Source organism: Pimephales promelas, chromosome 10 (genome assembly GCF_988280905.1).
Source record: "Pimephales promelas chromosome 10, fPimPro1.hap1.1, whole genome shotgun sequence".
NCBI classification, from domain to species: domain Eukaryota; kingdom Metazoa; phylum Chordata; class Actinopteri; order Cypriniformes; family Leuciscidae; genus Pimephales; species Pimephales promelas.
In genome coordinates, this window is record NC_142778.1 from 8,613,700 (window position 1) to 8,757,878 (window position 144,179).

The following is a 144,179-nucleotide window of genomic DNA, read 5'->3' on the forward strand; positions in this document are numbered from 1 at the left end:
CTAATTTCACCACAGGGAGGAGGGATGATTCTGTTTTGTTCTGTTTGACAGATGAGCAGGTGAGAGGGCAGGAAATAAATCTTCTAAATTAGAAAACAACTCAATAGGCAGCAAACACACACAGAGGGACGTGATATAGAACACGTCGGGAATGCGAAAGGCGAATCGGGGCTCTGTGGTAAGATCAGGACGAGGGATCTGAGGATGGAAGAGAGGTAAACACACAATAAAAGAAAACCATAAACGTGTCCAAACAAAACTATCAGGGGAAATGTTTAATGCTCAGAGTTGTGTTTTATTAAGCATGAAGATGCTCTCTGATATTTCTCCTAAAAATCCTGTCTCTCCACTCAAACGAGACATTTGTTGACCGATGAAATGAATACCGTGGATAGTTAGGATTTATGTCTTCTTGTGATTGCACAATTCTGTCATCAATTCCTCACACTCATGATGTTACCAAATATTAGTATTCATCCTCGAAACACAAATGAAAATACTGTTAATGAAACCTAAGAGATTTCTGTCTTTCCCTTACAAAAGAGTGGTTTATTCAAGTGTGCTATTAATACTGCTTTGGCACTAAAAAAAAAAAATAAGAGTAGGCCTATACTTTCAGTTTTTGAGTGCTTTTTGGCTTGGTTTAACAGGCAGGGCTTAAATTAGACAGGATTAGGCCTTAGTTCAATTAAGACATTTAATTTTTAAATAGCATCACTGGTGTGCTCTTGATACAAAACAATGGCAAGTTGCTTTCAGCTGAAACAGCTCAAACATGTCTTTTAGTCTGAGGCCTTGTCCACACGGACACGGGTATTTTTATAACCGGAGTTTTTCCTCCTGCGTTTAAAAAAAAAAATCTGTCCACATGAAAACACAAAAACACGCTGTCAAGAGCACGCCACACCAGCAGGCGGCAATATATCCTTTACCATAAGGCCACGTTGGCCATAACGGCGCAGCGCGGACGCACACTCTGACATCGCAAGGCAAAACCCCCGGTTTTACTGTCTACACGACAACACTAACCGGCGTTTCTGAAAATCCCTCACCCTGGCAAGGGTTTTCAAAAATTTTCGGTTTCAGTGTCCTGATCCTGCGTTTCCATGTGGACGAATGGCGAACCTCGTAAAAAAAAAAAAAGTCACGGTTATAAAAATACCCGTGTCCGTGTGGACAAGGCCTGAGACTAGGCTAAGACTGGTGGTTTAGTATTGAAAGTGATTCCAATGAAATAATTTCTCTGTGACGTTACCGTTATAATTGTGGTGTGGACTCAGCTGTTCATGTTTAGCATGATTTTCAGCAGTATTTTTTATGCTTATCGTTATAGTTCAATTGTCCTTGAACGGGCCTTAAGTATACTTGATGTGTATAGTTTGTTTGACCTCTTTAATACTGCAGCATTTTACATACTTATAAAAAAGTTTACAGAGATAAGTTATCTTTGGGTGGAATTGCTCCTTACAAAGTTCATTTTTGATTTATTTATTTACACAATTTTGTAGAGGCTTATCAATTGCAAGTTATAGCTTTGAAATCATATCCCACCAGATGGTTTTATTTTATTATTGGGAGATATAATGGTTGGTGGCTCATTGGAGAAAGCTTAACGGCTCATTTGGATCGTGTCTAATTGGTTAATTGGTCAAAAACATACATTTACAGCCCATTCTCACCCCCAAGGCGTCACTTAACTGAAGCCTTGGGAAGCATTTGGACATGCTTCAATATCTGACGCTTTAGGCGCCCTTTAGCGTCAGTAAGATGACGCCCTAGGATCGCGTGTACCCTACCCCCACCCCACACCTAAACCTAACCGCGTCCTCTAACTGATGCTTTCCTTTAGCGTCAGTTAGATGACGCCGTAGGATCGCGTCATGTAAGTGACGCTAAAGGGCGCCTAAAACGTCAAATATTGAAGCATGGTCAAAGGTGACGCCTTGGGGTGAGAATGCGTTGACATTTACACACAAACTGACCACCAACTGCAACTTTCAGATGCTTTTTTTTTTTTTTTTTTGAAACGCATCGGTTTGTTGGAGTTCAAAGACAGCGAAGGATCTCTGTTGCCGTCAAAAATCGATCTCGAAAAGGGATCTCAGGAGACAGGAAGTGAAGCTAACTTGATTCGGAAATAGCCTTCCTACCTTGTAATGCATCCTCTGAAGGCAGCATTTTTAAGATTTCAGACTACTGTTTGCTGATACCATTTAGTTTGTTTGTTTAATTTTGGCACATAATTCGCTCCATAACATTTGCCTTCAGTCTGAATGTAACCTTTGATATAAAAAAGCACCTGCAATTGAGCCTTATACATTTTTCCCAGTTCACAACATCTGTAGCCAAAAACAAAACATAATTTTTTAACTCTTTTAGTTGTGCCAGTATGAAATATAATTATTTTAAATAATAATTATAAGGTTCTCACAAGCTCAAGAGAAGACAAGAAAAGCTTTTTGAGTTAGTTACGTTTTTTTTTTTTAAATAAATGGGGGTTTGCCTTTGAAGATTTCACTTAGGGGAGAGCAGGGCACAACCTAACGCTTTTTGACTCTCTCAGTTTGTGTAAATCTACTTAGGGTTTAGAGTATACACTCACCGGCCACTTTATTAGGTACACCTGTCCAACTGCTTGTTAACACTTAATTTCTAAGCAGCCAATCACATGGTGGCAACTCAGTGCATTTAGGCATGTAGACATGGTCAAGACAATCTCCTGCAGTTCAAACCGAGCATCAGTATGGGGAAGAAAGGTGATTTGAGTGACTTTGAACGTGGCATGATTGTTGGTGCCAGAAGGGCTGGTCTGAGTATTTCAGAAACTGCTAATCTACTGGGATTTTCACGCACAACCATCTCTAGGGTTTACAGAGAATGGTCCGAAAAAGAAAAAAACATCCAGTGAGCGGCAGTTCTGTGGGCGGAAATGCCTTGTTGATGCCAGAGGTCAGAGGAGAATGGCCAGACTGGTTCGAGCTGATAGAAGGGCAACAGTGACTCAAATAACCACCCGTTACAACCAAGGTGGGCAGAAGAGCATCTCTGAACGCACAGTACGTCGAACTTTGAGGCAGATGGGCTACAGCAGCAGAAGACCACACCGGGTGCCACTCCTTTCAGCTAAGAACAGGAAACTGAGGCTACAATTTGCACAAGCTCATCGAAATTGGACAATAGAAGATTGGAAAAACGTTGCCTGGTCTGATGAGTCTCGATTTCTGCTGCGACATTCGGATGGTAGGGTCAGAATTTGGCGTCTACAACATGAAAGCATGGATCCATCCTGTTATCAACGGTTCAGGCTAGTGGTGGTGGTGTCATGGTGTGGGGAATATTTTCTTGGCACTCTTTGGGCCCCTTGGTACCAATTGAGCATCGTTGCAACGCCACAGCCTACCTGAGTATTGTTGCTGACCATGTCCATCCCTTTATGACCACAATGTACCCAACTTCTGATGGCTACTTTCAGCAGGATAATGCGCCATGTCATAAAGCTGAAATCATCTCAGACTGGTTTCTTGAACATGACAATGAGTTCGCTGTACTCAAATGGCCTCCACAGTCACCAGATCTCAATCCAATAGAGCATCTTTGGGATGTGGTGGAACGGGAGATTCGCATCATGGATGTGCAGCCGACAAATCTGCGGCAACTGTGTGATGCCATCATGTCAATATGGACCAAACTCCCTGAGGAATGCTTCCAGCACCTTGTTGAATCTATGCCACGAAGAATTGAGGCAGTTCTGAAGGCAAAAGGGGGTCCAACCCGTTACTAGCATGGGGTACCTAATAAAGTGGCCGGTGAGTGTACATTTTTTTCCCACATTAATTTCCCATATGTCTAGTACAATTATGTGGTTTTGTTTTATTAATACATTGTACACTTTTTTCTTGATTTACCCTGAAAGTGGAAGTGAAATGTGACAACATAACCCATAGGTGGGGTACATTGTAACATTTGAGGGGCACATTGTTACATCACCATATGACAGCTTAAAATGCTATCTCATCTAATCAAAAACATACAAATCAAACCAAAATGTTTTCTTAATAAAATACAATTATTAACTTTTTCAAATAAAATAATTGCATTTTTTAATAATTAAAAATAAACTAATTTTTGAGTTTGACAACAATCACACCGGAAAACACAGCTATACAGCATAGTTCAAAACAAAATACTAATTAATCATTTCTGAACATTGACTCTCACTTTTTATCTACAGGTTTCTATAGAATCCATTAATAGCATATTTCTAATAGGGGCACATTGTGCAGTTACAACATGCCCCACCATGCACAACTGGGGTTTAAACCCTGCTAGTGTCTTCTGCTAGTTAGCGAAGCATTAAAGAACGATATCAACTGTTAAACAACAGATTGGAGATTAAAATATCAGATTCGTCTAATCTTAAATAAATACAAAAAAATAGAGATGAAAAAATAACTTAAGTAAGAAATGTACTTTTGGAATGTTTAAATAAATGTTCAGTAATATCTTACAAAGATTTCGGAATTGTGGCGCATTTTTTTTTATCTATATAGTGTTGTTGATATGGCAACTAGTAAATACACCAAGTTTCGTCATGCTGGCATGTGTGGAAGTATTTAAAACAAGCATGTTACAACTAGCCCCGTGTTACTTTGTGCCCCGCGCTGCCCTACTTCTGTAAAATCAATGTCAAAGGGCACAGTGAATACTGAAATGGTAAACATTAAACACATACATTTATTAGTTAAAAATCAAGTAGTAAGCAACACACAGCTCTTAAAGGGTTAGTTCACCCAACAATGAAAATTCTGTCAGTATTTACTCACCCTCATGTTGTTCCAAACCTCTATGTGTTTATTTGTTCTGCTATACACAAATGGAGATATTTGGAAGAATGTTTTAATCAAACAGATCTCATTCCCCATTGGCCATAGTAGGAAAAAATACATACTATGGTAGTCAATGGGGAATGAGATCTGTTTGATTAAAAGATTCTTCCAAATATCTTCCTTTGTGTTCAGCAAAAAATAAAAAAATAAACACATAGAGGTTTGGAACAACATAAGGGTGAGTAAATACTGACAGAATTTTCATTTTTGGGTAAACTAACCCTTTAAATTTGCCATAAGAACCCCACAACTGGTGCCTAGAAAGGCCCTAGATTTAGCCAAGCACAGTGTCAAACCACCTCGCAAATGTCTTACATTCCCCAGTGCTTTTTTTACACTGAAAATTCTAACCTCCCAACTCAAAATTGTCTAGTAACTGGTCACATCAAAATTTTTCAATTGGCCCAAGTGAAATTGTGCAAAGTGATAAAAATTATATTAGCTTAATTTCACTTCAGCCAGTTGAAAAATTTAGATCAAAATATCAAAAACCTCAGCAGATTTTCATTTCCGCTTTTCATCAATGTTTAATTACAATATTATGTTCATTATGTTATTAATCAATGCTTATCAAAAGAGTTGAAATATAAGATCACCCTCGTGTGCACATTTCAGTTCTCATGTGTTTTCTTTGGTGCAGTACAGTAACTTTTCAAATAATGCTTTGCTTTGGCTTTGGAATAAAAGAAAAAATACCCTGTCAGTATACTCAAACACAGGAATTCAGACATCAAAAGCTTCAGACATTTCAACATCAAACATGTACAAAAATCTCATTCAAACATTGGAATAAATAAACAAAAACAGCGATATTAAAATGAATGAGCTGATGACCTGTATAGGCCTATTTGGGAAGAAGAGAAATAATTGGTTCTGACATGATTATTATTGCTTAACTGAATACTGCACGCTCTGAATTCACAATCCACTGAACCCAATGTTAACATGAAATAAAAATTCATTCTATCAATCGTTCTTGGTCTTGTGTGAAAATATAAATGCATCATATTCTGAAGAGGAAATGTTAAAAAGTGTCATCAAAATTGAATAACTCTCCTCCTCTTAAACGACTTTACTCTTCTGATCGATGTCACAGGGGCAAAAAAAAATACTAGTGACCAACAACTAATGATTTCATTTTGAAAGCTGTTTTCAAGTCTGAAACTGGGGTTAGCATCAGAATAAACCTGCAGAGGGAAGTGAGTGGTGGGAACCAAGTTCAGAAACAGACTGAGAGCAGATGTGTGAAAGCTAGGCCATCAAAATAGCTTCACAATACGCTTTTCATCAACCCGACAAGTCCAGAGGAACTCTCAAACCACACCCGCCACAGTCACTCTGATCTCTGAGGTTGTGTTTACGCAACACTATCTCACGACCAATTCGTACGAATTCGACGCATGATTAAAAAGTGGCTAATTCGTACTAATTCGTACGACCTCACTCGTACTAATTCGTACGATTTGTCTAAACCCACGTGATGGTTAGGTTTAGGGGTGGGGTAAGGGGTACTGTAGGTCATTCGTACGAATTCATACGAATTGGCCAATTCGTAAAATATGTACGATTTAGCAAAATCGTATTAATTCGTACGAGTGAGGTCGTATGAATTGTTACGAATTAGCCACTTTTTAATCATTCGTCGAATTCGTACGACTTGGTCGTGAGATCGGGTTTACTGTAGGTCAGATCAGGTGAGTTTAGTGAAGACGGGTTTTCATAAACCAACTGTAAGAGATGAAATCAGTCTTAATCACACTATCCGTGATATTAGACAAAGTCCATTCACAAATGCCTTTAGTGAGATGACCTCAGCTGGCAGAAAAAGAAGCTCAGCTCATGGAGTTTAGAAAAGGAATAATAACATCTTCAAGTAGAAAATATTCTTTGCCAACTGATTGCATTTGAAAAGAATTAAGGTCAGTGAAAAATTTTAACAATTATGATATATGTTTTTAAAGATCTATATATATATATATATATATATATATATATATATATTATTAATATATATTAATAATCTTTGCATGGTTAGACCATCTTGACTGTTACACCTTTTTTTTACGTTAAAGTAAATATAGAATTTGAATTAATGAAATTTAAAGAAATTTAAAAAATGTTTATCACATGTATATTTAATTTCTATATGAATCATATTTTAAATTATTATTAACATTTTTTTATTTAATAGATTCAAACAAAAATTTGCATCCCAAATTTGATAAACCCAAAAGGAAAAAAATAAAAAGGATTTTAAAAGAGTTTAACATTTTTGTTAAACATAATATATTTCTTCCATTTCTCTTAAATGATCATTTAAAAAAAAAAAAAAAAAAAATTTTTTTTGTTGGTATTGAGTAGTTAGCAACAAAGATGTCAGCCATTCATTTAAACACAGTACTGTGGAAGTTCCAAATAGCAAACTGATTTTCTGCATCTCAGCCGCTCTCTGAAGACACAGCCTGGAGTGCAACATAGCATTTACCAGCGATGGATATAAAGCATATAATTTAAATTGAGAGGCGAAAGAGAGAGGCTACTGAAATACTGATCCTAGAGGCTAAATGTGTGTTTGTAAGTGTAGAGGAATCCCCTGTGTCAAAAGAAGCAAGGGTGATCTTTGCTGTTGGCTGTAGCACGACTGTCACTTCCTCTCAGTGTCATTCCGGTAATACTGTATAACACTCCTGTGCATGAGCTTTCTTGTAAACATGCAGGCATTTTCACACATTATAAATACTCTGATGGTGATTAAAATCAATCCCCATGTGATGCACAATTCAAGCTAACTAGTAAAGCCACATTCTTGAAATGACAAAGATTCATTCAAAACTTCCAGCACATCCCACAAGTCAATGTTCAACCCAGATAAGGTTTCAATAGTAGCTGTCTGTGTGAAGTGGAATTCACGGGAGAGGTTGTTTTGCCCGTGAGTGACCTCTGCACACACAATCTGGGACACACAGACCACATGACCATGAGCCCCTGGTCACTGAATTAGTCAGACTGAGCAAATGTGTGTGACAAGCTCTTCTCTTTGCTGCAGGTGATTTCCTGTTGTTGGTGCATATGGATATTTACAAAATTCTCAGATCAGGCGGTTTCCATTAAAACTTGCTTAGTCACTGCTGCATTCACTGTAAAAAAAATCATCGTGATTTTACCGATAAAAGAAACGCTACAAGTGCAAAACTGTTAATTGGTTAACAGAAAGTTTCCGTACGGTAAATAACTGTGATATTATTTTACTGTAAAATACCATTAAATTTACAATTTTTGAAAGTGAAAAAAAAAACCTCATTGTATAATTTACAGTGAAAAACCGTAAATTGACATTCCCACAATTCCCTGTGTGACACTTCACATTTTATGTATTTTGTTGAAATAACTATGGTTCTTTTCTTGTTTGTTTGCTTTTTCTGATCAGTTATGTACCTTAGGGTTTTATGTTACATTTAATGTTGTTAAATTAAAGTTTATTGCTTTTTTTTTTAATTTCATGTGCGTTACCATGATGGCGTTTAATGTTTGTGTGAATGACACTGTGCAGCTTCTTAATATATCTAATGGAAAACTTTTTGTGATGAGCTTTGATCGGTCATGTAATTCTCATCACTGCTGTGATGACTGTTGTTTGTCAGTTTACAATGGTGCAAAACAGAGATATCAATTTATCAAAAGGTTGGTAAATCAAAATTTTGTCAGAAAATGAAATACGGTTTATTACTGTAAATTTTAAGTTAAGTCTGTAACGTTCCTACCGTATTTTTAACGGTAAAGTTCTGGCAACCACAGCTGCGTTTTTTTTTTACTGTAAAAATTACGGTTTTATTATTTAAAGTGTTGTACAATAGGAAAATCAGCAACAAAATGACACATTTATTGTTATAGTGATCAGGCATATCTTAAAATCTTAAAGAAATAACGGATAAAGGATCCAGTATGATGTGGAGTATTTTTTTTATTTTTTTTGGTAGAGTATTATTTTTAATGTCTTGTTTATGTGAATGTGTACCAAGTCATAATCTTATTTATATCATGCATTATTGTGAATGTCATGCAATATCATGTCATTAATTAGTGAGAATGTAATTGCATGTTTCAAATGTCGTACTGTGGTGAATGGCCTGTTATTATGAAGATTATTTAATGTCAATATTATTATGGCATGACTGTCAATGTGATGAATGTCATGTAATATGTCATGAAATGTTGTGAATAGCATATATTATGAATGTCATTTAGCGATAAGAATTTAAGAATAACATGCCATAACTGTTAACGTTATAGGCAACGTTATATAGCTACATTTCATAATATATGATGAGTCATATTATTAATGTTGCATCAGGTTTTGGATGTCATGCAATATTACAAATGGCATGTATTATGAACGTTAAATTAATGTCATGCTATATTATGAATGGATGCCATGCACTGTTATGAAAGTCATGTAATGTTTGATTTTATTATGTAGTTTTATAAATTACACATTATAGATAATATTGTTGTTTTATCATGTTATGTCACAATGTTACAAATGTCATTATGATGTTGTGACTGGTATTATCATGAATGTCATTTAATATAAAGAATGCCATGCCATGACTGTCAGTCAGTGTCCTAAACTGCCATGAATTATCATGAATGCTAAGTCGATGTTGTAATATTATATAATCATTTGTAAATGCATTTTTTTATATGTATTATATTTAATCTTATTGTCTTGTCATGTTATGAATACAATTACTGTCAATTGTGCAAATGTCATAACATAATGAACTTCATGTAATGTTATGAATGCCATGTAACATGTTCTCAGAACATTCCAAACCGGCGCGTGCGGGGGTGTTGGGATTCCCTGCGCGTGATAAATTGTAGCGCCGAGTGTGAATATGGCCTTAATTCAACCAGGACTGCGTGAAATCATTCATAATAACTCAGAATCTTTATTATTTACCTGGGCTCTGCGTGATTTGTACTGAACAGGACCCACAGAACACCCCCGCATTTAATTTTCCTCACCCTCGCAGCTCACCGATCAATGACCGCGTGCATCAGACGCGTCACGCTCGTGCGCGCGCCACGAAAACATGGAAGCGCTTTAAATGCCCTAGATGTAGACACAATAGAATAAGACAGGTAGTAGACCAACTTTATAAATGTCATAAAATCACCGCGTTTTGGTTTCGTCCGCAATTGTACCAATATAACAAGTAAAAACAGTTTAAACATTTAAGTGAAAATGATGTATAGGCACACTAAAGTGAGAGTTAATTTGTCATCCTTAACCCTTTAGAACCTGAAGCTAAAATAGATGTTTTTCTTACATTTTTTTTTACTGTAAAATTCTAAAACGATGTGATACCTTTATGTGCAAGGTGTCACATTTTTCAGAAAAAGATTAGCTTTCAACAAATTACAGTTATTGACCATTACTGTGTGTGGTGAGTTTGTAAATATAAATTAAATAGGCCTTGATAAAAAAAAATAATAATAATAATAATAAAAACGAGAGTAAATGTACTGATTTTAATTTAGAAAAAAGAGAAAAAATCACGAACGAAAGAAACTATAACACTTTAAAGTAAAAAAAAAGAACTATTATAAATACTTTTTTTTTTTTTTTTTTTTTTTTTTTGGTGACACTGGGTTGTCAGTTTTTACTTAGGACACCTTTTTTTTCCACACTAATGCATGTATTCTTGAAAAATAATAAACGCCCATGAACACAATGTGCACTCTCTCTTTTATCCTCTTTAATATAATATGTGAAACCATTCTAGCACATACCGGTTTGTGAACGAGAGGGCTGTAGAAAAGATAGAACCGTGTTTTTTTTTATTTTTTTTATTTATTTATTTTTCTTTTACATTTTTTACATTTACGAATACTAACATTACCAATTCAAGTCTAATGTTTATGAAACGCTGTAGATTCTGGTTGTTGTACATCTATACTCGCGCTGGTGTGGGGTCGCGCGCACTAAGAGCACGAGCGCTGCTGCGGTGATCGTGCCGCGCGCTCCAGTTTCAGCAGGAGCAGCGGGAGGAGAAACGTATAATCCGCTCGTTAATGTTGACAGCTACGCGACACGAGCGATTTTAACCGTTCTATGCAGGAAACAGGACAGCGGGACACATATTTCAGCAGAGCCCGTGTGTGTTTAAACGCACGGGGTGTTTAAAGACGAATGAGCGGCTGCCAGGCCGGACACGGACGGATGGGATTCCCGGTCTAGATGGAGAGAAACCTAGCGGGCGGAGAAGCGTCGATGCTGTAAATAATTTAACATCAGCGTGATCAACAAAAATGCATCTGCACCAGGTGCTGACGGGGGCCGTTAACCCAGGGGACTGCTGCTACTCCGTGGGAAGCGTCCACGACGTCCCGTTCACGGTGGGTGAGAAATAAACCTACGCGGCGCGTGATTTTACGCTTGTGCGTGATCGATGATCAAGCGTGACGCGTGTGCATTCAGCCTGTGGGCACCACCACCACCACCACCACCACCACCATCATCATCATCATCATCCCCACCATCATCATCCTCATCATTCTCATGATGCGTGTATGAGTTCAGTGTGCCATCTGTCATCCTCAAGGTTATCTGTGGTGTGTGTGTGTGTCCCTGCAGATCAGAACACGCACGCACACCTGCAGTGTCTCTATCTATGCAAACTCTAACATGCACGATTGCATGAAATTAAATGCAGTTCATATTTATATCTGGTTGCAATGCTCACTCGTGATGATGATGATGACGATGACGATGTAAAGGGTGATGATATTCGTTGGCTGTGGCTCACACACAACCTAGTTTGTCAGTCCCTAGACAGCATCGGACGACTGTGATGCCCAGAATGCTGTCTATGGATGTTGTCCAGGTTGTTTAGTAGGTTATGAGAGACTGCCATTGTGCTTGGATATTGAGCCCATCAGCTGTGCACACAGTGACGTCAGAGAGTACAGTTGACAGGCCAGAGTCTCTATTGTAAAGACGCAATCACTGCATGATGTGCACTAACAATGAATTAGGCCTGCATTAAGAACGTTTACTCAGTTCATTGCCTTTATTTGCATTAATACAACACAAAGTGTTCCATACATGTGCAGTGAGAATGATTGCATGACATGCTTTGCATGTTTATATTAGCTATAGTATGGTGCTTATGTGGATGCCTGATGGGGCCCGATCAGGATGTTGTTTACTTGTCTGGCATTAAAAATGTGTGATTCAGCAAGCTGTTTGGCTGCACTCCTATCTGGCCATTTCAATCTTTTTGAGCTCATCGTGAAGACTGCAGTGAGCAGTGCTGGAATATTAATGGCTGCGTGCTCATAAATATCTGATGTCAAATGATATGGCGTAGATTAGAAGACGATTGTGTTTTTTGAAATGTCTTTAAGGAAGGTGGGATTTTTGATTTGTCAGTGAGCAGCTTCCACTGAACAGACACGAGAACTGAAACCTGCAATTCAACCTGAATACATCTACACCACTTCTCCATCAGAAAGTACACACACACTTTCACATGATTAGGTCAGTTGGACAGTTCAGAAGATCAGTTTCTCCTGGGAAATCATTGTCATTAGCTTTCGCAATAGCTGTGTTTGGGCAATTATAGGTGCTCGTAAATTCCTGTTGTGTGAAGCTTTATTTGTTCAAAGACCCTTTCTTGCCCAACACACAATATTCAAAGCCCCACCCCCACATTTTATATATATTTTCAGTATTTCTGCTGTAATGATGACAAAGATGCTTGTTTTTATTTTATTTTTTTCAGAACAGAAACTGAAAATATTGCTAAATTCATTTTAGGGATCCAACCACCGCTATGAAAATTTTGGCTGATAACCGATAATTCTTTATATTTGCAAGTAGATTATATCAGTAACGATTATATATTGGACTAATCTAAATCCAATTTTTTTGAGACCCTGATTACAAAAAAACAAAAGTCTCACCATGTAAAGCCACATCCCAAACACACAATTATAATGTTATCATTATAATTTTATGTTGCGTGTGTGACCATAACTGTATTTTCCTTTTTTAAATTGATTCATATTAAAATTAAATTGATTCATATTAAATTGATCATATTAAAAAAAACAAAAAAAAAAACAACAACATTGTTTTAATGTATCGGCCAAATTATCTGGCCGATAACGATAACATTAAAAATTATAATTATAAATTATTACATTATTAATTATAAATTATAAAATTATTAACGATAACATATATCGTCCGATGCTGATATATTGTGCATCCCTAATTAAATGAACACAATTTGTTTTATGATATCAGTTTACATTTTGATTTTGAGTTAAATTGTTTTAATATAAATGAATTATAAAGAAGTTGATATTTGGAGAAAACATTTATATTTTTACCTTTAAACTCATATTTTTCAAAGCTATCACAACTTTGTTTGTCAGAATCATTTGTTTAGAAATGGTTAGCAGTTATATGACCTAAGATAAGTTTACCTTAATTAAATTAATATCAAGTTTTTTGTTGTTGTTTTTTTTTTTGTGTGTGGTTTTGAAAAGATTTTTATGCTCAAGGCTGCAATTATTTGATTTAAAGTGACAGTAAAAACATTAATATTGTGAAATATTATTATTACAATATTAAAGGACTGATTTCTGTTTTAATACACTTATATTGAAATATAATGTAGTGACAGCAAAGCTGAATTTTCTTATGATCCTTCAACAATCATTCCAATATGCTGATTTGGTGCTCAGTTATTAATAATGGTTGTTTATTGCTGCTATTGCTGCTTAATTTGTTGGAGACTGTACACACGTTGATAATTTTTTTTTTCATGATTTTTTTGTTTGCAGTAGTGGTGCACGATATATCCGCCGCTGATATAATATCGACCGATATGGTCAATTTTTTACACATCGTTATCGTTCCGATGTCCGATGTTAAAAGGCCGAGAATCATTCCTGTGTGTTTGACGTGTGTGTTATGTGAGTGTGGGGGCGGGGATGTGTGTTATTGCACGAGCATGTACATCATGAGCTCTAGTCCTGTCAGTTTAAACATCAAGCGTAAGAAGACTGGAACTTGCGCGCTGTTTTCTGTCCAGTGAGTGATGTAGATGAGTGACTGCTGCGCTTGTTTAACTGAGAGAAGAGCAGAGATAGTGAAAGCCCTGGTCGTGCGCACACCCACCGTCTTCAAACTGTCTCTCTCTCTCTCTCTCTCTCTCTCTCTCTCTCTCTCGCGCGCATATTAATGAATTGAGTTGACTGAATATCTTTGAGAATGCACAAAGGTAAAAGGTCAGAAGACCAAAGTTTTTTTCTGAGCTACCACTGGTTGGGAATTGTGGTAAAATAACGTTGCCTTCCCTGATAGCACACGTACATCAAAGAGACGTCTATTTGATGTGTGGGTTTACATCTGGAAGACTGTAGTTTGCTTATCTGCAATATGTCTATAGGAAGTTTCCTGTCAGATGTCAAATAGATGTTTAGAAGATGTCTTTAAGATGTAATGATTTAGAATGTATAACTGACATCTTAAAGATGTCTATCATATGTTAGTAAACAGCAAATGCTTTCCAGATAAGGTGATCTTTAACAGACATCTTGCAGACGTACGTGTTCTATCTGGGTTATCTTCTCTGAAAAGCTTTCCAAACATTCAGATGACATAAACCAAATTTTTAATAAACAAAAATAATATCTATTGTATCTAATGATGAAATGTTTTCTGTGTCGAGACAATAGACCTTATTCAGAGCAGTGCCATGACAGGTATGAAAGTGAGGCTGTGAGGGATAGACTTACCGTGTTTCCAATGGCATCCGCTGTAAAAAGCTGAATAAAGCTCCTAGATTACTTACAATTTTCCACAGCTTACATTGTCGGGAGTTTTTTGTCAACTGACATTTCTTGGAAAGATATTTTTCCAGTGTTTCATGAGCAGAACAATCCGAAAACACATTAAATAACAGTACAGCCCATTGAAGAGATGCATGTGTATCCCTCACAGCCTCGCTTTCATTCTCATTTAAAATCAAAGATGACGCTGCCGTGAATAAGGCATATGCCTGGATAATCACACAACATGTGCTGTGGTCCATTAATGTCACATCCGATTCGCGAACTAATGACTCCTTTGAACCGATTCACAACGTATCTAAACTAAAACTCCAAAACTAAACTCAAGAGACATAAATCGGAAACACTTTACAATAAGGTTTCATTTATTAAAGAGGCTACCTGCGTTTTCCTGAAATTTAAACTCGTGACTGACACCTGTGGGCAAAAAACAGAACTGCTCTTCCTTTCTGCTCGCTCTCACAGCGCGCGCTCGTACGTCCACAGTTCACAAGTTATCTGCTGCAAGGAGGTCAACATTATGTTTACAGAGGTAAGAACAGTCAGGTAAGAACTACTTGCTGACTAACGGTGGTGGCAGAGTGATCTGAAACGTTTAACATGAACGTGCTTGACATCACATCCCCAGACAGCGCGGGAAAAGTCCGAACCGACAGAAAATAGGAAGAATAGGATACAGGCTTATGGGTGCACCCACTGTGAGCGGAGAAGGTGTCAGTATGCTTATCAGGAGATGTTTGAGCCATAATAGTAAAATATAAAGGCTATTGTTACGTTTATTTGGGGGGAAAAGCTGCATATAGCCTCTTTAAAGTCTAGTTAACTACATTAGTTAACATTCTATTAATAGTAGTTTCTATGCAGATTCAGAATTACTTCATGAAAAAACCACCCCAGTCAATCTAGAATGATTCATTCTTTCCAAGTAGAGCTATTCAAGTCATCTGGTGAAATTTTTTTTTTTTTTTATCGCAATGTAATTTTTTTACCAATATTTTGCAGCCCTAATTCTAGCTATGTGTTTTCTATACATAGATATTGACATCGGTGAATATCGGTATCAGCCATGATAGCCATATTAATATCGGTTATCGGTATCGGCCACAATTTTCACATCGGAGCATCACTAGGTTATACATAAATCGATAAAACATAAATTGTTTGTAAATTATAAATCTTTTTGCCTTGTTGAAAAAGTATGAATGTTTTACGGCAAAGTTTAGAATGCTAGTGTATCTCGGTTTCCCAAAACAGGTTGCAATGGCTGCTATATTAAAATACAAAGCAGTCCTTTTAAATTGTTATAATATTTCACTATTATTGTTTTTTTACGGCATTATTCATCAAATAAAGCGATCCTTGGTGAGCAAAACAGACATATTTAAAAAATCTTAAGAATTCCATTAATTTAATTAATAAATCATATCATTTTTTGTAAAAAAAAAATGTTCCCAAATTAATATATTTTGAAGACATTATATTATCGTTGCAGAGGAGTAAAGCATTGAGTAGATAAAAAGACTAAGCACTGGGTTTATGAGAGTTGTCAGTCTCACTTTCCGGGTGTCAAGCCTATTGACTTTTTGGCTTCCTGCTTACCACCCGCAGCGTGAGGCTTGCACATGATATGGCCAACCCGCAGGGTGTCAAAGAAGAAACATATTTGATCTTTTCTTTATCTTTTGCTGTTTTGCAACAAGGAGTGGTTTGTGGAGTGCTTGATAGTAGTGTGTGTTTGTATAGGAATGCCAGTTGTCATTAGACATGGCAAGAAAATGCAGCCCAGCGCAGTGTGTCTGAATATCTTACACTCACGCCATACTCAAGGCTGACACACTCCTGCAGACGCCTCATCCTGAGGCCTGCTGGGATCATTAACCAGCATGAGCTAAAGGGTGGGTCATAGCACTAGAGGATTTCTATGCCTTTGGGTTTTTATTTGAGGGCTGAAACCTCACCGGTATAAGATTTCATCAACAATTGCAATATTCAGAGATCAGGACTCTAGACTGTGACTAAATGGTTATTTTGTGACCTTTTCCCCCCCTGAATTGTGTTAGAGTTCGTGCTAGTGCCACTAACAATTTGCCTAACTGAAAAGCGCTGCCTTTTCTGTGACAATTTAGAAACATTAAGTGACAAACGCACTTAAAGCAGCATGAAACTGAGCTACTCGTTTGAACCGTAAACTGATAGTCACAATTATTACTTAATAATTACACGATTAGTTTACAAATTATAATTGCGATTTACAATTTTCATTTGAAGAAAAAAGACGCGATATGTGAAATGACCTTCATTACATTATACATTTATACATATTTATATGTGTGTGTGTGTGTAAAAGTTGATTTCACGTATCGCGTCTTCTTTACAGCCTACACACACCTAGCAGGCCTTCATTTAAAGCTACACTGTGTAACTCTTTTAGTTTATTCTTAGCTAAAAACACTTAGTTCTTTCAAAAATATATGTGCTCATTAATGTATATTTACTTTGTTCAAGTAATAAAGTATTCTCGTGAGTGTATAATATGCCATTGAAAATACATATGGGTATGGGGTTCTAATGTCGGTCGCCATGTTGCCCCTCCATCTTGAAAGTACATTAGCCAAAGAGGGACATACCCGTTAATTCAAGCTTCACGTTTCACGTTTACATTTGGGTTAACACTCATGGATGAGGTCGATCTGGAAGCCATGTTAATCTTGGACTACATTGGCCACCGTAGGAGTTAAAATGAAATCGGAATTGATATTCACTGGATGGCCATATACCTTTTCACCGCTAGATGGGGGTAAAAATCACACAGTGTAGCTTTAACCAACTATGATAGTTAATCACACAGGAAATCAACAAGTCAACTTAAAGGAGAATTCCGGCGCAAAATGAACCTTCGGTCTAATGACACTGGTACCTAGTCGACCGTTCTCTGAGATATGTTTTCATGATAATCGAATGTAAAGAGTTTTATCTCTAAAAACTGTGTAGCGTATAGGCTAACGCTAGCATATAGGGCAAAGAGTAATGAAAAATAAAACAAGCTCAAAACAGCCCCACACTAACACAGTAACATAATGAGGGTCCCTACATGCAAAACAAAGCATTGAGAACTTTGTAAGTGTACAGACCATTTAATAAGAAGATCTTTTATAAAGACAGTCCACTTCACGTATACAGGCAGGAGCCATTTTTGGAAAACAGTCTCGACAAGTCGAACCACGAACATTGTTCGCACAGTTCAGAAGTTTGCTAAACTTCATACAGTTCAGCTGACTTGGCACGCTGTTCGTGGTTCGACTTATCAAGACTGTTTTCCAAAGAAAGGTTCATTTTGCACCCGAGTTGTCCTTTAAAGAGGCCATCGGATGCAAAATACACTTTCATTTGGTGTTTGCATATACATGTTTTTGCAGTGTGTGGACACACTTCCTTTTTTATCCTCAAAAACACTCTCAATAATCAAGCCATTTGGATTTTCAGAGCAATGATGTCACATTGCTCATGCTCCGTCCACGACTGCTGACGGACTGTCCTGTATTAGCATATTTCCCGTATTAGCACATTTCCTGTATTAGCTTATTTTTTCCATAAGCCTTTAGTATACTGTCCATCAAGGCAGCACATACTCTTGTTTGACACCCCCCATGGAAGAGAGGGGTGGGGTGAGCAGTTGCTAATTATCATTTAAAGAGACATGCACCAAAACAGGTTGCTGTAAACTGAGCTGTTTCTGAGGAGGTAAAAAGGGTGTTGTTTTATACAACCATTGAGAAATTTTAACCAAAATATGTTGCAAACTTTACATGAAGACCCTAAAGAATCATACCAACTTGTGGAAAATGAGCCAAAGCGTAATAAACAAAGCGTAATGTATTAATAATACCCCTTGCCACCTCAGTGCTACCGAATCAGATGCTGCCGCTGTAGAACTTGCTTTCAAATGTTATTCTGGAGACCTGTTTGAGAAATGTAAATGTGGCTCATGTCTGCCAGTACACATGACTGATGTTTATCACTGAGCTTATGACGCATAGCATAACAAGCTGCTGTGCTTCCAGGTTTTTTTTTAGACAAACAGCTTTGACATTAACAGTGCTGTTTTTTTATGGGATTTTTTTAAAGAGATAGTTCACAGAAAATGAATATTCTGTCATTATTTACGCCCCCCTCGTGTCATCCAAAACCATACTTTTGTTCATCTTCGAAACACAAATGAAGATATTTTTAATGAAACGTGAGAGATTTCTGCATTTATAGATCATGCAACCAAAGCTCATAGAGACATACTAAACATCAACCAAATGAATTGAGTGGTTTAGTTCAAGTCTTCTGAAGACTTTATATGATTAACCGATTTATTTTAAGCTTTTATTCGTATATAAACATTGATCAATGCACATAAGTAGGTTTGTTCCTCCTTTGATCCACAGATAACGGTTGAAATCTCTACACAAGTATAGGTTAAAGGAATATTCCGTTATTAATATTATTATTTAATATTAATATTATTATTTTCAGCTTTTTTGTTAATGGACAGCAAATGTCGATTATCTTAGACAAAGTTAGAAATAATTTGTGTCTCAGTGTTATATATCACAATAAATAAAGGATTCAAATATTCAGCAGTCACAATGTTTTAAAGTATAATCAAAGTCCTTACACATTATTCGGCATGATGAGACTTGTTTGAAAAAAAACACTTGCCAAACCAGTCTGTACAAAGTTATATTTATAGTCTTTCACTTTTACTTTCGGTAAAGCATAAAATTAAACCTGGCTTGTTGATACCAGGAAAAGACAAGTGTTTTTTTTTTTTTTTACCATAAAGTACTTGGAGCAAATAGTAGCCTAACTACATGAATTTTGTCTTATTAAAAAAAAAAAGGAAATGTATAACCTAAAGAAGAGAGGCAGTCCCACGACTCCCACCACAAAAGTAGATTTTTTATTTATTTTTTAAATGAAATATTCATTTTAAATGCTTTACAAAATACAAGCTTCATATTTCAAACATGGTAAAGCTTAGTATTAGTTGATCTGTTCTTCTTTGTTGACTGAGCCATCTGAGTTCACTATACAGTGTATTAAAGCTCATACTTTACAAATGAAGGACTTTTAATTTTTAAAAAGTGCTGCTAATGTTTGCCAGTAGCTGTTAACATACTGTGGAATAGCCCTTTATGAGATTAAAGCGTTCGGTTGGACTAGTCTTGAGCTCTGAGGGGTATTAGAATCACCGCACACATGTCGGATCAGGAATGCTGACAGGCACGCAGAGCCGAATCGAGCAGGATGAGTCGATTTGTCTTCTCCCCGAGGATCATGTTCTCTCAGATTGATGAGTGATGTCTTGCTCTAGTCGTGTTCAGTCTCACAGTGTCTCAAGAAATATAATTTACCTCAATGAACACACACACACACACATTGTCTGGAATGATACAGGTACACAGCATATTTGTTTACATGGTTTGGTTCTGTTTTGTAGTGTTTTTTCTAGTGTTTTCTACTATATTCAGCTAATTGAGTTCTATCAAAGTCCCTATTTAATTAAGAAAAGTCTGTTCACTCGGCCGCCATATTTGTTACAACTCAGGGCAGCTATTTCGGGCATCCTAGACCAAGTCCTATCTATTTGAGTGGGGGAATCCTTAAATCTCAAAAGCTGCTTGCTGATCTCACAATTAAAGAACTCAACAATGAAATCTGACATTTTGTTTCTTATGCTCAGTTAAAAAATACAAATTTCAGGCTAGACGAGCCAATGTTCAGTCATAAGCGAGTCTCGGGTTTCTATATTTTTCATTATATTCTATGGGAACATACATTATCAATCAGTGATTGGCTCTTTTACTTATAAGGCGGGAGCCGTGGGACTTATTCTGCCATTTTACAATTGTAGTTTTTCCCATTCATAAGTAATAGGAGTGAACTGTCATTTGTATATCTATAGACTTTGGATCAGTCCGTTTGAGTTCAGCCTAGCTGATTTGAGCTTAAATTGAGTTCAACTGAGTTAAGTTCAACTGTGTTGAGGTTAGTTTATTTTAGCAGGATTTCTGCGGTAGGTTCGCTGTGTTTGGCCATACACTGATTACATTACTTCCTACCATGGCATCACCTCTTCTGTCATTTTTTTTTCTTTTTTAATAGAAATAAAAACCATTTAGTTCAGTTGGACAACAGAACAACGCTACAGTTATAAACCGAAAGGCTCTGCTCTGCTCCGCTCCAAACGACACAAGGCTACTTCCTATATTTTGTCCTAAGAACATTATCAAGAAAAGTGTTTGGCAATACAAAATATTATTAAATATTAAAAAATAAAAATTAAAAAAGCGGTTAAGAAGAATTGAATGTTTTGTGAAATGGAATTAGGCTATATGTTTATATTATAAGGCTATAACGGCACTCTGTTTTCTGTGCACACAGCTCATACTTCTGTGTGTGTTTGCTCAGTCGTGTCTATAATGGGAATGAGTGTCATTTTGAGCTTGTTTGCTTTCAGTACCTCTGTGCTCTCTTCCCATTAATAAATCATAGAGAGGATGAGAACATACAAACACACGCACACTGCTCAGAACAACAGGTGCAGCATTCGGCTTTACAGTCTGGAATGATTAATGGCTTGTGGCAACCTGTGTGTGTGTGTGTGTGTGTGCATGTGTGTTTACATTGTACCAATTATGTACTGCTTACTGCATGGAATACTTTATAGTGCCCAGTTTTATTTTGAAATCAAATATGTTAGTGAGTACATCCCTAAAGTACATAATCTAAAATTTTATTTTGCAGTTTGAGCCTTTAAACAGTTGATTTAAAAAGTAGGGTTGGGATTCCAATTTAGTATTTTGGATACTTGTTATAAAAAATAAAAAAAAATCAATTCAATTGTGTGGATTTTTATATGACTTTAAACCATTTAAACGCAAGAAGACCTGCGTGCTGTTTTGTGTCCTGCGCAGCGCACACATTCAAAACTTGCGCACAGAAGGCCGAAATTGCGACTGATTTACCAAAGAATTCCACAATGAAATGTACTGCATACAAATAAATGAAACAAACAAAAAAAATGCTAAACTGAGACATTTACATTGTTGAAAATAAATACAATAACCACATTCCTAGCATTAGGATCCTATTTGTAGTCCATCCTGTATTGCTCTTTTCTCCTCATCATCTGATCACTAACACGCCGGTGGGCGCGGCCAAAGTTGCAATGATGAAGTTGGTGTTGATTTTCTTCTGCAGAGGCGGTCTTTCACCTGTCATTGATGGTACATTCCACAACGAGTTGTTATTTGGGCTTGGTTACAATAGAAGCTGCTTTTGGACTAACAAGGAAGTATTTTAGTTCTGAAATGTACAGGTATCAAATGTATGGTATCATGATGACCTCTTATATAAGTCAAAAGCTCAAGGATTTCTCAGTTCATGAAAGTTCATGACCTTTAAGTGAACGTGAACGGTAAAAAAAAATGCATAGAAGTGTATTGAATCAGTGAAGCTCTTAAAGTGACAGCAGCCTAATTTGCTTGCTGTCGTCTCTATATTAACGTTTATCAAACATCAAAATGCAAAAAGAAAATTCACTCGTTGTTCTTGACTGAATAACATTAGTAACTTTATTTGTAATGTTTATTTTATTTATAAAGTGCAGTGTTATTTTACATTAGATTTACAGTATCGGTACCTGAATACCTGAAAATCTTCGGAGCTTTCAGTTGTATATTTGTGCGATTGATAATTTGTCTATGTTCTTTGTTAATTACCTTTTACTTAGGCTATTTTTAATAAATATTTAAATTTATATTAGTTTTTGCTATGGTATTTTTTAAAACATAGGCAAACATTCCTTGTGTAAGTGTTCTATTTTCAATGAGAACTAGATTAAAAGTTAATTATATCTTATGTTTTTTTTTTCTTTTTCCTTATTGGTATCAATAAAAATCTAAATTGATAAGCAGAATCGGAAGCGATAAGCAGAATCTGAATTGTTGAAATTCAAACTGTACTCAACCTTATGAAAAAGTAAACGCATTGTCACATTAAACATACTGTAGAATATCAAGCATATTGCATTGTGGGTCACTGTATTTAGTGCAGTGTGTTATGTTGTAGGGTTATTATAGTTAGTTAACTAAAACGATATAAAAAAAGTTATGTTAAAAAGTTAAAAATATATATATACATTTTCAAATAGTTGCCTTGACTACATTTTTCATTTATCATTTTTCAGTTTAACTTGATGTTGTAAAATAACAAAAAATGTATGGTAACTGTTAGGGCTGTCAAACGATTAATCGCGATTAATTGCATCCAAAATAAAATTTTGTGTTTACTTAATATATGTGGGTACACTGTGTATAAATATTTTGTATATATAAATACCCTCACATGAATGTATATTTAAGAAAAAAAATATTATTTATGTATAAAATATTATAAAATTATATATGAATCTATATACAGTATATAGATGAAAATATGTCTTAAATATATACAAGCATGTGTGTGTATTTATATATATAAAATAATTATACACAGTGCATCCATATTTATTATGTAAACACAAACTTTTATTTTGGATGCGATTAATCACGGTTAATCGTTTGACAGCCCTGGTAACTGTGCATTTAAATGAAACAAACACTAACAAAAATGACAAAAACACACAACAAAATTACTAAAACTTGAAGTAAAATGAACATTAAAAATAAAAACTATTATGAATAACATTAATATAGACTACAATATCTCAATAATACCAAAATAGCACTGCTGTGTTGTGTACTATACATTTCGGCACTTGTAGTAGATCAAGATATTTAACGCGTAGAACACTTTTTCAGAAAGCAATAACAGTACGAGTAGTACTGCACTTTTCCAAACATAACCAAAAATGCTGAACTGAGCATGTGCAGTAGATCAGCTCCAAGGAAATGTAACCCAGAAAAAAAAAAGGCATGCACCAGTAAGCATATTTAGATAATCAAATGGGCACATCTGTTTAGAAAGAAGGACACTGTGTCTGTGCTGGATCTGTACTTCCCTACTCAATGCAGAGCATTACGCTCATGGTGCTGTTTAACCCCGGTAATTTTAGTATTTTTACCACAACATTTTTAAATTGTCACCACATTGTGTTTAGATGGTATAATTATGAATGTAAATGTGTGTGTGACTATGACCCTTTTGACTCGCTACTCTCTTTCTCTCGGTTGTGTTATGACACACGTTGCTACATTTGTGTTGCCAAAGCAGTTTCACTTGAACATCGGCTAATTTAGAAAGGTCAAAACTTTGAAACTGACATAATAATAATACAACTACAAAATAAGGAAGGAAAATTGAGTTCCCCATTTTTTTTATTGTTCCACCCAGCCATTTGGGGATGCATTTCTTTTTTTATTATTATTTCTTATGCTCACCTAGAAAGGCTGCATTTCTTAGATTAAAATGACAGTAAAAATGTTTTTATCATTATCAATGCTGAAAACATTAGTTTTGCTGTAACAATGTCTTTGCTGTCACTTTTGATTAATTAAATGCATCCTCGCTGAAAAATAGTATGAATTTCTTTAAAAAAAGAAAAGAAAAGCTTGCTGGCCCTAAACGCTTCAGCATAGACTACAGTTTTTTTACCGTATATGGAAGCTTGGAGACCTCAGCTGACAAAGTATGTTTGTCCCCCTTTGTTTATAACACATAATCAATGCTTTTCATTCAATGCAATGCATGCCTAAAGGTTAAAACTAAATTTTGTCATCATCTACAGTACCCGTCTAAAGGTTGGAAATGTTTATTTTAGACTCGTCGCGACTGATGTGACGTCATCACGAAACCACTTGCCAAAGTGAACTTTCTATAACAGTTTGCTTACTATTATGTAATAGGTTGGTGTGGCTCTGAGCCTGACATTGACATGTTTCTGGTCCGTTTCTTTTGTTCAGTCCCTCAAGGTCGGACATCTGCGAGTAAAAATATGAGCGCACTGAAAACATCCATCACTGTGATCAGATGCTTTCTTAACTTCTTTTTTCTCATCGCTGTGCGTTTATTTAATTGATACGAAATCGCTCAGAACATAACTAACACATTCCTCTAAACGTCGCTTTCAGCAGTGGATGTTCTCACAGTATACCGCTGCTCATGTATTTCAAACTTCTCTTTACCTAATGTGAAGAATGAAAAAGGACTTCGCTGTGACTTTATCGGGGCCTTTACAGGAAATTGTCTCACAGATCAAATAAACTGAAATTTAATTTTATAAAAGTATAATCTGAATGATTTGAATGTCTTGTTGATGAAGTAAGACTTGACTTGGCTTTTGGGAACATGTATTTTAAGGCGTTGCATACGTTTTGAAAAATTACAACTTTTAACTGTGTGATTTCTGTTTCTTTAGGCATATGGCTCTGGCTGTGATATCGTGATCCTCGCAAGTGATTTTGAGTGTGTTCAGATTATTCCTGGAGCTCAGAATGGAAACATCCAGGTTGGCTGCGTGGAGTGCTCTCAGCAGCTTGGCCGGGTAAGACCATACTATATTTCTTGATATTATTATTAAACTTTATTAATGCTTATAGAAGACATTTAATCTAAAGCACTGAACAAATGAGGATTTCTATAACAAAAGCAGTCCTTAATGTGCCTGGATTCGGGAATATGATATATTACGATAATGAACATGCACAATATTGTTATCGTGGGCACTTTGAAAAACATTATACGTTTGTGTGTATTGCTTTATTGTATTTAAATGTTCAGGTCTTTTGGTTTCAAGAACAAGTTATTCAACCTGTTATAGTATGACAACATTTATTTTTGCAACTTAATATCGTGATAATAATGTATACCGTGATTAAAGCTTCAGGAATTATTGCAACATGAAAATTTGATACTGTCACATGCCTAAGGGAAAGATTAACATGGGCAGTGCTGCTGTAGAATTCTTTTTGTATTGGAATTACTACTGTACATATTCCTGAAAATAGTCTGAAACATTACAGCATATTCTTAAAAAAATCAAATCCACACATGATGTACAGTATGTGTATACAAAGTTCTAGGCAGAATTTTTTTTCAAATTTATCACAAGTTTAATAGTTGTGGACAAAATAGTTTGGTGTTTCATTCAAAGTTGAATTTTATAATATGTTTGTATTTATTGAATTTTTTGTTGAATAATGAATCTGCATCTGCCATGTAATAGCATGTGAAGCTGACATGGCAAATACACTTAAAATATTCCTCAAATATAAGTATAAAAATAAACTGGTACTGTAAAGAAATACTTTACTGAGTACTGAGTACTGAAAAACTGAGTACACATTACCAGTGATGGTAACAAGAGTAAACGTTTACTAAACCAAAATATCAGGTTTAGTTGATTTGGCCGTATGTTCCCTTGTATTTCAAAATCTGCTAACAAACACGTTAATGGATAATTAGCTGTTTATGTTTTCCTGTATTTTTGAGTGGATTTTGAGTAAATGTTGTGGACTTGTTCATTTAATTGCAGTGTTGTTGTACCAAAGTCCCTTTAAGACAAGTCATTTTCCTCGGCGGCCATCTTTGAAACGCCTCTTGGGATAATATCTCTTTGAATAGGAAAACGTAAAATTCTCCAAAACTGTTCACCAAGCCCATGATTCAGTTTTATATTTGAAATCTCCAATGAAGTCTGTCATTAGCTGTCTCATAAATTTAGTTTCTAAACTCTCGAATCAAGCGCGTCTCAGAACAGGAACTGGAGCTTCTAACGGAAGCTGCAGTGACGCGATAACTTCACCAATCAGCGATTGGCTCTTTTATTTAGAAGGCGGGACTTATTCCGCCATATTATGCGTTACACTTTCTCTCATTCAAAGTAATACGTGTGTACCGTGTTATAAAGTCTTTGGTTGTACATACTGTATATATCAATTGCTGTAATTAAAGGTGAAGTGTACAGTTCTCCAAATGATGTTGCACTTTCACCATCTGTTCTTGGATGGACAAATTAGAGTTCCGCCCCAAACTTGCTTAAGCTAATTACTGGGTCAGGCTGGTACTTAAATAGGTCATATGATGATTTTTTTTTTTATGTTTTTCCTTTAGTGTTTAATGTACAGTATCTGTTTGTGTGTGTATAAGATTTGCAAACTTGCAGTATAAAGCTCATAGTCTACCACAAAGTGATTTATTCCTTCAGACCAGACCATGCTCCAGACCTATTACTTCCTCAAACGTCTATGTCACAATATGAAATATTAGCATAATGCCCATCCTAAAGGCATACACAAAGAAAGAAGGTGAGGCTTCAGTGAGGAGCATTGTTTACATGTTCAGGGAAATCAACTTGCAAATTTTAAACGCTGGAAAAGATGAGAGAAATGTAACAAACTATATAAAATATATATTTGTCATGATGAGTAGACATTTATTGTGGATCTGACATGCCACAACTCACTCCTGACATAGTATGAACATGGATAAATGACTAGGTTTTTGATGTGATTTTTTTTTATCTTTGCTAATGGTGCTTCTGTATAATGGTATTTATTTATTTTTTTTAGATTGCTGCGTCTTACGGAAATACTGTATGTATTTTCGAACCAATTTCTTCCAACCCAAACAAACGTCACAAGGTGAGTTTCCCCTGGAGGACAGTTGATCATAGATCATATGATAATGACAATCACGAAGATTTTAGATATAATGATAATGATGATACCTAAATGTCTTTATAGTAATGACATTTTTTTTTTGTGTAAACATTGATGTAGTTGTTTTTGTTTTTTAAATGAATATTTGTTATTCAGTTGAGCTGATATTATTATATTCTGTTGTGTTTTTAAAGCAACTGAATTACCAATGGCAAAAGACTGGTCAGTTCTTCCTCAGTGCAATAACCTACAATCTTTCCTGGGACCCTCAAGGTTGGTGTAAAATATACACTTTGTTAATGGAGGAATTTTCCATTTGCTTTTGTTTTTTACTCTATTTGGACCCTCTAATTAAATAATACATTTAGAAGATATATTTCTTTGACTTTAGTGCAACCTCTGGATTCATGTTTGAATACGCATCTTAAAGGGATACTCCACTTTTTTTGAAAATAGGCTCATTTTACCACTCCCCCAGAGTTAAACAGTTGGGTTTTACCATTTTCAAATCCATTCAGCCGATTTTCTGATATTTAGAAGAATATGAGTATACAGAGAGTTTTTGGTCTCATTGACTTCCATAGTATATATTTTTTCCTACTATGGAAGTGAATGAGACCAGAAACTGTCTGGTTACTGATATTCTTCTAAATATCAGAAAATCGGCTGAATGGATTCGAAAACGGTAAAACTCGACTGTTTGTAAAATGAGCCTATTTCCAAAAAAAGTGGAGTATCCATTTAAATACTTGATACTTCTATTGAGATTTGAAGTGGTCAAATGGGGCAGACATAATTCCCATTCTTTCATTTGTTGATTTGTTCAATATTGAAAAAATGAGGGGTAAATAGTAATTATACCTGTAACTATTATAGAACGAGAAGGTTTGTCCAAACTTTTGATTGGTGGTGAACAAATATGTATTTGTAATTAATATATCTGTTTGTCGTGTAGGCAATCGTATCTTGGCGGCGACTGAGCGTTTGCAGCTGTGGGCTCCTCCTACTAGTGACATGCTGATAGAGGAAGAGGAATGTCAGATGAATGATGACAGAGCTCATGAGCTCATACTCAGTGATTGGAAGTGTGTCTGGCAGTGCAAGTGAGTGCACCATAACTTAAACACACTTCTGTCTGCATACTAAATCTTTAATGTCACTTGTCTGATTTATTGAACGTTAAAACACATTGATGGATTAATGCATTTAAAAGGGTTACATGATGGAAAAGAATGCTTTTGCTCTTCTTAAATAAGTTTCATGTAATATATAGGCAAACTGTAGGACAGGGTTTTTGTGAGGGGACTGCAGGGGGTTCATAAATTAATGAAAAGCTAATAATTAAGTCATATGCCAATTTAAAATAAATAAATCAATTTTAAAAATAAAAACAATCAAATTAAATCAAGTTAAGGAAGATGGATTTGTTTTTTTGTAACTACATACGTCAGAGAACCATGCACATACAAATGTGTAGAGGTAAATATTTAAAGGTGCCCTAGAATGTTTTTTTTTTATTATTATTTTATAATGTTTCCTGGGTTGCCCTTATAATGTTAGTATGTTTTTTAGATCAAAAAAATAGTCATAATTTAGAAATAAAAGGCATTTTTCCTAGCCTGATTTTAGCCTCTGATTTGAACACTCTGTTTGAAGGGGCGTGTCTGCTGTGTGGCCTCTGCTGTGATTGGCTGACATGCTTGCATATGAAATAGCTATGTATTACATGTGAAACTCTCTCGAATAATTTTACTACAACTATTATACGTTTTTACTATTACAGCTATCGAGATTAACGATTTGTGAGACGTTTTAGAAGTATTTAGATCTATTTCCATTAATGCATTGAGCAGCAGAGGACAGTCTGTGGATCGCGAGGATGAAGATCTTATCATTTCAACGCACTTTTTGCCTTCTCTAATGCTTTCATTAATGCAGACACAATCATGTAAATACAGTAAGAGCTTCATTGTGCAGTGTAACATGCGTCATTGAATTCATAACGAGTTTGGCAAGTGTCCAGATAAACTTGCGCTGTGTGGAAAGATTGTTCTTTGATCGTTTTCTGTATATAATTTATTCACAATTTAAATATGTTTTGTTTTTTTCCCCCATCCTTCTAAAAGAAATGATGTGAAGTTGATATTTTAGTCACTGGCTTGACTTACTGATGCATAAACACTATTGAACGATTTTGAGAGAAAGATTAACTTACCTGTCTGAACTTGAACAACAATTACACAGAAGTTGCTTGGTAAGCTCGATCATCGGTGAAATGTTTGGAAATTTCCAGAGAAAATAAAATTAACCCATTGTTTTTTCAGAGGCTCGGATAAAGGAACTAAAAAAAACTTTTGTGTTCATGTGTACATCCAAACACTGAGCAACTGCCATGCTTCGGCTACCCAGTTCCGCCTGTTATTGAACATGGGCTGGCATATGCAAATGTTTGGAGTCAAACATATTAATGATCCCGACTGTTGCATCACAGTCAATGTTATGTGGAGATTCGCCTTTTTTTAGGGGTGTTTTTCAAAAATGAGATTTAAGTAAGAAGGAGAAAACATTGGTGTTTGAGACTCAATGTATGTCATGTCCTTGTACTGAACTCTTGTTATTTAACTATACCAAAATAAATTCAATTTCACATTCTAGGGCACCTTTAAGGTCAAAGGGGTTCTCGTGCAAAGTCTCTTCCCCTGTCTAAACTTAGAAATCATTGTGATTTGAAAAATCATAACAATTAGCTTATTAGCATTGTGGCTACCTTTACATATCAATACATATTCAGTAACATGGCCAGAGGACATTACTCATTTCATATGTCAAGTGCCTATAGCCAATCATACAATTGATCTATTCTGTCTAATCTATGAAATCATCATTATTGATGTGGTGTGGATTCCGCTATTATCTTAAGAGTTTCAATTAAAAAAAAAACAAACAAACGTATGGTTATAGTCAGGGCCATTGGGAGATGCTGCAAAAAACATGAGACGTGAGTGGAATGATAAAACACGTTCATATGTTTACCGCCCCTGAACATGAACCTGCAGCTATAATGTGGGCCTTCAAAACACACACCAATTTAGAGGGCATTTTAATATTTGCTTTACCATTTGCACAGAAATGTGTGCGTGTGCTTTCAGCTTTATGTTTTTTTTTTGTCTCAGGACTGCAGCTGCCGTTCACATCACTCAATGGTCTCCAGATGGAGAATACTTCGCCACAGCTGGAAAGGTACCACACACACACACTTCATGTATATCATGGTGGACTTCAGTTGTTCTTAAATAATGCTAACTATAATTTTTTAAAACCTAGACCTATCCCTTACATAAACTTTTACCATTATAATTTGTAAAATAAGACATTATTTTGTACATCTATAAAGGCAGAGCCCTATCAGTATTGGGAAGCTAATGTATATTAGCTTTAGCTAATGCTAAAGCTAATCTATGTTATATTGGAAGCTATGGGTACCAACTGGTTAAACTACAATCAGGGTACACATTTAAACTGGTTGTTAGATACAGATGTAGCTGTAGATGTAACTAACTATATTTAAGGTTTTTGAGGGAGCAAAATCTTTCTCATACCAGTATTTATCTGGTATGGAATCCTGGATATCAAGTCAAAAAGATAGATAAATTGTTGACATACAACTACAAAAAATGATGAAATGCCATAATAAACAATGCTGAAACAAGCATTGAACAAAAACTTTTACTAAAAGATACAAAATGTGGCTTGAGTTTTTTTTTTTTTTTTTTTTTTCATTAATACTTGCTAAATGAACTGATTCCCTAAATTGGACTTTGCTAATTGAGATTAACTGAATAAAGAAGAGTGTGACAGGAATAATTCGGAATAATTATGTTTTACTAGGAAAGATACACCATTTTAAAACAGCTGAGCTATTGTAATGCTACTGGAAAATATTAGTGTTAGTGAAAATGTTAGGATGTCTACTTAACGTCATGCTCTCCTCCGGTCATTTTGACTCAAAATTCATTGGAGTGGTACAAGATCTTGTCAGTTTTGTCACACTTGAAATTGGAATACACACACACAAAATGTGTCTGGATTCAGGGAGTTTTTGTGGTAAAAAATAGTAACAAATCTTTCCCTCGTGTTTCAATTTGACCCCCATAGGAATGAATGGGAAATGTGGAAAATGTTTTTTGGGATAAAGTAGACATCCCCACTAGGCACAGTGCAAACAGAGACATACTTATCCCATTAATTTCCATTCCTATCCGTTATATACAATAAATGCTGCAATATTCTATAGAAAAATATGAATTTTCGTATCAATTGGTTGTATTTCATGGTGACGTTACAGCCTAAACGTCACATCTCACATACATTTGTGGATCTCACTAATGTAGTGGACGAATTACTCGCACAGTCACAAAAATCAAGCTGTATGTAGACATCTTTAGTCTGCTGACAATAATTACGTTGTGCAGACTGTCCATCAGCCAGACCCAAAAACAGAAAAAAAGAAATAAGTATCCACAAGTTTCCTACGCCCCATGAGGCCTTGCGTCAAAAGTGGGCGCGACTTCCGGTTGGAAGTAAACAAAGCACGATTTGACATGCTTGACACTCGTTCATTCAACAGTTGACAGTCATTCAAGTTATAGCGATCCAAACTAGCTAACGATGTGGGAACACAACCTCAACGAAATTAAAAAAGGTGAAATAACAGTACCTTTACCCTCCGCAGTAGTTGATTGGGAGTATTATAATAACATTATTAATAATCAATACTCATCAAGGCATGGTGACAGACAGTTGTGCGAGCTGACAAACAATTAAAATAAAAAATACACACTTAATCATTGTGCTTTGGAGTTTATTCAAAATCATAAATGAATGTGCTACTTGAATACATTAACTGGCACATTTGGTATTCTGTCAACACAGGCTTAGATCCTGAGTTTAGGTGCAACATCAGTAGAGAACAGCCAAACACATGCTAAACACAAGTTTATAGAATATTAAGAATTTAAACAAATGTACACAGGAAGATTCGTCGTCTTTTGGGAGGTGATGGAAACTACAGTCGTTGGCAGGAACACTCTGATTTCGTTTTCAGCTTATGTTCAAAACAATCACGTTTAAGCCACTGAACTAGTTTAGTCAGGTTATACATACAACCGCGAACAGCACATGTTGTCCATGACCTCAGTAACGACATCTCTCATAAAGATTTGCGTCTTTAAATAGTAAAATAATTCTCCGAAAAACAGCTAGCCTCTTCGCTAACTAACACACAAAATACCATTGGAATGCTACTTCCGCCGCCTCACCGGAAGTTTCACCCACTTTATTTTTTACAGGAGCGCCCCTCGGAAACTTGTGGATATCTTTGACTTTAATGTTAGTTCGCTGATCCTAATGTTGGTTCGATCGTTACTATGCTACTTGGGTGTCTAAAAATCGCTTTTTTTTTCTCTCTCATTTTCATACCCTCAAGAATAAAAGTAATTTCCATTTATGATGAAAAAAACATTTCTCTCCCGCAGGATGACTGCCTGCTGAAGGTGTGGTATCCCACCACAGGATGGAAGTCTGCAGTGGTGATGCCAGATGTGACTGACAAAAAGGTCTCAACGGTTCATTTCTCATTCGTGTATCTGGCCCATCCACGTACGGTCACAGGCTTCTCCTGGAGGAAAACCAGTAAATACATGCCAAAGTATGTCAAACACACCCACAGACTCCTTCACTGATGCTTGGGTGAAATGGTAATGCTAGCAATGTGTGTAGTAGATACGCAGCTGATTGTTTTTTTTACCATGGTAGATATATTTGTATTAACTGATGTGTAGCTGTACATTTATTGACTATTTTACAATGACTTCAAATGTGGGTAATTCAGTCAGTTGCAGAGTCAGAACTTCTTGTTCTATAATACTAGTTTCTTGAGAATATATTTTTATATATACATACTGTACATATATATATATATATATATATATATATATATATATATATATATGTATATGTGTATATATTAGGGGTGGCAAAGGCCCTACGATACGATATAATCATGACACTTGAGCCACGATACAATATTACATTATTTTAACAATATTACAATATTTTAAACGTTTTGTTTTATGCTGAGTATCGTGATAACATATTGCCATGTATTGCAATTTATTACCTATTTTCATCTGCTAAAATCTGAACGGGATCTAATAAGATAAAGTTTACATTCTGTTCATTTCATATCTTCATTTCAGTCTCCTTCATCCCTTCCTTGTTATATTTAATGTTCTGAGATATTTTTAATAGAAATCAAAAAAAATTCACACTCAATTTCTATGTAATTTTTTTTAAAGAAAAATAGGGTTTTAAGTAGTTTTACAAAGTATGACCATACTAAAACCCTAATGAACGGTGACCGTATTCAGTTATGAAATGTAATTATGTGCTGAATCATATTTATTTTTTTGTTATAGGTAAATACATACATTTGCCATTAACAGCATATAACTTGGATACTAGATGGCGCTATGGAGTTATTTTCAATGTGAAATAACCTAAACAAAAACGTTAGACTAATATTTTTTTAGATAAAATATTGTGATACTAAGCTGTATCATTTTTTTTCACCACCCTGTATTATATTTCATTTAGTTCAGACTCCAGCAAGTACAATATAATGTCTTTCGCTGAGGCATTGTACATTTAGTAGTGCAGGAAACACACTGCTGAGATTTTAGTTGCCACCCACTCTTAACTCACACTGTGAATTCCACCCGTGAGTGTGCTTTTCTCATTGTGTGTGTGTATGTCGCAGGGGCTCTGTGTGTAACGTGCTGCTGACGTCCTGTGCGGATGGCATCTGTCGTCTGTGGAGTGAGACCCTCTTGCCTGAGGACAGTCTGTTGGGGGGACAGATCTCAGAGAACAGCACCAGTATCAGCAGCACTCTGCCAAACGTCGCTCAGAAAGACAAGATACAGCACGCTCTGGAGGTCAGCATGCAGAAATGCACATGCTCAAACAACACATACACATGTCGATGCATAATACACTCTTGGCATGTTAGCTGGTTTACTTGTTAATGAACTACTCCTTGCTGATTATATGCACACGCCACATCTGCAATTTGGTAAAATATTCACATTGTTGATTGGGTTTGCATTCTTAATGCATCAAATCATATCTGCTTTATATTGCTGTTAGTCAGAAGTATTGATCTCCTCCTCCTAAACAGTTGTCATCTTCAGTAGGATGTGTGAAAACTCTACACTTTTGTCTCCATGTAAACCAAACACTGACAATCAGTACATGTTGTGTCCTAAATATTTTGTTGCTGCCAAGATCTGATGATTTTTTTTTAAAGGGATAGTTTACCCAAAAATTAGGGCTGGGTAATAAATATTGATTTCTCGATATTAATCGATTCTCATTTTTTTCTTAAGTCTCAAGAATCGATTAGTCATCCTGTTTCATTTGAATGAATGGAACATTGTATCGCGGCTGCGCACATTCAAAAAATCGCAATAATCTTTGTCCTTTGTTACCATTGATATGAAACAAAGTCTCAATTTTCAAATTACGTCCATTTTCTTTAGAAATTCAAAAACATAAATAGCGTTTTGGTGCTGTGGCGTGAGATCGCTATGGCGCAGCTCTAGAGAAGCAGCGCTGATCTCACTTCCGGGTTAATAATACCAGTCACAGCGCGAAATAAACATGAATGAGCATCTGAAAGTGTGTTAAAAGATAGAGTACAACTTATCGAAATCCATATCATGTCACATTGATTCGCTCAATCAGCGTTTCAACCGTGGAAAGACGTCAGTTAAACAGCTTGTAATCAATGTCTTGTCATGTATCGTCATATTTACCTCAGAAGACCCACATCAACTCGTTAGTCTGATAGAAAAAAATAACTCTAGAGAGGAGCATTTTGCTAAATATATACACTATATTACATATGCATTATAATCTTAATGTTCTTCAATATTTAATGCATATTTTAAGAAATCTGGCAAGTTTTTATGACAGCCACCATTTAAATGTTTATATTTCATATAATCTTCTTATTATAAAAATAAATAAAAGTGTAATTTAAGTGATTCATTCATTATTACCTTCATATTAGGCTAATGAAGCCTAGTAGGCTACAACTAGTCTCCCATAGTTTACAGCATTAGTTAAGAGATTTAATTCCCTTGAGAAAAATTGCCATTTATTGTAACTGATATCCAAAATAATCGATATTGAATCGAATCGAATCGTAATCGAAATCGAATCGAATTGAAAGCTTGTGAATCGAAATCGAATCGAATTGTGAAATTTGTCTCAATACCCAGCCCTACTAAAAATCTAGATTCTGTCATCGTTTTCTCACCCTCACGTTTGGACAAATTCATATTACTTGTGATTTTAGGTTGATAGTAATTTCAAACTACCTGGCTTCAAATTGTTTCGAAACAAAGTTTTCTCTGAATTTTAGTCTGCTCTTCACACACATATATCAAATTACAGACTTGACTTTATAAAACGTGGAATACAGTATAATCCATGAATTATATGCATACTATTATTGTGCTTTTCTTGTCCTTAAAGGGATAGTTCACTTTGAAAAACATTTTTGATATGTTTTAGCTTACCTCAAGGACATCCAAGATGTAAGATGATCCAAGATGCATCAAAGTGAACTATCCCTTTAAGTTAATGTTAATTATGTTATCGTAACATAAAATTGCCTTAGAAGAAAAATAAATAATCTGGTCTTGGAACAACTTGAATATGAGGAAAAATGATGAAACTTTTAGTTTTAAGTGAAATACTGTGCAATAATTTAATGTTAGGTGCTTGAGAGTTTGTGACGCCTTTAATGTATTTGAATTAATATTGCATCTTCAACACACACACACATCTCCATGTGCCATCTGTTGACCCAGATGGAATCTGCATTTATTTTCTGCACTTATTTTGTGAGGAAATCTTCAGAATGAATTTAATCACACATGATGTGTTTACTGGAGCTGAGAATATTCCTAATTTTATTTAGGCCTGCTGTACGTGAATTGTGAAATATTCTCTGTCTCCATTCAGTCTATCCACCACCTCAAGCACCTGCGCAGGGGCCGCAGGAGATCGTCCGCCCTGGTGGCCCACACTGAGCTGCTGCCCAGCCAGCTTGGGTCCCACGAAACCCACCGCCACATCTCGCACCACGCCAATGCCCTCTGCCACTTCCACATCTCTGCCAGCATCAATCCCAACACAGGTGCACATACACACACACACACATACTTGGGCATGTATTCATGGTTTATGAAGACAAATTGTGTATAATTGCATGGAGATTACAGGGTAAACATGGTTTATGATGGTTTATATATATATATATATATATATAATCTTAAAAAAAACAAAAAAAAAAACGTTTGCATACAAACTTTGACAACCCTGCCAATGTTTTCACTGGCCAAACCACAAAAGTAGGCCTATTTGTTTGTTGTTTTTGACCCATTTTACTTAATAAGGTTATGACACCACAAACTACTTGCCTAATTAGCCTACTAGCCTTACAGATTTCAAATATTGTTAAAAACAAGTCAGTAATAAAATAAGAACAAATAATCAAATTATGAGCAATAGCACAAATAAATGCAGATGAAACAGTTTTTTCTCAGGTACAGAAATTGAATAAAGTAATCAAATGTAAAATAACACTGCATAGTCTTCACTGAATAATGAAATATTGATAAATAAAGTTATGAAAGTTATTCAGTAAAGTCTTTTGTTGTTTGATTAACATTAATGACATGGGAGGCAGCAGGTTCATTATGCTGCTGTCCCTTTAAGACTGAATGCACGGATCCAATATACGGACACACAGGTTTTATTTCTCATACATTCACTTATATACGTGTGTACATTTTTACTGTGCTTTGACATAAATTTATGTCAATATGTCCGTTCAAGCGCAAGAAGAAGAGAACTTCTGAGATGTAGCTTTTTGGGAGTACCGAATTGAGGTCGCATTCGTCATCTTGCACTTAAATATTAAAAATTGGCAAGGCTTAAAAATATGTGCAAATCATAAACTAAAATGCATTTTATTTACTAAAAACAAATAATAATCAGAAGGCAGAAGGCATGTGGTAGATTGAATACACGAGTTTTGTTCAGTAACATTTTAATCATGTTGATAACTTGGATGCCTTAATTTTGCTCATCAAATATGAAAGAGTAAACGTTTTATAGGCTTTATAAAAAAAAAACATATTAACGTTAATTTATTCTTTCATTTATTGAAAATAAAAAACACACAAATGGAGAGCAGCTGATCTTTTTCTTTTAGATATCCCTGCAGCGCTGGCAGGATCGGGCCTGTTCTCCGAGGATGTCAGCGGAGGGTTTGTGGTTCACTGGCTGAATAATAAAGATCTGAGCTTCACCACCTCTATGGACCTTTTCATGCAGCAGCTGCGCAAACTCTCCGAGCAGCATCTGGAACAAGCCACTGAGGACTTTGAGCAGGAGGGGGCTCCCAAGTTTGACTTCGGTACTGCCTTCTTATGAATAAACCCTTTAGCATATAGATTAGCCTTAAGCTAACAGACGTCGGCTAAATTTATGGGGTTTTTAACCATAGCTTTGTTACTTTTGCATATTTATATTGTGTTATGTGATCTTTGTGTCTTTTGTTAGATCTGGATGAGATGTCTGATAAGGGTTCGTCTGAACATGAGGAGGGAGATCAGGAGGGAAGCACCAAGGCCTCTTCTCCAGGTTCAAGCAGCAGTGTTCCTCTGCCCTCCGTTTTGCTGGAACGGAAGCTGGAGACTCTCATTCTGGAGTGGAACAAGAGTCCAGACATGCTCTTCACCATTCACCCACACGACGGATCCTTCCTCGTCTGGCACGTCAAGTACCTGGATGAGTTCATACCTGGCATCTTCAGACAGGTTCAGGTAAGACACTCATGTTTATAACTAGAGATGCATAAAAAAAAAATAATAATAATAATATATATATATATATATATATACAGTATATATATATATATATATATATATATATAATTTTTTTTTTACCAAAACTGAAATTTTAAATATTTAATAAAAAATTAAAATTTAATAAATCACATTTATTTTATAATCAACACTTTTTAGTGATATAATTGTTTCTACTTTTGAAATATAACTACTGTAGTGATACAGCATTCGTTCACGCCACATTAAAGAGTGTCAAGACAACATTTATTGTTATTAATTTGGACAGAATTGTGAATGCTCAGACTTTTTCATATTCATGTATTTGTTTAATAATAGGGTCCAAACCTTATTGTATTTATCGGATGGTAGGTGTGCATGAAATAATGTTTAAAGACTGTTTGTTCATGTATAAACTGAGAACAGCATAGACTAAAAGATCTTGTTTCATCGAAATGAACGAAATAGACACTGACAGTCAAAACGTGCCAGTGGAAAAGTGTTAATCAAATGTCACTGTTTCTGTCAATGATTTCGGTCCTCCCAAAATGTTGGTGCATTACTAGTTATGTCACCTCGACCATGAGCTCATTAGCTAATAAGGTTTGAAATGAACTTTTTCACCCAATGTGCCAATTGAGACTGGGCATGACATCATGCGCGTTCATGGCAAGCTCGCCTGGCTATGTCTGGCAGATTTGTGTATTCGCCACCATTCTCCGTATCAGAGAAGACAACTCGAGCGACACAACTTTAGTCAACTTTCCACAAAAGTAGAAGATTGATTCAAAGAGACCGGCTTGTAGTTCATTCTAAACCCCAACGCAAACTCCACATAAGACAAAAAAAATACAACTTCTGTCTAGTGCCAGGCGTCGGAGTAAGACGAGAGTCAACATCGGAAAGCTTTCAACAAATGGAGAGATCTCCGGTCTGCTCTAGGGCTCAATGGGATCCTATACAATGTAATAACTTATAGCAAGCAAGCAAGCAACCAATATTTATTTATAGAGCACTTTAAAATCCAAAAAAATGGACACAAAGTGCTGTACAGTAAAACAATACATACATAAAAGCCATACACATCCATACAATGAAACAATAAAATCAATATAACCAAACCTGGATTATCAGTTTCATGAATGACATGTACAGTAAAACAATACATACATAAAAAGCCCTACACAACCATAGAATAAAACAATAAAATCAATACAACCAAACCTGGATTATCAGTTTCACTTATTAAAAGCCAAAGAATAAAGATAGGTTTTATAAAGAGACTTAAAAACAGACAATGATGATGCCTGTATAATGTTCAAAGGTAGATCGTTCCACAATTTCGGAGCTGCTACAGCAAAAGCACTGTCCCCTTTTAGCTTGCGCTTTGTTTTAGGCACATTTAGGAGCAGTTGGTGAGCTGACCTGAGTGAACGAGTGGGCCTATGGGGTGTAGCAGCTTATATTGTTCATGAACATGTTTCCATAAAGATACAATCATAAGTGGATACAGTAAGCACATAAAACAGTAGATTGGAGATAGTAAACATGGAGATTTAGGGAGTTTTCTACCACCCCCGTTTCCCCCTCACACACACACACACACACACACAAAGATAAGTGTGTAATTTACTCAGATGCCTTTCCTTTCATATATTTTAAATGACTTGCAGATTTATACATGTATTACCTCATTATGACTGTAACAAAAGATGTGTGCGGCTGATGCTCCTTTGGTTATGATGAACGGACACACCTCTGGTTGCAGTTTCGCTTGTCGCCAGAGGGGGCAAAAAAAAACAAACATATATATATATATATATATATATATATATATATATATATATATGCTGTATGTATTACAATTTTGGATTTCATACATTCATTACGTATTCAAACAAAATCCTCCCCTCCTCATTCATTCTCATCTTTTTTTCTTTTTTTTAACAAAAATGTTTTTGGTGGACCGATCAATACAGTACAAATAACATATAGGATATTCTGGATAGGATATTCTATTAACATACGTTTTTCTGTAAACTTTTTTAATAAAAAACGTTCTTTTTTTTTCTGTAATACTTTTTTAATATGCGCCAGTACTTCAATGCAAGTAAACAAGCGTGTTATTATCTGTTGCTTATTGACGTGTGTGTTCAAGCCAGTAAACCAAGTCAATGCAATACGCTGCATTTAATATATCACGTTGACTCACATGTTGCGTATTTGCGCTAAATCTGACATACTTCCCCAGCAAAGTGAGTAAACATAGTAACGCGCCAAATTGGCTAGTCATTTGACAGTGTTACCCGCCAAACTTAATTTTTACCTGCATTTGGCGGGTTGGCGGGTGTTCATTTCAAAACCCTGGTTATAATGAATTCATATATTACATGTGCTTATCCAAAGTAAATATTTTTTTCCCACTGCAAATCTTCATACCTTGTCAATATATAATAATAAAAAAAGATTTTCAATTAGTATGAGGTGTGGTGTCAATAAGTATTATTCATAAATATCAGCCACACTTACTAGGTGTTGATAACTCGAATTATTACCCTGATAAACTAAATAAAATCATTCCATTTTCTCTTTCAGGTGTCGTTCTCCTCTCGTATCCCAGTGGCGTTCCCCACGGGTGATGCTAACTCCCTCAGTAAGAACATCATGATGTACGCATGTACGTTTATGGATCAAGAGAGCTGCAGTGCTCTGGAGGAGAAGCGAAGTGAGCGGCGGGTTCCTCAGAGCGCCTCTGCGTCTGCGGGGCTAGGCGGTCTCGGACACTCTCTTGCTGCCGTCATCGGCCCTGCCGTCATGATGGTGTCCAAACACGTAGATGGCTCACTCAACCAATGGGCTGTGACCTTTGCAGAGAAGTCTGCCTTTTCAAACGTCCTCACAGTTTCGCACAAGTTCCGTTACTGCGGACACCGTTTCCATCTCAATGATTTGGCTTGTCACACGGTCCTCCCTTTGCTGTTAACATCATCACATCACAATGCACTGTTAACTCCGTCCTCTGGAAGTATTGATGGAGATCTGATTGGGGACGTGCCTCTACAACAACCCACGAGGCCAATGAGAGGCGTTCCTCGTAAACAACTGCGAAATGCAGCCACGCGTACGTTCCACGACCCGAACGCTATCTATAGTGAGCTGATCCTCTGGAGAGTTGATCACATTGGCCCTCTGTCCTGCACTGGGGGGGTGTCCGAGCTGGCACGAATCAACTCTCTCCACACATCCGCATTCTCCAATGTGGCCTGGCTGCCAACACTTATCCCTAGCTCAGTGCTCGGTGAGTGTAACACTACAGCTGCTTTTATACCAACCTCCAAATCTCATAATCAAAGTTTTGTTTGGTATACGTTACTGTTGCTCTTAGGGAGTGATTACTGAGACCCCTAAACTTTGATATGTATCTTCATAGTGCCTTGGGCATTAATGTTATCTAAAGATGTAATTGTTTATGTAAATGATCAGAGCTATCGATTTTCTTCTGACAAATGATAAAGCAGAATTCCCTAACTCTCATAACTGCTTAGTAGCACCCAAATAACCGCATAAGCAATTCCCTGAACACCATAGACACTGCCTTCCTTAGCCACTAAACAAATCACCATGACAACAGCATAGCAACCACCAGAAACTGTGTAGAAATGCCATTGCCACTATAACACCATAGCAACACCCTAGAAACTACCTGACAATGCCCCATCATCTGCCGAGAACTCCCTGATCTACCTAGCTAGAGTATGCCATATCAACTAAAATTAACTGCCTAGCAACCACCCAGAGCGCCATAGAAACTACCTAGCAATGTCATAGCAAACACCCATTAACTGTCTAGCAATTAGTGCCAGACCGATTTATCGGCAGGCCGATATTACGCATTTTCCAAACTATCAGTATCGGCAGTTATAATGGCCTATAAATTAATATTTCAAAAATAAAATAAAAACGGACGAAACACGCTTCAACCATGTCATGAGTGTTGGAGTTGTATAGTTTGTCCACCAGAGGGCACTCTACACCGTCCCTGTTGGCAACACTCGAACCAGTTAGTTCTCTCCTGTGACGCATCATCTCTCCTTGGCCTGTTATATTGAAAATGTATGTTTTACAATTTGCAGTATGACGTTATCCATTGCTAAATTTTGGCTAACCACAAAGCTAGCTAATGCCACTATCATCAGTGGAAGACCGCTAACGTTAACATTAATGAGCTTGGAAAGCACAACAAACTTTTTCTGCCTAAATAAAGTAATGATTACTGTATTTATAATTAGTGTATTTCTAGTGACAGTCCCTGCATTGTAAAGTGTAAGTTAGGCCCCGTCCACACTACTGCGTTTTCGTTTGAAAAAGGAGAATTAAAACGGATACGATCTCCGTCCACACCAGCGTTTTATCTGCATATTAGAAACGATCTCAGTCCACATTATAACGACTGAAAACGCGGATCACGTGACCATTCACCAACACTGAGCATGCGCGTGCCGGTGTAAACAGTGAATGACGAATCAGGGATGGATACGTCATGACTGATAACACCCAATCATAGAGCCAAGCGTCAGCCTCTGCGTCAGCGTTTCTAAACTCCTCCGTTTTGTCTCGTCCACACTAAGGCCCCGTCCACACTACTGCGTTTTCGTTTTAAAACGGAGACCTTTTGCTACGTTTGCACCTCCCGTCCACACTAAAACGGGAAAAACGAAGACCTAAAACGGAGAAGTTTAGATACGCTGCAGCTGCGTTTTGCGTTTTTAATTTCCGGAGAGCGTTTTAGTGTGGACGAGACAAAACGAAGGAGTTTAGAAACGCTGACGCAGAGACTGACGCTTGGCGCTATGATTGGGTGTTATCAGTCATGACGTATCCTTCCCTGATTCGTCATTCACTGTTTACACCGGCACGCGCATGCCCAGTGTTGGTGAATGGTCACGTGATTGTCGTTTTAATGTGGACAGAGATTGTTTCTAATACGCAGATAAACGCTGGTGTGGACGGAGATTGGACGGTATTCGTTTTAATTCTCCGTTTTTAAACGAAAACGCAGTAGTGTGGACGGGGCCTAAAACGCCCTCCGGAGATTCAAAACGCAAAACGCAGCTGCAGCGTTTCTAAACTTCTCCGTTTTAGGTCTGTTTTTCCTGTTTTAGTGTGGACGGGAGGTGCAAACGTAGCAAAAGGTCTCCGTTTTTAAACGAAAACGCAGTAGTGTGGACGGGGAGTGAACATTTAGACAGAGAACAAGTATCAAGCGTATCTTGTGCTAATGTTAGGGAAATCTGTTAATGTTTTGTTGCCTCGTTTCTGTGTAAAATAAATATATACTGTATATATATCAGCCGATATATCGTAATAACGGATTTTAAAATATTTGTATCGGTATCAGCCTTCAAAATCCTTTATTGGTCGGAATATACTAGCAATGCCCTAGCAACCACCCATAACACCTTAAAAACCACCTAACAAAAACCCAACAACCACCCAAAACACCACTAGCAGTGCTCTAGCAGCTGCCCAGAAACTAAGTAGTATTGCCATTTCATCCATTTAAAAAGTTGTTATTAATTGCATTGCTGCAATAAAAATGTTTGTGTTTACAACAGGTACGTACTGTAACTCGGCAAGTGCGTGCTTTGTGGCGTCTGATGGTAAAAACCTGCGTCTGTATCAGGCTGTGGTGGATGCCCGCAAACTACTGGATGAACTCTCTGACCCAGAGACCTCTGTAAGAGCTTCTAAGACAAGATTTGATCAAAATAATGTGCTTATCTGCCAAGTAATGCATAATAAATGTAATTTGAGTTGATCTGATTGTTATTTCTGATGTTTGGTTTTGTGTTTAGAAACTGGTGGGTGAGGTGTTCAACATTGTGAGTCAGCAGTCCACTGCCCGACCCGGCTGCATCATCGAGCTGGATGTCATTACCAACCAGGTGGGGTCTACATCTGTTTTCTGTTTGTAAGATCGACATTGTATAACTAATTTGTTACTATTCGAAAATGACATGTTGTGTGTTTTGCCGTTTCCTAGTGTGGCTCAAACACTCAGCTGCTCCACGTATTCCATGAGGATTTTATTTTAGGATACAAACCGCATGAAAACATTCCAGATTTCAACATTAATAGCTTTCCCTCTGCAGAAGGTACAAAAAACATTCTTTAGCTTTTGAAGTCTGATTTCGACAGAATATTTAATTTGGGTTATCTTTGTTGTAGAGTACCAGCCCCCTCCGTTCTCAGAGAAGTTCTTCCTGGTGGTGATCGAGAAGGATGCGAATCGGAACTCAGTATTACAGATGTGGCATCTTCATCTGCGCTCGGTGCAGGCTTGTGTTGGTGCGTGTGGTGTAGGTTATTTATGAAATGACGACACCTCTGTGAGCAGACAGCTTATGTGAAGGGAGTCTCATGAATGGAGAACTCATACTTCCTCTAATGACTAATTTCCTTTTCAGAGATGGAAATTGTTTACAAGGAAATGATGCCTTAATTAACCCATTGCACATGAATAATGTACATGTATTGTGCTTTACTGTGTGTATATATAGCTTTCTGTCTCTAATTTTCACTTTTCACTCTTATCTGAAATGCATTCAATATATCATGTGTTTTGAAAATTGGTGTTATTATTAATTGTGGTGACATTTTATAGTTTTTTGTGTGTTTGTGTCCTTACAGAAGAGCCAGTAAATGACCACGTTTTCCAAAACCAGCTGACGGTTCCTTTGAGTCAGAGCAATGCTGACTCATCTCCTGATATCACTCCGGGTCATAGTCCGCTGCCTCGGTCCTCCTCTTCCGCCAACTTGCAGTCAGCCAGCAAACTCATCCTGAGCTCTAAACTAGTCTACAGTCAGCGGCTAGACCTGCCGTCAGGGGTGGAGCTTATCAGAGCCACACCCTCTGCTGGTATGATCATATATTCATTGTTACAGCCTAGAATTGAGTTAGGTTTATTGATGCCATTGTATAAATGTCCTATTCAGAGATATATGGTAATATGGGGGGGAGGGGGGGGGGGGGTATCACGATAAAGTGAATAAGTACCCTTGTGTAGAATAAAAAGTTTTCTCTCACTATGTTTTCATCTCAAGTAACAATATACATTATTTAAAAAAACAAAACATAATAGTATTAATAATTTATTTAGGGGTGCAACATTTGAAAATTTACTTATTCCTCTTTTAACATCATGAAGTCTTTGTTTAATATTTACTGGGACCTGCCGATTATACCTGACATTTTTATATCCAATGTATGTGTTGGAACAACTAAAGAGAGTAAATTAATGTTCAGTTCCGATCAATCATTTAAAATATTTAATGTAAAACAATATACTTTCCATTCAAAAACTTGTGGACCATTAAAGCTGCACTGTGTGATTTTTACCCCCATCTAGCGGTGAAAAGGTATATGACCATCCAGTGAATATTAGTTTCTGTTCCTCTCAATTCCGATTTCGTTTTAACTCCTACGGTGGCCAATGTAGTCCAAGATTAACATGGCTTCCAGTTCGACCTCGTCCATGAGTGTTAACTCAAACGTAAACGCGAAAGGCAAAGCTTGAATTAACGGGTATGTCCCTCTTTGGCTAATGTACTTTCAAGATGGAGGGGCAACATGGCGACCGATATGTATTTTCAATGGCTTATTATACACTCACGAGAATGCTTTATTACTTGAACGAAGTAAATATACATTAATGAGCACATATATTTTTGAAAGAACTAAGTGTTTTTAGCTAAGAATAAACCTAAACGAGTTACACAGTGTAGCTTTAACATAAAATGGAGTCCTTGAAATGGACTGGACTGAATTATTAAAGTTTACTTTACGTTTACTGTACTTAATTCACATTTTTGCTGTGTTTGTTGTTCTTTTCAAAGGCCACTTGAGCTCCTCGTCTATCTACCCTGTTTGTTTGGCTCCGTACCTGATCGTGACCACCTGTTCCGATGGACGTGTCAGGTTCTGGCACTGTAGGGTAGACATGGACTTATCAGCTCCACACCCCGAAGACACGCGTTCATATCGGTGGGAGCACTGGAGCCTCTTGAAAGAAGAAGATGACAACGACAGCTCTGTGTGTGTTGCGGGCCGACCTGTCGCTGTCAGTTGCTCCTACACAGGAAGACTAGCAGTGTCGTTCAAACAGATTTTGCCTGGCAGTGAAGGTGATAAATCTCAGGACTTCTCCATGCTTGTATCAATCTATGAGTGCGAGTCGACGGGCGGCTCGGAGTGGGTCCTGGAACAGACGATTCACCTTGATGATTTTAGCAAACCTGTGAAAACCCTAGATCCTCGTGTTAGTGTCGACAGCAATTTGGTGGTCTATAGTAAGTCGGATCTGTTTGTAACCAAAGACAGCCCCAATATCAAGCACTTTGTGCATCTGGACTGGCTGTCTAAAGAAGATGGCTCCCACATCCTGACTGTTGGGGTAGGATCCAACATCCTTATGTATGGACGGATCTCAGGGGTTGTCACCGAGCAGACGAGAGCGAAGGATGGCATGGCAGTCACTCTGCCTCTAGGGGGAAGCATAAAACAGGGAATCCGCTCTCGTTGGGTCCTGCTGAGATCTGTAAACGTCGTCTCTTCCGTGGACGGCACCCCATCCCTGCCAGTGTCCCTATCCTGGGTGCGTGATGGCATCCTGGTGGTGGGAATGGACTGTGAGATGCAGGTTTACGCGCAGTGGCGGCAGGACGAGAAACCTTGCGACTGGGAGGACAACAGCATCTTATCCCCAGAGGCCATTGGAAGTCGCACTTTATCCGTTTCAAATGAGGGCAGAGCGCGATCTAAGAGTGTCTTCGAGGGAAGTGCGGGAATCGACGATGCTTTCCGCCCCCCAGCGGTAATTCAAGATGGCGGCTTGTTTGAGGCAGCCCATGCATTGTCGCCCACTCTCCCGCAATACCATCCGTCCCAACTGCTAGAGCTTATGGACCTTGGAAGGGTACGTCGAGCCAAGGCTATCTTGGCGCATCTAGTCAAGTGCATTGCTGGAGAAGTTGCTGTGGTGAGGGATGTAGAGGCAGGTGAAGGTGGTGCAAGGAGGCACTTATCTCGAACCATCAGCGTGACGGGTAGCACAGCGAAAGACATCATCGTTGCCGGCCGAGACAGTGGCCGAGATTATACTGAAATCAACTCCATCCCCCCGCTTCCGCTATATGCCCTGCTGTCCGCAGACCAGGACACATCTTATAAGGCAGGAGAGGAAGTGGGAAAGGGGGCAGACCTTGAGATGCAGAAGCAGTCAGAGGATCAGTATGCGGATCTGTTTCAGGTGCCGGCTGTCACCACCGATGATTTTGTGAGCTTTGCTGCTGAGAAAACGGAGAAGAAGTCACGTGTTATTAACCTGTCGCAGTACGGACCCACATACTTTGGCCCTGAGCATTCACAGGTTCTGTCTTCGCATCTTATGCACTCCAGCCTGCCAGGACTCACACGCCTCGAGCAGATGTTCCTTGTGGCTCTTGCCGATACTGTGGCGACCACTAGTGCTGAAGTCGCAGGACCCACGGATAAGCAGTACGCTGGTGAGTTTACTTTTCGTACCAACTTTAAAACTGACGAATGTAATTTCTGCGCCACTGGTGTCACTAAATTGAGAAAACAATTCACCTTTGGCTAAGCCCCGCCCCCCTTAGTTACTGTTGCTACATCGTGGCTTATGCTGTAACAGCTCTTCCTGCTGAAATGTTATCAAACTTTTATAAAGCAGCAAATAAAGTGTCCGATAGAAGTTTGGCAAAAGGGGCTGCAATATGCGTTCGACGGCTATATTCAAGACATACAGGTGAAACGCATTAAAAACAACAAGGCATCCAAAATAGAGGCAAAAGCATAACGAGAACCACCGCATTTCCTACTAATCGAGACGGAGGCTGGGACTAACAATATCAGGGAGCAACACTGTTCATGCAAAGTGGGTAGGTCTCTATTCACTTCTATAATCGTTATTACAAAGCAAACGGACTAACGTTACACGAGTATGACGTTGTATTTATTAGAAGCGTGTGCTAGCGTATCAACAACCGGTATGAGAACCGAAATCATAACTTAAAACATTATAAAAAGGTCTAACTAGTATAACATCACACACTCACAGTAAGGTTAGAAGTAAAAAAAGATGTTCTTGTTGATCTTTGCGGGGTTTAGCTGACTGAGGACGTCCATACAGTTTAATCCAAACACGACACTTGTCACTGTCAGGATTTGACTTCGGTTTTGGGAAGGGAAAAAACGGACACCCCCCTCCAACCTCTCTGGGAAACGTGTATCTATGTTGCAAATGCCCGAGGCATAACGTTTAACCATATTTTGGATAAAACTTCGACGGTAATAGCCTGCCGAGACCAAAAATATGAGACGCCTGTGTTAAAAGTCAATGGAGCGCTGTGAAAAAGTGTCGGACCTCTGTGGGAGCTCGTTCTTGGCTGGGCTGTGATTGGTCAATCTACATACTAGGGCGTGGCTTAGCCAAAGGTCCCCAACATCTCTTATTGGCCAATCAAACAAATCCCATCTCTTTTGTCATTGCTTGAGCCAGTGTTGCATTTTTGGGGGCTTTTCTGGATGCTCGAACTAACCATTGTTTTGCTAGTTCCACAGTAGCAAACTTTTCAAAGGAATCAACTTATGATTGGCTTACTTTATATTTATTTGTGAAAATTGAATATTAAAAGCTTTAGTTTTAAACATTACAGCAGGGGTGGGAAACTCTGCACTGCTCCACAGAGTTTGGCCCCAGTCCTCATCAAACACACACACTTGTAATATTCTAATAACCCTGAGGACTTTGGTTAAAATTTTCAGGTGTGTTTGATTAGGTTTGGAGCTAAACTTTGCCAAACATTAAATAATGTCAGGTTGTCCACTTGTTTTCCAAGATATCAACTTCCAGATTCTACTCTTGAGCTATTCACATATTCTCGTAACTAACTACTACCATTTACTGCCATTTTAGAAACGGTATTATTGCCCAACACAGAAGTTAGCATCACCCTGGTTCCCTCAACAAAATCCTAATAGAATTTTTCCATTGGCTTTTGGATTAATGCAGGATATAAGCTCTGTGACTAAGAAAAAAAAAATGTGAGAATCATAAACTTTTGTTAATCATGATAATCTTCACATGCCTTGAAGACAACTTTTATGAATTTTGAAACTGTAAAAAAGCTATAATGTAAGCTATAAACGTATATATGTCTTTATTTAAAAACATATTCCATGAAAGTTTGAGTTATAATAGTTTGCAAAAGCTTGATTATAAACACAGTGGGCCTCATAGTTATTTATCAATCTAACGTAGAAACAATCCTACGACAGGGTTCACATGTGATTTATGAAACATTTGTATGCTGCCAATCCCATCGTATCGTATGTTGATAAATGTGGCGGCTGAAAACAATCGTCATTTAAATATCACGCCCCTAAAAATTCACGACTTAGAAGTTTACGACATAGATAAACGAAATCTGGCCAAGAAAGGAATATCCCTGCAGCACTCTATTATGGTAATTGTAACATGACGAGAACAAAGCACATCGACAGCCATACATTATGAATCCAGTCGTTACTTTATGAGACGTATCTTCTTTTAATAACCTATGATTAACTAAAGATATGGCCATTTGGCAGCTATCTTTCAACCTTTTTAGTTGTATAAAAGTGCTGTGACACTTAAACTCATGTTTTTTGTCAGTTTTCAAAAGTTATTATGTATTTTAAGGCACACAACAGTGGTGACTGCGGTGTCAAAGACACAATTTATTCATAGCATTATGCCCTTAGTTCTTAGGGCAATCTTAGTTCCATCACCAGCTGGCAGCCAATTAGCATCTTTCTCCTTTGACTGGCAGTATAAGCCACAAATATCACAAATATCAAGTTTAAAATAGAAACTGTATTTAAGATCAATTTGTTATATTGCCATGTTCAAGTAAATACATTTTAAATATTAAATGAATAAACTAACAATCCTTACAGTATTAACTTTTGTCTCTAATAATAATATATATGAGTATCTTGTGAATGTGATATACTTCTTGTGTTGTCTAATATGTCAGTGGGCTTTACCAAGTACATGAAGAGAACCATAATAAAACTTTTTTATAAAAACCTTGATATTATTATTTATTGTCAACATTGAACCTATCAGGCTTTATCCATGTTACCTATAGCTCAGATCTTTTTTTATTTAGTCTCTTTAGTGCTAAACCTTAACACAGTGTTCCAGTGCTTGCTAGAAATGTTCAGGGACAGTAGGATAAATCATACGGCACGTGTGTGTGTTTATAGTTTAGTTCTAATTCACATAACATTGGGTTGCTGATGAACTACAAAGTTCGAGCCTCAATTTCCCCCTACAGGAAGCATTTTTTAATTAGGCTCAGTCTCTGAGTGTCGGTGCGCTGGATTTGTTGTGCTGTTAAATATTTAATCGAATCAGGTGTGATCAAAGTCATCATGAAGTCATTCAGATCAAAGTCTGGAATATGTGTGCTGTGAACATCATTAACATTCTTTGATGACAGACCTATATGACTGAGAGTGACGATCACATGTCTCGCTTTCAAAACAGAAGGTTTGATTGTACCTCCAAAGCAGTGGAATTGCCTTGCAGAAAATGAATCAGAAGTTAAAACATGTAACCAGGTTTCTTTGGGTTATTTTTAAGTTAATGTGTGTTTCTGCAGGCGGAGAAGCCCTAGATGAATGTGGTCTACGTTACCTGTTGGCCATGAGATTGCATACCTGTCTGCTGAACTCCCTGCCTCCCCTCTACAGGATACAGCTATTGCATCAGGGTAACATACACACATCACACTCCCGTCTCGTCTGCACATGCAGTGGTAGGTGGCGCTAAAGCTTTTCTAGCCAAGGCTGTCAAGTCACATTGATGTAGTGCTTCATACAATACAGTAGGGGTGGGCGATATGGAAAAAATATCATATCACGATTTTTTTTAGGAAAATCACGATCACGATTTTTTATCACGATTCTTTTTCAAGTTGGTTTTAATATTTTGCAAGTGGCTGTTCATTACAGCCAAACTAATGTCCTTATGTTAAAAACAAAGCCTTAGGTAACAAAATAAAAAAGAAAGGCATACATTTAGGCCAGTGGCGAAGATAAAAATCTTTGTCATTATTTTCTTTGTTATTAAAAAAATAAGACAAAATAAACATTACACAACTTAATATTCAAATTAAATAAATAGTGCTTTATTTTTCAGATGCACTAGGTGTATTTAGCAGTAGCACTGAAGAAAGTAATTAAATTAAACAAATATGAAATGAAAACACTACAGAGACTTCACTGAATAAATTGATTCTTATTAAAGCTACTATTAAAGTTCTCAGTCAGTGAGTGATTTTCTCCTTGTGTTTTTTTTTTCTTTTACTAAAAAGATAGTTCCCTGAGTTCCCTCAAAAATGAAAATGGTCTTAATTTACTCTCTCAAGATGTTTTAAACCCGAATAAGTTTCTTTATTCTGTTGAAAATAAAAGTTATTTTGAATAATGTGGGTAACCGAACAGTTGCTGGTCCCCCTATAGTTTTTTATAGGTTCTCTCCTGGAAGTTAATGGGGACCAGCAACTGTTTGGTTACCCACATAAAATAAAATAAAAATCGTTCTTTTGTGTTCAGCACAAGACAGAAATTAATACAGGCTTGTAACAACATTAGAATGAGTAAATAATGACAGATTATTATTATTATTATTATTTTTTTTTGGTGAACTACCCCTTTAAGGACGTGCGGCAGTACTATTTATTCCTGTCGCTTTTAGAGCAGCACGCGACGCGTTAATATAGACGCATATTACACCAGATATTCTCTCAAATGTTTGCTTTCACTTTAGACACAGCCTGTTTATGTAAACATTGTGTGTATTTAACATTATTAGCATAATAAGACTCGAGAGATAACTTAGTCCAGTATTCAGGCGCTGTTTGACAGACTTCTAGTGCCTGTGATGTCGTGGGTAATTTTTGCGGTCAGGAAAGCGCACATTAGAACAGCGCATCAGCGCGTGAATTAAATGTTTAACCGGCAAGGCTTATGCAAATAATGAACTTTTGTGAATTGCAGTGTCCCGTACCTGTTCATTAACGTGTGATGTGTATGCTGCGTCGCGTTGTACAGTTGAGACGGGGCGCCAGAACTAAACTGACAGAATGCACTGTAACACGATGCTACGATATTTATTCAAAAGCAGATCGTGGAGACATTTTAATCGTCCACGATTAAAAATCGTCATATCGCAAATCCCTACAATACAGGTTGTTTCAAAGCAGATTCACATGAAAACACCAAAAAAAGTGTTAATGTTGTAAAATTCAACTCTGTTTACTGCAGTTTTGATTCAATTCATTTCAATATCCATTTTAATCTATGGTCATTAATTCAATTAAAGCAAATTAATTGAACTATAAAGCAGGTCTACAGAAGCCAATAGTGTGCTTACTCAGTCAATGAGTAAGTCAGATCAATGTAACTGTTGCATTCATTCATTCATTACTGTAATTTAACTGACACCAGGAGTATGGACCTCTCACTGAAAAATTCATGTGGAGAAAATAATCTTTTGAAACTATATTTAATATATATGCGAGAAGTCCCAGGTTCAAAACTCCCCACTTCCCACTTCATTCATATATGAATAAAAAAACATTGGACTGGGTTCTTCTTGCAACATTGCTTTCCTGTCTCGCACATAAAAAACGGAAAAAAAAATTCGGACTTTACCTTAAAATCCTTAAAATGCCCTGCTATCTAAAATATTACATCGTCCACTACATTATTTGAACGCAACAATGGAGGGGCTTTGAAGTCAGAAGACACTGGTTTAGGATATTTCAGTATTTAGAAAGCAGGAGAATATTTAGAATGAAATGGTTGAAAAGAAAGAGTATATTATACATTGAAAATTTAATTAATCTCGTATGTTAAATATTTACTTTGACACCCCTAAAACTACTAGTGGGTTTCTATTGTAGAACAGTTTTCAAATTACGAGTCCTGAGTTGCAGCATTCACCTGTTGTAAAGGTATATCTTTGTTTTGGTCTTGGGGTGAATAGGCTTTTTATACTGCGTTTTGTGTCCAGGAGTGTCCACTTGTCACTTTGCGTGGGCGTTCCACTCCGAAGCTGAGGAGGAGATGTTAAACATGATTCCTGCCATGCAGAGAGGAGATCCACAGTGGTCTGAGCTCAGGGCGGTGGGCGTCGGATGGTGGGTCAGAAACATTAACACGCTGAGGCGGATGGTGGAAAAGGTGAGACCACACAAACACACTTGTGCATGCACAACACTATTTACACAAAGGATGTTTCTGAATCAACATTTCTATAGAAACCAGTAATTCTCAATCCTGTTCCTAAAGGCCTCTTAGCAGTACGCGTTTTCAATGTCTTCAAAATCAAGATGTGAAATGGATGTGCCAGATAAGGGTTCTCCAGGAAGAGCGCATCCATTAGACACTCTGAATAGCACATAACTTAGTTCAAGTTTACTTGTGCAATTGCGTCATTTTGTGCAGATATAATTTCATTGTGATATTTTGTTAATTTTGTATTGGATATCATATTTGTGATTTGGTGGCTCTGAATTGTCAAAACACCATTCAAACTCCATTCAAACTGCTTGCTACGGATGCGAAAAACGAAGAAAGTCAAACCTGATTCGATTTTTTTTTTTGTGACGGACGAAAGTTTCGGAGGCAGTGTGCATGCGTGATTGACATAACGTGAGGTTGTATTTATTTTTTAACGGGCGAAAATTTCCGACTCGAGTTTCGGACTCAGGGTGCAAGGGCCTTGATAATGACTACGATTGGGACTGGTATGTTACACAACATTATAATGAGAAGTTGAGAACGCTGCTGTATTAAATCATTGTGAATTCATTGAGTTAAATTGGTTTTAACTAGGGCTGTCAGTTTAACGCGTTATTAAAGGGTTAGTTCACCCAAAAATGAAAATTAAGTCATTAATTACTCACCCCCATGCTGTTCCAACCCCGTAAGACCTTCATTCATCTTCGGAACACAAATAAAGATATTTTTGATTGAATCTGAGAGCTGGATCAGTCCTACATAGACTGCCTAAGGGACTGGCTCTTGACGGCCCATAAAGTCATTAAAGAAAAGGTTTAAATATTCCATGTGCCTAAAGCGGCTCAATTATAAGTTTATCAAGCGACGAGAATACTTTTTGTGCGAAAAAAACATCAATAACGACTTTATTCCACTATTCCATTACTTCCTTATGGGCGCATGCGCGAGAACTGAGATGAGGACGTTCTCATTCGTCTACTTCTTGTTACCGGCTGCTCACCGCTTAGGAGTTTTACCGCCCCCTACCGTATAAGATGATGTGCTGATATAACTGGAAGCGCAAAACTTTCTGTTTACAAGCAGAGGAAGATGCGCGCTGTACATACGCTTTTCAATTTGTGTATTTTCCGCACTACAAGGTGCACTTAAAAGCCTTTAATCTTCTCAAAAAACGACAGTGTTCCTTATAATCCGGAGCGCCTTATATATGACTCATCATCATTTTATACGGTAGGTGGCGGTAAAACTCCTAAGCGGTGAGCAGCCGGTAACAAGAAGTAGTCGAATGAGAACGTCCTCGTCTCAGTTCTCGCGCATGCGCCCATAAGGAAGTAATGGAATAGTGGAATAAAGCCGTTATTTATGTTTTTTCGCACAAAAAGTAGTCTCGTCGCTTGATAAACTTATAATTGAGCCGCTGTAGGCACATGGAATATTTAAACCTTTTCTTTAATGACTTTATGGGCCGTCAAGAGCCAGTCCCTTAGGCAGTCTATGTAGGACTGATCCAGCTCTCAGATTCAATCAAAAATATCTTTATTTGTGTTCCGAAGATGAACGAAGGTCTTACGGGGTTGGTACAGCATGGGGGTGAGTAATTAATGACTTAATTTTCATTTTTGGGTGAACTAACGCTTTAACGGTGTTAACGCAAACCCGTTTTAACGGTGTTAATTTTTTATCGCGCGATTAACGTCTTTTTGTCCTAGCAAACTTTGTAGTTTTTTCACATGCTTTTGCTTTGGTCGAAGAAGCAACAAAATGTCCTCTCACAGCGCAAGCCATTGAAATGAATGGGTTCAGAGCGCAGCGCGAGGACGTTATGTGCCGCACACACTCGTTTGGGCTTGCGAGCCGGCCAAATAGTAACATTACGTTTTGAGTGGATGACGAGCGTGAGATGCCGAAATGGATGCCCTAAGATTCTGAATGGAAAGTTTACTTTTAAAAAGTTGCCAAATTGTCCCATTGACAAGACCAAAGTGATCTGTGTGTTTTTTCGTTGTGAACTGAGCTATCATCATCGCAGCACGTCCAGTCTGAAATACCGCTTGATGATGGCCAAGCACACACACACACACAGATGATGCGAATTCTCCGCCCCCTCGTCAATATCAGGACCTCGTCAGTATTTCTTTCGCCTTTTTATTGCTAGACAGTGTTACATTGTGTGAGAGATTATTTATATACACTCACCGGCCACTTTATTAGGTACCCCATGCTAGTAACGGGTTGGACCCCCTTTTGCCTTCAGAACTGCCTCAATTCTTCGTGGCATAGATTCAACAAGGTGCTGGAAGCATTCCTCAGGGAGTTTGGTCCATATTGACATGATGGCATCACACAGTTGCCGCAGATTTGTCGGCTGCACATCCATGATGCGAATCTCCCGTTCCACCACATCCCAAAGATGCTCTATTGGATTGAGATCTGGTGACTGTGGAGGCCATTTGAGTACAGCGAACTCATTGTCATGTTCAAGAAACCAGTCTGAGATGATTCCAGCTTTATGACATGGCGCATTATCCTGCTGAAAGTAGCCATCAGAAGTTGGGTACATTGTGGTCATAAAGGGATGGACATGGTCAGCAACAATACTCAGGTAGGCTGTGGCGTTGCAACGATGCTCAATTGGTACCAAGGGGCCCAAAGAGTGCCAAGAAAATTTTCCCCACACCATGACACCACCACCACCAGCCTGAACCGTTGATACAAGGCAGGATGGATCCATGCTTTCATGTTGTAGACGCCAAATTCTGACCCTACCATCCGAATGTCGCAGCAGAAATCGAGACTCATCAGACCAGGCAACGTTTTTCCAATCTTCTATTGTCCAATTTCGATGAGCTTGTGCAAATTGTAGCCTCAGTTTCCTGTTCTTAGCTGAAAGGAGTGGCACCCGGTGTGGTCTTCTGCTGCTGTAGCCCATCTGCCTCAAAGTTCGACGTACTGTGCGTTCAGAGATGCTCTTCTGCCCACCTTGGTTGTAACGGGTGGTTATTTGAGTCACTGTTGCCCTTCTATCAGCTCGAACCAGTCTGGCCATTCTCCTCTGACCTCTGGCATCAACAAGGCATTTCCGCCCACAGAACTGCCGCTCACTGGATGTTTTTTCTTTTTCGGACCATTCTCTGTAAACCCTAGAGATGGTTGTGCGTGAAAATCCCAGTAGATTAGCAGTTTCTGAAATACTCAGACCAGCCCTTCTGGCACCAACAATCATGCCACATTCAAAGTCACTCAAATCACCTTTCTTCCCCATACTGATGCTCGGTTTGAACTGCAGGAGATTGTCTTGACCATGTCTACATGCCTAAATGCACTGAGTTGCCGCCATGTGATTGGGTGCTTAGAAATTAAGTGTTAACGAGCAGTTGGACAGGTGTACCTAATAAAGTGGCCGGTGAGTGTATGTTAGTGTGAAATTGAACACTATTCCAATGTTATTTTCAATACTAACAATAAAAAAAAACATTTGCACTAAATAAGCCAATCCACTTTTTCATGTTGAGAAGAGCATTAAAATGAGAAAAAATAATGTAACAAAAATAAATCAAAAGACATTTAGAATAGAAACAAATGTTAACCATGACATTAATGCGATTAATCGCGATTAAATATTTTAATCGTTTGACAGCACTAGTTTTAACGCATCCACAACAGGAGTTACACATTCTGACAAGCACCCATCTTAGGCGACATTGGTGACGCATTGTATTAGTCTTTATATTTGTAATTTAATTAAATGATCAATCACATCGACTTATTTTACAATCCTACTAGCCCTTTATTTAAACTTATAGCCCTTCTCATTCATTTGGTGAGGACCGTGGCGTTTTGAGCAGCATTTGCACACCCTGTCATGCTGTTGGCCATAGAGTATAACCACTGCAGTAGACGCTTATTGCAGTATTAAGGCTAACAATGAATCGATTAATCGATCGTTAATTTAAATGACAATCGATCAAAATTGACATCTCTGATATATGGCATTGGTGATATTACAGTTTATAAATCTGATTTGAAAATGAAAACTCTGCTTCTTCACTTTGCATTAGGTAGCCAAAGCTGCATTTCAGAGGAATAATGATCCGCTAGATGCAGCTCTCTTCTATCTGGCCATGAAGAAGAAGGCCGTTCTCTGGGGTCTCTTCAGGTACTTTAAACCCACTTACTCATAGAGACACTGTTAGTTTCACATAGCTGCATCTCATATGCAGTGTTATTCTCTTGATGCAGCTTGAAGCAGCTGTGCAATTTCCGCTTGTTTATTCCTATATTGATTTCTGTGTAGGTCTCAACACGATGAGAAGATGACCCAGTTTTTTAGTCATAACTTCACGGAGGACCGCTGGAGGAAGGCAGCTTTAAAGAATGCCTTTTCTCTCCTGGGAAAACAGCGCTTTGAACAGTCGGCTGGGTTTTTCCTGCTCGCTGGGTCATTGAAAGACGCCATCGAGGTCTGCACCATCTTATTTTTAATCGAATGCACTCCTTGGAGAATATAGGAACCGTGTGTTGGAGTGTCTGCTGCTTTTGTTTTGGTTTTGTGACATCATAGAGTGTGTGGTCGTCTGTGAAGAGTGGAGTGTGATATAACAGCCCTGAGTGGTTTTGTTTAGTCTAAACATCGCTGATAAACTCCATTGATGGACACATGACAACTTTAGTTTACCTTGGGCTGGATGTCTGCCCGCAAACAGTCAAAACAATGATAGCACCACTCATGAAATATTGCATAAGTTGTAAAAATGGGACATGTGGAGTTATATTAGGATCTATAATCTATTTATATTTTGAACAGATTAATGAAAAGTGTTTGGTAAAATCACTTGTCTGGGTCATATTTTGACAAAATGGGCAAACGACTAATTATTTTCATGACAACTAAGCACGTTTACCCATCAAATTCCCAAATTGTAATGTGTCCGGACATTTTACATTTGAGTTTTAAAGAAATAGTTGTTTTTTTTTTTGTTTTGTTTTTTATTGTTGTATTGTGATTCTCTTTAGATGTAGATTTAATATAAAATTACAATGATATATTAATCAGCATGTTATAAAAGCATTACAACAATAGTGTTTAAATGGCTTACCCTTTTAAATATTTAATTATTTTATTTTACATTACAGTGATAATTTTAGGTACATACATGCTTAATTATATTCAAATAATGGCACAATGCAAGAACAATGTGAATGAAGTGTCACAGTTGTCACACTTTATATTAGTTGTCTTTAAATATGTTGTATTGAAAAGCCTTTTGCTGCTATTGAGGTTGCAAATGGGTAAAGTTAGGGATGGGTTTGGTGGTATGGTTGGGTTAGGGTGTAAGAAAAAGGTCAAAATGTAATATATAGATGTAATTACAGAAATTAATTACAGCTGTATTTTTAAATTTAAGTGCAATGGGAAAACATATATGTACGCAATAAGTGCGTTGAATCAAATAATTAATTGGAATGTCACTACATAGTACTAGTTAAAGACACTTTACATGAATTGGGAAGCAAATAATCTTAAAAGTAATCATTGTCTTTTGATTTTTAAATGAAACATGATTTAGACATGTTTTTGACAAGTTGATCTGTTTCTCTGGTAGGTTTGTCTGGAGAAAATGGAGGACATCCAGCTTGCGATGATTGTTTCTCGTCTTTACGAGGCTGACTACGAGAGTTCCTCCACCTGTCAGGGTATCCTGTACGAGAAGGTTCTCGGCTGCAACAGAGATGGAAGCGGGTTCTCCTGTACCAAACTGCACCCTGACCCGTTCCTGAGGAGCATTGCGTATTGGACCATGAAGGACTACACAAGAGCCCTGGACACATTGCTGGAACAAATTCATAAAGAGGATAATGAGAACCCTGGTGAGTCCCTGTAAAGCCTGACATAAGAAATAATGGTCTGAAAAATCGAATAGTTTATTGATCCTGTAGACAAAAAATAAAATAAAGAGAAAAGGTTTCGATATTCATTTTTTGTTGAGTACTGTATTTGAGACATCAGGTTTTTATGGCTCATATAGTGTAATAGAGGAGAATTTGGAGCTCATGCTCGAGGAAAAAAACACCAAACTGAGCATGAATATTCAGTTTTTTGCAGTTGCTAATATTTATTTAGGCAACAAATACAATGAAATTATGGTAGATATTAATGTTAATCAGATCTTTATAACACTATTGTGAACTTTTTGCATAAATCAGTTGTCACTCTATATCTAAACTCTATAGTTGTATTATCAAAGCTCTGTAGTATTTATTGTGGGGTTAAAAAAAACATATAATGCAAAGCAATACAATGATTGAAAGATGTACAACTAAACATTTGTTGTATCATATTTGATACTCTCATTTTAACAGGATTTTTTTACTGGTGATGTATGGATACAATTCATTCTTATGTTTACTTCTTAAAAATCAAAGATTCCTTTACAAAAAAGACATGTTTACTATGTACAAAAACGTATAAATTGTCAATCAGATGACAGAAATCATGTAGAAGTTTTGATCAAGTTGATAATTTAGAGGCCTTGAAAAATCTGCATATAAAATATGATACAGTATGCTTTATAGGTTTAACCCTCAGGTGCTCTTCGTTTCGGAGTCACACTTGTTATCTTCCCGGTCAAAAGTGACCGGACACCTAAAAATTATATTTCCTCCATCCTAGTATAACCAATGCAATTTTTGCACAAATTTTTTTTTTTATTCTATAATATTTATTCTTTGTAATTTAGTATTTTGAGACAATTTGATTGAATTTATTAATATTTATGCAATATTTATGGTCTATTTTTTCCATGGAAAAATATATATATATTTTTCTATATATATATTATTTTTTCCAAAAAATTATTAATGCAGTGTTTTAGTTTATTATAGAGTCTAGGCCTTCAGAAAAAAATATTTTTTGAAGAAAATTAGCACCATCTTGTTACAGTATAGAGAAAAAGCGTAGAATCATGGTGTAACCACTAAATGGCATGTACAGCTCTCTATGGAGAAGCATGTGAATTCACCAGATGTTTATGAACATTTTTTTTTTTTTTGTGGATTTCAATATATAGTTGAAACAATCTCAAAAACGATTTTTTTATTTAAAAAATGTAAAAAAAAAAAAAAAAAAAAAAAGAAAGAAATAAAAATTTGTGATTTTTTGTGTTTTTGTCAATTTCCTATGGGAGTCATTTTTGACCAAAGACCACAAGTGTGACTATTTTTTTGAGACCACTTAGCATGCTCAGATCATGACCTCAATTTTTTTTGTATTCACATACATAATGCCTTAAAAGTCACCAAGTTTCATAACATTCCGAAGAAGCTGTGATTTTTAAAATTTCAAAACAGAAAATCTTTCGGTCAGAAATGACCGAAGAGCACCTGAGGGTTAATAAAACAATTTGATAGCTACCAATAAGTACTTAAAAATGTAGGGTAATAATCACAGCAGACAACACTTCCTCTATATTAGTAACTGTACACGGTTTACTGTATGTTTCAATAACAGATTTGGGATGGTGTAGGAATGTCAACTAGTCAAAGGCAGTGCTTTAAAGGGGGATACATTTTAAAGATGGAGCGACCTAGGTTTAGTTTGCTAAATGTTAGACTGTCAGCAGCATACTAACAAATTTGTTGCAAATCAATTTGACACAGAACCATTTCTCTTTCTTTCAGACGTGCTGGTGAAATCGTGCAATCCTGTCGTCTTTAGTTTCTATAACTACTTGCGCGCACACCCTCTGATCGTTCGCCGGCACTTCGCCAAACCTGAGGGGTTTGTGACTGCAGGTGGTCTAACATCAGAACGCAACAGTGCAGACGAAATCAATCTGATAGAGCGAAAGCTCTTCTTCACTACTGCTAATGCTCACTTTAAGGTGGGCTGCCCACTCCTGGCCCTTGAGGTCTTATCCAAAATCCCCAAAGTCACTAAGAAAGCATCTTCTCTGAGTAAGGGCTCATCTGTGGCCAACATCAGTGCCGCCCAACCACAGGAGAATGGAGGAAAGGCTTTAGAACTTGACTGGGGAGCTCCTGCCATACCCAGCCAGGCCTGGGTAGCCGACGCCGTGGTGGACTGGGGTCAACCGATGGTTAAAATGGAGGATGAGAGTCTACAGTTGGACTGGGAAGATGATAAGGAGGAAGATGAGGATGAAGATGGTGGGTTGACCATGAAAAAGGCAGAAGTGGAAGATGAAGAGGCCAAAAAGCCATCCAAATCAGCAGCCCTGCAGCGAGAAGACTCAAAGGCCGAGTCTGAGGTGGACGTGATCGCCGAACAGCTCAAGTTCCGAGCCTGTTTGAAGATCCTCATGACAGAGCTGCGGACACTGGCGACAGGATATGAGGTGGACGGTGGCAAACTGCGTTTTCAGCTCTACAACTGGCTTGAGAAAGAGATTGAGGCCGTGCACCACATCTGCAACTATAAGGTTGGTGCTCATCATCTCTTTGTAAGATTTTAATCTCAGATTGAACTGAACTGGGATTTTAATGATCCAAAAATCTAAAGCTGAACAATATTGAGATGTCTCTGAACTTGGTAATTGAATAAAATGGTTCTTCACTGAACATGTGAGTGTGGTCAATCTCAATTAATCAGCTCTTTGACAGTATCCAGTGTACAGAATATCTTAATATTCAAAGTTGGCTCGAAATGAAAAAATGTAAATCTTTTTTTTTTTTAAATGCACATTATAGATTGTATTGTGAACAATTTATCCATCCATTTTTCCTTTCTTTTTTTATGTGACTGCACTGTTTAATTAAAATGTCATAATGTCCATGATGAAAAGTGAAAATGGTGACGTATATAGGATTTCACCAATTATTTAGTCCATTTAAACCCCTCCCCTAAAAGCTTGTGTTCATCTGCCACCACTTCTGGGTGCAACGCCTACACCTCAAAGTCCAATCAACAACTGAGACATAGAACCATGTACCCATCTTATTTATTTTTTTCTGATAATCCATTACACTTAATTGTAATTCAGTCGCTACGTCCGTTTCATCTGGTTTTTATTGGCTTTTTTTATGATTATTTTATGAGCACAAGGGATAATAATGTATTAATTGATTTATGTGTAAAGGAACTATATATAGTAAGATCAGCAACGTTTAAAGGGGTCATGAGCTGGCTTTTTAAATTTTATTATATTGTTGTCTTAGGTCAACTTATGACGTTTACTTGGTTTTGGCATTCAAAAACATCAAAATGAATAAGTAATAGGCTATTTTGTACCCAAGTTTTGAGCCTACCTGAAAAATGCTTGGTTTTTATGGGCGTCTCGCACTGAAGACTTGGAAGTAAACGCCCACTGCTGTGAGTGGAGAACAGTTTTGCATATTATAATGAGTTTCAACTCACCCGTCGATGCACTTGGTGGAAATTGTTTTGAAAACGTCCAATGTTGTAAAGTGGCAACCGGAATGATTCGCCCATAAATGTTCGACCCAGAGTCCGTGTGTTGCACAGTCCCTGTCAGATCTAAACGCCACAGCACCGTTCTTTATTCTTAATCGGTCTGCAAATCCAGTCTTGTTTACAAAACAATCCTCAGTGAAATGAAGCGAACAGACGGACAATGTTTACCCTCATCAGCTAGAACGTCATAAAAAATAAAGTTTATCCATGGAGTCCTATTGGAATCCAGAGGAAGCATTTGCAGCGACTGTCTTCTTCCACAACCAGGCACTGCACAATATTTTGTATTGCTCGGTAGCTCGATCCGGTTTGTCATCACGAGGTAGGCATCTATGTTATTTAGCTATGCGTGTAATGTGCGAATCGGTGGGCGGGGCTAAACTGGCCGTGTTGAAGTAGATCTTCTTCTGCGGAGGTGGTGTTTTATCCTCTTTGTCGTCATAGTTCCACACTTTAAAAAACGAGTCATTTGCTGAGCCTGGTGTCAATAAAACCTATTCTTATAATATGATGACCTCTTAGATGTCAAACGCTCAAGGAAAATTTGATTTCTCAGTTCATCACCCCTTTAAATGCTTACATCTTTACTATAACATATTAAAGAATGTAAAATACCACCCAGAGAAGTCTTTGCACTGATAACCCAAATGATGAATCATGTTGTGAGAGTTGTTTTGAACTGCTTGTTTAAAAAAAAAAATCAGAATCATGAGGTTAAAATTAACTTCTGAAGGTCAACTTCAAGACGCAATTAAAATGCACGTGAGCACGAAACTAGAAAGTGTATTGACAGTCTTTATAAAACTGAATTATTTGGGAAGTGCATCGAAATTCTTGATGTTGATTAATTGTACATTTCCAGCGGTATTCTAAACATTTAATGGATTGCTCTTATTTATAATATGTCAGGTTGAGGGGAAAGCGTCTGGAGGTCAGCTGGAGAAATGGGGTGGAGATGGATCCCTTGACCTGGAAGACTCACTAATCCGTGGTGAAGCAGGCGCATATGAACGTCACCAGATGGAGCGCCGGCGTCTGCAAGCCAAGCAGCTGCATGCAGAGCGAAGGAAAGCCTGGCTGAGGAAGAACCAGGCTCTGCTCAGAGTCTTCCTCAGTTACTGCAGTCTGCATGGGGCCAAGGGTGGAGGAGTGACGTCTGTCAGAATGGAACTGCTCTTCCTCCTGCAGGAATCACAACAAGTGTGTCCTTGCATTCTCAACATGTTGATTGATTCATATTGTGCTCTAATGCAACTGGTTGGTCGATTGAGTGTGTTCCTATATAACTGGCTGGTTGTGTATCCTCAGGAAATGACAGTGAAACAGCTTCAGTCACCACTCCCCCTGCCCACCACTCTGCCCCTGCTGTCGGCCAGCATCGCCCCCACCAAAACCGTCATCGCCAACCCAGTCCTGCATCTCGGAAACCACATACATGACATCCTCTACACCGTCGTCCAGATGGAGGCTCCGCCGCACCCGGACATACTGGACGACCGGGTGAGACACACAGATTAGAAACTGTATGAAGACTTGTCTACAGATCCATTTGCTCTCTCGAGTGGATACAATTTGAAAATGCTGTTTTTGCATTGAGGTGTGGACTGTGAAAACAGGGCTATTTGAAAACTGTGAAGCATGTTTTTGTCATGTGATGCATATTGTAACCATGGATATCTATGGATATACCAGCATGAGCCTGCTATGTAAGATTGGGTATTGTATGAATTTTAGTGATTCTGATTCTGCTTATTAATTCCAGTTCTTATTGATTTTTGGTTTCGATTTCAATAGGGTAGAGATATTTATTCTGTCTTTTTGCAAAACATATATTTGCAGCCGAATACCATGAACAAAACCAGCAGCCTAAAACAACTAGCCCAACTTAGCCAACCCAAGTACCAATCATTATTAAGGACTAGAGCCAGACCGATATATCGGCAGGCCGATATTATCGGCCGATATTAGGCATTTTCTAAAATATCGGTATCGGCAGTTATAATGGCCGATAAATTAATATTTCAAAAATAAAACAAAAACGGATGAATCACGCTTCAACCATGTCATGAGTGTTGGAGTTGTATAGTTTGTCCACCAGAGGGCACTCTACACGTCCCTGGTGGCAACACTCGTTTATAACGCGCCACACATCATGAACATTTAGACATAGAGAAAACGTATCAAACGTGTCTTGTGCTTAACTTAGCTTTTCTTTTACACGTGTGTGAAATCCAATGACGCCAAGTGTGCGTTGCAGACTGTCGTTCTGTAATGGATTTAGATTCGAATCGCTAAATAGTAGGTTTTAGAAGGCAGGCAGCAACTGATGATTGAAAATGGTTTGATGTAGCTTGATGGAAAGAATTTAAAAAGCGCAGGTAAAGGGGTAAGCAAGCTGACATTGTAATTATAAGGTAGCAGATAAGGCAATGTATGTAATTATAAGGTAGCAGATAAGGCAATGTATGGACTAATTATTATTTTATTTATCAGAACTTTAATATATTTTGATGTTCCTCTGTTCTGTTGTGAAAACATATTCATATTAATCATATTATTTTAGTTAAAACTCATAAATAACTACAAATAACTAATGTTAGGGAAATCTGTTAATATTTTGTTGCACGTTTCTGATATAATAATAATAATGAAAAAAAAAATAATATCGGCTGATATATCGGAATATCGGATTTTAAAACCAACAAATATTTGTATCGGTATCGGCCTTCAAAATCCTTTATCGGTCGGGCTCTATTAAGGACAAGTGAAAAATAGCAATTTAGCAATGGCACAAATAATTGCAACAGAAAATATCCTCGCAATTGCTGTCTTGTGGAAAAAAAACAGGCCATTTGCTTTTTAAACCAGTTGAGTGTCTAGGACGCACAAGTAAATAGGCTTCTGGGATATTGTATAGCATGAGAAAATGATTGCATACGTATGGTCTCTCTGTATCATCTCAGCAAGCTTTTATTTAAAACGTTTTCCGATGTTTCAGTGTGGACAAGATACTTTTGGAAAAATGCTAGTGTAGACTGAGAGCGTTTTGAAACTAAAAATGTATCCGGATAAATGCAGACATAATTAATCTCTATATGCTTCTACTAATATGTGCATGTGTATTTCAGGTGAATGCTTTACACACTCTCGCTGCTTCTCTTTCGGCTTGCATCTACCAATCACTGTGTGACAGCCACAGCTACAGGTACAAACACACTACTGATAAACTTACCTTAAAACGCTTGTGAAGGATTGTCTGACCACTATATAAACAGCGTTCCATTCTCTTAACTCTTACACACACTGTTAGTGACTTAAACCCTTCTGCTGATGTGTGTGTATTCAGCAGCCAGTCGGAGGCCAACCAGTATCCTGGGATGGTGTATCAGGGGCTGTTACTGAGCGACAGGCGTAGACTTCGCACAGAGAGCATTGAGGAACATGCAACACCCACCTCTGCCCCTGCACAGTGGCCAGGTAACAAACATCAGATCACACTGCATGGAACACGTATGGAGAAATAGTATCATTTTCTAGTGATGAGTCATTCTATGTGGAGAGAAAAAGTAACATCTGTAAAAATACTTGCCCTATTTACTTTCTTAATAAAGACCCTGGTGTTCAGACTGGTGGTAAAAATAATATTGATCAATAATATTGGCACAATGCAAACTTGTATCCTGATCTGATTCTATGTTGGTAGACAATGCCCACCTTTTGATTAAATCAAAATGTTTTTTTGTTTGTTTTTTATACAGGATAGGATATTTGTAACCACTGAATATCCTATTTCACATTATGGACGTTAAAGTATAATAATAGATAAGTGTATAGATGGAAAAATGGATAGTCAGATACAGGATAAATGGATGGTCAGATTGAGATATTAGATGGGTAAGCAGATAGATAGATAGACAGACAGAGGGAGGGACAAATTGATGAATGAATGGATGATAGATGACACACACACACACACACACACACACATATATATATATATATATTAGGGATGTAACGGTTCACAAAATTCACGGTTTGGTTCGATACGATACACTTGTGTCACGGTTTGGTTCGATACGGTCAGCAAAAAAAGATGAAAGAAAAATTTCCTTGATTTAATTTTTTTAATTATATTTTTATTAAAACTAACTAAACTAAAACTATTTTTTTAACTTTGAGCAATGATGGAGCTATACTTGACTTTTCTGAGGAGCATACCGTATAAAACAAAACAGCTCCTTGGACAAAATGGAATGTAATATTGTAGTAGTTATAAACAAAGCTTTATTTTAGTTCAGATTAACATTTGAGGGCAGCAATTGTATTCATAATGTCAAAATAAAACCGATGTTACTTGAAAGCATTATAGCCTATCTGCCAAACTTCCATGGTAACAGTTTGTGTAACTAAGTCTATGGTGAATGTTGCTGATCTGTGGACACTGGATAGTTCATTCATGGCACAAAGTTTCTTCCTGGTTTCTACGTCAGCGCTGTTTGATCCGTTAATAACGGAGAAATGTGAATTTATTTAAAGTTTCTCACTAGATCTCGCAGCGATGTTATTACTTCATTGGCGAACTCAAATGTTTTCTTGATGATTATTGAGATCAGCTCGCGCTGCATTGGTCCAAACTGATAAACGGTCCGTCAACCACACAATAACGAGTTGCTTAGTTTCGTTCCCCTTACATTACATTTGCCATTTGATGTTGGATTTGTGGTCACGCCAGCGTCTCTTACAATATGAGCGCGCTTTCCACGCGCGACGCGGCTGCATTTGAAATAACGAAATTTTGGTGGGCATGAAAAATGGTCCAACGAACCGTTCGGTTCAAAAATGCGTACCGAATACCGAACCGAAAGCCTCGTACCGAACGGTTCAATACGAATACGTGTATCGTTACACCCCTAATATGTGTGTGTGTGTTTGTGTATGTATGGAGAAGAGAATGGTTGGATAAGATGGATGGATTGATGGATGCATGGCAGAGAGTTTGAATGGATGGATGAATGGTCAGATAGATGGTGGAGAGATTGGATGGATAGACATGGAGAACATGTTGGATCGATGAATAAATGGATGAACTTAAAGATGGAAGAGAAAATGAATAGATAGAAGATGGATTGGCTGAGTGGAACAGGCCTGGACTTTACATGTGTTTTGTTTGTTTGTGCGGCAGTCGTCCTAGGGGGCTGCCGCTTTCGTTTTGTTACTTGTTTATTTTGGAATTACAGTTGTTTACTATGTTCCCGCCTCCTTCTTCCCTAAATTTTAAACATAGCTACAGAAGGATTAATGGATGGATGAACAGATAGATGGAGGAGAGAGTGGGGGGTACGGATGGATGGAAGGATCAACCCGATCTCACAACCAAGTCGTACGAATTCGACGAATGATTAAAAAGTGGCTAAATCGTAACAATTCATACGACCTCACTCGTACGAATTAGTACGATTTTGCTAAATCGTACATATTTTACGAATTGGCCAAGTCGTATGAATTCATACGAATGACCTTACCCCGCCCCTAAACCTAACCATCACGTGGGTTTAGACAAATCGTACAAATTCGTACGAGTGAGGTCGTACGAATTAGTACGAATTAGACACTTTTTAATCATTCATCGAATTCGTACGAATTGGTCGTGAGATAGTGTTGGAAGGATGGATAAGAGATTGAATGGATGAATAGACATTTGGAAAATAAATAGTTTGGACCGATATGGATGAACAGATAGATGCAGGATATATATATATATATAGATGGATGGGTGAATAGACACTGAATGTGTTTTCTCTTTCCCAGGTGTGTCGTCTCTGATCAGTCTGTTGGCGTGTGCTCAGGGTGATGATCACGTGCATCTGAATGTCATGTTATGTGAGGCTGTGGTGGCCGTGTATCTCAGTCTGCTGATTCATGGTCTCGGCACACACTCTGAAAACGAGCTCTTCCGGCTGGCCGCCCACCCCCTCAACAACCGCATGTGGGCTGCCGTCTTTGGGGGCGGAGCCAAACTCATTGTCAAACCCAAGCGACCACCTGAAATCACTCCAGGTGAGTTTTCTGACCCTACCAGAGGTGTTTGATCAATGCGGCGTCCCGTCACATCTGTAAGAAAAGTCCACAATAGGTACTTTACATTCAGCCTTTGTGAGAAGTTTAGTGGTATTATTTTTGTGTTACGAGTGTTTTCATGTTCAGACATGCACTGTTTTTGCTTCCATGTATTTTTTTTTTCTAATTATCTCTGGGTCGTCCAGTTGATAATAAGATTTCCTCCCTTGTCAGCTGCTCTCAAGGCAGCAGGGTCCGAGGGGTCAGAGGTTGTAGAGGTCACAGGTTCTGAACCCCTTACCCTGACCGTCCACCAAACTACGCCTCAGACTGAGGCTGGTAACCACGGTAACATCACCGTGGAAACAGCACAGCCAGAGAGCTGTGAGTAAGAGCTCAGAGGAACTTCATCCACACACTAACAGGAAATGAGATGTGAATGATCCAGTTTTTATAAATCGGCCCATGAAAATCCAGTGAATAATTGATTGTTAACATTTTACAACAAGTTTCCATTTGTAAACATTAGTTAACTACATTAGTTCTAACAACTACTTCTAAAGCATTTATTTATCTTAGCTCATGTTAATTTTAACATTTACTAATACATTATTAAAGTCAAAAGTTATCTGTTAGTATTTTTTTAATGGACCTAAAGTAACATGACCTTACAATGAACAGTTGTATTTTATATTAACTAATGTTAACAAAGATTAGTTGATACAGTAACAAATATATTGCCCATTGTTAGTTAATGTAAGTTAAAGGAATAGTTTACTCACCCTGTATGCCCTTCTAATTGTCCATATAATGGGAGGGGGAAAAAGCTGGTATCATGTGACACGTCATATATTCACCAAGTGTTAGGTGGAAAATGTAATGTATTTTGCTGTTGATTTTCTGTGCACATTCATGAGACTCCATTAGCACCACAATTCAATTTATTCACCACAAATGCGACGTAAAACACAATGCCTAGAAATCACAAAAGTATCTGTACTTTCTTCACTCGAACAAGGGTTGTCAGATGACAGTCAGAATGACAGTTGTGAACACGATTACTTCTTGTTGCGACAAACACAACCGAAGTTTTCACCTCAGAGGAGATCGTAGTACATGGATTCTATTTCATGTCGTGTTTTTATTCGTATTGATTTCTCACGACTTGTGTTCTTTTTCTGGGTGAGTAAGAACTGCAGCTCTAATAGTCTCATTACATGAATGTGCAGTCGTGCACAAAAGACCAACAGCCAAGATCAGGATTTTTGTTTTGTTTTTCATCAAACCCTATCATTCATACGGAGGCGTATTGCATTCACTTGAAGAAAAAAAATCTACTCTGTTTTTCTGAATTAACGAGTTAATTTTTCATGAGAAAAATTTTTTTGCTCTGTTTTTCTGAATTAATGAGTTAATTTTTCATGAGAAAAAAAAGTTTTGCTCTGTTTTTCTGAATTAATGAGTTAATTTTTCATGAGAAAAAAATTTTTGCTCTGTTTTTCTGAATTAACTCATTAATTCAGAAAAACAGAGCAAAAAAAATCCATGAAAAATTAACTCGTTAATTCAGAAAAAAAGAGCAAAATATTTTTTTTCTCATGAAAAATTAACTCATTAATTCAGAAAACAGAGCAATTTTTTTTTCTCAGGAAAAATTAACTCATTAATTCAGAAAAACAGAGCAATTTTTTTTTCTCAGGAAAAATTAACTCATTAATTCAGAAAAACAGAGCAAAAACTTTTTTTCTCATGAAAAATTAACTCGTTAATTCAGAAAAACAGAGTAGATTTTTTTTTCTTCAAGTGAATGCAATACGCCTCTGTACATTCACCCCCAGAACACCTGGAATATACGACACGTGTCGAATGGGATCATTCTGTAATACTTCTGCATGTTTTTTTGTTTGTTTGTTTGTTTTTCACTTGATGCTAGTTGCTATTATATGGACAAGCGCAAGAGGGATTTAAAATATATATATATATATATATATATATATATATATATATATATTCTCCATTTGTGGTCTGAAAAAGAAAGAAATACTGCATTAGAACAACCCCAGGCCGAGTAAATGATGACTTCTTTTTTGGGTCAACTAACCCATTAATGCATTAACTGATGGGAGCTTATTTTAAAATGTTACTGATATATTTTAGATGTCAGGACGTGTGTGTCAGCCTGTTAGTGTGTGTTGAGGTGCTATGTGTGATTGCGGTGATGTTTGTTCTTTCTCATAAATTCATATTTTGTTAATTTATTATATTTAGTTTATGTGTGTTTTCATCCAGCCTTTTTGTGTTGGTGTGCATATTTTGCTTTTTGTGTGGCATTTTCATCTCATCATCTCATGTGTGTCTGTGTGTGTTTGTGTGACCATCACAGCCAATGTGGAGTCAAACAGGCAGGCAGAGCTCCAGTCTGAGAATAATTCAGGTACACACACTGTCTCCCTCAACCTGTCTCACTGTTTAGCCTTTTAGCCTGTTTTAAACTCCAGTCTAGATGTGGACGTGTGTGTGTGTGTGTGTGTGTGTGTGTGTGTGTAGGGATATGGTGAGTGCCTCAGGCTCAGGTGCACACCAGCTGTCTGAGGTCAGCATTCAAAGAGTTTGTTCTGTTCTTTCCCAGTCCCAAATTGATTACTCATGGAAAACAGGATTTTCTTTGCTCCTCCTAATAGTAATGCACTGAAATATTTTTTTTTTTTTACAGAGACCATGTTCAGACAGCAATAGAATATGGTTGTGAATATTGTATTTGAGTCTTCTCCTAATGGTTGCACTCATGTACAGTTTAGTTATTTACAGGAGTGACAACTGCATTTGGTCACTGAACTCATACATGTACCTCATACTCACAAAATCATTCTCTGCTGTGTGGACCAGACTTTGTCTTTAAAGGCCTGTTCACACTGGGACGAATTTCGCGCGCGTTATTCGCCGACATTTAACGCCTCGTGACTAAACAAAGGGCGCCAATGTGAGTGTTCACACCGACGCATAAAACGCCATGTGTAAAAGCGTCATTTTTTAAAAAAACACCTCGGGTTCGTTTTTCTAGTTTGACGTGCCGCGTCAAACTACCCAACCAATGAGATTGGCGCTTTTGCTCACGTGTTTGGAGCTTCTGATATAGAGAGCCTAAGTCCCGCCCCTCCACTTCCGGCTCATGGGACCTTATTTCGGAAAAAATATGAATGGTAGTCAATGGCGAGAGACAACTTATATTTTTATTCCGTCTGAACTGTGCCCTCAATTACGCATATGATTTTTGTCAATTTAAAAGATAATTCTGAAAGTCAAAAACATCGCTACAACAGAAGAGTAACATTTAGTTTTATGTGAAAATTGCTCTATGAACTACATCTCCCGGGAAGCGAAACGAGATCCGCTGCTCGTGTGTGTGCAGTCTGGTACAAAACACTCAGGTATGACGGCATAACGTTACGATTATAACGTAAGACTGTAGAAACAATGACAGACAGCCTCAGTAAAGTTAGCTTCATTCATTGAGAGAAAATGTGCGCCTTTGGGATTTGTAGTCTTTGTAATTACATATTTTCACAGTCTTATACCTCAACGGTTTTACATCAAACTGCGACTTCCTTTACTTTAAAATGTATCTTTTAAATTGAGAAACATCATATGTGTAATTCAGGGCACAATTCAAACGAGATCAAAATATTTGTTGTCTCTCGCCATTGACTATCATTCAATATTGTTACGAAATAAGGTCCCATGGTGGTCGACCAGAAGGGGAGGGACTTAGCTCTCTATTACAGTAAAACACAACTTGGGGGCGCTCAAACACAAAACGGTCTTGCCGAGCACACATATGCAACGGTGAAGAAGATATACGCGTCACCGTCTACACAGCCAGGAAGAAATAAGACCAGGAAGATGCAAGGCAAGATGAATGTAGAGCTGCTCGTCTCGTTGGTGTTAGAACATAAAGAACTATGACAAACGCTACAGCGACTACAAACATCTTGATTAAAAGAGAACTGTTATGGAGTTGTATTGCAGAGCAAATTGGCGCCATCTAATGTCAGCGAATGAATTTGCATGTTCACTCGGCTCATCATCAGCGAAAATCGTTTGGGTGTGAACACAAAAAACGCGTTGAAAAACGCTGACGAATAACGCGCGCTGATATTCGTCCCGGTGTGTACGGGTCTTAAGGGTACACTCAAGGCCTGTTCACACCGGGACGAATTTCGCGCGTGTTATTCGCCGATGTTTAACAGCTCGTGACTAAACAAAGGGCGCCAATGTGAGTGTTCACACCGACGCATAAAAGCATTTTTTTTTTTTTTAAATGCCTCGGTTTAGTTTTTTTTAGTTTGACGCGCCGCGTCAAAAGCTATCTGACCAATGAGATTGGTGCTTTTGATCACGTGTTTGGTGCTTCTGAAGAGACAGCAAAACATAACTTGGGGGGCGCTCAAACACAAAACGGTCTTGCCGAGCACACATATGCAACGGTGAAGAAGATATACGCGTCACCGTCTACACAGCCAGGAAGAAATAAGACCAGGAAGATGCAAGGCAAGATGAATTTAGAGCTGCTGTTATCGTTGGTGTTAGAACATAAAGAACTATATGACAAATGCGACAGCGACTACAGACATCTTGATAATAGAGAACTGTTATGGAGTTGTATTGTAGAGCAAATTGGTGGCATCTAATGTCAGGGAATGAATTTGCATGTTCACTCGGCTCATCGTCAGCGAAAATCGCTTGGGTGTGAACACAAAAAACGCGTTGAAAAATGCTGACGAATAACGCTCGCTGATATTCGTCTCGGTGTGTACGGGCCTTAATAACAGCTATTTAATTCTAATGACCAGGAATATCTAAATTAGTTATTTTTTTTGCTAGAATTAACATGTTAATGCCTAACTTTTAAACAAGCTTCACGGAAAATGTTATGAAGTGATGAAAATGGTCACTTTGGTTGTCTTTATTTCCAAAATCTAGCATTTCTAAACTTGAAAGTGCCTTAGGTGTCACAATAATGGACCACATTCATAAAACAAAGTTAAAAAAATAGTGTTTAAGGGTTTTGTTTTCATACTTTTCGGGTCTTGGCATTTTGTCAGCGTGTTCTCTGGCAGTGTTCAAAGAGCAGATCCTTTGATCATCAATACAGTAAATTTAATCTGTCTGTTTTTTCATATCAGCTCTTTGTTCCAAAATAAACCCCCACTCACACTCACAGACTCTTACTGCAGGAATTTCTCTTTGAACTCGACTTCTGAAGGATGATGTTACGAGGCGATTCTCCTCCTTTACATTTGAAATGAACATTCCACGCTATCAGAATCAAAATGTGCTTTAAATGCTAGTGAAATGCCTTTCAGCTCAAAAGAAGACTCTTAAATACAGAGATAGAGATGGTCTTTATACACCAGACACCTGAAGAGATGAGATACTAGACTTCATGTATACATCCCCCACCTCATCAATGATAATACAAAGTAATCTGAAACAGCACAATCTCAATCACTATTAGGGACTAAACTGGTTCTTTTTCAGTTTTTCACTTTTAAAAATCCAATTATTTTTTTGACAATAAATAAATTATTGTTATCACATGTTCGGTTCCATCAAATAGGTTTTTGAACATCAACATACACTATATTTCCAAAAGTTTTGGAATGTCTGCCTTTACATGCACATGAACTTTAATAACATCCCATAGTGTTTAATAACAGTTTCAGATGCAGCCTCAAATGTCTTTAAACGACACCAGACGATGAATAAGGGTCTTATCATGCGAAACGATCGGTTATTTCAAAACTTATTCCAAAGATTTAACTTTTCTAAGGACAACTGCTAGCCTTGCTCTATTCTGTGAGTCGCGTTTGTAACGTCACGTAATACGTAATTGCGTTCAAAAGGTCACGGGCGACATAGCCGGAAGTACAGAATCAAAGTCGTCCGACATCGTTGTTTTACCTTTTAATTCCTTTTTTTTTTTGTAAACGGCGTTGAGCACGTTCAACCTATGCGTTCAACTTGTAAACACTGACTCTGTACTTACGGCTACGTCGCCCGTGACCTTTTGAACGTAATTACGTATTACGTGACGTTACAAACACGTCTCACAGAATAGAGCAAGGCTAGCATTTGTCGTTAGAAAAGTTACATTTTTGGAATAAGTTTTGAAATAACCGATCGTTTTGCATGATAAGACCCTTATTCATCGTCTGGTGTCGTTTAAAGACATTTGAAGCTGCATCTGGACCTTGGACCGTCTGGTTCCCATCGAAGTCCATTATATGGAGAAAAATCCTGGAATGTTTTCATCAAAAACCTTAATTTCTTTTCGACTGAGGAAAGAAAGACATGGACATCTTGGATGACATGGGGGTGAGTAAATTATCAGCAAAAGTTTTTTTTTTAAAAGTGAACTACTCCTTTAAGAGTTCCTTACACTGGAACTAAGGGGCCAAGCCGAACCCCTGAAAAACAACCCCACACCATAACCCCCCCTCCACCAAACTTTACACTTGGTTAATGCAGTCAGGCAAGTACCGTTCTCCTGGCAACCGCAAAACCCAGACTCGTCCGTCGGATTGCCAGACAGTGAAGCGTGATTCGTCATTCCAGGAAACACGTCTCCACTGCTCTAGAGTCCAGTGGTGGCGTGCTTGGATCCGGCTGTTCGGCCATGCAAACCCATTCCATGAGGCTCTCTACACACTGTTCTTGAGCTAATCTGAAGGCCACTTGAAGTTGGGAGGTCAGTAGCTATTGACTGCAGAAAGTCTGTCTCACCATGCACTGACCCCACTCTGTGATTTTACGTAGCCTACCACTTCGTGGCTGAGTTTCTGTTGTTCCCAATTGCTTCCACTTTGTTATAATACCACTAACAGTTGACCATGGAATGTTTAGTTGTGAGGAAATTTCATGGTACCACGCTTGAATTCACTTAGCTCCTGAGAGCGACCCATTCTTTCACAAATGTTTGTACTGTAGAAGCAGTCTGCATGCCTAGTTGCTTGATTTTATACAACTGTGTCCTTGGAATATACCATATGTGTCCCAATACTTTTGCCAATACAGTGTGTTCCTTCCACAAATAAACGAATCAATTATAAAGATTTATAAACTCAGTGAGTAAACTCCAACTCGCCAGCAGTTTTTGACCAATTGAACAGTTTTCTTTAACCGCCGTTTCTGTGTTACGTGTACTTAACATACAGTGTACTTTTAGTCGGCATGTAAAGCTGGAAGCTACCTTAGTTTTTTCTTCCCTGTTGTGAAGTATGTGAAACAGCTTCTCGAACAAGACAAATTGTAGGGCTGGACTTGATTTTGTCTATTGGGTTGTTGGATCATTGTGGTTTGCCATCGCTGTGATCTCATGTGAGTGACACTGGTTATCCAACCCCTGTGCCGGTAAACATGAAGAGAAGACATGTCATTGCAAGAATTAAAATGTATGAGGACACAAGAATTTTTAAAACGGATGTGCGTGGATTATTAATTTATAATGAATACTGCAGTAGTCCATTTAAAAAAAAGTACGATTTGGAAGTATCAAATTGTGTTTGTTATATTTAGTTGTACCTGATGAAGTGAAACGAGATAAAAGGGAAGGTTCTTGATAGTGTGTGAGCAGTTTGATATCACTTCGTAGTCTCCGTCAGATTGCAGGAATCCTCTCAGCTTTATTACCCATGAACCAGCTGCACGACCTACTGTGAAGACTAACATCTGTAATGAACCGCCTCTGTTCAGTAGATGTGTTTCATCATGACCATCTGTTCTCATTTTTAGATTCAGTATGTGTTCAGATAGTATTCTTCTGTTTCTTTATCTTCTCTCTTAGGTTTCAATTTCAAATTGAGTGCATTAGCCTATTAACATGACTTTTTCTCTATTTTATTTTTATTTTTATTTTATTTTTTTACCTCACTGGCTGTGTTCGGAATGGAGTAGTAATATATTGCTAACTACATAAAAATGTATATAAAAAAAGAATATGCAGTTTGCTGCACTAAACATGTTAAGCAGTAGTATGGTACATTTTTTTCGAGTCATCAAGTTAAAAAAATCCCGAATAAAATGTATTATTTTTTTTAACCCTGGTGCATCCTTATGGACATTTTTGTTCTTTTCAGTTTTGTTTTTTTGATCACTTTGCCTGTGTTAAAGCTAACTGCAAAAAAATTGGCACAGGTGTGTATTTTTATTGGAATTTTACTATTTCACAGACATTTTCTTTTCTTTTTTTTTTTTTTTTTTTGCATTAGGTACAAAAAAATAATCCCTCTCAGCACCTTTTGGTCAAAAAGTCCCCATTGAAACCCATTAAAACTGCCATTTTGAATCCCCGGTTCAGTTAACTATAAAATTATGCAATCTTTGTTAAGAGGCTTTCATTCTGATGGCAAGGCTTCAAATTTTATTTTTTTACTATTTTTTATCAGATGGTGCCATTTTTTTTTTTTTTTAAGTTTGGCCTATAAAACAAATATCGCTTTATTCCTGTTTTCTGCTTCGGCATACTATAGAGCCAACTGGATAAATTATGCAACAATATTTGTGTGGGTGTGTTGGTATGGATGTCAGAGTGTGGTTAGTATGCGTGTTATAAAAAAAATATCTTAATCAAATTTTGTCAAGAAAGAGATTGCCGTTAAAAATTGCTGTAGATATTGCTTCAGATTCTCCAAAAGGTCAATTTGAGTGCATTGCATTAAAGGAATAGTCTACTTCAAAATAAAAATAAAAAATCATCATTTACTCTACCTCAAGTTGTTTCAAACCTGTATGATTTTTTTTTTAGTTCAAAAGTTGACGTACCCCATTGACTTCCATAGAATTTTTATTTCCTATTATAAAAGTCAACATGTTTGGTAACTGACATTCTATAAAACTTTGTGTGTGTAAAGCAGAAGAAAGGAATTCATACAGGTTTGAAACAACTTGAGGTAGAGTAAATTATGACAGAATTTTCATTTTGAAGTGAGCTATTCCTTTTTATGCATTGTGAGATGCAGTATTCTGTTCTCTGTGTACTGTTGTATTGCACATTTGGGCATATAATAGGTAATCCGGGTATTCTGTGCGTACTGTGAACAGTACACACACCGCATACTACTTTCTTTCTGAAGTAGTAGGTTGTATGCCATTCCAAACATACCTCTTTCTCCTTTCCCTGCTATATAGGTAGTGAATGGGCCTCACACTTTCTGTTTTTCTCTGTCCTTCAGCAGTCCCTCCACCGACCCCTCCTGCTGAAGATGTGGACCGACAGCGACGCAGGTTTAACATGCGCATGCTTGTTCCTGGACGTCCCGTTAAAGAGACTCCAGCCACACCTCCACCCGTCCCTGTAGAGCGGCCCACCTACAAGGAGAAGTTCATCCCACCTGAGCTCAGCATGTGGGATTACTTTGTGGCCAAAGTGAGACCGCGGCAACTAATTATTTACACTGATGAAAATCTCTTTTTTTAGTATTTATTCAGTTTATGAATCTATAAAGCATGTGTAAGAGTGTCTGATTGCTTTCTGTGTGTGTTTCCTCCAGCCTTTCCTTCCTCTCTCTGACAGCGGAGCGCTGTACGATTCAGATGAGAGTGGTGCAAGTGACGACGAGGATGATGATGACGCCTTCCTCTCTGACACACAGATGACCGAACACTCCGATCCAAACTCCTACAGGTGAGATTATAACACATCAAAATGAGAGTTAAGCAGGGTTGTAACTAGGAGAAGTAAAACTAAATAACTGAAATGGATTAACAAAACGCAGCAAAACACCAAATAAACAGTGGATTAAGAAATTAATGAAATATGACAATGTGTTAACGACAAAATTAATTGTAGGCTACTTCCACATTAATCCGGATACATTTGAAAAGGGGGTTTTCGTTTAAAAACGCTCTCCGTCCACACTAGCGTTTTCAGGCGTTTTCCGACGTTTCAGTGTGGATGAGAAACTTCTAAATTCACTTTACTGCGCATGCGTGAAACTTCACAAAAGCTCACTGAGATGATACAGATGGGAAAATAAATAATAATGTCATCGCACAATAACAGGATAATTTTATTTAGCAAAATATCTCACCATCACGGATGCGTCCAGGTCGCATTCAGTCACCATATGTTTGGTCTAAAACGCAACTGCTCTCCTGTTTTGCCGCAGGACAGCAAATGTGAGTAGACTACATTATCTGTCATCTTTGCAGTACTGTGCTATGAAGAATAGCACATATTAAGTAACATAGAAAGTAACATATTTTAGCAATAGTGTAAAAATGAATAACACATAACAGGCACAATACCAATAAACATGAATATCTATTGGTACTACATGGATCACAAACGGCGTTTTCAAATGTATCCACTTTGGAGAGCGTTTTCCAAACGATACGTTTTTGTTGACTTAAAGGGTTAGTTCACCCAAAAATGAAAATTAAGTCATTAATTACTCACCCCCATGCTGTTCCAACCCCGTAAGACCTTCGTGCATCTTCGGAACACAAATAAAGATATTTTTGATTGAATCTGAGAGCTGGATCAGTCCTAGATAGACTGCCTAAGGGACTGGCTCTTGACGGCCCATAAAGTCATTAAAGAAAAGGTTTAAATATTCCATGTGCCTACAGCGGCTCAATTATAAGTTTATCAAGCGACGAGACTACTTTTTGTGCGAAAAAAACATAAATAACGACTTTATTCCACTATTCCATTACTTCCTTAAGGGCGCATGCGCGAGAACTGAGACGAGGACGTTCTCATTCGACTACTTGTTACCGGCTGCTCACCGCTTAGGAGTTTTACCGCCCCAAATTAATGACTTAATTTTCATTTTTGGGTGAACTAACCCTTTAAAACGGCGTCTCAGTGTGGACGGAAGGCCAAAACGGAGAGAAAAATATACGTTTTCAAACGAAAACGTATTAGTGTGGACATGGCAGTAATCATACATGAAAATGTGTATCAGCATGTGTATATACTGTCAGTTAGTTGACTGAAGGATGATTGTGTGTTTTGTGTTTTTGCAGTTGGTGTCTGATCCGCTTAGTGATGGTCAAACTTGCCCTTAACAATGTCAAGACGTTCCTGCCCCTGACAGGACTGGACTTTACAGGTTCTTGAGAAGTAGAAACGTACTCTAACATGCAAATGGGCAGAAAGTAATTGAAATCATTAACTACTATTCCCTGCACCTCTCTTGTGTTGTCTTAGAGTTGCCAGTGACATCTCCGCTGGCCAATGCTGTGCTGAAGACACTGGAAAACTGGGAACAGATTCTTCTGGATAAGATTAACAAATTTGACGGCCCTCCACCAAACTACATCAACACCTACCCGACGGACCTGAGCGCAGGCGGCGGGCCTGCTATACTCCGACACAAAGCCATGCTAGAGCCAGAGAACACACCGTTCAAGTGAGTACTTGCGCTAAATGTCTCAAGTAAACAAAAGAATATTTAAATAATCATGTAAATGTGTGAATGTCGTCTTTTTTTCTCTTCAGGTCAAAGCACCATCTCTCCTTCCCTGCTCGCCGTCTGTGGCATTTCCTGGTCAAACAGGAGGTGCTTCAGGAGACTTTGATTCGATACATCTTCACTAAGAAAAGGAAGCAGAGTGAGGTAGGTCACTACACAACACAGGGGTGCGACCACACACTGATGAATAAATGAGGCGAATATTTGAAGTGGCAGGGCCAGTGATAGAGTGAGATGTACCAAAGCACTAAAGTGGCTTTAGCAACAAAGGAACTTTTTCATAGTTCCTAGAACTATTGGAGAAACTACCCGTATTTTGGCTTGTTTGCACCGAAGGAACTAGGACTGATTTTCCTTTTGGAGGAACTAGTTTAGTTCCTACTTAAGAGTAGGGTCTTAACCAGCACTATAGGGACTACCAGTGACGTTAGTGTACGCTTTTTTTTTTTTTTCAAGCAGTATAAACACAGATTATACCCTATTTACTCCAGAAACTAAATCTACGAACATGGAAAACAGTGATAGATGGGCCTCTTCACATTAGGAGAAGGTCATGCAACCAGGAAAATGTTCCTCAGGGAACCACCCTTACCCCTTTTCCACCAAAGCATTTTGAGAGCCGGTTCGGAGCCGGAGCCTATGCGCGAACCAGTTCTTTGTGTTTCGACAGCCAAAGAACCGGTTCTCGGCTGGGAAAACTGGTTCCAAAGCGGCACCAACTCTTTGCTGGACTTAAACCGTTATTTTACCACGTCATGCTTACGTCGGGGGCTGGGGTGGGTTTACTTGTGTTCTAAACATCTTTTCTGACCATCACAAAGCCAGGAGAAACATTTGCAGAAACACGATGGAGTCCGCCTTTGTAATTGTTTTGCTTGAAATTGGCGCAAGCGTTTCTATTTTTTAATTTTTTTTTTTTTAATTGAAGACATTATCCACAAGTTTCCTACGCCCCATGAGGCCTTGCGTCAAAAGTGGGCGCGACTTCCGGTTGGAAGTAAACAAAGCGCGATTTGACATGCTTGACACTCGTTCATTCAACAGTTGACAGTCATTCAAGTTATAGCGATCCAAACTAGCTAACGATGTGGGAACATAACCTCAACGAAATTCAAAAGGGTGAAATAACAGTACCTTTACCTCCGCAGTAGTTGATTGGGAGTATTATAATAACATTATTAATAATCAATACTCATCAAGGCATGGTGACAGACAGTTGTGTGAGCTGACAAACAATTAAAATAAAAAAAATACACACTTAGTCATTGTGCTTTGGAGTTTATTCAAAATTATAAATGAATGTGCTACTTGAATACATTAACTGGCACATTTGTATTCTGTCAACACAGGCTTTGATCCTGAGTTTAGCTGTAACAATAGTAGAGAACAGCCAATCACATGCTGATAGAGTTTATAGAATATTAAGAATTTAAACAAATGTACACAGGAAGATTCGTCGTCTTTTGGGAGGTGATGGAAACTACAGTCGTTGGCAGGATCAGAGACGGGCTCTGGCAGGATCACTCTGATTTCGTTTTCAGCTTATGTTCAAAACAATCCCGTTTAAGCCACTAAATTAGTTTAGTCCGGCTATACATACAACCGCGAACAGCACATGTTGTCCCTGAGCTCCGTAACGACATCTCTCATAAAGATTTGCGTCTTTAAATAGTAAAATAATTCTCCGAAAAACAGCTAGCCTCTTCGTTAACTAACACACAAAATACCATTGGAATGCTACTTCCGCCGCGTCACCGGAAGTTTCACCCACTTTATTTTTTACAGGAGCGCCCCTCGGAAACTTGTGGATAAGCAAAGAAGAAAACAGTCACAATATAGAACAAATAAATGGAACGAAAAAAAAGACATATAACTTATCAGAAAAGATTACATATCAAACGAAAAGATTTAATCAAATACTTACGTATTTCAATTGTTTTTAAAGCCTTCTTGGTACACGAGTTAGAGATAATCCCAAAGTAATGTTGTACTTGCAAGCGTTTCTAGCTAAGACGTATGGCGACGTACACAGTGACGTAATGACCTTATTCCCTGGGCGCCAAACAGGTTTTGAAGGGGTTCGCAAGTTGAACCAACTCCGAACCAACTTTGAACCAGCACCAGTTCCGAACCAGTTCTTTTTTGGTGGAAAAGGAGTACCTGGAACTTAGTTCCTAAAACTAAGTTCCCAGAACTACCCGGTGCGAAAGCCCCTTAAAGGGATAGTTCATTTACATATTGTCAATAGATCTTTAATCATCAATAGCACTTTGATGGACTTCCAAAGACATACAGCCAGTCACTCTCTTTATGAAGCTTGGAAGAGCCAAGATATTTGTTTTATATAACTCAGATGGTATTCGTCTGAAAGAAGAATTTCATATAAACCTAAGATGGCTTCAGGGTGAGTAAATCATGGGCTAATTTTCAATTCTGGGTGAACTACCCTTGAACCGTTTTTGGGTGAACTAGAATGTTGAGTGGAATAAGGTGGGTAATTCTTTTTCCGAAGGACATCCTGGGATTTTTAATGACCACAGAGAGTCAGGTTTAACATCCAATCCGAAGGACGGTGCTCTTTGAAAGTATAGTGTCCCCATCACTTTACTGGGGCGTTAGGACCCACACAGGTCACAGACCACTCACTTCACACCTCTTCTAGCAGACACCTAGTTTTCCCAGAAGGTCTCCCATCCAGGCACTGACCAGGCTCAGCCCTGCTTAGCTTCAGTGGACAGCCAGTCTTGGCTGTGGCATATCACCCTGTAGAATGAGGGTTAAATTCAACTGTTGCCAGAATTATGTAATATAGAGGGTGGGGCCTGCATAAAATCAATATATTTTTTAATCAAGATTAAAAATATAGAACTTTAGAAAGTAGCCATCTTATATGTTGAGGGTAAGTATGTACTGACAGAGACACTGGAAGGAATGTACATGTTATCTCAAGACCATCTCTCTCTGACGAAGCCCCCAATGAGATTCATTTTGCTCTTTATTATTTCATTTGTTTTTTCTCCATCTTGTCTGTCATTCGTGCATGTGTTTTTGTGCTGTTTCCCGTGTGTGTGTTGTGTATTGTGTAGTCTTTAGATGATCATGTGGACCACCTCATACAAAACGGCATTACTGGAGCTCGCAAAACCAGCAAGGTACTGAGACACAGAACGGGACTCGTCTCTCTGTGAAACCCTCTTAAAGCTTTAGGCTTCTGTCCTCTGTTAACCTGCTGTGACCTCACACACACACACACGTTCATCTCTTTCCTCACTCTCCCTAACTCGTCTGGCTCAGCACTGCTCTTCCTCACTAACCAACGACACTGAAAGTGGTTTATCAGACGGATTCTGCTTCAGACACCTTGTTTAGAAGATCAAGCAATAACAGCGATTAATTCATGTTTTGCCTTCTGTGGAGGTGTGTACATGGTCTCAACTGCATGTCAGCAAACATTCTGCTACTGCTGCTGTGTCTGGATGTGATTGGGAAAATATTATAACAGCAGAACAGACTAATGTGAGTGTGTGTTTATATATGCGTGTTTGTTATGTTACAGGTGGAGGCTGATATGGGTTACCCTGGAGGCAAAGCCAAAATCATCCATAAAGAATCTGACATCATCATGGCATTTGCCATTAACAAGGTTTGGAAATTTCTATATGGGTGAGTTTAGGGCAGATTTGGTGGTATGGTTATGTTTAATGGTGGGTTAAGGTGTAATTACAGAAATTACAGCTGTGCTTACATTCAGACATGCAGAAGTATAATGTAAAAAAAAACATGTATTTATAAGTGCATTATATCAAATTATTAATTTAAACGCATGTACAAAGGGAGACTGAAGGGGGACCGTCTTTTTTGTTTCCATCGTTGGAATAAATTACATTTTAAAATTTATTCAAATAGAAAACAGTTATTTTGTTAATTTGTAATATTATTTTGCAATATTAAAATGTACTGCATTTTGGCATGGTGAGCATAAGAGACTTCTTTTGAAAACATACATGTTTTAAACTTTTGACTGGTACTTAATGGGATGAAATGCGACTTATAAAATGATGTGACTTGTTTTTTTTTTTCTCCTCTCTCAACAATGCATTTTTTCATTGCTGCATGCTGAAACAAACTCTTTCAAAGGATCAATATAAAAATCGTGTTTTAACATCCCATTTAACTTGTGTTTGTGTTCTTTGTCTCAGGCTAACACTAATGAAATAGTTCTGGCGTCCACTCATGATGTCCAGGAAGTGGACGTGTCCACGCTGCTCGCAGCTCAGCCTTACACCTGGATCGGAGAAGAATTTGACAAGGAGTCTCGCAGGTTTGTCCCATGTCTGTGTTTGTTTGGAACATTCAGCTGACAGATTTGAAAGGATTGCCATGAGCGTCTTGTTTTCTCTGTATAGCTCTGATGATGTGGATTACCGCTCGTCTCACACCAACATCGCCCAGGCCAGCGCCGGTCCCTTTGCCCCCCAACAGATGGCAGCGTCCTCCTCCATGCCCTGGTTGGGCAGTGGGCAGACCAGCATGGGTGCCAGTGTGGTATGTTAGACTGTTTCCTGTCTGTAAATAAAGAAAGTTAACAAGTTGGAGAATGGAAAAGATCCCTTATTATATACATGTAGAACGTGCATGTTCCAAAGGCATTCTTCCCAACTATCTAAATCAATCTTTAAAGCCAATTTTATTTCCCAGGCCAGTCTAACCAGAAAAAATCTTACATCGAATCTAATGAAAATAACTATTACATGTCAACTCGATTTTTGATATAAAATAGCCGTGGAAACTGGCACACGTTAACAAACAAACACAATTCTGACAATTAAATATTTAAATACTTATTGGAATATTATTATGTCATGGCCAAGAAGTTTCATTGAGGATATTTTTATTAAATCTGTAAATAAGAGCATTTTAAGATTTAGAAAAATTTAAGTAGGCTGTATGTAGAATTTTGAAACCCTTGTCATTGCCGACGCTGGTGGCCGTTAAGTGAATCGACCGTGCTGAGAAAACTGCAATTAAGAAAGCATGATCATCATCATATGTTTGCATGAGCTCTGCAATTCACCGGCATCATGTCAACAGATGAGGTCATTACAATCAAACAGTTTAACTTTAAAGGATATTTTAGACTTTATAGACTAAAGATCTAGAATTAATACATTTTCTCTGCATTACACATTGACATTGTACAGAATGGCTCTTTGGGCATTATCCTGAATATCGTATTAAGCGTTCGTTTTATGCATCACAGAACGGAAAGAGGCTTTCGGGAGTGCACGTAAACGTCACATCCTTTTCATTTTCCCTGGAAAACCCAGTAGCACTTCGTTGCAGTACACAAGACCAGTACTCTACGTTCGTTTAAGACTGCTCTTATGGACATTTTCGAAAGAGAACTCGATACCGCGTCTTTTCTGTGGGTCGTGTGTGTGTTAATAGGCAAGATTTAGCGACTACTGCGTAATTGCGTTCAATATTTTTAAGGCTTTAAACTTTTTTTTGTCAGTGTTGCGACTGAACACCGGTAACACCGACTACCGTAGCAAGCCTATTAATTATTTATTTAATTAATTATTTCGGATTCATATCGAGTTTTTTGGGGGTTCGCGATGTTAGAATTTTTTTATCCGATTCCGACACATCTCTATCTGCAGCTGTGGTAACTAGTAGGGCTGGGTATTGACACAAATTTCACAATTCGATTCGATATCGATTCACAAGCTTGAAATTTGATTCGATTTCGATTCAATATTGATTATTTTTGATATCAGTTACAATAAATGGCAAATTTTCTTAAGGAAATCTAATATCTTAACTAATGCTGTAAACTATGGGAGTCTAGTTGTAGCCTACTAGGCTTCAATAGCATAATATGAAGGTAATAATGAACTGTTTTGTAGCTATACAAACACGTAAATTACACTTTTATTTATTTTTATAATAAGAAGATTATATGAAATATAAACATTTAAATGGTGGCTGTCATAAAAACTTGCCAGATTTATTCAAATATGCATTAAATATTGAAGAACATTAAGATTATAATGGATATGTAATATGATGTATATATTTAGCAAAATGCTCCTCTCTGCAGTTATTTTTTCTAGCTGACTAATGAGTTTATGTGGGTTTTCTGAGGTAAATATGACGATACATGACATTGATTACAAGCTGTTTAACTGACGTCTTTCCACGGTTGAAACGCTGATTGAGCGAATCAATGTGACATGATATGGATTTCGATAAGTTGTACTCTATCTTTTACCACACTTTCAGATGCTCATTCATGTTTATTTCGCGCTGTGACTGGTATTATTAAGCCAGAAGAGAGATCAGACGCTACAGCGCCAAAACGTTATTTATGTTTTTGAATTTCTAAAGAAAATGGCCGAAATTTGAAAATTGAGACTTTGTTTCATGTCAATAGTAACAAAGGACAAAGATTATTGCGATTTTTTGGATGCGCGCAGCCACGGTACAATGTTCCATTCATTCAAATGAAACAGGATGACTAATCGATTCTTGAGATTTAAGAATCGATATCGGTTCGTAAAAATGATAATCGATTAATATCGAGAAATCGATATTTATTACCCAGCTCTAGTAACTAGAGAAGAGCTGGCAACCCGAATGCTGCAACACTACTGAGTCCCTGATTGGTAGATCGGTGGAGGGTGACGCATCAGAACAAAACACAACTTGACAATATCAACATCAGTCAAGGGCTGCGACTTCACTTTTTAAATGGCAATATCCTGGCCGGACTACTGTTGTCAGTGATATATCAGTGACGTATCAGGGAAAATGTATGATTAATTGAAATACATTTCTTGCATACTGCTCCTTTAAGTAAAATTTGTGACATTTGTACATCTGTGGACATCTTTTGTACAGAAGGTCACATTTTCTTGCATGTACTGAAGCATAAGATGCTCTTCAAACGATTCTCATGCTGGAGAACATGATCCTCTTGTTTATGCGGTTTCGAAACTGCAAACCAAATGCTCAAATAAATTCATGTTCTTTTTTTTTCAATTGAACTTTTCATTCAAGTAGTTAAGCAGCAAAGAATATTATTTGTAATGTAAAAGTTTGTATTTTATTAGAAAAACAAACATGTTTCCTAGTCGTCTCATATTTTGGGCCCGCTGTGCATACGCGCACACTGAAGCAGGTTCATGCCGGTCACGTTCCCACAGAGCTCCAACCACAGATGAAGAGCGGCTACTGAGTGTTTTCTTTTGGCTGTTATCAGCAGTTCTGCTGATACAAACAATGAGTCGTGGTCTCAACAGAGCTCTTGATGAGTCTGTATTGAGCTGATAAGAGCGTTTGGAGGTAGTGGAGTAAACCGTCCGAGCGGCCCAAGGTACAGACCTGCGTCATCAGCCCACAATCTGTTCTCATTCGCAGTTGATAAAGATGACACAATCAACATGGGGAAACTACTTTCAAATTGTAGTAGCCAGCCCTACATGCTACTGATCAATTCAAGGATTTAAACAATTATCAGAATCGAATGCATTATCATTTTAAATGTGTTATTCATACAAACTATTAACAACGATCTAACACAAAAACAGTCCCTTGAATGCCTTGCACAAAGAGTACTGACACTGTCATTATTTATGTCATTAGCTAAATAAGACTATATAGTATTGTGAATTGTACTGTAAAAAATGAATGAATTGTGTTTTGTGTGTTTGAGAGAATCTCTGGTGTGTTTAACTGTGCGTGTAATTTCTGTCAGATCATGAAGAGGAACCTGAATAACGTGAAGAGAATGACGTCTCATCCCATCTATCAGTACTGTTAGTGTCTCTTATTTCACACACAAACACTGTAGGGTTTTGATGAAACTCCAGTTGACTTCTCTGTGATGTTTGCAGATATGACGGGAGCTCAGGACGGCAGTGTGAGGATGTTTGAGTGGAACCGTCCACAGCAGCTGATCTGCTTCAGACAGGCCGGAAACGCTCGGGTCACACGCCTCTATTTCAACTCACAGGGCAACAAGGTATTGAAGCTGCCATTATAAGGCTGAACGATTTTGGAAAATAACCTAATTCCGCTTTTTTTTTTTTTTACCAATGTTGCGATTTAATTATTATTTAATTAAATAATTGATTAATAAAATAATACAAATAAAATAATAAATAATTATTTTATTATTTAATTAAGTTGGCTTGAGAAAGCCAACTTACTGAAATCCTATTTAAACTTATTATTATTCTTCTTCTTATTTTTCTTACCCAAAATATTCTGACTGCTACTCCTCCTAGAGCTTTAACTCTACAAACTCCAAACTCGGGTCAGACCTTCAGACTGTTCTGACTCGAGTTGCTATATCTTTTTAGACTGATTCGACTTTCAGATTTCTTAAAAATTAATATTAAAAATCATAAAAATCCCATTGACTTTCATTGCAGCATGGTCAAAATGAGCCAAGACTACGGTGGCCCAATAGCGTACAACAAAAACTCAAATCTAAATTCCCTGAAGCCCTAGACTCAATTAAACTACCATTCTATATGTACTAATGATCTATCTATCTATCTATCTATCTATCTATCTATCTATCTATCTATCTATCTATCTATCTATCTATCTATCTATCTATCTACCTAATCTTTCTTTCTTTCTTTCTAACTAATCTATCCATCTTTCTTTCTAACAAATCTATCCATCTTTCTTTCTAACTAATCTTTCGTTCTTTCTTTCTACCTAACTAATCTATCCATCTTTCTTTCTAACTAATCTATCCATCTTTCTTTCTAACTAATCTATCCATCTTTCTTTCTTTCTAACAAATCTATCCATCTTTCTTTCTAACAAATCTATCCATCTTTCTTTCTAACTAATCTATCGTTCTTTCTTTCTAACTAATCTATCCATCTTTCTTTCTAACTAATCTATCGTTCTTTCTTTCTAACAAATCTATCCATCTTTCTTTCTAACTAATCTATCCATCTTTCTTTCTACCTAACTAATCTATCCATCTTTCTTTCTACCTAACTAATCTATCCATCTTTCTTTCTTTCTAACAAATCTATCCATCTTTCTTTCTACCTAACTAATCTATCCATCTTTCTTTCTACCTAACTAATCTATCCATCTTTCTTTCTTTCTAACAAATCTATTCATCTTTCTTTCTAACAAATCTATCCATCTTTCTTTCTAACTAATCTATCGTTCTTTCTTTCTAACTAATCTATCCATCTTTCTTTCTTTCTAACTAATCTATCCATCTTTCTTTCTACCTAACTAATCTATCCATCTTTCTTTCTACCTAACTAATCTATCCATCTTTCTTTCTTTCTAACAAATCTATTCATCTTTCTTTCTAACAAATCTATCCATCTTTCTTTCTAACTAATCTATCGTTCTTTCTTTCTAACTAATCTATCCATCTTTCTTTCTAACTAATCTATCGTTCTTTCTTTTTAACAAATCTATCCATCTTTCTTTCTACCTAATCTATCATTCTTTCTTTCTACCTAATCTTTCTTTCTTTCTAACTAATCTATCCATCTTTCTTTCTAACAAATCTATCTATCTTTCTTTCTAACTAATCTATCCATCTTTCTTTCTAACAAATCTATCCATCTTTCTTTCTAACTAATCTATCATTCTTTTTTTCTAACTAATCTATCGATCTTTCTTTCTAACTAATCTATCCATCTTTCTTTCTAACAAATCTATCAATCTTTCTTTCTAACAAACCTATCCATCTTTCTTTCTAACAAATCTATCCATCTTTCTTTCTAACTAATCTATCGTTCTTTCTTTCTACCTAACTAATCTATCCATCTTTCTTTCTAACAAATCTATCCATCTTTCTTTCTAACTAATCTATCGTTCTTTCTTTCTAACTAATCTATCCATCTTTCTTTCTAACTAATCTATCGTTCTTTCTTTCTAACAAATCTATCCATCTTTCTTTCTAACTAATCTATCCATCTTTCTTTCTAACTAATCTATCCATCTTTCTTTCTAACTAATCTATCGTTCTTTCTTTCTAACTAATCTATCCATCGTTCTTTCTACCTAATCTTTCTTTCTTTCTAACAAATCTATCCATCTTTCTTTCTACCTAATCTATCCATCTTTATTTCTACCTAACTAATCTATCCATTTTTCTTTCTAACTAATCTATCCATCTTTCTTTCTAACAAATCTATCCATCTTTCTTTCTACATAATCTATCCATCTTTCTTTCTACCTAACTAATCTATCCATTTTTCTTTCTAACTAATCTATCCATCTTTCTTTCTAACAAATCTATCCATCTTTCTTTCTACCTAATCTATCCATCTTTCTTTCTACCTAATCTATCCATCTTTCTTTCTACCTAACTAATCTATCCATCTTTCTTTCTAACTAATCTATCCATCTTTCTTTCTAACAAATCTATCCATCTTTCTTTCTAGCAAATCTATCCATCTTTTTTTCTAACTAATCTATCCATCTTTCTTTCTAACAAATCTATCCATCTTTCTTTCTAACTATTCTTTTTTTCACTTTCTTTCTTTCTTTCTTTCTTTCTTTTTTCTTTCTTTCTAACAATTCTATCTTTCTTTCTTTCTTTCTTTCTTTCTTTCTAACAATTCCATCTTTCTTTCTTTCTTTCTTTCTTTCTTGCTTTCTTGCTTTATGCTAATCATGTTAGCTTCTTGCTAAAAACATGCTAGCATGATGCTAGCTACATGCTAATCATGCAAGCTTCTTGCGAAAACATGCTAGCATGATGCTAGCAACATGCCAATCATGCTAGCATGATGCTAGCAACATGCCAATCATGCTAGCATGATGCTAGCTACATGCTAATCATGCTAGCTTCTTGCTAAAAACATGCTAACATGATGCTAGCAACATGCTAATCATGCTAGCATGATGCTGGCAACATGTTAATCATGCTAGCATGATGCTAGCTACATGCTAATCATGCTAGCTTCTTGCTAAAAACATGCTAGCATGATGCTAGCTACATGCTAATAATGCTAGCATGATGATAGCTACATGCTAATCATGCTAGCTTCTTGCTAAAAACATGCTAGCATGATGTTAGCTACATGCTAATCATGCTAGCTTCTTGCTAAAAACATGCTAGCATGATGCTAGCTACATGCTAATCATGCTAGCATGATGATAGCTACATGCTAATCATGCTAGCTTCTTGCTAGCAACATGCTAATCATGCTAGCTTCTTGCTAAAAACATGCTAGCATGATGCTAGCTACATGCTAATCATGCTAGCTTCTTGCTAAAAACATGCTAGCATGATGCTAGCTACATGCTAATCATGTTAGCTTCTTGCTAAAAACATGCTAGCATGATGCTAGCAACATGCTAATCATGCTAGCATGATGCTAGCTACATGCTAATCATGCTAGCATGATGCTAGCTACATGCTAATCATGCTAGCTTCTTGCTAAAAACATGCTAGCATGATGTTAGCTACATGCTAATCATGCTAGCTTCTTGCTAAAAACATGCTAGCATGATGCTAGCAACATGCTAATCATGCTAGCATGATGCTAGCTACATGCTAATCATGCTAGCATGATGCTAGCTACATGCTAATCATGCTAGCATGATGCTAGCTACATGCTAATCATGCTAGCATGATGTTAAAAACATGCTAGCATGATGCTAGCATAATGCTAATCATGCTAACATGATGCTAGCTACATGCTAATCATGTTAGCATGATGCTAAAAACATGCTAGCTTCTTGCTAGCAACATGCTAATCATGATAGCATGATGCTAATCATGCTAGCATGATGCTAGCTACATGCTAATCATGCTAGCTTCTTGCTAAAAACATGCTAGCATGATGCTAGCTACATGCTAATCATGCTAGCTTCTTGCTGAAAACATGCTAGCATGATGCTAGCAACATGCTAATCGTGTTATTATTATGCTAGCTACATGTTAATCATGCTAGCATGATGCTAGCTACATGTTAATCATGCTAGCATGATGCTAGTTACATTTTAATCATGCTAGCTTCTTGCCAATAACATCTATCTATCGATCTATCGATCTATCGATCTATCTATCTATCTATCTATCTATCTATCTATCTATCTATCTATCTATCTATCTATCGATCTATCTATCTTTCTAACTAATCTATCCATCTTTCTTTCTTTCTTTCTTTCTAATTCCATCTTTTTCCAACTTAATTCAAACTTCAAGATTCTTCAAACGCTCTGGTCCGGCTTTCTCAAGCCAACTTAAAGTTTGTGTCATCAAACTTTTTTTTCTAGTTATTTTTTAAGCTCTTTATCTTCTGGATTATTCAACAAAGACAAGCAATGACACATTGTATATTTGGGGTGGGAATCTTTTGGGAGCTCACGATCTGATTCCAAAATTATTCTTCTACTTTTTCTTTTTTCTTTTTAAATAATCATATTAATAAAACTTAATCTTTTTTGAAATTTAATTACATGTAATTATAAGGACTTTTTAAAATAATTACACAATAAAACAATTTATTAAAACAATTGCATGTTAAGAATTTTAAATATACTGTATAAACTAATGATACAATTTATTGATAACCAATAATAAATGTAATACATTTAAATGCTTATTTTACACAGTATTTATTGAAAATGCACAGCAAAAATATTGCCCTGGTAACTGTTACTTAGGTGTTGTATAATCATTTCCAGGCTAATTTATGTACTATTTTTTTCGTTGAATAAAGTGAGTATAGCCCCTATCACACAGAGATTCCGGAAAATACACGGATAATGTGACCCGGCATTTGTCCCGGGATTATTTGATTTTGGTTCATTCACACTGCGTTCACACACATCCCGTAAAGATCCCGGAAAGACACGTGACGTCAGGATGAGACGTGTAACGTATGCGTCAAAAACATGAAGCTGAGTGGTTTTTAAAATGCCAGTTGTGGTTTATTTTAGAAGCTGCATTTCAGAGGGTGCAGTCCACATAAAGTACAAAAAAAGCTTAAAAAAAAAAAAACTTGCTAAAAAAGATGACACTAAACAATGCCTAGTGTCACATCCACAAAAATATCAGCATGTCTCACCTCAGACATGTTCTAGCATTTGCACAGTATACACAGGATTGCAACATTATTCCCCAAACCTGCTCAACAATGGTTTAAATGCACAAGTTTCCCACCAAACACTAGTGGGACAAACCATTGTCGCGGGGTGGAACCTTTCCCCTGGCACATAAATAATATAACTAATGTTCAAGAACTTTCTGACTTGCAATAATTATAATACAAACATGCATAACGTACAAGCACAAACTCAAATATTTAACACCTCATAACACTCATGTCTCTCTCCATCTTGAAAAATGGTACGTTCTGGCTATGTAATGGTACACTGGTTCAGACAGGTAAGATCTAGCATGTGCTATAATTTACACAACAAAGAAATAATTTAGGTATCAGTCAAAACATTAACACGTTGAACACTTGAGGTTGACATCGTCAACATAGAATACACAATAAACTATTCCTGCGATCAGTGCACCAAGTCAATTCAAAATAGCACTAGGCTGGTACTCTAGTGATGATGTCGTTGACCTGGTTCATCACAGCGGTGTTATGTAATGAGAGAGAAAGGCGTCCTGTTGTTCCTTCTGTACTGCATTTGAATCCTTATGCAATACGCAGCTTAAAATATTGTCTGCACCCTTAAATGCCTCTATTCTGTCTGTCTGCAGTGTGGTGTTGCAGATGGTGAGGGGTTTTTGAGCCTCTGGCAAGTCAATCAGACCTCCGCAAACCCCAAACCGTATTTGGTAAGAGCCTTGTCTTTGTATCACACACGTCTTCTATTACTGACAGTCTCTAGCATCTAATGTCTGCCTTCACTGTTTTAAATAGTTACCTTGTAAATGTCTAGAATCAGTTTATTTTATAAATGTCTATATTTTATACTGAGGCATACACATATTGTGACATTAAGATCACACTTAATAGTTTCTTTAAATTAGATAATTTATAATATCAAAGCATGTGTCATCTGCAAACAAATGATAGTAGAACTTTTCCTGAAACTAAGTTTACCATTAAATTGTCATTGGTTTGATTAGTTTATTAGTAAAGTAATAATCATCTCTTGTGTGTCTCAGAGCTGGCAGTGCCACAGTAAAAACTGCTGTGATTTTGCCTTCATTACATCCTCCAGTCTGATCGCCACAGCGGGACAGTCCAACGATGGCAGGTCAGTTAAATGATTTATCGTAATGTCATATTGAAAGAGACTGTAAATAATAGAAATGTATATAAATAGACTATATTACGTTTTAAGGAAATGTTTCCCTTTCTCCACAGAAATGTTTGTTTATGGGACACTCTGATCTCTCCAAGTAACTCTATGATACACGGTGAGTTCACAGACTTTTGGGGGGAGATTTAAAAAAAAAAAATGAATAAGTGTTTTTTTTTTGTTTTTTGTTTTTTTTTTATTCTGTTTAATTGTTTATATATATATATATATATATATATATATATATATATTAGGGCTGTGTAAAGATTAATTGCAATTAATCACATCCAAAATAAAAATTTGTGTTTATATAATTATTTTGCATATATAAATACATATGCATGAATGTATATATTTAAGAATTATTTGTAAATACTGAAAAAAAAATGTATGTGTATATATATATATATATATATATATATATATATATATACATACATAATCTATAATATATAAATATAAATATATAAATAAATATATAAATGTGTGTATTTATATATACAAAAGAATTATACAAAGCACTCACAAATATATTATGTAAACACAAACTTGCGGCGATTCATCCAAAATAAAAGCAATTCGCAATTAATCTTTGCACAATAGTGTGTGTGTATATATATATATATATATATATATATATATATATATATATAGTTGGAATCAGTATGCAAAAAATTCTGGATGGTATTTGTAATTTGGTTCCACAATTAAACGGTATTTAATTCAACAAAACTCTTGTGGTTTCTCTCTGGGCAGCACTAAGAACTGATTATTGCCTTTCTTTTTGCACATTAATACCATATCAGCAAAATCAAATATCGATCAACCTCTAATTTGTATGTATTGATTTAATAGTACATAAAGCAATTTCAATAAATGTTGAATAAAACCTGTCTAGAGCACTTTAAACGTGCAGATACCCTTTTTTGCCGTTGACTGTGTACCGCACCCTATTTGCTTACGAATCTGAGATGCAGTACTAATTTAAAAATATTCTTTAATTTGATTTTAAAAACTCTACAGATGCCCTGGTTTTATTCTCTTTTTTCTTTTTTTTTTTGCTATCCAGCGTTCCAGTGCCATGAGAATGGTGCAACGGTTCTTCAATATGCTCCTAAACAGCAGCTGATCATCACAGGCGGCAGGAAGGGATTCGTCTGCATCTTTGACATCCGTCAGAGACAGCTGCTCAACACATTCCAAGCACATGATTCGGCCATCAAAGCACTGGCCATGGATTCCTCTGAGGACTTCTTTGTCACCGGCTCAGCCGAAGGGAACATGAAGGTATATTTCCCTAGAACGACACGTGTTACTTAAATCAACTTATGTTGCCGCAATGTGGATATTTAGGCTAAAAGCGTTAAAAGCAGTCACATTTGATATTGATAACAGGAAAATAAACTGAATTTAAAGTATTGCCAAGTGACCAACTGAATGATCAGTTCGTTTCTCCCAAGTCAGTGCGGAGATCTCTTCCTCCTCAGGATCTGTCAACTTCAGTATGGTGTAGTGAAGTATGTCTTGAGACTGGTCTTGGACCACTTTTACGTGGTCTCGGTCTTGTCACGGCCTTGGCGTTCTTGTCTTGGTCTTGGCCTTGTCTTGGTCTCGGACCTCTCGGTCTTGTCTAGGTCTCAATAGCTGCGTTTCCATTACCCTTCAATTTGCGCAAATTGAAATTGCGAGATGAAAATACGCTCAATGGAAACACGTCAATTTCGCGAAAACTGACGTTTATCACAAAAAGTTTTTACGCTCGCATGAGGAGGTTTTTCAGGCAATTCGAAAAAGGATTTTTTCGCAAAACTGCAATGGAAACGCATTTTGCGCATTTACAGTCACCTGACTTAGAAGACGGAGTGTGTTTTAGGTCCGGGTCCGCAAATAATAATAGTAATAATATTTTCATCATTAGCCTATTATAACATTTATTAGGCTACATGTAGAAAACGCTTTTATTCAAAAAAGTAACAAAGCAATTCGTCACATCTCATTCATAGTACAGGTTGGACAATAATAATAATAGGGCTAAGATTATCACAAATAAACACTCGATTTTGACCAATATCCAAGAGTGTGTGCAGAGTTTGGAGCATGCACTCGATGGCAGACAGTCGCGGGCGCGCCGTGAACACTTTCATTTTCCCATCAACAGTGGAATCAACTTAAAATACTCGATCATTTCTGGTTATACAGAAAATAATAATAGCCTACATTATTCGCAACTACCATTTTAATTTGCATAATGTCACAATAACAAGAAAACGTTGTGCTTTCGTAAAATAAAATAAAATAATCAGGCGCGCTTTATGATCTTGGTGAACTGGAGCGCGAGAACTCAAACAATAGCCTTTATAGAATAAAGCTTTAAATGTCCACTTTAAAAAGAACAAATTCGAATCGTAAGCTAATACCTTCTGATTATGTAATCCGTATGAAAGGTGCAGTTCTCTCTGAAGGTGCATCCGGAGATTATGTTTTTACCTCGTTATTTTTTCAGACGCATTTATAATAACTTGCCTATACAGCACTGCGGGAATAATATCATAAATATCCAGGTTCTATTTTGGCCTTAGAAAACTAGTAAAATCTACATTTTTTTCCCATATTAATTTGTGAATATTTTAAATGTTTTAAAGGGGGCAAAAAGTCATAAACAAATATCTGAAAATTCGTTGAGATGTATATAGCGCAGGCTGCTATTGGTGTGGTCAAACTAAAATGTTGGTGTTCAACTTTGCGTTTAAAAAAAATACAACAACCGTTAATTTTTCGTTTTGCAACGACCGTTTGGGACATAATACGAGATAGAGTTCTTTATTAAATTAATTTAAAAAAAAAACAAGAAACAATAATTACAGGAATAGCCTCTCTAAACCTCAAAGAAATGCCATCAAGACATCGAAGCAGAAATAAGGGAGAAACACCCAGGAACTCTGTGTCTTTCCCTGCCATTAATGCTTGGATAACACCATGTCACCTTCCTTCCATTAATAATAATAATGTCGAGTGCGGTGCATGGCTGTGAAATAGGTTATAAACCTACCAAAGTCTGTTGCCATGATTTTTGGAATGACTTATCGCGAGAGGGAAAAAAAAGACGTTTTAGTCGCATAACATCGGTTAATGGAAACACCGTCATTTCGCAATAGTTTTTTATCGACATTTGGGAAATATCGCAAAAGTTTTGCGCAAATCTGTAATGAAAACGCGCCTACTGTCTCAGACCGACATGGTGGTTGGGGGATTTAGCAATACAATACTACAATATCCACAATGATATTCGCAATGGATTGAAGTGCACGTCCGAGTGAAGACAGTGCGCTAGTCACATGAGAAAACACCCTTTCCGCAACACTGATCACAGCGGCAAAGAGCACTTTGATCACTTGATTTAAAAAACACATATCATGTACTGTTTTTGATGTATTAATATTTAGTAAAGGAGATTTTCAGGAGATTTTGGGTAACTGCACAACTGACAGATGACTTTGAGCGCACCGCCAACGGTGTGTGTGTGTGTGTGTTACTTTAACGACAAAACGACCAACTTTCGGATCTTACTTTTAAGCTAATAATTTCGTTTTTAAAAATATAATTATGTATTTAAAAATTGCAGAATGGATTCATTTGGAGACTTCGAAATTGGCAGAGATAGTCAGGCAATGCAAAACAAAATCTAACAAGTTATTGCTTAGCTTCAACAACAGTAGTCTGTTTTTTTCCCCTCCGGTCTCGACTTGGTCTCGGTCATGGTCTCAACTTGGTCTTGATCTCGACTTGGTCTTGATCTCGACTTGGTCTTGGTCTTGGTCTCGACTCGGTCTAGGTCTTGGTCTCTGTCTCGACTTGGTCTTGACTTGGTCTTGGTCTCCACTTGGTCTCGGTCTTGGTCTCGACTTGGTCTCGGTCTGGGTCTCGACTTGGTCTTGGTCTCAACTTGGTCTAGTTCTTGGTCTCAGTCTCGACTTGGTCTTGGTCTCGACTTGGTCTTGGTCTCGACTTGGTCTCGGTCTGGGTCTCGACTTGGTCTTGGTCTGGGTCTCGACTTGGTCTTGATCTCAACTTGGTCTAGGTCTTGGTCTCAGTCTTGACTTGGTCTTGGTCTCGGTCCTGGTCTCGACTTGGTCTCGGTCTTGATCTCGATTGGTCTCGGTCTTGGTCTTGGTCTAGACTTGGTCTCGGTCTCGACTTGGTCTCGGTCCCGACTTGGTCTCGATCTTGGTCTCAACTTGGTCTCGGTCTTGCGGCACCGGCTCGCTTCGCTTTTCCACTGCGTGTTACGACTCATCTCGGCACGGCTCGGTTAGCTTTAGCTCGGTTGCTTTTCCACTGCAGTTAGTACCACTTTAAAGTGGGTTGGATTATAGACTGATTGATACAGTGGTGGCTGTTACTGGCTATTTAAATCTAGCGGGTTTGGTTTCCCGTGTCGATGTCTATTGGCCGCAAATACAATGACGCTGGTAGTGACAATTCTGTCTGACCAATCAGTGATCTGCAGTATTTTACGTCACATTTCAGTACCGGTACGGTACATTTGGAACTTCAACAGACCAGGTACCATTTAAAGCGAGCCACACCGTACCGTATAATGCAGCGGAAATGCGGCATAAGTGAGCAGAGCCGAAAACCGAGCCGCATCGTACCATGCAGTGGAAAGGCGCCATTGGTCTTGGTCTCGATTCGCTCTGGTCTCGGTCTTGGTCTTGGCCTCGGTTTAGGCGGTATCTGAAAACTGCAAGCAATAGCCTTCCTTTTATCTCTATACAAATGACAAATTATCATGCAGTACTCATTGCTACCTATCAGTAGATTCTTCAAATTCCATAATTTTTTATAACAAATAACTAGCAATGCAATCAAATTGTTTTGGAGGACTCAAACCGTTGCCCGAAATGGTGGCATTTAATCAAACAACGTAGTCTAATAAAATAAAGTCTTTTCAAACAGATAAGCTATGACAGGTAAACACATCAGCTGTGTGGATGCTTGGGCTTGGTTGACACTATGAATTTTTTATTAAAATCTCTTTATTTTTACGAACCGAGATCTCCTATGCTGTTTTCAGTTCACGCGTAAATAAAACTTTACTAAACATTAAATTGTAGCGCCTTCCATCCGATAATTGCTATAAGCTTTGTGTTTTGACGCTTTTGATATGAAACAAAAGTCTTAACTTTAAATTCTGTCAGGTTTATAATGAACTTTAAACAGTGAATGTTTTGACGCTATTTAAAGTGCCATGACAGAATTTTTTACTAGTTACAGCACAAAATAAACACGAAGGAACATCCAAAGATATGTTTAAAGATGCATACAACATAACTAAATATATCATGTTTCAGGTAATCGTTGAAAGATGTCAATAAAACAGCTTGTGAACACTGTTACGTAATGTTACATTCACCTCAGGAAAGCCATTCAACTTTTTAGTTGGCAAGAAATAAATGACATTTAGCTAAAGCACTACATATTCATTATGTTTTTCTTAACCTGTTGTTTTTATTATGTAATGTATATTTGGAAACTTTAATCTCTGTGAAAAATGCATTACGTGACATCACTACTAAGAATTGTCTTCCTGTTCTGGTTCAGGTCTGGAAGTTGGCGGGTCACGGTCTCATGCACTCCTTCAGCACCGAGCACGCAAAACAGTCCATATTCCGAAACATCGGCGCTGGGGTGATGAAGATCGAAACCTGCCCAGGTAACCGGATCTTCACCTGCGGAGCCGACGGGACCCTGAAGATGAGGGTCCTTCCCGACCGCTACAACATTCCGGCCAGTATTTTCCAGATCCTCTAACACCGGAGCTGCCGTAGAACACTAACGCTTTCGTTTCCTTAGCTGTGAATCGTAAACCGGTAACAAATATCTTCGCGCTGCAGAATCTCCTTACCGTCCCGCCCCTCATGAAAAGACGCTGGAAAACACGCACGAGGTACTGTAATTCCCGGAGACGGATCCGGATGATGTGTTTGTAGGAAAGCCGTATGCATGAGCTGTTTGAGTCATCGCACTCCATTCCCAGGTTATTGATCGTGCTCCGTAAAAGTGCTCAAAGCTCCATTTTTAAGTGTGTATGTATGTGTGTGTGTGTCTTCATTTTGTGGCCATTTTAGCATCTAAAATACCAGCACTGTGCTTCTGCTATCAGTGTAAGTCCAGTCGTTGGATTTAGTTTTTACTGTACGTTTTCTCCTTGGCTGCTAATGTATTTGCGGAGTGTAAAATGGCACAGTACCCTGGTGGCCCGGCCCCAGAGACACACACCCTTTCCTTCCCCGCGCACACATGCTGCTGTTGACACGCTTGTTTCCGTAGCAGCCAAACAGCTAAGCATCCCACGCAGGACGTCGACAACGCGACGATGATGCTTGCTCCTGGAAATGACGCGTTTCACCTCTTCGTTTTTCAAGCCCTGAAATTCTCACTTTTAACCGACAACGTTTCGTTTTTGCACAACGTATTGGTTTGTTTTGTTTTGTTTGTTCTTTTACAAATGCTTGTGTTTATATTTAACTTTAGGAATGTAAGGTTTGTTTTAGATGTATGGGACAAAGTGCAACACGCTCGTGTTTTTATTTATTTACGTATTTATTTTTTTCATGTTTTATCTGTTCTTAAAATTTGCACTCGGATCTGGGGAAACAATAACAATCTTGCGTTACAAGTGGTAAAAGCTCTACTAGAGGAAACTGTTATTTACAAATGAATGTCTGGCTGTGTGTGGCCGAGTAGTAAAAAGTGAAAATAGTTTTAAATGAATTATTATATATAAATATATAAATATAAAATTGATCTACAACAATAGCTTGTACAAACACAATAATGCTTTTAGTTTTATTTTTTTGGATTTTATCTTAACTGCTGGAATAGTCGTATATTTGGTTTGATGTATGTGGTATTTATTAAAATCATATTTGTGTTTCTGTCTCATTTGCTGGGCACCATGTCAACTGTACGTATTTTAAATGTTCAACCGATGGTCTGATGTGTATTTATTGAACAGCCTGATCTGTCTGTGTGTGTGTGTGAAAAATGCAAACCCTAAAAACACTGGTTGATATTTCCGAAGGAACGGGTAGTTCTGTCATGGTCAAAGTTTCACCTTTGTAAGTTGAATAAATTCTTTTTATTTGAATTAAGCCATTTCACTTTTACTATTTCAACTCAACACGTCTTTAGATTAACATATTTCAGGGTTTATTTCAGGATTTCCAATCATTTGTAGATACATATGCATGCAATATAAATGAAACAATATTTAGCAAATATATTTGGTTTCAGACTTACTAAAAGTGTAACACAACTTGAAGTCAACATGATATCAAAATACACCTTATTTACTTAATGCACGTCTGAAATTCTATAGGGTTCATAAGTTCAAAGAAATATCGTTTTTTGTAATCTTACTCCAAACCTACTCCAGCACTGAAACGACATTCCAATTGACATCAGAATGGCTGTAAAGCAAATAAAAATAATACTAGCAAATAGCAAAATAATGGTAAAAATGGTAAATGGTGCATGGTACACTAACGTGTAGGTTTGTGAGGATGTTTTGGAGATTGAATTTGACCGTCAGACCATGTCCCATTCAAAAAATGTCGGCTGGTGGTATAAAAAAAAAATATCACAGCACTGGTTATATATATATCAGAAATTACTAAATTCATAGTGCGCATATAGAGATTCCATTTATTATTTACATTGCTTGGTCTCATTCATGAAACAAGGTGAATTCATTTCTGTGAAAACTTTTTGTAAAACCATTTCAATTTATGGTTTGCAAATGGTTTTGCAAACAATTTGCACCAAAATTAGCTCGGCTTGTGTTGCATGAATCAACAAATAGTCACTTAAAAATGCATATTAGCCAAAAAGAAGGAAAATGCGACTTTTAAAAGTGAAAATTATACCAAAAATTACATAAATATAGTATCCCCAAAATGCTTTTTGGATTCTCAAGTCATTTTTTAAAATGCCTGAATATCATTACATTAGGTTACAATTATAAAACCATGTGTGATTTAATTTGCTGGTTTGACATTTCTAATGGAATGATATCAAGTTTTAAGCATGGCTTACAGTAAGTATCCAAATATTTCACATGAACATCTTACAGGTATCACTAGAATAGTCATTTATTCTTGATCTATTATCCACTCAAGAAAAAAATAAGGGTAACAACTGAAGCATTAATTATTATTTGCTTATAAATATACATGAACATGACACACACACACACAAAAAAAAACCCCACACACACACACTTATGTATTGCAATTACGGGTGTGTTCACACTTGTAGTTCAGTTCTCAAAGTTATTTTGTGACGTATATTTTATGACGGAACTTGCCGAACATCCAAAACTGTGATGTGCTAAATGCGCTAGTTGTATGTGCGTACATATCTTGGTATTTTTACCAGCTGAGAACTGCTTATGAAAAGTGCAAAAGATTGAAAACAGCCCGTCACACACACAAACAAAGATCTGCCGCAAGGAGATGGCGGTTCTGACGCCTATCCTGAAGCGTAATAGGCAACATTGCGACTATGACGAGAAAAACAAGTATCCTTGATCATTCCGTCCATTTTAGGGATGCATTGTGTGACATCACGTCTGTTTTTGATTCGTCTAGATGTCTTTGGTCTGCGTTGCGTTCGTATTTCAGTCGAATTGCACCACAGTTCTTTGCAAGCGGACCGATACCACTTTTTGAGGGGTCTCGGCCTGCTTGGTGCGCAATAGGGTTCGAATGGCGTTCACACTCATTCAAATGAACCGCTCTAATAGACACTGTTGGGTAAGTTACTCTAAAAAAGTAATTAATTACTAGTTACTAATTACCTCTTCAACAGTGTAATTAGATTACTGTACTAATTACTCTCTCTAAAAAAAGTATTTAATTACTTCTAATTACTAATTACTTTAAAATCCCATATCAATCTCGACCAGCTGAATAATACAAGGATAGACATGAATCTGTTTTAATTCTTTCAAATAAATACTACAAAATTGCATGAATTATCCTTAAACTGACCAAGGTCGAGAAGGTTACATTATAAAAACACACTTTTTAACATCAGACAATACATTTTGATATTAAACCCACTATTGTTTTATGTCTGATCTCCAGACATTTCACACTTTTTTCATACATATTTTACAATAATTGATACGAATTTGTAGGAGTGTGGTCGTATTATTTAGACACCTCATAAAATGCATACGAATCGCTGTGAGATCGGATTGATCTATACACAGTATTTACCTCAATTACATCAGAAGTAACTGTAATTAAATTACAGATAAATGAAGAGTAATCCCTTACTTTACATTTTCAAGGGAAAAATAATAAAATTACAGTAACTAATTACTTAGTAATTAGTTACACCCAACACTGCTAACGGCAACGGCACCATTCGAGTTCGTTTTAATTGAACCAAACCTGCCAAGTGTGAACACACCCTCAGTTTTGATTACTCATCTGAGAAGAACTGAACTTGATATGACTTGACGTAGCTGCTGTCCCATATGTAGAGATGTTTGTCTCTGGGATTGTATGAGATCATGGACAGAACCCCTCCAGGTGCTCTCAGATCCAAACTTACACTTACAGGTTTCTCTTTCAGGAGGTCAAAGGCGTACGTCACCTTTGTGTCTTTAGAATCCGTGACGTAGAGGATCCCGCAGGCGATAAACGCATTACCGCACTTGGTCCTGGGATAGGTGGTGTTGATATAAGTGATGACGGAGAACGTTTTCTCATCCAGTCGCGCCACCATGATGTTGTCGTCAATGTTGGAGGCGAATATGATCCACATACCGTTCTCATCCGCTGCCAATTTGAAATACGTCTTTGAGTTCTGAAGGAGGTAGGACCGATTGTGATAGAGGGCGTTGTCAATGCTCAGCGTGTGTAAGATCTTGGTCTGGAGGTCAAACCTAAAATGATTGGAGAATTGACAGGATGAGTTATAAGAAGATTGTATATAACAGATATACTTGAGAAAATGCTTTCTGTCTCATGTTGTTCCAAAGCTGTGATGTTCATATGAAATTTGAGAGTTATGGCAGATGGGGAACATTCAACACTATCTCAACACTATGATTAAAAAGTGTCTAATTCGTACTAATTTGTACGACCTCACTCGTACTAATTCGTACGATTTGTTTAAACCCACGTGATGGTTAGGTTTAAGGGGTAGGTAATTCGTGCGAATTCTTACGAATTGGCCAATTCGTCAAATATGTACGATTTAGCAAAATCGTATTAATTTGTACGAGTGAGGTCGTATGAATTGTTACGAATTAGCCACTTTTTAATCATTCGTCGAATTCGTACGACTTGGTCGTGAGATCGGATTGGGAGATTTGTTCTGGAAAAGAGCACTTAGGTCATCTGCAATATTTCTTATTTCGTGTTCCATCTAAGTTTGTATAGACTAGAAGTGCAGCCTACAAAGAAAATCAATTATTATGTTTTAATTAAACAAAAATAGAAAATAGATGTTTAAAATGTAAATTTAGACCTATGTAATGTTTAAATCTCTACCAACATTTCATTTGACTGGAGGCCATTGTATATTTAAGGAGCATGTCGTAAATTCCAGCCAAAAGTTCATTGGTTGTTCATAAATGTAAATTGTACTACTGTAAAAATTAACAACATTTTTGGGCTGAATTATACCTAAAAAAAATATGAATCCAATGTTAGGCCAAGTTAGCAATGAGTAATCAAAACCTAGTATAAAATAAGTATTAAGGAGTAATTCATGCATTATTTTTGTTTTTACATTTAACTAACGCTTTACATTTATATTTAAATGTCTCTATTTTCTTTTATTTCACTATTACATTTAACAACAATTTTTAAACATCAGTTAAATGCATGGTTTTAAATGGTTTCCATTTGACAAGTGATTTATTTAACTTTTTTATCAATAAACTGATAGTTAATCTCTTCAATTTATTTTTATTTCAACACTATCTCACGACCAATTCGTACGAATTCGACGCATGATTAAAAAGTAGCTAATTCGTACGACCTCACTCGTACTAATTCGTACGATTTGTCTAAACCCACGTGATGGTTAGGTTTAGTGGCGGGGTAAGGGGTAGGTCATTCGTGCGATTTCATACGAATAAAATATGTACGATTTAGTAAAATCGTATTAATTCGTACGAGTGAGGTCATATGAATTGTTACGAATTAGCCACTTTTTAATCATTCGTCGAATTCGTACGACTTGGTCGTGAGATCGGATTGGAAGATTTGTTATGGAAAAGAGCACTTAGGTCATCAGCAATATTTCTTATTTTGTGTTCCATCTAAGTTTGTATAGACTAGAAGTGCAGCCTACAAAGAAAATCAATTATTAATGTTTTAATTTAAAAAAAGAAAATAGATGTTTAAAATGTAAATTTAGACCTATGTAATGTTTAAATCTCTACCAACATTTCATTTGACTGGAGGCCATTGTATATTTAAGGAGCATGTCGTAAATTTCAGCCAAAAGTTCATTGGTTGTTCATAAATGTAAATTGTACTACTGTAAAAATTAACTAAATTTTTGGGCTGAATTATACCTAAAAAAAATATGAATCCAATGTTAGGCCAAGTTAGCAATGAGTAATCAAAACCTAGTATAAAATAAGTATTAAGGAGTAATTCATGCATTATTTTTGTTTTTACATTTAACTAACGCTTTACATTTATATTTAAATGTCTCTATTTTCTTTTATTTCACTATTACATTTAACAACAATTTTTAAACATCAGTTAAATGCATGGTTTTAAATGGTTTCCATTTGACAAGTGATTTATTAAACTTTTTTATCAATAAACTGATAGTTAATCTCTTCAATTTATTTTTATTTCAACACTATCTCACGACCAATTCGTACGAATTCGACGCATGATTAAAAAGTGGCTAATTCGTACGACCTCACTCGTACTAATTCGTACGATTTGTCTAAACCCACGTGATGGTTAGGTTTAGGGGCGGGGTAAGGGGTAGGTCATTCGTACGAATTCATACGAATAAAATATGTACGATTTAGTAAAATCGTATTAATTCGTACGAGTGAGGTCGTATGAATTGTTACGAATTAGCCACTTTTTAATCATTCGTCGAATTCGTACGACTTGGTCGTGAGATCGGGTTGTTTATTTCCACTCCTATTCCTCCATACATTTGCAGCAATATGAGTGCGTGTAAATTATAAAGGAATATTTTTTTTTCTTTTTGGGGGTCTCAAATTAAGCACTTTTAAGTTCACCATAATATTATCCCATGCTGTCTTCAAACATACTTAGCAATATTGTAAGTTCCAGCGATGTGGTAGAATATGGAGCCGTTATGTACAGTGTGGCCGCAACCTTGGAAAAACTTCCGGACATCAATGGATTCGCTGCTGCTGTTCTGGATCGCTGCGATACTGTTGTATTGCTTTATTATACGACCTGGGGAAAAAAAACATAGCATTCGTGAACTTGAAATGAGCAACAAAGGAATGTTCCAGGTCCAATACAAGGCATCAGCATTTAGTACACAATAATTTTCTACTCCTTTTTTTTCCAGAGATTAAAACATTCTGGTTACAGTTAAAACGCGCAAATGGGAGTAAATGGGGTCATGCTCTTCAAGAGTTGCAGGTTTTCTGTATTAGTTCTTTCTTCAGTACCTGAGAAATGTTCTGCTACCCAAATCTTCTCATCATCGCGAGTGGCAGTGTCCATCATCCAAGCTCCAAACGTGCTACTCATTTTCATCAGATGTCTGGGGTTCTGCACCGACTTTATAACACAGTCTGCCAAACACAAACACGGTCCAATCTAAAGTTTAATAAAGGCCGTTGTTGTGTGTAAAAACGTAGAACATCTAATCATTTACTGTAGTTGTTACCGTTTTTCTTCCATGATGCCATTTTCTGGCTGATAGTATCATCATTTGGGACTGAATTAAGGTGACCTAAAATAAACAAAGATATTACATATACTATTACATATTATGATGCATCTTATGGCAGCCCGTTCTCATCCCAAGACGTCATCTAACTGACGCTTTTGAAAATACGTCAACATCCGACGCTTTAGGGCACACTTTAACGTCAGTTAGATGACGCTATCTAACCCTACCCCAGACCTAAACCTACCCGTGTCATCTAACTACTAACTGACGTTAAAGGGTACCCTAAAATGTTGGATGTTGACGTATGGTCAAAAGTCATGTAATAAACATCCCATAAATGTCAAGATACAATTTCCAAAGTGATGTGAGTGGTGATTGGTTGCTAGGTGCCATTCTTGGTGTTTCTAGGGTGTCCTGGTTGGTTTCAGGAAAAATACTTTCACATTACAAGCATAAAGAAAATGAGTAAACTGATTATTGAAAAGTATTCCCCCAATAAATTATTGATAGTAAGTAGTTGTTGTGTAGGATAAAGGGATCTAGAATGTGGTCACGCAGAATAAGACATAAATATGTTCTGTATGAGTACTAATAAACAGCCATTAGCTTTAATGTGCAATGCTAATTAGGTGCTAATTAATAAATAAAAACAAATTGTGTTCCCTAATCTAAAGTGTTACCATACTTTATAGTGTTTAAATACTGTAATCCAAAAATTTAAGAAAAATAATGGAGCACAAACTATTTACAATTGTAGTTTGCAAATGTATTTCAATTTAAATATATCTTTTTTAATATAATTTAAAATAATAAAATAATGGTGAAAGATGAAATGGCCTCTTTTTGAAATATGAATATGCATATTTCACCAGTTTAGTCATTTTCAGACCCAACTCACTCACCCACAGACTCCTTCCCTGTGTGAAGATTCGCCCTGTGGCTCCTGTGTCTCGGTGGCCCTCGAGGTCCGGGGGGCCCGGGAGTACCTGGAGGACCTGACGGCCCGGGAAGGCCAGGGGGTCCCACTGGACCAGGTGGACCTACAGGTTAGAGCAAAAGCTCACTTATCACACCAACATTGTTACTTGTGGTCAAAAAAGGCACATCTATATAGATGGCAGGACTTCTTATAGAAAAAATGACGTTAAAATAACATAGTAAAAAAATTTTTTTTATGCTTTTATAAAAGCAACATTGCACTCAAAGTGCTGCTCATTTTGTGAATGTCGTCGTGTCTTTAGCTGTGACTACACCTATAGCCACACATACTGTACCGTCTTGCTTAAAAACAGAAATAGAACTGGTCTTTACCCTCTACAATGACATCATTTGAAGGTTCGCCCTGTTCTCCAGGGGGTCCTGGGGGTCCAGGATGTCCTTGTTCTCCCTTATCACCAGGGTTACCATTCTCACCAGGAGGACCTGAATACAAGTACAAAGAAGTAAAAAATCATATATTCATAGTTCCATGAAGCACAGATCTCAAACCATTCAAAGCCTAGCGTTTATTACAGCAGTGTAATTATATATAAGTATTAAAGGGTTAGTTCACCCAAAAATGAAAATTCTGTCAGTATTTACTCACCCTCATGTTGTTCCAACCCCGTAAGACCTTCGTTTATCTTCGGAACACAAATTAAGATATTTAAGATATTAAGATCACTCCTGCATACTAGTCCATAGGCTTCTTGAGGGAATGACTCTTGCTGGCATCGAAAAGTCATTAAAGACATCGTTAAAATAGTCCAAGTGACTACAGTGGCTCAATCTTAAGTTTATCAAACGACGAGAATACTTTTTGTGCGCCAAAACAAACAAAAATAACGACTTTATTTCAAATATTTACTTCCTTCTCCATGGGCCTGTAGTCAGTTAACGTAGTGTGATAGCGTATAGCTACGTCACACGAAGGCTCACTATTGGCTGACGCTGATCATGTGTGTGATGCGTGTGACGTACAATAACAGAAGCTTACGCTATGAAACTAGTAACCTGACTCGAGGCAGAGAGAGAAATAAGCGAATAGTTGAAATAAAGTCGTTATTTTTGTTGTTTTTTGCGCACAAAAAGTGTGCTCGTCGTTTGATAAACTTAAGATTGAGCCCCTGTAGTCACTTGGACTATTTTAACGATGTCTTTAATGACTTTTCGAGGCCATCAATTGTCATTCCCTCAAGAAGCCTATGGACTAGTATGCAGGAGTGATCTTAATATCTTAAATATCTTAATTTGTGTTCCGAAGATGAACGAAGGTCTTACGGGGTTGGAACAACATGAGGGTGAGTAAATACTGACAGAATTTTCATTTTTGGGCGAACTAACCCTTTAAGCTTATTTAATAATAATGTACTTACTATATAGGGTTAGGGCTTGGTTTGGGATTGGTTGCTTGTAATCATGCATAATGTATAGTTATTACTACAATAGCTACATATAAAGTGATACACAGGACAATGTAAAATAAAGTGTTGGTTATTTACTAATTGTGCATGATTCACTGTTAATACTATAGTAAGTACATGCGCTGTCACCTTAAAATAAACTGTTACCATCAAGATACATTTTATGAATTGAAGTGAGTGGTTAGGTGGTTGGTTGCTAGGGTGTTCTTGGTGGTTGCTTGGGTGTTCTGGGTGGTTGTTGTTTCCAAACAGCGTTTAACATCCAACTATCCAGGGCTGGGTTTCCCAAAAGCATCGTAAGCTTAAGTTGATTGTAACAATTGCCACCAATGGTCTCTATGATCAACTTACAGAGTGACGATGCTTTTGGGAAATGCATCCCAGATAAGCAGTCCTGAACTGTGTGTGTGTGTGTTAAACTGTATTCTAACGCATGAAACTTAACATCCAGAATCGTCGTTAAACTGTAATCAAATATTTTCCAGTGTTCTCTCCAACACGTTACAAAGAATTTCATTCAGTTGCTTCGTAATTGATTTGCTGAATGATCCTTCTAGAAAGTCTGTGGGCTCTTGTGCTCTCTGAACAGAGGAGTCAGTCAGCTGTTATCATGAGCTCTGCTTTATTCAGTGGGAGATTTCTTAAGTCTCTGAATCCTGCTGTGTGACTGAAAGCAGGATAAATTTCCCTCTCCTCTTCCTGAGAGGATGATAAAAGCTGCCGAATTTTCGAAAAGAGCTTTGAAAGGAGGACATTTTCTTTCTTTGAGAATGCATTTTTGACTATATTCATTCATGTGCATGATGGATTTCCATGTTCTTTTGCACACAGCTGACCTCTTTTTCCTCGTTTTCCCTGTGCTCCAGGCTCTCCTGGCAACCCTGGAATTCCATCTGTTCCATTATACCCCGATATTCCATCCACACCCGGCAAGCCTAGAATTCCAAAAGACGACATTATTTGAGGAACACTTTATTTGGAATATTACATACGTACGTATGTGTAGGTTCAATGATGTATCCAGATTAATCTCATGAAACATACAAACTCCCATTGAATATTAGTAGAGTATTAGTAGACAGTCTGTAACACTTTATTTTGATGGTCCCCTAACAGACATTCTACTGACTATAAGTATATTTGTAACTAGATGTCAATTTATACTATAACCCGGACCCTAACACCTAACCCTGGCCTAAACTAACAGTCTACTACTCTAATGAGATTTAATAGTCAAAATTACTTATATGTAGTGTAAATAAAATGCTGCAGGACATTTTTGAGTTTTCTCAACCTAGGGTCATTAGTTGTACAAACGTTTTCATGTTAAATAGTTGAATAAACTTTAAAAACATTTTAATAACCACTGTAAAAAAAAAAGTTGCTGTCTTAAAATTTGAAGTACATTTAACTTGGACGTTTTAAGTTATTTCAACTTAAATTTCATTAAACTGGCTGTATCATGGGGGGTATTTTAGTACTGCCTTTAATTTATGCAAAACATAATATGTATTGCAATTTGCATTTCTATTTATTTAATTTTTTTCTTCTGGTAGAATATAACCACTGTAAAAAAATAAAGTTGCTGTCTTAAATTTTTAAGTACATTCAACTTAGACGTTCTAAGTTATTTCAACTTAAATTTCATTAAACTGGCTTAAAAATGTGCTGAATCTTGTATAACATAGATAAAAAGTTGATATAAAAGTTGAAAATGACTTATCTTATTTCATTGAGTTAAAGCAATGTAAAAGCATATTGTCATAACCTACGAATTCGTACGAGTGATAAAAAAGTGGCTAATTCGTACTAATTCGTACGACCTCACTCGTACGAAGTCATCCGATTTGTCTAAACCCACGTGATGGTTAGGTTTAGGGGCGGGGTCAGGGGTAGGTCATTCGTACGAATTCACATGAATTAGCCAATTCGTAAAATATGTACGATTTATCAAAATCGCACTAATTAGTACGAGTGAGGTCGTATGAATTGTTACGAATTAGCCACCTCGTAAAATTCGTACGAATTCCCGTGAAATCGGTTGTCATAACTTATGATCAAATATTTATTTTAACAGTGCATAATAACATTAGAAGTTCATTCCTACCTGGAATTCCTGGTGGCCCTGGTGGCCCTGTAGAAGCCAAGAACAAACAAAACTGTGAACTTAAAGACTATTCAGGCGACAAGTCATAAAAATAAAAATGATGTAATAGATCCCAGTGCTCACCAGTCAGACAGACTCCTTTAGTACTGTTGCAAATGTCCAGAAGAATCTTTACCTATTTAAAAAAATACATACAATTTGTAGTCACGTATTTATGATCTAGAAGAATCATGTAACAACTGATGAAAATCTAAAAACATCGATTTAAAGGAGCGAACCAGCATTTACCTCAAGTTCGTTTGTGAATAGAAGTCAAGACAAAGCTGTATACAGCATATTTATGAAACGCTAGATAAATCATGTACTGTTTCTTCATTATAGGGCACAATTTTCTTTAGTTAATATGAGATAATTTTACATAGGCTGATTTTTTTTTTTACAAGTGTTTTACCCTTATTTTGAATTATACAATGAATTATCGGATAATATCCTGGCTTTTCTGTTTTCCTATAGATGTTTTTCTTATCGTGTATGATAAAATGTGAAATATTTGTGTATATATATAGTAACTGTCATTATTATTCGTTATAATAAAACATTTTCATATATCAGGAAATATTAGAGGATATTAGCAAATATTAGCAAGACACGATTAGAGTAGCAAAATAAAGAACCTAAAGAACACCTTTAAAGGGATACTCCACTTTTTTTGGAAATAGGCTCATTTTACCACTCCCCCAGAGTTAAACAGTTGGGTTTTACCGTTTTCGAATCCATTCATCCGATTTTCCTACGCTATCTCACGACCAATTCGTACGAATTCGTACGAGTGATTCAAAAGTGGCTAATTCGTACTAATTCATACGACCTCACTCGTACGAATTTGTACGATTTGTCTAAACCCACGTGGCGGTTATGTTTAGGGGCGGGGTCAGGGGTAGGTCATTCGTACGAATGCACACGAATTGGCTAATTCGTAAAATATGTACGATTTAGCAAAATCGTACTAATTCATACGAGTGAGGTCGTACGAATTGTTACGAATTAGCCACCTCGTAAAATTCGTACGAATTCCCGTGAGATCGGGTTGGATTTTCTGATATTTAGAAGAATATCAGTAAACAGACAGTTTCTGGTCTCATTGACTTCTTCCATAGTATATTTTTTTTTTCCTACTATGGAAGTCAATGAGACCAGAAACTGTCTGGTTACTGATATTCTTTTAAATATCAGAAAATCGGCTGAATGGATTCGAAAACAGTAAAACTCAACTGTTTAACTCTCAGGGAATTGTAAAATGAGCCTATTTTCAAAAAAAAGTGGAGAATCCCTTTAAAAATGGAGAGCAATATGAGAGAAATGTTTTAAATTAATACACACAAATAAATCATTAAATCAATCGTGTCAGCATGAGTTTCTTACTGGCACCATGGAGTATGTCATCATCATCATCATTCCATCCTGCTCTTCTGTTTTGCGCTGGTAAACCGGCCCATGCGTCTGCTGCTGATAATGATACTGGAAATCTCCCAAGACTTCCTCTCCCACACTCCCCTCATGCTCCTCGAAGGGTCGTGTCCCTCGATGCTGCCGGCTGCGTTTGTTGGTGGAGTATTGAGACTCTGCTTCATCTTCATTCACCTGTGTCATGAACTCCACCACCGAGCTCTGAGAGATCTCCACCATCTGCCTCTCCACCTCAGTCAGATGAGCCCACAAGTCTCTCTGCTGAACCAGGAGAAGCACCAGGCCGGCACAGTTCATCACCGTCAGAACGCACACGCCGTACAAGATCCAGCGTACCTGCCAGGATAACCGGCCTCCACATTGCCGAAAGCCTCCGGTTCTTCTCAACTCTGCCAGTGGATCCAGCATTCTGACTTCGAATTCGGAAAGTGTTCAAAAACTGCAAAGTAAAATTTCAAGTTATGAAAGTCTAGAATGTTCCCTGGTTCCTAGAAAAAAGGCAGTCTTTGGATGCGGTGAGACAATCGAAGTCCTTGTTTCGAGTCGAGTCTGTGTGCGACTGAGGGCTGCTGGGCTTTGTGCCGTCCTGATGCGCTGGAGAAGAACCCCCCTCTTGTGCAGTCACCTGATTTATATGCAGTGGAGTCCATTCTTCAGCATGACCGTGGGCTGACCAGCATAATCCACAATCGACACCAAAAGCCAATGAAGTGGAAGAAAACTACACAATCTGAGAGCCACAGAAAGATATCAAACACTTTTTTTTTAAACAGTCCAAAATCCATGAAGACTCTGTCCAAATATCTCCAAATGTCCAGTGTTTTTATGGACGCTTTTTTGGGGGGGCAGCTAAACTTTTAATACCCAGAACATGTATACATTGTAATAAACATTTTAGCTGACAAACTCAAAAAAAGTATGTCCATAAATGAGACAATGGAACAATATAGACAAAACACTACTGATTCAGCTCCAAGGTGATTTCATGAACATGTCAGAGTGAGTAAATGTCAGCTAAAGGAGCCCGAGACCCTTAAGGGAACTCAGACTGGTTCTGGAGGTTAGGGCCTGGCGTGCGAGTCTTATATTGCCCATATCACACAGCATGACCCACTTCTGTAGATTTAATCTAGTTTTGATCTGATATCAGTTAGCACATCGCTCTCACTGAGATGGTCTTCACTTTCTGGAGTTATATAATGAATGTGGAACACATCCGCACTTGGTATAATTGGAAATGGCAGGCAATGCCAGTATTGGTTGTATGTTAATAATATATACAAATAATATTATGCACAACCAGAAGATTTGTGCATTAAAAAGATTCCAGTTCCCTCTGATAGACATTGATACAGTACACTGCTGTTTGAGGCCATGACGTCTGTTGTGTTTTGTGGTCCTCTGCCCTGCAGCTGTAGGTCATTGCCAAATAAAACATACAAGCTGGGCTAGAAGCTCCTTGGTTAGTTGTATGTGATCACGCAAGCCAGGAACAAGGTATCAGCGCTGAGTTGAGTCTGTTCTGTGCTGAGCATGTGTTTACGCTGAAGGGAGTGTGGAGGTCATTTTAGTTCAGATAGGTTCATCTGACTTTTGAGTAGTTTCTTGGGTACAACTTTACTGACCAACAAGGTGCCAGTTACCAGAAGTCTGGCTTGTGAGAATGATTGGCATTATCCTCAAATCTAGTTATTTTGCAAGAGTGTACTTATAGCAATTTAAATATGATCATCAAATACTCACAATGTTTTGGAAGTTATACATTTGGAAGTTAAAAAAAATTTGGAAGATAAAAAACTATAAATGCCTAAAATATATAAATATAAATAATATATATAAATAAAAATATATGAATATATATATATATATATATATATATATATATATATATAACAAATATATTTTATATATATATTTTAAAATATATAAAAAATATATAAATAATAAAATATATAATATAAATAATAATATAAAAATATATATAAATAAATATATATATATATATATATATATATATATATATATATATATATATACATATTAGACACAAACCCAACTTTGGGTCAAATATGGACAAACCCAAATGTTGGGTTAAAAATTTAATTAAAAAATTTAACCCTATGGCTGGGTTTATTTGACCCAAAGTTGGGTTAAAACAACCCAACAATTTTTAGAGTGCATATCACATGTTTCCCATGTCTTTTCAGCTGGCTTCACAATTTTTGACAGTCATTATGGTTTATATAAATCAGAATGAAATTGATGCTGCTAGAATGAGCATTTATGAGAAGTAACTAATCTGGATTTAAGAAAGTTTGTGAGGTTTGGGTAAATAAGGAGCCGTTTGTTGTATGTCTACTAACACTCTGCAAAGACTCCAATGAGAGTTAGAGAGTAGAGATGTATAGGCGCAATGTTACTTTTAGTCAACAGAATGTGTTAAAGGGAATATCAAAATAAAGTGAAACCAAAACTTTTTCTGAGTTTTGGCCGTTTATTTACACTAAAACTTTGTTTTGAGCAACACAGGCTCATTAGAAATACGTAGGCCTACCTGTGGCAACATTTTTCCAAAAAGCAAAATATGTTGCGTCGTGCATGTTTCGGGACAGTTTCGAAGTAAAGTGTACATTGAGAGTCGCTAAAAGCGTGTTTAGTTTTTTCCGCAACATTAATGTGAATATGGCGTTTTTTTTATGTTGAAGTTTGTATTACCGCAGTTCTGAATTGAACTGTCTGGTGAGTGGTGCTTTAAAAGAGTAATGCGCCATTTTAAAATAGTGTACACCTATAATGGGGATCGTTCTGACAATGTTGTTGCATGTACGGCGAAAACTTACAGTACATCGATTTTTTAGTACATCGCTGTCGTGTAAACGTATCCTAAATCTTTCAAACATAATTTTGAGACTCCTTGTATTGTACATTTTTCCACACAACTGTATATTTTACAAGTAATGTCTGTAAAATAATCTACATGAATCAGAATGTCTCTTCTTGACTTTGTCAGTGATTTTTGGCCAAATTAAGCTATAAAATGACTTTATGCTGACATTTAGCAATAGTTAATTTCAATTATCATATTTTTAATTTATGAAAATGTGAACTAACTTTACAGCATCGTGAATAGAGAGGATGTTCCTTCAGGGCAATATAGTTAAATCGTGCTGTACTAGAGACAAGATTGCTTTCAAATATCCAGTTCAAAATGACATTTACCTCTAGATGGTTCAACCATTTGACATGCTCTACTGATAATGTGTTCTAATGTAACATTTAGGCACAGATTGTAGTTAAGAAGCTTACTTTTTGAAGGATTTGATACAAACATCGATATTCTCATTTTGTTGGAATTTAAAAATATTTATATGTCCTTAACATGGTTATTGTTTTGTGAAGATGTATGTCATCTGTATAATAATAAAACTAATGCCATGTTTCCTAATATCATAAAGAGAGCATGCACAAAGGAAATTACAAAGAGCCTAAAACAGAGTCTTGTTGCACCTCATTTGATGGCTCTTTATTTACAATATTTTACTTTCAATTTAAGATATTACATTTTTCTGGAAAGCTAGATCATAAAAAGGGACGGCACATTAATTATTAAACAATGTAAACTGTAAAAAGATACTTTCAATCTATGCTAGACTTTTATATAACAGGCTCTCAGACCTCAAAAGGGGTCAGTTGAGTGGACATTGGACTGTCTTCAGTAATGGGAAGTGGTTTGGCTGCTCTTGCTGTGCGTTGTGTCTCAAACATTGCAGTTATTCTCTGTCACTTGGCACTCCTCACGAGAAACCGAACAAATATCCACCCACATAAGTCGTGCGGCTAGCATTGCTTTCATTAAGCTGAACATACACAACCTTCCCAGAGATCAGTGCTCAGCCTCAGAGCCAGGTGTGTAGTGATGGGCTGCCGAAGTAATTCAGTGATTGGACAATAAAGAAAGACATTACAGACATGGGTGACATAATCATGAAAAATTCTACATTCTGAGTTTTGTAACTAATATTCACCACAAAATGCAGTTTCCGGAAACACAACTAGCAGCATTTTTTTGGATGTCTTTGTAAGAAAGCACCAGCAAACAACATAAATGATAAAGAAATTTATGGTTGACAGTAGCCACAATTCCTTTTCTTTTTGGCTTCCTGCCCAGTTTTGGTACAGAGGACAAACAACTTATTTGAAGAATTGTGAAACTCAAGGACCACAAAGGCTGTATTGAAATGACAACATATTTAAGTGACGTGGCTTTCAATGTGCAGACACTTTGTTCCCAAATGAATGGAAGATTCCTTGTTTCTTTCCGAGAAAGACATTCCAGCCCTAAATACGTAGTGTATGATGTTGTTGACTGTTCAAAAAGGGTTGACTCCTCCTTCATGAGGACCACCCTGAGATTCCGACATCTACAGAAATTCCCCCTGTACACCTCTATGTACTCACATAATAAATATAACTAATAACTATCAGTCATATATGATGAAGACAATGAGAAGAGATGCATATTACTATTACTTTGTGAAAAAAAAAATCATAGACTTGAAAAGTGCTATATCTTGGGACCAGAAGACCACAGAAACTTAAGCATGATGGGCATATCTGACTTTCACCTAGAACAATCTAGCGAACTTCTCTAGAATAAACACACAAGTTTTGATTGGATGAACTCACTCAATTTCTTCCTAAAATATACAAATCTTGCAATGTAAGTCAATTGGTTTTAAGCCAATGGTTTCTCATTTAAAGCAACTTATAGGAACATTACAGCTTCAGTCCTCAACCTGAAGTTTTTGCCATTGGCTTCAACCATTAAGCTTTTGGCATGACATATTGAAAAGAATCATAACTAAGAATCAAAAAACAAGTGAGGAAAATAAGAGGGGAGATGAGAACGAATGTGTGAAATTAAGTGGTAAATTGAGGAATCAGGAATTATGGGGGATTGATTAAAGTGTCCCTCCCTTTCCAAAGAAAATGCCAGAATGCTGCATGCATCTGCTCTGACTGAGATGTCAGCTTATTTCCATAAATTCTTTAGCGATTAAAGTGGGCGTTCAGTGAATTCACAATGTCTCTGAATCTGATAAAGACACACAAAGAGGGCAAACTGAAGACACAAAATAGCTGTTGTGTTCCCTGTAACAATTTGTTTTTGTTTTAAATTGAATAATGAAAACCATCAAATTCCTAAATAATCGTGATGCTTTAAGACATAATACAAGAAATAGGTGAAGAGATTGTTGAAGATAAAACGAATATGAATGGTTGGTAAGATTTTGATTGTGTCCACAATGATATTAGTGAATGTAAGAGTATCCATGTTACAAAATATAGTATGTGAACATACAGTGGTAAAGTGTGTCTGAGTCTATAAGAATAAAATAACCACAATAATGGATTAAGACAGGAATCAGTGTCCAGTTTTGAAATACCAGGACCAGCCTTGAATGAGCCAGGTGAATGAATAAATGAATAGTTTAAAAGGCTGAAGTGTTAACCCTTTAGAACCCGCAGCTAAAATAGGTGTTTTAAGTTTAAGTTAAGTTAAAATTAAAGGTATAGCGGAGGATTTTCTTTTTCCGGGTGGGTAGTCTATACTATTGGTCCACCTAAATGTCAATCATTCTGGTGATATGTTTACGTAAGACTGTCGTAGGCTATGTGCTCATCCCCATGTAGTTTTCACTTTCAGGTGTATTATGTCGGAGTTGCGGTTTCAGCCATTCTTTTGAAAATGGCTGAGGGTCGAAAGAGAAAACATGTTTACGAAGTGTATGATAAGAAGAGAAAGGCCGAAGAATATAGAAACAAGACCAGAGTGATTTTGGGTGAATATCACACGCTGGCGTGCGCTAAAAGCACAGGTTGGGCTTCTCACTGATGCCGCAGTCGCGAAGATTCTACCAGACAGGTAAAGTTTGTCATGCTATTTGGAGAAATCCATTTAAAATCACTAGTAAAAGTTAATGCAAGCTACTTAGCAATGCTAGCCCTGGCACGAGTCATGCACCGCATAGACACGGTAAACATCTCTGGCACGAGTCATGCACCGCATAGACACGGTAAACATCTCAATTTGTCTAAAGTAGCCTTTTGACCAAAATGGTAAATGGTATCACGCTGAAATATTCTAAAACCTTGTGTGTTTATTATTACACAAATGCAACAAGCTACTTCTCCATATGCAACTATGTATAAAAATAACGTATTAACAATGAGAGATATTAGGTTAAGGACCAACGTAAAAGCACTGCTTATATGTTGCTATGTAACGTAATTGCGATTTGCAAAATAGTTTCCTCAGAACGTATTTGTGTGATACAGGGTTGCACATATAATGTCTTGAGTCCTCGGTCACTCAATCGATCAGTATAATAAGTAAATAAAACACGGAAGGGCATTTGACATGTTGTCTTTTTTATGAATATTTTTGAGTTAGTTTAGAATTTGCAACATATTTGTGCAAGGCGTAATAGGCGTTCCCTCTCGGGAGCAAGAGTGTTGTGTTTGTGCATGTGCATTTTTTTTTTTTTTAAATTGGAGAGGGCGGGTCTTCTCTAAAATTCGGAAAGATCCTCCGCTATACATTTAAGTTCATGAATGTGTGCAAAAACAGTATTGGATTCATAGCCTCCATAGAATACTAACTTGTGAATGTACGGCAGCACAAATTAACAAAGCTAAACTACCATTGATGCATGGCAATGATTTTCTTCCAAGATATTGGATTATATAAAAGAATGGCCATATGAACCTTTCCCCGCCTTCCCCTTTTCTTTCAGATTGTTAAATTATTGATAATATGTCTGTTGCTCCACTTTTTCTTTTTTTTATCTGTCTGTCTTGTTCAAATGGATGTTACTTTGTTGTCTGAAGTCTGAAGACAATGAAAAGTTGATTACAAAAAAAGATTAAGTTAATGAAGTTAAGATCATTCCACGTACATCTTAGACATAAGAGTCAATATTTATGGACTTTGTTCTATTGAGTCAATGATTCAATGACCTATACTCATAAAGACACTCAATTGCTTCCTGAAAGAATCAGCCATTTTGAACCAATCAGTTAAATGAATGATTCAGTGACTCAAAATGAAATGTCACCACATACTTATTTCAAAATTTCATATTTCTATATGAATGTTATTTTATATTTAAAGCATTAACCTCATAACATTAAAAGAATCTATGAATTAATGTATTTAATTTTTTTAAGAATTTAACAGACTAGGACAAATTTAATAAGAAGGAGGGGGGGGGGGGTTAAGAAAAAAAAGAGTGGGATTATATTATAAGTTTTTATCCTGGCTTCGCTGAATCCTGCAAAGTGTCCTTCTTTTGTTATGACCAGTATAGCTAAGTGGTTGCTTACTGAACAAAAGTGCCCATCCATTGATATTCTGTTGTATGTTCCACCATTGGAAAATTGTAGTTTGTTTGCTAAGAAAAGGGGCATTGGGTTTGTTTGAGTGTATGCTTGTTGTCCAGCACCATCAACACCATCGATAAAAATTGCCCCTTTTTGCAGCCTGTAGAATGACTGAAGGTCATGCCACAGATGTCTCATATCTCTCATAGTCTTTGATGTCTTAATAAAAATTCAGAGATGAGTTTGGCACAGCTGAGGGTTCGAGTGTCATGATAATGTTTTGGAAACTCAAACCTCAAGGACACGAGGATCACACAAGGTTACGCTGAGTTTTTATTTTGACTTTTGAATTATCCTGATCCAATCCCATGCAACCGCTCAGATATAAAAGTGTATGTCTGCAGTTGTGGTGCTTCAGACTCGAAGAGGCTGTGATTTCCCATCCGTTCTTATGGCAGCAGAACTGCTCCAGCCCTGTGGAATGAAGCCGGTGCGTCTTGGCGAGGCTGCGGTTGACTTTCTGGTCGAAGGGGTCCATAATAGCACTGAAGGAGCTCAAGACAACGTGTGTGGAGCCACGGCCACACTGCTGCTGCTGTTACTTTGCCTTCTGCTGGCCATCAGACACCATCGGCCAGAGAAATCTCATGTGCCGGGTCGGTAGGGTTTGTTTGAAATTTTGTCCTTTATTTTTTTGCAGCATGTTCTGGAATTCTGAACTGAGTTTCAAATGGTTACATCATGTGGTGTTTTGCCTTTTTATCATTTGTTAGTGACTATGCAATGTATACTAATAACATGTAAAGTATATTTATACAACGGATGGTCTAAATTCTGATTGAATAAATGGGAACACTTTACTATAAGGTTCATTAGTTAACTACATTAGTTAACATTAACAAAGAATGAACAATACTTCTTCAGCATTTGTTAATCTTTGTTAATTTGAACATTTACTAATACTTTATTATACTTTATCTTGTTAAAATTAGTTAATGCAACTAACATGAACAACAATGAACAGCTAGATTTGTATTAACTAACGTTAACAAAAATGAACAAATACAGTAACAAATGTTTAGTTCATGTTAGTTAATACATTAACTAATGTTTTATAAATTAAGCTTATTGTAAAGTGTTACCGAATAAATAAATGTTCATAATACATGTAAAAGGACTATATACAGTACAGACACCTGTGAGCACTTTTAATATTAATGTGCCTAATTGCTACATTAAACAATAATTAGAAATACATTTAACTATTTACTGAACAATGGTGTATTTTTTACGTATTGTTATGTTATAATGGGTCATAAAAACTGTTGCATGAAATAAATTTTGATTAATTATATCCAACGCATTCTCATCCTTTAGCGCCATATAGAACGCTATATGACAAAACGGCGCTATAATACGCACATGGCACCCGTTATCGGTAATATAACACGTGCTGTGATGGTTAGGTTTAGGTGTGGGGTAGGGTAGGGTAGTTACTTGTTTGCTGCAATGTGTTTTATTCAGGTCCTTGTTTCTTCCTGGGTCTGGGTCCTTTTCTCTCTTACTGTCGGTTCATCTGGTCTGGGATCGGGACTGCCAGCAACTACTACAACAGCAAATATGGAGACATTGTGCGGGTCTGGATCAACGGCGAGGAAACTCTCATCTTGAGCAGGTAAGTCCTGACACACACATCACCCCTTGTGAAAAAGAAGTGCACTTTAGCATACTTTTTTTTTTTCCTAAACAGACAAAATATTCTTAAGTGTGAACTGATTGTAATCTTTTCAGACACTTAACTGCATGCTATTTACAGTTAAACTAATTATATTAGGTATAGTTTGAATTCATAATAAAGCATCTTTATATGAAGAGTTCAGATGCAAAAGCCTCTAAGTGCCATTTGAAATTTTCTTCTAGAATGATCATTTTTATCAAGCTTGTGTATTTAAGTTCAGTGATTTCACTTAAATGGCAATGATAATTACCTATTAATTGTTATTTAAGTGAAATTACTGAACTTAAATATACAAGTTTGACAAAAATCATCATTAAAGAAAAAAAATTTCTTTTGCATCTGAACTCTTCATATGTCATTTCATAATTACTTATATTGTCTTTGAAATATGGTTAAAGTGTACATCTGAAAAGCAATTGAAACTTGTTGTGTATTTAAATATATTTATCATTACACATTTGTAATGAAGTTGCAATTTAGTAATTAGTGTATTTACATTAAAGGAGTAGTTCACTTAAAAAAATAAAAAAAACTTTTGGTGATAATTTACTCACCCCCATGTCATCCAAGATGTCCATGTCTTTCTTTCTTCAGTCGAAAAGAAATTAAGGCTTTTGATGAAAACATTGCAGGATTTTTCTCCATACAATGCGCTTTTATGGGAACCAAACGGTTCAAGGTCCAAAAGACAGTTTCAGTGCAAACTGCAAACTGTCCAAAGGGCTTTAAACGATTCCAGACGATGAATAAGGGTCTTATCAAGCGAAATGATCGATCATTTAAAAAAAAAAAAGTTTGAAGTTTTATGAGCTCAAACGCTCGACTTGCTGTGTTCTGATTCGTGTTTGTGACTCTCCTGTTCGAACTTGATCATCAAAATGAACAAATCTTTTTCAGAGTCAATTCGTTCATTTCGTTTCGTTCGTTGAATGAAACCAACTGACTCGGAAAAAGATTTGTTCATTTTGATGAACGAGTTCGAACAGGAGACTCACGAAATGCGCATCACAGAACAGAGCAAGGCGAGCATTTGAGCTTATAAAACTTAAACTTTGTTATTTTTTTTTAATGATCGATCATTTCGCTTGATAAGACACTTATGCATCATCTCAAATTGTTTAAAGCCCTTTGAACAGTTTGCAGTTTGCACTGAAACTGTCTTTTGGACCTTGAACCGTTTGGTTACCAGTAAAGTGCATTAAATGGAGAAAAATCCTGGAATGTTTTCATCAAAAGCCTTAATTTCTTTTCGACTGAAGAAAGAAAGACATGGACATCTTAGATGACATGGGGCTGAGTAAATTATCAGCAAAAGTGTTTTTTATATATATATAGTTTTTTAAAAAAAGTGAACTACTAAAAACGAATTACTCACTACAGTTAAAATTATAATCAAGACATTTTAATGCTAAGCATGTTAGTCAACACATAATACATTTTAAAGTATGATAAAAATATTTAAACACAATGATTGAAATGTACTTAACTTTTTATGTGCATCAGTACAAAAGTGCACTGAAGTCACTTTAATCATTTCATTAATCTTATAACATCAACAGGTATAGTTTTTAGAAGTACACATGTGCACATTCAAAACAACGAAATGTCTCTCGTTAGCACCAATCACAAAATATTACAGGACAAATGAACCGAATGTGCACGAATGTATTATTCTGATGTTGTGTGCGTCACAGGTCATCTGCTGTGTGTCATGTGTTGAGGAGATCTCTGTACACCTCACGCTTTGGGAGCAAACTAGGTCTGCAGTGTATTGGGATGCATGAACAGGGCATCATATTCAACTCAAATGTGGTGCTCTGGAAAAAAATCCGCACCTTTTATGCTAAAGGTGGGCATGCTTTTGGTAATATGCAAGGAATTACATTGCATGATCAAATTTGACATCTCTGTCACTAATTAATTTAGATATCTAATTTCATTCCACTGGATTTTAGCAGTGTTTGTTTTACGTGCTAAGCATGTGTGTGTGTGTATCAGCTCTAACAGGTCCAGGGCTTCAGAGAACTTTAGAGATTTGCACCACTTCCACAACCACACACCTGGATGACCTGTCTCACCTGACGGATGCTCGGGGACAAGTGGACATTCTCAACTTGCTGCGGTGCATTGTGGTGGACATTTCCAACAGACTGTTTCTAGGAGTCCCTCTCAATGGTCAGTCCTGAGAAACACTTGCACTAACATACAACAGCTCAAAAAGGTATATAGGAACTTAAACTTTCTGTTATATGATGCAATCCCATTTATTTGTAAGTCTGACATAAAATGATATAGTTCATCCAAAAAAATATATAATTCTGTCATCATTTACTCACTCATGTAGTTCCAAACATCTATGACATTTAATCTGCTTCAGAACACATTTCTCAAAATGTTTGTTGTCCGCACAAAGGAATCTTACTCCTATCTTTTGAACGACAGTGTGTTTCTTCACATTTTTTTTTTTTTTTTTTTTACATTTTTTACATTTTTATTAATTTAGCTGACGCTTTTATTCAAAGCAACTTTCAATTGCTATATGTCACAGGTCGCACGCCTCTGGAGCAACTAGGGGTTTAAGGGTTAGTTCACCCAAAAATGAAAATTCTGTCAGTATTTACTCACCCTCATGCTCCAACCCTGTAAGATATTTAAGATATTAAGATCTCTCCTGCATACTAGTCCATAGGCTTCTTGAGGGAATGACTCTTGCTGGCATCGAAAAGTCATCAAAAACATCGTTAAAATAGTCCAAGTGACTACAGTGGCTCAATTTTAAGTGATCTTAATATCTTAGATATCTTAATTTGTGTTCCGAAGATGAACGAAGGTCTTACGGGGTTGGAACAACATGAGGGTGAGTAAATACTGACAGAATTTTCATTTTTGGGTGAACTAACCCTTTAAGTGTCTTGCTCAGGGACACATTGGTGTCTCGCAGTGGATTTGAACCCGGGTCTCTCACACCAAAGGCATGTGTCTTATCCACTTTGTAGGTAACACTTTATTTAGACGATCCACTATAGGGACTCTACTAATTATAAGTAACTTTCCAACTACATGTCAACTAATTCTACTACAGTCAACTAATACTCTAATGAGAGTTAGATAACAAGTTACTTAATAGTTAGAGTATCTAAAGTGGACCATCAAAAAAAAAAAGTGAAACGCTTCCCAGACAGCGACATACTGTACGTTCACACCGCCACCGGCGAGAGCGTCAAAGTGGCCGGAAGTCATTCATTTTCATCGAGAGCCGGCGGCGAGCTCCGGCGAGAGCGGCGCGGCGCGTTTCGGACGGCAAGAGCGGCGAGCAGAGTTGAAATCAGTTAAACTTTATGGTAATAAGCAATGACGCGGTTCGGCAGCAACCGACGGCAACCAATCGGAATGTAGAAGTGCTCCGTTTGAGAGAATCCCAGAGAACGTAGTCCTGTAAACTTTGGTTCCGGCCACATTAGTTACCAAGCAAAATAGAGGAGGTTGATAATTTGAATTTGATAAGAGGGCGCGCAACACTATTTATAGGCAAGATTTTCGTGCTGGAACACTTTTTTTAGCGAGAATGCAAATTATAATAGCACTTAACCATGAACACACAAGCCACACCACACACATGTGGCTTTTAATTTGTTTATTTCGTTAGCAAACATGTCACTATAATTTTAAAGTTATTTTCATCGATCAATTTTCTGCAAAAATAACGACTGACATGCTTGTTTGCTTTGTGGCCCCTTTAAGTACCGTTTTTTCCCCCCACGCATTCGATCTACGTCAGAGCATCAGAGCATCCACGAATCTTTCCACAGCGTCTTTTTGAGAGCGAATTTTGCCGCTCTCGCCGGCGGTGGTGTGAACGTACGGATAGAGTCGGCCCCGATCTGGGTCACATCTGGATTCCATGCGTACCAGATGTGGGCCGGATCTTGTCCAACACTATGTTGCTGTCTGGGTTTTATTTGCTATGTATCTTGGCGGGCACCATGATTTCACCAAGAAAGACTTGTTCCCGGAGAAAGATATTTTGTTGATCCTGGAGCAACATTATTATCTGAAAATGTTGTCCTAACCATATCCCTTAACCTACCCCTACCCATAATGCATCCCTAAAATCAGAGGGAAATGATGGTGAATAACACTGATGTAGAAGCACCTAATACCTAACCCTAAACTTGACATAGACTGTAAACATGTCCCTTAACTCTTATTGGTTGATTGGAATGTTGAATAAACGTGTTAATCCCAACCCGATCTCACAGGAGGTGGCTAGTTTGTAACAATTCGTACGACCTAACTCGTACGAATTAGTACGATTTTGCTAAATCGTACATATTTTACGAATTAGCCAATTCGTATGAATTCGTACGAATGACCTACCCCTGACCCCGCACCTAAACATAACCGGCACGTGGGTTTAGACAAATCGTACGAATTCGTACGAGTGAGGTCGTATGAATTAGTACGAATTAGCCACTTTTGAATCACTCGTACGAATTCATACGAATTGGTCATGAGATAGGGGAGGTTAATCCAGGATCATGTTGTATGTGGTGAAATCTTGTTCAGCCTATATTGGCATAGTGTTGGCCCAGATCCGGCCCACATTACAATCCACATGTACCAGATGTGGCCCAGATCTGGGCCGACGGTATGTTGCTGTCTGGGATGTACTGTATAAGCACGAGCATAATGGCATGATGTTCTCTGTTTGTGATCATAATTTTGCTTTTTAATTCCTGATATACATTGAAGATTCACTAAATAACATATTTAACAGCTTGAGTCTTGCTGCTGTGTTGTAGAGCGTGATCTGCTTCAGAAGATTCAGAAATATTTTGACACCTGGCAGACAGTATTAATCAAACCTGACGTGTACTTCAGACTGGACTGGCTGCACAAGAAGCACAAGAGAGAAGCGTGAGTTCATGATAGCGCCATTTTGTTTTGGAGAAGTGTGTAAATGCATGTAAATACCATGCTATATAAATATGATAGCCATGATATTGGTACAACCAGTGGTTTTTTTTTTTGTGTGTGTGTGTGTGTTTTTTTGTCATCTAGCTTCGAAGTTCCTTCGTTTAGGACTGAATTGTAAAGTGATGGTTTATTTATTTATAGTGTGAGTTTTATTTATTTATAGTGTGCTTGTGTGTGTTTCAGTCAGGAGTTACAGGACGCCATCACGACGCTGATCGAGCAGAAGAAAGTTCAGCTGACACATGCAGAAAAACTCGACCAGCTCGACTTCACAGCAGAGTTGATATTCGCTCAGGTGCATGTGACATGCCAGTATCACAAACACACACACACACACACACCTTTGAAGCAAGAATGACTGACCTGTGTGTCTATGTGTGTTTAGAGCCACGGAGAGCTGAGCGCTGAGAACGTCAGACAGTGTGTTTTGGAGATGTTGATCGCGGCTCCAGATACTCTCTCGATCAGTCTGTTCTTCATGTTGCTGTTACTCAAACAGAATCCGGACGTCGAGTTGAAGATCCTGCAGGAAATGGAAACTGTTTTAGGTCTGAGCGCACACACAAGATACAGTTATTTTGTCTTTCACCCCATGTGAAAAGTACACTCCAGCATACTTTAAAAAAATACTTATTGTGGAAATAATATACTTCTATATAAAGAATATGCAAAAAATTGCAAACTGAATGTAGTGTTCACACTTAATTAACACATGTCATTTACAATTCAATGAAAATGTGTTCTAGCTTCAATTTATATTAAATGCAATAAGCTGAATTGTGCTTTTTAAAGTAGGACTTGAAGATTAAGATTTACAACTTCATGTATAATTTCATAATTACTTCTATTGCCTTTTTGTACTGCCAAATACACAAAAACACATTTATGATCAACTAAAAATATATTGTAATTTTTCTAATGAAACTTAAATGTCATGAATGCAGAGATTTATAGTAACGAAGTAGAACTACTTAAGTACTGTACTTAAGTACTAAAATGCTGTATCTGTACTTGAAGAGTTCAGATGCAAAAGCCTCTAAATGCCATTTGAAATTTTCTTCTAAAATGACCATTTTTATCAAGCTTGTATATTTAAGTTCAGTAATTTCACTTAAATGACAATTAATAGGTAATCTTCATTGCCATTTAAGTGAAATTACTGAACTTAAATATACAAGCTTGATAAAAATGATCATTTTAGAAGAAAATTTCAAATGGCACTTAGAGGCTTTTGCATCTGAACTCTTCACTTTTACTTCAGTAGATATTTTCGATGAATTTAATACTTTTACTTCAATATTTTTTTAATGTTCTGCTAGTTACTTGTTACAATTATAAAAATTTTACGAATCATTCGTTGCAAGTTGGCTTTCATGCTGCCTAAATCGCTCGCCAGTTTTATAGGGTAATGGTATTGATTGACACACACATTGACAATTAATGCAGTGGTTGTCCTGCAATGAATTTTTTTTTTTTTTTTTTTGGCGGCCGCCAAATCAAATTTGTATCCCGCCAAAGCGCTTTACTTGATTGCTGTAGTTCAAACTTTTGACGGCTTTTTTTAATAATTACATAACACAATATTTGTACTTTTACTTTTAGTACTGAAGTAGTGCATTTTTAAAATAAACTACTTGCAATACTTAAGTACAAAAAATGTTGAATACTTTAGTACTTCTACTTAAAGGATTAGTTCACTTTTGAAAAAACTTTTGCTGATAATTTACTCACCCCCGTGTCATCCAAAATGTCCATGTCTTTCTTTCCTCAGTCAAAAAAGAAATTAAGGCTTTTGATGAAAACATTCCAGGATTTTTCTCCTTATAATGGACTTCAATGAGAACCAGGTCCAACCGAGGTCCAAACGACAGTTAATAACAGTTTCAGATGCAGCTTCAAATGTCTTAAACGACACCAAACGATGAATAAGGGTCTTATCATGCGAAACGATCGGTTATTTCAAAGCTTATTCCAAAAATGTAACTTTTCTAAGGACAAATGCTAGCCTTGTAATATATTGTGAGGCGCGTTTGCAACGTCGCGTAATACGTAATTACGTTCAAAAGGTCACGGGCAACGTAGCCGGAAGTACAGAATCAGAATTGTCTTCATCAAAATCAAATCAAAGAATCAAAATTTTTAAACGGTGTTTGAGTTAGTTTTCACATTCAACCTATGCGTTCAACTTGTAAACACTCTGACTCTCTACTTTCGGCTACGTCACCCGTGACCTTTTGAACGTAATTACGTATTACGTGACGTTGCAAACGCGCCTCACAGAATGGAGAAAGGCTAGCATTTGTCCTTAGAAAAGTTACATTTTTTGGAATAAGTTTTGAAATAACCGATCGTTTCGCATGATAAGACCCTTATTCATCGTTTTGTGTCGTTTAAAGACATTTGAAGCTGCATCTGTAACTGTTATAACTGTCGTTTGGACCTCGGTTGGACCTGGTTCCCATGGAAGTCCATTATAAGGAGAAAAATCCTGGAATGTTTTCATCAAAAACCTTAATTTCTTTTCGACTGAGGAAAGAAAGACATGGACATCTTGGATGACATGGGGGTGAGTAAATTATCAGCAAAAGTTTTTTCAAAAGTGAACTAATCCTTTAATGTGGTGCTTTAAGAGCACTTCAATCTCTACTCAAGTCACTTTTTTGATAGAGCACTTGTACTTTTACTCAAGTCCTGGTTTCTAGTACTTTATACATCTCTGCATGAATGTCATGTTTTGTTCTTTAAAGGAATCCTTTACTCACCCTCACCATGTCATTCCAAACCTTCTAGAAATATTCTGTGTTAGGCCTACACAAACAGAAAAATGTGGAAGAATCTTTTTGAGGAACTCTTTTCCATTTAGTGTCAGACTTCATTAAAGACAACATTAAAGCAACACCATGGAACTTTTCCTCTGCGGTCGCCCTACAGGTTGGAAGCGGAATTGTCCATTACCGCTGTCGTAAATAATTTAGCCTACCGCAGCCTACTGTCGCACGCGCACGCACGCTGTCAGCTTTGGAATCAACAATGGCCTCAGACAAGGTATGACGTATGCCGTAAAGCAGTCGAATTTTGTAGTTCTTTTCGTGCTCCGGTTCCTACCCGAAACCCGAAGTTTCATAGTGCAAGTAAAAGCGATACAGACCACGTCAGACTATACCAGACATGTCATTTAACCTTTTGTAAGTCGATTTACCATCACAAAGGTCTTGAAAATGTATAATGAAGGTTCAAAAACTACATAGTGTCACTTTAAAGTATCATGAAAGTAGTTTGGATTGGAATGACATGAAAATAAATAATGACAGAATGTTCCAGTTTGGATGAACTATCCATGTTTGATTGTGTAGCCAATGTTTGTTTCAAAGTGGTTATTTAAACATGATGCTGTGATTGTGTTTTGTAGCTGGTCGGAGCCTGCAGCACTCGCATCTGTCCAGGTTAAACATTCTGGAGAGTTTTATCAACGAGTCTCTCCGGTTCCACCCGGTCGTGGACTTCACCATGCGCCGGGCGCTGGACGATGATGTCATCGAGGGCTACAAAGTGAAGAAAGGAACAAACATCATATTAAACGTGGGTCGAATGCACCGATCTGATTTCTTCCCTAAACCGAATGAGTTCAGTCTCGACAACTTCCAGAAGAAGGTGAGTCTAAATCTTTAAAGCCCTCACAAACATTCTTCAAGCTAAACTATTAGTCATCATTCAAATAAATACATAAATGAATAAGAATGATTTTGAGACTGTTCAATAGAGATACCATGTTAATTGTAGTATATTTTAAAGCTGCCGTAATTTTTTTGGGTTACAAATTATCCAAAATAAATTTGAGCGAGTACATAACTAGCCAGTGTTAAAAACTCTCTGCTTGCCTTAGCTTGATTCAAAACCGTAAGCTTGTTATAGTGTTTTTAACTCCAGTGATACTGGTGGATTTCCACGGGTGATTCGAGCATGTCTTTGTGTCATTACGTCACATCTGTACACATAAAGAAGGAGTCTCGGCCAGTAGGCTATATTGCGTGTGAGGATGATGGAGGTGGAGATTTATAACCTTTTCTCACAGCACTTGATATAATTAAACTTATCAATTTGATTGCAGATCCAGAAAGGTTCAAACGACAATAGATTCACCCGTTGTAAAATGCAAAAGACGTCGGACTTCGGCTACAGAAAAAAAGAGATTGCAACCGGGCCCAAGTCACGCAATGCTGATGTTGTTAACATTAACAATTTGATAACAAAGGATAGTTTGCACGGTTTGATGTGATATGATAAGCGATCGTTATATTTAATCAGTGCAATTTACTGCTATGCTTTTTTCCCCTTAGTTGGTCAGAACAAAAGTTGATGTTACTTACTTGTTCAGATGACATTTTCCGATGAAACTACTTCCAAAAAGATAATCTGTGATTGCGAATGCCAGAATCCACACCGGACAGCCGCACACTCTCCTTAAAACATTGGATTCAATCGCGCTGTGCCGTGCCGAGGCACAACTCGCGTAAAGTTGATAATTCCGCAAATAAATGCAATTGCAGATTTCGAACAGAGATGGCGACAAAGAGGAAAAACTACGGACTGCAGCTTTAAATCATTTATTTCGTTTTTTATGTTTCGAACACCATTATTGTAATTAAATCCATGCTATTTAACTTTGATAATTCATAATTGAAAATTCATAAAATATATAGTAAATATTAACAATCAATGTTCACTATTTTAAAAACGAATGCATTATGTTTCATAAACATATAATTGAATACAGCAGTTGTATAAAATCTACAAATTCAATGTTTATCTCTCTTTCAGCTTTACAAAAATGCATTGTGGTAATTATAGTTTTTTTTAAACCAAAATGCCATAAAAGCTATTGTTACTATTGTAAAATTATAATAAATTAAGGAAAATTAGTAAGTATTTGGACTAGTATAACTAATGCACTGTAAAAAATAGTAACCTAAGTATACTGTAGGTTAGATTAATATAAAAAAGTTTAATATTATATACATTTTCTTAATAAATTTAATTTATTGTTTTGTAAGCCATACATATAATATTTTTCGACACAGAGCAATACCTTTCTCTGTCTCTCTCTAAAGGTGCCGAGTCGTTTCTTTCAGCCGTTCGGATCAGGCCCGCGGTCGTGTGTGGGAAAACACATCGCTATGGTGATGATGAAGTCCGTTCTTGTGACGCTGTTGTCTCGTTTCTCCGTGTGTCCTGTGAAGGACTGTACCGTAGAAACCATCCCGCAAACCAATAACTTGTCTCAGCAGCCGGTGGAGGAGCCATCAAGCCTCGGCGTGCAGCTCATCCTGAGGAACACTGCCTGATTCACCTCCGTCATATGCTATGTGCATAAGGCATGGCAAAAACACTTCTGGTTCCCCAAATGAACCTTTCAGTGAACAGTTCTTAAAATAAATATTTTCAAAAAGTTTGAAGAACATTTAAAAAAATCTAAAGAACCTTACTTTTAATTATAAACAACCTATTGTATATTGGAAAAATTCAATGTATGTTAAAGTTCCTCGTGGAACAATAGATCCTTTATTTGTAAAGAGTGTGCCATGTATTTATCTACTGCTTTTAGCTGTCAGTCTTCCAGATACTTGTTTAAATTTGTATGCAGTGTTTATGTAATTGTTGTTATAATGTATGGAGCCCCTGAAGGGACATGGCATGGGAGGAAATATAGTTAAAAAGTTTTGCATTCACCTAAGAAATTTTGTGTCCTCGTAATGAACTCACAAGTTTCTCGGGGGGATGCAAACCGTTTGTGAGAGAACGTAAAAGCATTGACATATAGGCAAATATTTCTTCCTATCACATATTTTTTCTTCATGTAACTTTAGGGGCTCCAAAATAATGTTTTTTTTTACTGTTAATAAAGGGTAATAAAAGTATTATCAAATGATGTTATTGTAATTGATTGTTTTAAAAAGAGTTTATATGATATTACTGTGATGTGCAAAGCAAATGGCACTTCTGCTGTGTTGAAAACCCTGTAACACAGTGTGTGTTCCTTGTCAAAAATGACGAGCCTTTTAAAAAATAGCTTGTAAATCACTCCTTATGATATAATATCCTGTTTTCTTTCAATTATTATAGGTTTTGTATTTCTTTTAGGAAATGATTGATCGTAGGCCACTGAGCCTGTATGCACTTCAGTTTTTGAATGAAAAAAAGCATTACTTGTGCATATTTAACAAAATATGAAAATAATTTGCACAGTTTATTAGTGATTTAATGTTTAACCAGTTTGATGTGAATTCCCATTCAAAAATGAGGCCTACAATCAGTGAAGATACAGTAATTGTGAGAAAGCAAGTTGACAAAAAGATTGAATCTAATTTCTGGTGATATTATAGCATAACGAGAGATTTATATGCATTAGGCCGGTTATTTTTAATTGGGAACACCACAAGTGTGACTTTGTTGCATTTTGTACAAGATAAAACACAGTTTGTACAAGATAAATGCATTTCAAAACAAACTTCCTTGTTAAAAGGTAACCACATTAGTGTAATAAATTGCATTGTAAATGTTTTTCAATATTGCCAAAATTACTGCTATTTTTGGTCAAAAACTGAGATGCATAAGCTCAGATCAACAAGGCCTGTGATCAATCAGATTAAAAAATAAATACAAAACCTGTGCTATATGAAAGAATAAAAGACTGAATACAAAATGTTTCATAATATAGAGTAATGAGAGATTTATAAGCAAAGTTTTGAAGACCAGTCAGTTTTGACCAGAAACACCACAAGTGTAACAAGGTTGGGAGAAAAATCACTAAAATGTGTAAAACAAATCTCCAAATATTTGGGGAAATAGTAAAGTCGGAAAGTTTTAGTCCATTGCGACCAACGTTAAAAACAAAACAGCGTTGTTTCATAACGAGAAAGAAAAAGAATATCCTCTCCAGGTAAAAAAGACCCAAACACAACACTCTCAGAAAAAAAGGTACAAAAGCTGTCACTAGGGCTGTACCTTTTTAAAAGGTAAACTTTTGTCCATTTTATGTGCTAACATGTACATTTCAGGTGCTAATATGGACATTTTTTGTGCTAACATGTTCATTTCAGGTGCTAATATGTACATTTTAGGAGCTATTAAGTACATTTTAAGTGTTAATAGGTACATTTTAGGTGCTAATATGTACATTTTAGGTGTTAATATGTTTTAGGTGCGAAGATGTGCATTTTAGGTGCTAATATGTACATTTTCAGTGTTAATATGTACATTTCAGTAGCTAATATGTCCATTTTAGGTGCTAATATGTCCATTTTAGGTGTTAATATGTACATTTTAGGTGCTAATATGTACATTTTTAGTGTTAATATGTACATTTCAGGAGCTAATATGTCTATTTTAGGTCCTAATATGTATATTTTATGTGCTAATATGTACATATTAGGTACTAATATACATTTTAGGTGTTAATATGTACCACTAAGGTACCAATATGCAGCCTTTGGGTACAAAAGTGTACCTTTTGAAAAGGTACAGCCCCAGTGACAGTTTTTGTACCTTTTTTTCTGAGAGTGAACCTGAGGGTTAAATTATAGAAAATAACCATATGTGTGTATACATACAAGAGCAATACTGAAAATTAAAATAGAAAATGCAAATATTATGCCTATAACAATTTAATATATTGGCTAAATAGCCAAAACGGAATTCTGTATTTTTGTACATTACCTCTTTAGCGGTTTTTCAAAGTTGTAAAAGTTAAATCAGGGCTATAAACATATTAACCACTTAATAGTTAGTTAAAAAGAGAATATAGGAAGACTTAAATTAGTATTTTAAGAAGTACATGTTGTATATTTAATCAAATATAGCCTATAAGTATTTATGTGTGTAAATTGTACAAAACAGACACAGACAGGCAGATCAGCCACAGAGATGAATGGGAGGGGAGGGGGGGGGGATGGCATTACTTGATAAATGATCAAATTTATCTATTTTGTGTATGTGGTCATAGTGTAGTTTTCACCAGCAGAGGGCATTGTCACACCATAGAGACTGTGAGCGCTGCATGTAGCCTACTGTAAATAAATCATCCATGAACTTCACAACTGTTTGATTTAAATAATTAGATGAATGAATTCAGAGCTGTCGAGTTTTAAATGAGTTCAATGAACTCAAAACTAGCTGAACAGATGTTCAACAGACCCCATTCAGCTCCTGTGTTTAGCTGGCAGGCAGCATAAGGGTCTCAGGGTCCATTAGATTTTAGGGGCCATTTCTTCCATATGGGGCACATAAAGCCATCAGCCAACACATAGAAAGCATGAACACCACACACACACACACACACACCACTGCTTAATATGTCATGAGCCGATGTAAACAGTCAAACTTAACTTAAGAGAGTAATTGTTTATGCATATTGCCTACAGTATTTCATAAGATTGGTTGCTTTGATGTATTATCATCATAATCAGCATTCATACAGACGGACCGGATCTGCTCTGCTTATTGTTTTCAGTCAAAATCACTGGCCGACCCTTAGATGAACACAGAAATGAATGATGCATGTCGGTATTGCCGTGGTAACCTGCACAGCTGTGTTAGTGGCAACTGTAGACAAATACACATTGTTACACTCAAACAAAACGCACACCTGTCTGTTCCGGAAATCTCCATGTCAATGCTCTCTAACAGGAAACAGGAAGATGTTTATCACCAGACACATTGAGATATTCATAAAGAGAAAGAGAGAGCTCAGGTCTTCGCATGTCTACCTCTTCTCATTTAATTTAAAGGGTAACTAAACCCTAAACCAACTTTTTTTAGTTAATGATTGACATTCGGGTATCCACAAGTTTCCGAGGGCGCTCCTGTAAAAAATAAAGTGGGTGAAACTTCCGGTAAGGCGGCGGAAGTAGGCTATAGCATTCCAATGGTATTTTGTGTGTTAGTTAGCGAAGAGGCTAGCTGTTTTTCGGAGAATTATTTTACTATTTAAAGACGCAAATCTTTATGAGAGATGTCGTTACGGAGCTGAGGGACAACATGTGCTGTTCGCGGTTGTATGTATAACCGAACTAAACTAATTCAGTGGCTTAAATGTGATTGTTTCAGGTTGTGAAATTTCGCAACTTGCAACCACGAAAAAAACATGCTTTCGTGTTTTAAGGTTTTTAAAAAATATGTATTTACTTGAAAATAATGATTAGGATGTGTACACTATCATGTAGTCAAAGTATAAGGTTATTACTTTATTACATTCAGAGTAATTTAAACTTGTTTTGAGAAGGTTTTTCAAAACTATATTGAATTCAAAGAGCCTTTCCAAGAATTCCTGCATTTAAATCTAGATTTTTCCTTTTCATTATCTGGAACATTCTATCTTTTTGTTGACCAGCATGTCAAATATCTATTACCAATATATATATATATATATATTTCCTTTGCCAATTCAGGGTAAACTATATGATAAGAGAGATGAGAAGTCTAGAGTAGTATTATTAATATGCAGTAAATCCCATGAGATAAAATCCACAAATGTCCTGCTATCTCTGATATCCTTTACCAGACCAGATCAGTTTCACACTCAAACACCAATCACATTTAAGTAGAATAAAAACAGAATTATCTGGTTAAACAGGAAGAACCTTTCTGATAAGATAAGCAGTTAACCTAAAATTAGCTTCACTGGAAAAAAACAACAACAACTTCTGCCTTACAAAGCACAAGGAAACAGTGATGCGATCCATTCTTCAAAAAAAATATGACATGTTGATAGTAATTAGAGGTTGAACGACCTCAGATTGAATCCTGTGTTGAATACTGTGTTGAATCCACATCTACCAGATGTGTGTATCTGGGGTGTGCATAGAAAGAATTGTTCCGCTCCATAGAAATGTAAAATACAAAAGCTGTGTCCAAATTTAAAGACTGCATATTTGAAGGACTCGAACTTTAAAGGGGAAATGAAGCGGTGAATCAAGTTTACATGATTTACAAGATGGATTTCCAATATAATCAACAATTATATAAGAAACATTACAAATGTAAACATTTAGAAGAAAAAAAGAAAAAAACGTTGTATCTTTCGCCGCCATTGTGCAGGTGACGTCACGGGGTTGGTTGGCTCAAGTTTAACAGGCTGTGGGCATTGAAAATCGCCACATCAAACTGTTTTATATACCAGTGTTTTGACCGCGAACGACTAATGTTAGGTACAGATATTAGACAAAAAGACGACGTACCTAACTTACCAGGTGTCAGTGTGGCTGTTGTCCTGCGATGCCCTCCGTGTCGAGATGGGTCTGTCTGCGGACTTGTCCGTGTCAGAGTGGATATGTTGTCAAGAGGTTGATCTTGAGCATGTATTGCGTGGTCAATTCTGCATCACCGGCGCGCACGTTTAACATGCTGTGCCGTGAGTTAGACGTGTGGAAGCGGCGATGCTTTCCCTGAAGGATGTCAGAGCGGAGACACTTTTTCCTAGTATATGTAGGCTGTAGCTAACGTTACTAGCACTACCAGTGCGAAAATATGGACGTTTCATTTCCCCTTTAACAAATACGTGCTAACTTGCATGTTATTGACGAGACGGGAATATCTGACGGCAGACATCGCGAACAATGTTTCTATGTGCAGTTTGTCAACATATAACATGAGACGTCGTCTTTTTGTCTAATGTCTGTACCTAACATTAGTCGTTTGCAGTCAAAACACTGGTATAAACACAGTTTGATGTCGCGATTTTCAATGCCCAGAGCCTGTTAAACTTGAGCCAACCAACCCCGTGACGTCAACTGCACAATGGCGGCGCCCTGGCGGCGAAAGATACAACGTTTTTTCTTTTTTTCTTCTAAATGTTTACATTTATAATGTTCCTTATATAATTGTTGATTATATTGGAAATCCATCTTGTAAATCATGTAAACTTGATTCACTGCTTCATTTCCCCTTTAAAGTCCACGCCTTCAAAAGTCACGAAGATCGGACTGCGCTTTGTTAAATGGGTTTGTTTTTGTCGCTTAGCAACTGTGACAGCCCCTGTTAACGAGCGGCACACTGGAAAAACATATAAAGGCTAATCAATAAGTTATGACAATGTTTTTACAACTCATCAAAATAAGTTATAAGTTATACAAGTTTCAAGTCATTTTTCAAGTCAGTTTAAAATAATTTAAGTTGACATAACTTAAACATCCAAGTTGATTATAGGCTACTTAAAAATTTAAGGCAGCAATTAAAAAAAAGTTATATTCAAAATATATCCTAAAATCAAAACATGTTTCAGAACTATGTACATAGTAAAGAGTATAATATATACAATTGCGTAAGATATAAGTCAACATTTGAAGATTTTTTTTCAGACAACAAAAATATATAGTGCCTGATCTGATTTTGGATACAAAACGTCTTCCGTTTGTTAGTGATAAAGCAGATATTTGTGCATAATGACTCATAAAGACATTTATAACCATAACAGGATCAAAATAGTATTAAAAAATGGGGGCATGTTTTTAATGTGGGCCTGTGTAGTAAAGAAAGGATTGAAAAGACCCTGACTGTATGTATTTGTGTTATTTTGTTGGTGTATTTGTTTTAGTGGAATAGGAAAAGATGCCCAAACCTGTTCTTGCGGTGCACATTTTTTAAATGTCTGAACGTGTCTCCCTTGTTTAACCCATTCGGTCTTTTAGTCTCTACTAACTTGATTAGCAGCTGTGTTTAATTATAGGACAATTTTTTAAACAGTGTTTGTGTGCCGCAGGAAAAGGGTCAGGAAACCCTTGAATGAAATGTTGCTCTTGTTGTGGAAGAGAAAACATCTTCAGTTGCACTGATAGAAATTGATTGAGATGTTTAAATGTGATGTGTGGCAGGCGATGTAACACGCCGAGTGTGTGAAGATAAGCCCTCTGGTATGGTAATCGAGCACACACTGCACTTAGATGCTGGACATCTGTAACCATTATTGCACACTGCACAGTCCTCCATTGACTCTGCTTTAGTGCTGTACTAATCTAAGCCCTGATGCTGGAATGTTAGCGCTGGTTACCATGGAGATCATCAGCATCTGTGAATATCAAAAGTCCTTGAGTCTTCTGAAACATCTCTGTCTTCTGTTTCATTATGAAAACTGAGAAATGAAAGCAGGATGTGTACAAGTGTTTCTTGTAAAACAGAAGTAGAAATAGTTGAAAGAAAAAATAAAACTTTGTGGAACACAAAAGGAGAATTTATTTAAATATACAAGCTGCTCTTGTTCAAACAACAAGGGGAACGAAGGAAGCTTAGCTCCAAAAGAATGTAAAAGCACCATAAAAGTATTTTCATTTAGTAAAAGTAAAGTTAGTCTAATGTATTTGTCTTTGGTGGCAAAGACAAACAAGGACATTTGCTTTGGATTTAATCAAAGCAAAAATATATTTTCCTCTGATTTAAATAACTGGCACAGAGAGACAGAAGGAAATTGAAAACCATTAGCTCTTTCATTCATCATGGGCATATTTCCAGCTCCAAGATCACATCAAAGTTACATTTCACTTCAGATCTGGCTTTGGGATCGGACAGATCAAATCCTCAAGACACTCTGTGGTTTTAGAAAGCCTCTTATATACTGAACCCTCTGTTTCTGTGTGAAACCAACCCAGAACAACAACCTACATATTATTATTATTATTCTTTTTTACTATTATTTTTATCTATGAGAGTAGCTTTACAAACCTTTAGAACCTTATGTTTCAGTTCAATTTGATGTTTCTAGCTTAAAGGCACATGAAACAGAATTTAACCTATAGATCTACATTATAATTTATGTAGAAAGACATAACAAATCTCATCAAATGTTCTTTTTAAAACAAAATGTACATTTCTTAAAAATAATAATTGTAATAGGCCTATATTTTATTACAGTAAATGTTAAAAACAGTAAATAAAAAACTACAAAAATGGCGGGTGTGCGAGTCCAACGGTTAAGTAGAGAGGTTTAGATAAAGGGGTTTGAGTGATTGATTATCAGTTTCCAACCTGACGAAAATATATGTATTCAATGTTATCAACATTATATTTAATCTGCAGCAACATTGTGAACTTTTATAATGATAGGTTTGGTCATTCAATTATGCAAAATTGCAAACATATGAGGAGAGGTTTCAGCATGAAAGACCCACGACTGGCAGATCAACGTGTTATGGCCAACATTTCTCTACGATATGGTAAGGAAATCAAATTAAATTGAATAGGGAAGATTTTAACTGTGTCAAGATGTGTTCCCTGATACAGGGCAGTGAACGTTTTCTATATATATATATATATATATATATATATATATATAAGTTGGCGAATTGGGATGCAGTAGCTTACTAGATTCCTTGTGTGTGCCAGTTATTCACTAATTCAGTTAATCTGTTGCTCGTTTAGCTTTCTCGTTTAGGCTAAATCAGCGTGTGTAAGCCTCCACTTTCCCCAGTTCTGTGTTCTTTCTGTTTATTAAATCTGTTCCATTATCATTCTGTTTTTACTCCTCTATCTCTTTCTTTTATTTGTACCTTTCATTTTTCACTACTTGCTGTTGTTTGACCATTATTTATCTTCTTTTCAGACCATTAATCAACTAATATAAACTGGAGCCATAGCTTTTATTCAAGCAAGCTGAAAGATCACTAAAAACATGTTTGGTCACAGATCGTAATTTCAGTTAAGTTCATCGTAAGTTCACTTTGATTCAGGCGTGAGCAGAAGTGGTGATGTCCAAGGCAAGTTGTTAACTCTGTAATGGGATGTAGAGCTGCAAGGATGACATATTTGTGTTGTTAAACAAAAATCAAAAAAAATATCTCTGTTTATGAACAAAAAAGGTTTGTGATACTTGCACATTTTGTTCATTAAAATAATTTACACAAATGGGCACAAGTTACAACTTTTATGAATTTTGAGGTCTAACAATCAGCAGAAATGAAAAAAAAACAAAAAAACGATAATACGAACTACATCACTGTCGCTCCACTTCATCGTCCCCACCACTTCGGACAACTCATGCATTCTTTATTAAAAAACAAAACAAAAAAAAAAACAAAAAAACATTTTACCTGAAAGTGTGAGTTACAATAGTTTGCAAGAGCGCAATTATAAACACGAGTCTGTGACAGCAGACCAGTGAGTAGATGAGTTAACTTGTTCAATGTGATGACATTTAGTCCTCAAAATTGGAATAATGCAGCATAATCAAATTCAGGATAAAGCACTGTTTCCATTAAATATGTTCAAGAGGACAAAATCGTCACTTCTGGGAAATTGGCACAAAAAAAATTTGTTTGCTGCACTCTTTATCATTAATTACTATCATCTCAGAGCATGCAGGTGAAATGCAATAAATGCTTTTATGTTATTTTGCGTTCTGATGCAGATACATAATCCTGTGACACAGTTCTGGATGATAATTATACCCAACCATTTTGATGACAGACTATGGCTCAATCATTTCAGAATAACCAAAACAACATTTGAGATGCTGTGCAATGGAATTGGTCTGCTGGTTAGTCCAGATATCCATATCACATTCTCTGTTGAGGCAAACTCATGTGTTTTTATTCAGATTTATTCGGTATGTGTTTCCATCATAGTTTATGTGCATATCTTCTTATCAGATAAAAACAAATTATAATTTTTAAAATTTTTAAATGCAATTTCCCAAAATTCGCATAAAAATAGGTGGATGGAATATAGACGGCACTTGTTCTCAGATGCATCTCTATAAAAAGTTGAGTCTCATCTAATTTTTTGAGGTAGCACTGCCTCTCTTGCCTCAATGAAGAAAACAACCCTGCCGTGAAAATAAGACACAGGAATATAAAGTGAACCGTGAGCTTCCTAAACTAAATGGCCAGTAAAAGCAGTTCTATGAATAACAGGGAAATCTATCAGATATAATAACAGTTGCACACCCACGTATACGCGTTCATTTGCCATTTACCAGAAAATCAGAGGCTTTTAGAGCCAGTTTTGTGGTTCGCCTGAACTCAGGATTGTTCTTGCATTGCAGATTTTGAATTGTATTTTTGATGGTGTGGTTTTAGGGAATGTGTTTGGCAACAACTTCTTGAGCCATGCTGTTCCCTCCAGGATTTCATCTCAGAGTGAATTAGACAGCAATTAACTCCCATTAAAGTGTGTTTTCATCTCTTTCTGTCTCACTGGCAGCTGCATAAGTGTGTGTGTGTCTATAATAGACTGTATTTATCTGTCCAGGATTAATGGTAATTAATGAATGTTGTTAACTGTGTCACGCAGGCAGTAACTATGGCTGTGTTCGCAAAAGTGTGCTGTTTACTTGACAATATATGCTTTATAATATATTACTTGCTTTTTTTTTTAAACAACATGCAATGACGTTTCCCATGTTGCAGGCATGGCGACATTCGTCTGTTATAGGACAACTTAGTTTAAATAAAGGAGCAGACACTGATTAGCTACTTGCTGTATGTTTATTTTAATTTAACAGCAAGATAACTAGCAGTGAATGTGCTTCAATTAATTGAATCACACACAAGAAACAAATCTTTAACAAAAAAAGCAGGCCTTTCTTTGTCAGTGTCGGCTGCAAAGATGAAGTTGACGATGCTGACTCATGATCTTTGCACTAGTCAACGCGCCAGAGAGAAATGCACATTTCATATGGAATACCAACCCGATCTCACGACCAAGTCGTACGAATTCGACGAATGATTAAAAAGTGGCTAATTCGTAACAATTCATACGACCTCACTCGTACGAATTAATACGATTTTGCTAAATCGTACATATTTTACGAATTGGCCAATTCGTATGAATTCGTACGAATGACCTACCCCTTACCCCGCCCCTAAACCTAACCATCACGTGGGTTTAGACAAATCGTACGAATTAGTACGAGTGAGGTCGTACGAATTAGTACGAATTAGACACTTTTTAATCATGCGTCGAATTCGTACGAATTGGTCGTGATATAGTGTTGAGATTACATAAGCAGAGAGCAGTCTGCAGTCTTTGTAGTTTTATTTCGGTTTGAATTGTTCTGTTTAAAAGCAGACATGTCTGTGAGGCAATTAAGCTACCTTATATGCTGAGTTTCGGTTCATTTATGAGACAAGCTCCAGTTCACCCGCCGGCGCCTCCGTTTCATGATTTTCTATCGTCTGCTATATTTACTTTTTTTTCTTAT

The 144,179-nt window shown here is 37.0% G+C and overlaps 3 protein-coding genes and 1 long non-coding RNA gene across 9 annotated transcripts; 2 read left to right on the forward strand and 2 right to left on the reverse strand.

Moving 5' to 3' along the window:
• Positions 1-10,874: 10,874 nt before the first annotated feature.
• On the forward strand, positions 10,875-102,145 carry dmxl2 (Dmx like 2). Of its 6 annotated transcripts, none has more exons than XM_039681919.2 (46): positions 10,875-11,285; positions 25,162-25,287; positions 27,314-27,385; positions 27,598-27,676; positions 28,359-28,506; positions 30,577-30,643; positions 32,938-33,110; positions 34,221-34,398; positions 36,494-36,668; positions 37,749-37,952; positions 38,099-38,361; positions 40,978-41,680; positions 43,998-44,119; positions 44,238-44,327; positions 44,426-44,537; positions 44,611-44,730; positions 45,073-45,303; positions 46,281-47,948; positions 51,111-51,221; positions 53,528-53,697; positions 57,816-57,913; positions 58,052-58,217; positions 59,361-59,625; positions 61,435-62,195; positions 64,097-64,387; positions 64,496-64,687; positions 66,316-66,392; positions 66,534-66,664; positions 68,996-69,244; positions 71,628-71,678; positions 78,475-78,668; positions 78,793-78,926; positions 80,273-80,358; positions 80,457-80,658; positions 80,748-80,865; positions 83,808-83,873; positions 84,278-84,364; positions 84,921-85,042; positions 85,128-85,266; positions 88,481-88,541; positions 88,620-88,747; positions 94,448-94,525; positions 94,859-94,950; positions 95,061-95,113; positions 96,065-96,282; positions 100,597-102,145. In XM_039681919.2, the coding sequence occupies exons 1-46, from the start codon at positions 11,199-11,201 to the stop codon at positions 100,804-100,806; spliced, it is 9,168 nt and encodes a 3,055-aa protein (XP_039537853.2). In that variant the 5' UTR covers positions 10,875-11,198; the 3' UTR covers positions 100,807-102,145. The 6 variants fall into 6 exon arrangements, with proteins under 6 accessions (XP_039537853.2, XP_039537854.2, XP_039537856.2 ...); XM_039681920.2 differs by having other exon boundaries at positions 66,537-66,664; XM_039681922.2 differs by lacking the exon at positions 83,808-83,873.
• Positions 102,146-102,160: 15 nt separating this feature from the next.
• Positions 102,161-114,651, reverse strand: gldn (gliomedin). The gene is made up of 10 exons (XM_039681925.2): positions 113,854-114,651; positions 112,555-112,606; positions 112,432-112,458; positions 111,161-111,259; positions 109,234-109,344; positions 108,825-108,962; positions 107,917-107,982; positions 107,696-107,821; positions 107,324-107,474; positions 102,161-104,953 (listed from the first exon to the last, which is right to left on the reverse strand). Exons 1-10 carry the CDS (start codon positions 114,304-114,306, stop codon positions 104,488-104,490), a joined length of 1,689 nt encoding a protein of 562 aa, XP_039537859.2. The 5' UTR covers positions 114,307-114,651; the 3' UTR covers positions 102,161-104,487.
• A 6,557-nt stretch (positions 114,652-121,208) lies between these two features.
• On the reverse strand, positions 121,209-129,043 carry LOC148977303 (uncharacterized). Its single transcript, XR_016169853.1, has 2 exons — positions 128,360-129,043; positions 121,209-122,981 (listed from the first exon to the last, which is right to left on the reverse strand). It is a non-coding gene; the product is annotated as an uncharacterized LOC148977303 (long non-coding RNA).
• Positions 121,733-134,051, forward strand: cyp19a1a (cytochrome P450 family 19 subfamily A member 1a). The gene is made up of 9 exons (XM_039681624.2): positions 121,733-121,937; positions 122,806-122,956; positions 124,714-124,868; positions 125,018-125,194; positions 127,822-127,936; positions 128,180-128,291; positions 128,382-128,544; positions 131,406-131,647; positions 133,105-134,051. Exons 1-9 carry the CDS (start codon positions 121,733-121,735, stop codon positions 133,336-133,338), a joined length of 1,554 nt encoding a protein of 517 aa, XP_039537558.2. The 3' UTR covers positions 133,339-134,051.
• Positions 134,052-144,179: the final 10,128 nt, after the last annotated feature.

Excerpts from the sequence above, each read along its gene's own strand:
- dmxl2 (XM_039681919.2), top strand. The coding sequence starts at position 11,199 with ATGCATCTGCACCAGGTGCTGACGGGGGCCGTTAACCCAGGGGACTGC. Across the intron at positions 28,507-30,576 it reads AAGTGTGTCTGGCAGTGCAA|GACTGCAGCTGCCGTTCACA; the intron begins GTGAGTGCACCA and ends TTTTTGTCTCAG. Across the intron at positions 95,114-96,064 it reads AAGTAACTCTATGATACACG|CGTTCCAGTGCCATGAGAAT; the intron begins GTGAGTTCACAG and ends TTTGCTATCCAG.
- gldn (XM_039681925.2), bottom strand. The coding sequence starts at position 114,306 with ATGCTGGATCCACTGGCAGAGTTGAGAAGAACCGGAGGCTTTCGGCAA. Across the intron at positions 111,260-112,431 it reads AGGGCCACCAGGAATTCCAG|GCTTGCCGGGTGTGGATGGA; the intron begins GTAGGAATGAAC and ends TTGGAATTCTAG. Across the intron at positions 107,475-107,695 it reads GGTAGCAGAACATTTCTCAG|GTCGTATAATAAAGCAATAC; the intron begins GTACTGAAGAAA and ends TTTTTTCCCCAG.
- cyp19a1a (XM_039681624.2), top strand. The coding sequence starts at position 121,733 with ATGGCAGCAGAACTGCTCCAGCCCTGTGGAATGAAGCCGGTGCGTCTT. Across the intron at positions 124,869-125,017 it reads CCGCACCTTTTATGCTAAAG|CTCTAACAGGTCCAGGGCTT; the intron begins GTGGGCATGCTT and ends TGTGTGTATCAG. Across the intron at positions 131,648-133,104 it reads TCGACAACTTCCAGAAGAAG|GTGCCGAGTCGTTTCTTTCA; the intron begins GTGAGTCTAAAT and ends CTCTCTCTAAAG.